At 39.9% G+C, this 111,388-nt stretch overlaps 9 protein-coding genes, 1 long non-coding RNA gene and 1 pseudogene across 15 annotated transcripts; 7 read left to right on the top strand and 4 right to left on the bottom strand.

Annotated features, from left to right (window-relative positions):
- Positions 1–2,865: 2,865 nt before the first annotated feature.
- LOC121782217 (protein NRT1/ PTR FAMILY 5.10-like) lies at positions 2,866–14,145 on the bottom strand. Its single transcript, XM_042179958.1, has 8 exons — positions 13,807–14,145; positions 13,505–13,722; positions 12,442–12,989; positions 11,047–11,829; positions 4,974–5,050; positions 4,680–4,897; positions 3,806–4,296; positions 2,866–3,729 (listed from the first exon to the last, which is right to left on the bottom strand). The coding sequence occupies exons 1-8, from the start codon at positions 13,922–13,924 to the stop codon at positions 2,931–2,933; spliced, it is 3,252 nt and encodes a 1,083-aa protein (XP_042035892.1). The 5' UTR covers positions 13,925–14,145; the 3' UTR covers positions 2,866–2,930.
- A 2,597-nt stretch (positions 14,146–16,742) lies between these two features.
- Positions 16,743–21,333, top strand: LOC121782816 (transmembrane 9 superfamily member 1-like). Its single transcript, XM_042180776.1, has 12 exons — positions 16,743–17,084; positions 17,714–17,906; positions 17,997–18,101; positions 18,214–18,231; positions 18,313–18,407; positions 18,508–18,660; positions 18,893–19,027; positions 19,196–19,362; positions 19,769–19,863; positions 19,946–20,319; positions 20,671–20,944; positions 21,023–21,333. The coding sequence occupies exons 1-12, from the start codon at positions 17,010–17,012 to the stop codon at positions 21,088–21,090; spliced, it is 1,752 nt and encodes a 583-aa protein (XP_042036710.1). The 5' UTR covers positions 16,743–17,009; the 3' UTR covers positions 21,091–21,333.
- A 102-nt stretch (positions 21,334–21,435) lies between these two features.
- LOC121781409 lies at positions 21,436–23,327 on the bottom strand (annotated as a pseudogene).
- A 326-nt stretch (positions 23,328–23,653) lies between these two features.
- Positions 23,654–24,782, top strand: LOC121782817. Its single transcript, XR_006046464.1, has 3 exons — positions 23,654–23,703; positions 23,850–23,925; positions 24,480–24,782. It is a non-coding gene; the product is annotated as an uncharacterized LOC121782817 (long non-coding RNA).
- A 10,117-nt stretch (positions 24,783–34,899) lies between these two features.
- LOC121782151 lies at positions 34,900–38,260 on the top strand. Of its 5 annotated transcripts, XM_042179877.1 has the most exons (3): positions 34,954–35,016; positions 35,112–35,172; positions 35,977–38,260. In XM_042179877.1, the coding sequence occupies exon 3, from the start codon at positions 36,121–36,123 to the stop codon at positions 38,038–38,040; it is 1,920 nt and encodes a 639-aa protein (XP_042035811.1). In that variant the 5' UTR covers positions 34,954–35,016; positions 35,112–35,172; positions 35,977–36,120; the 3' UTR covers positions 38,041–38,260. The 5 variants fall into 5 exon arrangements, with proteins under 5 accessions (XP_042035812.1, XP_042035813.1, XP_042035810.1 ...); XM_042179878.1 differs by lacking the exon at positions 35,112–35,172 and having other exon boundaries at positions 34,900–34,998; XM_042179879.1 differs by lacking the exon at positions 35,112–35,172 and having other exon boundaries at positions 34,902–35,016.
- Positions 38,261–39,973: 1,713 nt separating this feature from the next.
- LOC121782149 (FT-interacting protein 7-like) lies at positions 39,974–43,311 on the top strand. Its single transcript, XM_042179871.1, has one exon. It carries the CDS (start codon positions 40,176–40,178, stop codon positions 43,107–43,109), a length of 2,934 nt encoding a protein of 977 aa, XP_042035805.1. The 5' UTR covers positions 39,974–40,175; the 3' UTR covers positions 43,110–43,311.
- A 2,329-nt stretch (positions 43,312–45,640) lies between these two features.
- LOC121782150 (phosphatidylinositol-3-phosphatase SAC1-like) lies at positions 45,641–51,648 on the bottom strand. Of its 2 annotated transcripts, none has more exons than XM_042179873.1 (16): positions 51,346–51,648; positions 50,832–51,036; positions 50,573–50,738; positions 49,596–49,818; positions 49,374–49,450; positions 48,831–49,027; positions 48,642–48,739; positions 48,378–48,511; positions 48,163–48,297; positions 47,692–48,067; positions 47,460–47,581; positions 47,259–47,366; positions 46,838–47,035; positions 46,556–46,747; positions 46,322–46,433; positions 45,641–46,085 (listed from the first exon to the last, which is right to left on the bottom strand). In XM_042179873.1, the coding sequence occupies exons 1-16, from the start codon at positions 51,499–51,501 to the stop codon at positions 45,831–45,833; spliced, it is 2,754 nt and encodes a 917-aa protein (XP_042035807.1). In that variant the 5' UTR covers positions 51,502–51,648; the 3' UTR covers positions 45,641–45,830. The 2 variants fall into 2 exon arrangements, with proteins under 2 accessions (XP_042035807.1, XP_042035808.1); XM_042179874.1 differs by having other exon boundaries at positions 48,840–49,027.
- Positions 51,649–52,334: 686 nt separating this feature from the next.
- Positions 52,335–55,008, top strand: LOC121782152 (protein PHOTOSYSTEM I ASSEMBLY 2, chloroplastic-like). The gene is made up of 4 exons (XM_042179880.1): positions 52,335–52,539; positions 52,662–52,721; positions 54,678–54,724; positions 54,797–55,008. The coding sequence occupies exons 1-4, from the start codon at positions 52,384–52,386 to the stop codon at positions 54,882–54,884; spliced, it is 351 nt and encodes a 116-aa protein (XP_042035814.1). The 5' UTR covers positions 52,335–52,383; the 3' UTR covers positions 54,885–55,008.
- Positions 55,009–58,389: 3,381 nt separating this feature from the next.
- On the bottom strand, positions 58,390–62,005 carry LOC121781880. Its single transcript, XM_042179578.1, has 5 exons — positions 61,771–62,005; positions 60,914–61,450; positions 59,621–60,841; positions 59,467–59,537; positions 58,390–59,382 (listed from the first exon to the last, which is right to left on the bottom strand). The coding sequence occupies exons 1-5, from the start codon at positions 61,849–61,851 to the stop codon at positions 59,091–59,093; spliced, it is 2,202 nt and encodes a 733-aa protein (XP_042035512.1). The 5' UTR covers positions 61,852–62,005; the 3' UTR covers positions 58,390–59,090.
- Positions 62,006–69,442: 7,437 nt separating this feature from the next.
- LOC121780770 (O-fucosyltransferase 9-like) lies at positions 69,443–75,927 on the top strand. Its single transcript, XM_042178397.1, has 10 exons — positions 69,443–70,101; positions 71,375–71,447; positions 71,768–71,844; positions 71,986–72,074; positions 72,672–72,869; positions 73,611–73,815; positions 73,979–74,146; positions 74,307–74,474; positions 74,961–75,151; positions 75,492–75,927. Exons 1-10 carry the CDS (start codon positions 69,682–69,684, stop codon positions 75,646–75,648), a joined length of 1,746 nt encoding a protein of 581 aa, XP_042034331.1. The 5' UTR covers positions 69,443–69,681; the 3' UTR covers positions 75,649–75,927.
- A 10,759-nt stretch (positions 75,928–86,686) lies between these two features.
- Positions 86,687–88,541, top strand: LOC121780738 (myb-related protein 330-like). The gene is made up of 3 exons (XM_042178367.1): positions 86,687–87,037; positions 87,129–87,258; positions 87,923–88,541. The coding sequence occupies exons 1-3, from the start codon at positions 86,905–86,907 to the stop codon at positions 88,407–88,409; spliced, it is 750 nt and encodes a 249-aa protein (XP_042034301.1). The 5' UTR covers positions 86,687–86,904; the 3' UTR covers positions 88,410–88,541.
- Positions 88,542–111,388: the final 22,847 nt, after the last annotated feature.

Here is a 111,388-nt window from a genome sequence, read left to right as displayed (position 1 = left end):
CTGCAGTGACATTACTTTTGTTTTTGAGTAGAAAGATCCAAGTGAACCTAGAGAAGTGATCAACAAATGACACATAATAAAAATATCCATTTCTAGACATAATAGGGGATGGACCCCAAAGGTCACTGTGAACAAGTTCAAGAGGAAAAAGAGACTCTGAAGTGGAATGAGAATAAGGCAATCTGTGAGCCTTTGAGATAGAATATGGAAAGCAAAGTGAAGAATTTTTCATTTCATCATAGGGGATATTACAACTATTAAGAGCAAGCTTCACTACATCAAGAGTAGGATGTCCTAATCTACTATGCCACAAGGACAAAAGTTGACTAGGAACATGGGAAGAGCTACTGCTAGTCATAGAGTTGGCCATGCTCAGTGAATGGACTGCTGGGAATCCTTGATTGGAAGAAGAGTTGGAGCTAGTGCTTCTCTTGATTGGAGAATGGTCAACTAGGAAATGATAAAGACCTCTCTCAAGGGTTCCTTTGAGCACAACTTCTCTGGTGCTCAGATCCTTAACAAAATAGAAGTTTGGGTGAAATTCAAAGAAGACAGAGTTGTCTTGAGCAAATTTGGACACACTAAGCAAGTTTTTAGTGATGTTAGGAACACGTAGCAGGTTTTTAAGATGGGGTTTTCTAAAAAAATTGCCTGAATGAGATTTAAAAACAGACTCTCCAATATTTGCAATATTAACAGCATCTCCATTACCAAGCAAGAGGTTATTACCGCCAGTGTACTATGAGCTTATTTTGAGGTTGTTAAGATCATTTGACACATGGTGAGTAGCCCCTGAATCTGGATACCATCTTGATGAGGAATTCGAGCCATAATTGAACTCAGATGGAGCAGCCACTGAGAAAGTGCTCGATGGAGATCTTGGAACAGATTGGACTAGATGAGCTGAGGGATAGAAGAATCCTTGTTACTGCTGCTCTCCCTCTGAACTGAGGCTGAGGTGGTGTGTAGTTCTGCTCAAATCTGTGCCAGCATTTGGCTATAGAGTGTCCAGGTTTTTCACAAAGTTGACATACTATTTTGCTGGCTCCTCTTCCAAAAAATCTACCACCACGGCCACCTCTCTGGTTCCTTCCTCCAAAACCTCTTCCATATCCAGATTCAAACCTGCTGTTGTTGGAGTTGTGCAGATCCCTTTTCTGCCCTGACTGATGGTGAATAAGATTGAGAGTAGGTTGTGATCCCTCTGAGCTTGCTGAGTGAGCTCTGGTTGTCTCCATCCTAGACTCAAAACTGAGCAAGAAGGCACTCACATCACCAATATTCCATGGATCTGATCTTGAAGTGACTGCACAGACAGCTGGATCATAATCTTGGCCAAGACCTTTGCAACACCTGTTCTCCTTCTGATATTCTGCATCCAACAGAACTAAGCAAATCAAAATAGATTCTCATTTTACCTAAATACTCAGTCATAGTCAGGCCATCTTTCTTCAAATTCTGCATTTGTTGCCTATATTGCATCACTTTAGCAGTTGAGCAGCTTGCAAAATTAGTTTCAAGTACTCTCCAGATATCTCTTGCAGATCTAAGCACAACCACCAAGGTCAAAGCATTTTCAGATAGTGAGGACAAGAGCCATCCAGCCACTCTCCTATCTTGCCTTTGCCATGCCACAAAGGCCGGATTCACCAACATTGCTTCACAATTTGCATCTGGGATCTGCCTTTAGGGAGGGTCAGATTCTCCAGTGAGAAAGCCTTCAAGGCCATAGCCATATACGGCTACATCTACTTGTTGTTGCCACATGAGAAAGTTTCCATCGTTTAACTTAACTGAGATTGGAGGCAACTGAGAGAAAAGAGGTGTCAGTGTTGCCAAGGGAATTGTTTCATCAGTCTCTGCCATTTTGAAAAGAAATAAAAAAAAAAGTATTCAAGAAGTAGGAGAGACAGAATCAAGAGGATCCTGCTCTGATACGATGAAAACATGCACAAACATTGGAGAAGAAAAAGTAGCACTGCATTGTTTTCTCAAAAGTTTGTAACTGGAATTGCTGTTTCATTCGATTAAGTTAGTTGCTACAACGAGCTCTTACATATTAGTAGCATGAGAACAATCTAGAAGGCTACACTAATCTATCTAGTACAAGACAAAAACAAGATTACAACTCTTAATCATAACAAACTCAACTAAGCTACTTTCTTCTTTAATCCTCTAATGACCACGTCTCTCCAAGTACACAAATGGTCCCCAATCTGAGCTGTGCTCTCTGGTACAATCACGAGTTCAGCTCGTGTCTTGCTTGCTTGCGAGGAGACAGCTTGTGTGGAGCCTCCAGCTGCTTTCTCTCGTGCACAGGACACTCCATCGCTTGCATGCTTCTCATCAGCCAACTTCACATGGCAAGCCGTTGCTTGATCATCTTTGCAGGCACTTCTAACAGCTCTCTCTCTCCTTTGTTACGTCGGAATGTGAGGACGAGGTGTTCATTTCTTCAGCAAAAATATAGCAATGGAATTGGAAGCTTTTTTTAAAAAAAATGCAGAGTTGGTTATATGCAACGATCAAATCTCAATTGATTAATAAGTAAATTTTGCACGAGTGTTAATTTTTTAGTGATTACTTGACATATTAACAGAAAAATGTTCTGCATGCCAAATATTTAAATTGTAGTATTATAAGTATTGTCAACTACTGTAAATAATATTAATAGTTGATACACAAATATCTTCAATGGTGTTCCTTTTCTCCGGCCTCCGCTATATAAAGGCTCATTTTGTCTGTAATTTATTTCTTATTTAATTTTATTTATTTATTTTAAATAAGTGGATTAAACAGTTTACTAAATTATTTTACTCATAGCATGAAAGTAACATGATTTTATCATGGTGATTTACACACACATGTTAGAAAACATACTCCATATGATTTGAAAGAATATTTTAGAGGAACACAAAACCTCAGCAATTTCACACGGTGCTTCTTCTCTTGCTACAAACATAAGATTTAGCAAAGTAGACAAACAAGACAACAGACAATGCATTAAGCCCTGCCAGCAGCCAATAGAAGTAGTCGAGATGAGCCCGATTCAAGTTATCCGACAACCAACTATCTTGGCCGCGTCCACCCGTGGCCTTGTCCACCACAGACACCAAGAAACTGCTCAAGAAGCCACCAATCCCGGCCACACCAAAGGACAGAGCAAGCCCCATACTTTTCAGCCCACCGGGAACTTGATCGTAGAAGAATTCCTGAAGGCCAACGAACGTCAACACATCAGCAACCCCCATAATTAAGTACTGAGGCACCAGCCACCATATGCTCATCGGGACAGTCTCCTTAGGCAAGTCAAACATCCCATGTTCAAGAGCAGTCTCCAAGCGTTTTCTTTCGGTGAAGCCTGCAACGACCATACAAACTATGCCAAGAACTAGGCCGGTGCCTATTCTTTGGAGGAGTGATATGCCGGTTGGTTTTTGGGTTATGGATCTGGCTAGGGGGATTAGGACACGTTCGTAGAATGGAACGAAGAGGATGATGGATCCGGGCGTAAAGGCCTGGAGGGCGGCTGCTGGGATCTGGAAGTTGCTGGTTATGTGGCGGTCCATTGTGGCTCCTTGCTTGGTGAAGAGTGTTGTGGATTGTTGATACACAACGGCGAAAGGCAAACATGCTAAACATATTGGGAGAAGCTTTAGAATCGCCTTTGCATCTTCGATATCACAAGCTTCGTCTCCATTAGACTCTAGCGACCCGTGATCAAGAAACCTAGCACAAACACCACATAATCGTAACAAAAACAACAACGACAATACAACTTCATCCAAGAGTATGCACAATTTACCTAAAGTGAGCCTCCTCCTCCTCAATAGCCAAATCTTCGGGGGCAGCAGCATGCCGGTTTTTCAGAGCTCTCACGAGGATACGAGTGATTTGCACAAATGGATTCCTCCCATCACTCTTCGCACGGAATCTGTAGGTCCCAATCCCAAACAGGAACACAAACAGCGCAAAACACATCACGATGCAGGGGATTCCAAAGCCGAGTTCCCAACTCAGATTCTCTTGAATGTAGGTCAAGACTAACAAACCTAACACAGTGCTAATACACAAGCAAAAATTCCACCAGTTGAAGAATGAGCTCTTTGATTGGACCTCTTTCACATTCTCATCATCAAACTGGTCAGCTCCAAATGCCTGCAAGCAAGGCTTGTGGCCGCCTACTGCAAATGCAACTAAATACAGCGCGAAGAAGAAGAAAATCACACCAATCAGAGGAGGAGATGAGGAATCGAATTGAGTGAGAGCTGCTGATACTGACAGTGAACCTAATCCCTGCAATGATCCACAATTTCAACAGTTTTTTCAATCACTAAATGATAAATCAATGATAATCAAATGTTCAACAAGCATATAAATCATAAAAACACAACTCAATTTCAAAAATCAGCAAAATTGATTCGATCCAAAAATTCAACATTTTTTCAGTCACTAAATGATAAATCAAATGCTCAACTACCGATTGCAGCTAGAAAATCATAAAGACACAATCCAATTCCAGAAATCAGCTAAATTGATTTGATTTGAGAGCTGCTGATACAGACAGACAGTGAACCAAAATTTTAGCATTCGCTTCATCAAAATCTGAATCGATGATAATCAATGTTCAACAATCGATTGCAGATCATAAATCACAAAACACAAATCGATTTGATTACCAAGATGTAGAGGAGAGAGGCAGCGATAATCGTCCAATATCTCCCGAGAAACGAATCGGCGACGAAGGCGCCGAGCAACGGCGTGAGCGACGCCGTCCCCGCCCACGCGTTGACGTTCGCCGCCGCGGCCGCCGTGGACTGGCCTAGCGGACCGGTCAGATAGCTCACCAGATTCGAACTGATTCCATAGTAAGCAAATCTCTCCGCCATTTCAACGCCTTCAAACAATTATCAACATAAAAATGAAATTAATAGAACAAAATCGAAACATTAGGAACGCAATCATGTGTCTACCTATGATGAAGGAAGCGGATTTCCAGCATCCGGATTTGGAGTGGAGAACGCGGCGGCCTTTGAAGTCAACGCATCCCCTGACGGCAGTGTCGTTTACTAGTGGAGATTCAGGTTGCATCGCGTAGCTCTCCGCGGCAGTAGCTGAACTTTCCGCCATTGCCATTGCCATTGCAAAATACTCGTAAAGTCGTATGGAATTACGTCGGAGATCTCTTCAGTTCGGAGCTCAGTGATCGCAACATTAATGGAAGAGCGAGAGGGACCCACTTTTTTTTTTTAAATCAAAAAGCTTTTCATTGGTTAGAGCATCCACAGTAGTCTTGCCCACGGTTCGAAAACCGGCAGTTCCGGTTCGGAACCGCCGGTTCCGGTTTTGGCGGAGGCGGAACCGGAACCGGACCGTGAGGCTATTTCACGGTTCCGGTTCCGGTTCCGGTTCGAAAACCGGCGGTTCCGGTTCTGGTTCGGAACCGCCGGTTTTTTCGGCGGTTCCGGTTTTCGAACCGGCGGTTTTTTTTTTTTTTTTTTTTTTTTTTTTTAGGAGGATCGACGATGGTTCCCCATCTACCCTCCGATGTGACTCGGACCCCCGACCTAACAGTTGGAGGTGAAGCGTCTTACCCCGTAGGTGCGCTTCGTTGTCATTCTGGGCCCACAGGCCCAAGGAGAAATTAATCTCCAAATCCGCACTTCCTAGGATTCGAACCTGCGACCTCCTAGGAAGTGAAAGCTCCCTGATATCAACTCCCAAGCCACTAGAGCAGCTTGGTTGGATTTTCGAACCGGCGGTTTCGCGGTTCAATTATTATTTTTTTTAAAAAAATTTGAAATTTGGCTTTATACAACAAATCGGAACAAGACAATGCATAATTCAAGCACAAATAAGACGAATAAGGAGAAAATGAAATAAATTTTATTGATTTTGAGTTGTAACGGACAACGATACATTACAATTTACAATACATAAGTATACAATACAACAACATACAACAATGTAATATAATTTACAAGTGTCGTCGCCTCGTCGGACTCGGAAGGTAAATAAAAAAAAACATGAAATGGGGGGGAAAAGGAAAAATTGAAAAGGGCTTGGGATCAACTTAAACTTTCAAAGTTAAACTTTTCAAATTTAAGTTGAGTTGCCTACGTATCCAAAATTTTATTGAGGAATCAAAGCCCACGTAGTTCTCTTACTTTGGGATCAACCCTTTTTTCTTGCAAAATGTTGCCCATTTTCTAGGCAAACACATATCAGCACGCCATATACACATTGCTGCATTTCTAATAGGGGCAATTTGATCTTCCAAAGCAATCAATGCATCTCGAACACACATAGTCAGAATATTATTCAAGCATCTAGCATGGAAAAAATTAGCACTAATAGATAGTTTGTTGTGATTTTTTCCATGCTAGATGCTTGAATAATGTTCTGACTATGTGTGTTCGAGATGCATTGATTGCTTTGGAAGATCAAATTGCCCCTATTAGAAATGCAGCAATGTGTATATGGCGTGCTGATATGTGTCCGCACCCCGTACACTCCGGCGGAGATGGATCAATTATTCAAAGCCTATTTGATTATCTCCGAAGATCCCGAGATAGGCACGAACCAAAGCGGGTATAGATTTTGGTGGCGCGTCTCTCGTCGGTACAATGAAAACCGCCCGCCTGGAACCATCGATCGCAATGAAAGTATGGTGCGCAATGCCATATTCAGAGCCAATGAAGAGAACCAAAAGTTCCAGGGGTATTACCTCCAGGAAGACCGGTCGGCGGGGAGCGGTAGGAGCGAGCTCGACATCATCAGTGCCGCCTTGGCGACCTACCAATCCATAAATTACAAACCGTTCAAGTACCTCAGCGCTTGGCAGGAGGTGCGAGTGCATCCGAAGTATAGGGGAGGCGTATCATCCTCCTCCAGCTCCTCCAGCAAACGGTCGAGGTCGGTATCCCTATCCGACGCCGGCGAGGATGAGGTGGCTAGCCAGCTCGCCGGAGCTAATTTGGGTAGCCCCGACGCCGGCCCGAGCAGTTCCCAACGTCGGCAGCAAGGAAGGAAGAAGACGACGACCAACCGCCGTCGCGCCGCGACTCCATCCGCTCCCGCTCCTTTTGTGCCACCTCAACCCCCCACCAACTCGTTGTGGACCATTTTGGCCCAACTCAATTTGGCCGATAGGTCAAATATGACCCCCGAGCAACTTGATTCACATTTGGCAATGATACGGGTCTCCGAAGAACATTGAGGATAGGGCCAGAGAAATAGTCTTCCACGGGGTATTTTTTAGGCTTTAATTATGTATTTTTTATTTTTTAGGATTTTAATTATATAATTTTAAATTTTTAATATTTTAATTATGAAAATTTTAATTTTTAGTATTTTAATTATGTGATTTTTAATTTTTTTGTAATTTGTAATAGTTTTCCGGATATTTTAATGCATTTTAATATTGTAAAAATATTTTTATTTAAATTGAAAAATAGAATAATGGGACTCTTGAGCATTTCTCTGTGGAAGAGCATGGATGTGGGTGTTGTGCTCTTGCCTAAAAACAGAGAGTAAAAAAGTAATAAAAGTGGATCTGGACCCACATCCGTGCTCTTTGGTGAGAGCACGGATGGGGATGCTCTTAGGTAGTTATGGAACGATCACATCTCAAATTCACTTTTCACGAAGTATTGTCTCTACAAATTAAATACAAAAAAAATAATAACTTTTCACGAGACAGTAATTTTTTATTTATTTTATGAGTAATTGTATCTAGAGAAAATTATTTATGAAATTCTCAGGTTTAATAATAATGTCTGAATGACAAAATATTTTTGATACACAACTATCATCAATAGTACATTTTTAGGTTAATTGGATGGAATCTACCAAATATCAATAGTGATTTTAGATGTAGTAGGAAATTTCCCACAAATTCAAACTGCGATTTTAGTATTTTTTTTTAAAATTAGACATAAATTTTTCCAAACTTTGCCAAATCAACATTGATGTGATAAGAGAAATAGACGATAGAGAATTGATGATAGTGGGTGACATAGTACACGGTCCAAAGTTAAAATAATTTCAATATATTCCACTTTTATAATAGTTGAGCTCATGCAATTTGCATACCATAGCTTATAAAATCAAGTGGATGCTTAAGTTTATTAGAAATTTAGAAGCACAGGTATATTGCAAGTTGTAACTGGTTTTTTAATTTTGTATTGGATTAGATTTAGTATTTTCCTGGTGAAATTTAAAAAATGTTTTAAGTTTTAAACAAGAAGTCTGGTGGTTCAATAAATGGAAGACGATTTGAAGCTAATCAGGACCAGCATTAAAAATAAGTAAGCCTTATTAATCTGTAGGCCATCCACAATAGGCGCCCAGCGACCGCCCAGCCGAGCGCCGGCGCTGGGCAATCTATTGCAGCCGCCCAGCGGGCGATTGGAGAGAGAAACCGCGCAGCGCTGGGCGGTCGCGTGGCGCTGGGCGGTCCGTTCGGTGCTATTGCAGCGCCCGGATCGCCCAGCGCACCGCCTAGCGCGAAAAAATAAAATTTTTTTTTTCGAAACACTATATATACGCGCTTTGTTCGTCATTTTCATTCGCACCACTTGTTTTAACGAGTATTCTCTCTATCTTAATTTCTGTTCAAGATCAACAACGGTAAATGGATCTCAACAACGAGCCTAGTTCCGGAAGTAGCGGGTCACAAACTCCGGCGATCCCTGTGGGAAGTGGATGGGGACAGGTGCCCAGGTACTACAACATGTACCCGTGGCAGCAGATGATGCCCGGGGCCCCAACGGGGGGGAGTCCGCCGGGGGGGTTTCCGCCGATACCGGGCTGGGCACCAAGTATTCCGACCCCAACGGGATGGGCACCGGGGATGCAGATGATGACCGGGGGGCCACCGGCGACACAGTGGACTCCGGGGGTCGTACCGGCTACACAGTGGACTCCTGGGGGGTCCCCAGCGACGGCGGGGGATGTCTATCGCCCCAGTTTTGATTTTTCGACTGGGTCTTCGCACACATCGACCCAAACGCCCTTGGGGTTTGATAGTTTCTCCTTAGATGACTTGGGGTTTGATACTCTCGGAGCTCCGGTGACTGTAGGTCAAGGGGGGGGACAGGGCCGGGGCGTGGCGCCCCAAAGAAGAAGGGCAAGAAGAAGGTCGGCGAGTCGTCGCAGCCGGGTGAGGAGGAGGTACGGAGGAGGTGGACGGACGACGAGAACGTCGCCCTCAGCAAGGCGTGGGTGAGTGTTTGCGACGATCCTCTCGTTTCGAACGAGCAGAGGATCGTCAACATGTGGGGCAAGATAGCAGCAGCCTACAAGAGATTTTGCCCGGAGGGGAGGACCCGCAACGGGGAGGATTGCCGGAAGGGCTGGAACCGAATCAGGGCGGCGGTCACTCCGCATGATGAGCACTGGCCAAACGGAGGATGACTGCAGGAGAATAGCGGCGAAAGCCTTCCCAGTGAAGGGGCTATACAAGGACTTCACCTACTGGAACTGCTATATTGTACTGAGCGAGTCCGAGAAGTTTCGAGTAGGTGTCGACGCTGGCTGGCCGAAGAAGCAACGACTGAACTACACCGGCGATTACAGCGGCAGCAGCGGTGGTTCCCACGACCTCCCCGAGACGACGCAGGAGTTCCCCACGCCGCGGTCGGTCGGTGGCCGACCTCGACCGATTGGGCGCAAGCGCGCTCAGCAGGCGGCGAGGGGGAACGCCGGAGCTTCCCAGGAGGTCCAGTCGGCATCCCCCCCTTGGCCACTCCACCCGGGAACTCAAATTCTTCGCTCGCGCCCAAACGTGCGCTCAGTTAATCAAGACGATGGCCGAATGGCGGGTGGCGACGGATCCCGTGGAGAAGAGCGTGCTTCAAACCTTGCTCATGAGCCTGCAGGATGAGTTGGAGGCGATACGGAGGGAGGACGGCGGCAGCGGCGGCGGTGGTGGCGGCGGCGATGGTGGCGACGGCGATGGTGGCGACGGAGGCGACAGCGACGGAGGCGGCGACGACGGAGACGAGGAGTGAATTGTCACTCCTTTTTATTATTGTATTTTTTAAAAATTTATGTACTTTTTTTTATTATTGTATTTTTTTTAATTAATGTACTTTTTAAATTATTGTACTTTTTAAAATTTTAATAGTATTATTAAACTTTTCCCGTATATGTCTCGTAAATTAAATTTCGCATATTGTGTGATTGTTAATTATTTCATTTTGTATATATTTGTTAATAGTGATGTGGATATTAGTGGCTAGGCTATGGCTGGGCTATTGCTGGGCTATTTGCTTGTTTTGATGATGTGGCAGGAGGATTTTTAGTGCTGCTCATGTGGCAGTGGCTAGGCTATGGCTGGGCTATTGCTGGGCTATTCCTATTGTGGATGGCCTTAGATCAGCTCTAAACAATATTTTAATAGTATTATTTAGAACTATGACTTTGGCATGTTGAGCCATTCTTCTTCTTCTTGGCATGAGTTTGGGTTGTAATTATAAAGAGGTTTGGGAGAGGGAGTTAGTTATGATTGATTATGAGTGAAAGGTTTAGTTCAACCGATGGCTTCTCAAATATTTGTTTGTGTCAAGGTATTATTGGGTTTGAACTTAGTAAAGTCTAAGTCTAGATGTATTAAATTGAGCCCGGGTTAATTGGATGTTATTGAATTTAAGTTCAAATCATTTATTTTAGAACTATCACTTAAAATATTTTTGGCTGTTGGAGAGATGAAAATATTATAATAGATTAAAAGTAATATGTTGTGAGAATGTCTGTAAACTGATTAAATTTTTGGACGATAAAAATAAATTATTTTTTGTTAATGAAAATGACAGTTTTTTCGATTTTAAATGCATGGTAAATATGTTCAAATCTTCATTCAAAGATACATCGATTTTAGTCGGCCGTACAATCTAAACACGACGATACATCATCACATATAAAAGAGGGCCCAAAACACAACATAAAAGCACAATGTTGCCATGTAACAACATACCCGGTTGAAGCTTTCCTTTTACGCGCAATCACGATCAAGCAACGCGTTTGCTGTTATAGATATAGGACTTCGTGAAGTAGAGATACGCGGTGAATGCAGCTGCGCTGAGCCCGGCCAGCAGCCAGTAGAAGTAGTCGAGATGAGCTCGGTTCAAGTTGTCCGCGAACCAGCTTTCCTTGCCCTCGCCACCAGTGGCGTTCTCAATGACAGAGATGAGAAAACTGCTGATGAAACTCCCTATGCCGAATATGCTGAGATAGAGAGCAAGACCGATGCTTCTCAGCTCGCTAGGAACTTGATCGTAGAAAAATTCTTGGAGACCAACCATTGTGAAAACGTCGGAGATCCCAAAAAGCAGATACTGAGGTGCCAGCCACCACACGCTCATAGGGACCGTGGCCGTTGGTATGTCCACCAGCCCATACTCGACAGCTATTTGGAGACGCTTCGTCTCCACAAGAGCTGCGATCACCATGGAGAGCAAGGACAGGAACAATCCAGTGCCAATGCGCTGAAGCATTGATATGCCTGATGGTTTCCCGGATAGGGCTCGGGCTATTGGGAGTAGGATGCGGTCATAGATGGGGATGAAGACGACAATGGAAAAGCTTATGAGAGATTGAAGCGATGCAGCCGGTATTTGGAAGCTTGAGATGATGTGACGGTCCATTGTGACGCCTTGTTTGGTGAATAAAGTGGATGACTGCGAAAACACTAGGCCGTAAATTAAACATGTGCCCCATATCGGAACGAGCCTGAGAACCGACTTCGCCTCTTCTATGTCAGTTATGCTACTAGTTTTCTCATTCTGCTTAGAGCCATCAGGTGAAACTAAAGCTTTGTTCAGATACCTGCCATCAACACAGATTCTCGAACATTATTCCCACATTGGTATAACAAGAAGCAAGAGTTATGCACATAATTCCTCCTAGATTGAACAACGATGAAAGGCAGAAAGCAAGACAGCATTTATGCGTAAACCCAAAAACAAATATAGCCTTCAAATTCATATTTTTAGACTTGTTTTGCATATATTTCAACGAAGAACAGTGGAATCTACTTTAAAAAAACGAGATCAACAAAGATGGATCGTGTATGCACTTCGCCTCTCCGATGTCAGTTATGCAACAAGTTTTCTCATTCTGCTTAGAACCATAAGGTGAAACTAAGGCTTTATTCAGATACCTGCCATCGACACGAAAGCTCAAACATTATTCTCACATTAGTATAACAAGAAGCTTAAGATATGCACATAATTCATCCTAGATTCAACAAGGATGAAAGGCAGAGCCGCAGGAGCAACACAACATTTAACGTAACACCCTTCGAATTCATATTTTCAGACTTGTTTTGCACATATATCAGCGAAGAAAGGTGGAATCTACTTAAATAAACGAGATCAACCAAGATGTGTCATGTTCGTGTATGCACTTTCTTGAAATACAAAGCAATAGTTGACTTACTTATATTGCTGAAAGCCTTCAAGGGGGAGAATTCCCTCGGCTTCCAATTCCACGTCTATGGCAGAATGAGTAGTCCTCCAATTTCTACAGGCTCTAACGAAGACTTGACCAATTCTGAGAAACGGGCTTCTCTTGTCACTTTGTACTGGGAACCGATATGTATAACTTCCGAGAAGAAACACAATCAGGCCTAGGCCCATGACAATGCAGGGGATGCCAAAGCCAAGTGCCCAACTCAAATTGTCTTGGATGTAGGTCAAAATGAATAGAGTTACCAAAACACCACCACAAAACGAAAAGTACCACCAGTTGAAGAACGAGCTTTTTGCCTTTTTCTCTACCGGATCTTGTTCATCAAACTGGTCGGCTCCAAAAGCTTGGACGCAAGGCTTGTGCCCTCCCTGGGCGAATGCAACTAGATACAACGAGAAGAAAAAGAGAACGACTTGAAACTGAGACGGGGAGCAAGCTTTCATACCGGCTGCAACTTCACAGTCGGATGAGCTCATTGAATAAATGACAGCTGAGAGTGACAAGCTTCCAAGTGCCTATAATCGATCATGGAACGCAATCAGTGTCTTAAGACGCACAGATGCAAAAGCTAAATGCAAGTATACAAATTTGGACAAAATCATCAAGTAGAGTGGATTGAACAGAGGAAATTCTGTCTATCATGAACTTGAATCTATTTCCTTATACACTCCAGCATGAATTCCTCATTTCCTTCACTAATCACTGCATCTCCAAATCTGGAAAATTTGCTGAAAATTGACTGAACATAAGAAGCAGCTCGAAATATAGAAATTTCACGATTACGAGCAATTTAGCAGCACCAAATCCATTTTTTCTAAAAAAAAAAACAAAACAAAACTAAGACTAACCACAACACACATATTAGGCCTTGATCATCACTTTTGGTGTGAACTAAACAGAGGAATTTCTGTCGATCATGAATTTAAATTCACTTTTGGTGTGAACTTAAATTCTCAGATTTCACGATTTACTAGCAAATCAGCTACACAAAATCCATTCTTCTTAAGGAAAAAACCTAACTAGTACTAACCGCAATATACAGCAGAGAAGCCGCGATAATCGTCCGATACCGACCGAAAAACGAGTCGGCCAAAAAGGCGCCTAATAGCGGCAGAAGCGACGCCGCTCCAGACCACGCGTTCACATTCTCCGCCGCGGTGGCGGTGGACTGCCCCAGCGGTCCGGTCAAATAGCTTATCAAATTGGAGCTGATTCCGTAGTAAGCGAACCTCTCCGCCACCTCCACGGCTAATCCGGCATACAATCGAGGAAATTATAACGAGAATTGAGGTGAAAACAGCTCGAAATTTGAGTAACATTTAGCAGAAATACCTATGATGAAGGAAGCGGATCTCCAGCCGCCGGATTTGGATCGGAAAACGGGGCGGCCATTGAAGTCGACGGATCCTTCGACGGCGTCGTCCAGCAGAGGAGCTTCCGCATCGGGCATTGCAGCAGCTGCTGGTCAATCTACGCCAGTGAGAGGTGGAGCAGGGTAAAAATAGCTCGTGGTTTTCGTGTCAGTTTGTTTTTGCAGATAATCATTGGTTGGCTACTTATAGCACTACCACATGTTGTAAACGATACGTGATTATTAAAATTGCGGTTTTTTTAATCGTTTTCTTCAAATTCTTGTAAACCGAAACGTAAACATATATGCCGTGCACCGACGATGAATGTCGAATGAAGAAAGAATCTGAACTTTGGAACGCCTAATGTTGTGCAAGTGAATAGATGGCAAATAAAGAATGAAAGTAAACTTTTGAAATGCATGGACGGTGAATGATGTAAATCAAATACTCCTATTCATTACTTGTCATTAGTTTTATTTCGATAAGTCCGTCAATACTTAGTTATATGTATTTTAGACTACTTTTGGCAATAGAGTTTAATACTTTTAGACTACATGTTATTATAAAAATAGGATTCACATTCTATCAATTTTTTTCATCCACTTTCTTTTATACTTCATTTCTTAAAACTTAAATCAAATCAACTTGTAATATTTGACGGAATATCTTTTTCAATTGGAATAGTGACGGATCCCTGATCAGAAAAATATAGAGAGCGAAATTGGCAATATGTTTCGTTTCCGGTGTAAAAAAACACAAGCTTTAAGAGCATCCACAGTGGGACGGATGTCCCGACGGACTTCCCAAAAACACCTCATGCCACGTCATAAGGACATCCCACTGCACAATGACGGACATCCCCAAGGACATCCCACAATAATAAAAATTCATAAATTCACCAAATTAAACAATTTACGGAATTAAAATTTCGACACGAATACGGAGAAAATGCAACCATTTTATTTAAAACAAAAAACATACATAATTATTAAAAAATATACATAGTTAAAAAAACCTCAAGCTTCGACAAATGCGACCCCCGTCTCACTCCTCGTCGTCCCCGCCGTCAGTCCCGTCGTCACAACCGGGCAGGGATGGCATCCTCAAATCGCGCCGCATACTGTCTATGACATCCTTCAGCATCAACTTGTATAAGGGGTCAATCGCTGCAAGCCACTTCTCCATGGTGATTAAAAGTGAATCATGCTGTTGTATGCGGGCGAGTGAGGGGAGCTCGGGATCGATCTGGGAAGGAGCTGCCGATTGGACCTCGTGTCCGGACCCGCTGGGGCTTCCTCCTAGCCATCCGCATAGCGGACTTTTGCCCAACCTGGCGACGGCGGCAGGATTGAGGGGTCGGGAACTTTGCCTCGGCGTCAGAGAGTTCGTGGGAATCGGCACTGCTGCTGTACTCCCCGGAGGCGTTGATCTTCGTCCGCTTCGGCCAGCCAGCTTCAACACCCGAACTAAACTTGGCGGAAGTCTGCACCACAAGATAAACCTATGAATATTTGAATTCCTCGAAACCCAATTCACTGTCGGGGTACTGCTGGTGAGACAGAAGCTTCGCATCATCGGTTGACATGCCGCTGGTTGCCTTGCGGAGGTTGTTTTGGTAGATGCCGGGAAATAGGGTTTTTTTAAAAAAAATGAAAAATCGGGACGTCCGTCGTGTCACCGCAATGGCGGACGTCACGACGGACATCCCCGGAATGTCGCGGAACTCTGATGTCCGCAATGCACGTCTGCGTCCGCCTCCCTGCTGCCTAATAGCGGACGTCCGACACGATGGTCGGACGTCCGTTGGGACGACCGTCATCGTGGATGCTCTAAAGGAACACCAATACATGTCATATTTTACGCTCCATATTACGCTTATCTGAGCATCATGCTTATCATAGAAAATATTATCATGATTGTTGTCCGTAGATTTCATCCTTGGTCTAGTTACAATCCACACACAAGCTATACTCATGTAAGTTTGCAACTCATATCAATTGATTGCATTGTCAAATGGGTAGATTACTTCTTGTTGTTGAAATTTTTTAATCTATAAAGTATACATAGTCACATAATGAAATATGTTTATTTTATGTATTAGGTTGTGCGATCAAATATAATGAAAAATATCGTTTCATGGGTCAAAAAGGCTGAGACAAGGTTGTAATTGTCACTGAAAATGGATAATATAGAGTTATTGCATTGTAAAGTTTATTGCCAACTCTAAAAACAGAAGTTCGATATAATTTTTGATTCTCATAAATCGTCGATACGATCGGTCGATCACTTAATTCCACTTAAATCCGCTATTATCGGACAATGTGTATATATACATTAAGCTGCATTGGACTCGGCCAGTGGCCAGTCTTCCATAGGGAAATAAAGGACAAGTTGACAAATTTATGATCTAAAATCATTTAATTTAATGCAAAAGTTGGGTAATTTTTTGTTGGTTAAGTTTTTATGTCAACTAGCTACCTAATTAGGGATTTTCCCATATAGCTTTGGATGATAAAATGTGATGGGTTATTAATAAAATCATAAAATTGGACTTGTTTTTACTAGTTAGCAAATAAACTAAACCGATTAACATTAAAATAATTAACCCAAACCAAATTTAATATCCAATCCAACCATATCCAGGCATCGATCACTAAAGAAAAATTTTATGTATGAATATTTGATAAGTTTATTCTTTTCTAACAAAGTAAATTTTTTACTAACAATACTTAAATTACTTTTTAAAATAAATCTTCAATACTTTTACCAATTTTATTAAAACTTCTGTAATTGACAGTATATTTTTATATATTTTGATAGTACAAATTTTCAACTAATTAAGACTAGTAACATAAATACGAAAAATACATGAAATAGTAAATTTTGCGAATTTTAATTCCATTCAAGTTGTGATAATACCCCACAGAGTGTGAAACATAAACCCAATATTTGCCCAATTTTCTTTCTCAATCCCTAAAATCTCTGAAATTGCTCTCAAATATCAAGCTGGTAGATTGGATCGACGGAGGACCTGAGGTTTTTGACACAAATCGAACTTCTGCTAATGTTTTTCTCTTGAGATCTGAAATTCCGGGAAATCGAATCAAGTGGGGTTGAGAAGAATTTCTGCATTTCTATCCAAATTTTATTTTTTAAGGTTTTCTTGATATAGATCCGGAGGCGATGAGCTCCGCCGTCAAATTGTTCTTCGTCTTCGTATTGTCGTTCGCGTTCTTCGTCGCCTCATCTCTGGCCAAGGTGATTGAATTGCTAATGAAGCCATTTCAACTTTATTTATGCTTTAATATACTGTTGATTTGATTTCATTAGATTACTCTCTGTGCGGATTTTTTTTGCTGTTATGTTGTCCATTTGAATGATAACAGTGTAGCTCACCTTGAAATGTGATATCTGTAGGCTTTAATCAGTGTAGATGATGCTTTGCATTTTAGTCCTTTATGTCTGAATGTAAAAAGTCTTTAGTTTTTTTACATTTTTAGTGGGGATTTTAAGATCTTGTTTGTATGCCTTGAATTTGTTTCCTAATTGGGATAGGATTATGTTTCCGAATTAGGATAGGTCTCATGTGTGCCTATTTATATGGGAGTAGAGCACATAATTCTATGATCGTGATCTTAGATCTGAAATCTGTAACTACAGTCATAATACAATTTCTTCTCCGTTCTTGCCCGTGGATGTAGCCAATTGGTGAACCACGTAAATTCTGTGTCTCTTTACGTTCTTTCGTTTGTCGATTACACAATTGCTCTATTCTGCCATAACAGATCTATTATAGGAATTGATTATCTATTATGATAATTTAGTGCAAATAGCATCTCTTGCATTTTGAGTTCTGATTTTGGGAGACATTTCTATGTTATCTGCAGTATCAGGATGGTGAAGCTGTTACCTTATGGGTAAACAAGGTTGGCCCTTATAACAATCCTCAAGAAACCTACAACTATTACAGCCTCCCGTTTTGCCGCCCAAAGGGCAAACCAGGTCATAAGTGGGGTGGCCTTGGGGAGGTGCTTGGAGGGAATGAGCTTATTGATAGCCAAATTGAAATAAAATTTAAGAGTAATATTTCAGTTATGGCATTTCCCTTTAGTTTTTTTATTTTTCCAGCATGTGCACTTTAGCTGTTACACGCTGTTTATCTTTCCACAGGAGATGTGGAGAAAACTACAATTTGTGAAATTGAGCTGGAAGCCACGAAGGTTAAACAGTTTAAGGATGCAATTGATAATTCATACTGGTTTGAGTTTTTCATGGGTATGCCTGTCATGATTATTGCCTCTAATACTGCAGAATTATTGCGCTTTCTTAAGTTCTGGTCCCTTTCTAACTTGAGTTTTCTGCATGTATGGGTGGCTCATTTGATCAGATGATTTGCCGTTATGGGGTATGCTATTTGTATTTATATTAATTTTACATGCAAGGGATTATGTATGATTTTGAATGATTGGCCAATCCTTTCATAAAGGTTTTGTTGGTGAGGCGCTCCCTGACAGAACCCATGATAATAGACATGTGCTCTTAACACACAAGAATCTTGTGATTAACTACAATGAGAACCAGGTAGACTCTTTTTTCTGTTTTTTCTACACATGTAGTATTATTCTATTTCTGCAAAACTAACTAGCTTCTTCATTTTTGTGACTGATACTTCTGTTTGCAGATCATTCATGTAAATCTTACCCAAGAAAATGCTCAGCCACTTGAAGAGGGTCGAGTATTGGAAATGACATACTCTGTTAAATGGGTTCCAACTAATATTTCATTTGCACGTCGTTTTGATGTCTATCTGGACTACCCTTTCTTTGAGCACCAGGTGATTTGCTTAAAGACCGCAAGTTTTTCTGAGATGTTTCCTTTTGTACCTTTTACTTATCCATGATGTCATTGGGAAGTTTCACATTTTACTCCATATAAAAATTGTCTCAAAAGATTATAAAAATAAGTGTTAAGTTACTGTGAGGTTACTTTGAATTAGTAGTTTAGTGACTTTTTGCATCAAACTATTCTTGTCAGTCATCACCTAATATAAGAGTTGTGATTTGCAGATTCACTGGTTCTCTGTCTTCAATTCTTTTATGATGGTAATTTTTCTTACTGGGTTGGTCTCAATGATATTAATGCGCACTCTCCGGAACGACTATGCTAAATACGCCCGGGAAGATGATGATCTGGAGTCACTGGTAATATTATCTATTTACATGTCTTTCATTAGTGAAATTTCTGCCTTAACAGTATTTGGTAATATTGTACAGCTCGTGCAAGACATGTGTTTAAAATGTATTTATTAGCAATCTGTTAAAGGTTATTTTAATTAATCCAATTCATGTCCTGTACCTTTTGATCCATAGGAACGGGATGTAAATGAAGAATCGGGTTGGAAACTTGTCCATGGTGATGTGTTTCGGCCTACCCAAAGTCTGGCCCTACTTTCAGCTGTTGTTGGCACTGGTGCCCAGCTTTCAACACTTGTGCTTCTTGTCATCATATTAGCAATTGTCGGAATGTTGTACATAGGGTAAGTGAGTACCACATATAACTTACTTAATATTAGTGCACTATAATGAAGCCAGCTGATTAACTTAACCTGTTGAGCCAAATTATGCAAGGAAGGACCCAGGATCTTAGAAAAGCATGGTTTGGAAAATTTGGCATCCATGCTTCGGGGCATAAAGAGGAACCAGAAAACACAATTTGAATAATGTGGTTTTATGTTTCACTAATTATGCACATATACCGTTTCTTAATGCATTTGAAGTTCATCTCCTTTGTTTACATAATTTCTTTTGCATGGCTTCATAATTAGGTCCTAATTTTGTTAGTTTGCCCGTTTGTTGTTCCTTAATGCCCTTAGGAGCTCCTGGCGCCCCAAAACACGCCGTCTCACTATAAGTACTTCCTTTTTTTATTGTTGTGTGTTTCAGGAGAGGAGCAATTGTCACAACATTTATTGTATGCTACGCATTTACGTCATTTATTGCTGGTTATGTGAGTGGTGGCATGTATTCCCGCCATGGTGGTATGTCATCACTTTAACCTCTTCCTAGCAAAAATAAACATATTCATCGTTTGCCAATAACTTTATGTGTTGGCTATGTTAGGTAAAAGTTGGATAAAGTCCATGATCCTCACAGCATCACTTTTCCCATTCTTGTGTTTTGGCATTGGTCTGATATTGAACACGGTTGCCATATTCTATGGTTCTCTAGCGGCCATTCCCTTTGGTACTATGGTCGTTGTTTTTGTCATATGGGCATTTATTTCTTTTCCTCTGGCGCTTCTTGGAACTGTTGTTGGAAGAAACTGGAGTGGTGCTCCTAACAATCCTTGCCGAGTTAAGACAATCCCTCGTCCAATTCCAGAGAAGAAGTGGTATCTCACACCTTCTATCATCTCTCTAATGGGAGGTCTACTGCCCTTCGGAAGCATTTTCATTGAAATGTATTTCGTCTTCACATCCTTCTGGAATTACAAGGTATATCCATATTGTATGTTGTCAGCTGGTATCTCTTCCTTGAGAATCGTGAATAACTTTCTGTCTAGATCCATTATTTTTCTTTCTGGTTGCTGTCCTAAGGTCATGTCACTCGGCTTTTCAATGCTTAGTTTCTCTGTCGACCTATAAGGCTATAGCCTATAATTGGCAGGAACGAGTTGTTGAGATTTATTCTTGATCATATTAAATTTCTGCTATATAATGCCTCTCTTCCAAGGTTTCAGCTATAATTCATTTACTAGTCTGATATAATGGGATCATCTTGTTTGGTTATGTACGTCGCTGTCTATCTGCTGCTGAAACCATCCTAATCCGGTTTGCCACTGGCAGGTCTACTATGTGTATGGCTTCATGCTGCTCGTATTTGTGATTCTGATCATTGTCACCGTCTGTGTAACAATTGTGGGGACATATTTCCTACTGAATGCCGAGAACTATCACTGGCAGTGGACTTCGTTCTTCTCCGCCGCATCCACTGCGCTCTACGTCTTTGTCTATTCCGTGTACTACTACTATGTCAAGACGAAGATGTCCGGTTTCTTCCAAACCAGCTTCTACTTCGGGTACACCTTGATGTTCTGCCTCGGTCTAGGAATATTATGCGGTAAGTTCCCCTCCCCTGCACTGCGCTTCCACACACACAACAGCCACCCTCGTTTTCTAATCAGCTTGCTTATCTCAGGTGCTGTCGGGTATCTGGGCTCAAACCTGTTTGTGAGGAGAATCTACAGAAACATCAAGTGTGACTGAGCTCCGGCTATATACAGCTACCCATACATTAGTTTACGCGAAACCAGAGATGATGAAAATTCAACAGTTGTGGAGGAAGTTGGGGGATTTTTTTGCAGCAGGGGATGAATTGCTAGGTGAGAGTTTTGTCCTACTACTACTACTACTACTACAAATGTTTGTAGATTGTATAATTTTTGGTGGCATATGCCATTCATACTACTCTCTCATTTCTATTAATGTAGACACTTGTTCAATGTCAAAGACTTATACTGAGGGCTAACCATTTCATTAAGAAGCATCTTGATTAAAATGGATTACGGTAGACACTGTTGGTATACCAATTAAAAACCACTCTCAATAATGTTTATGTATCATTTCATATTATTTGATGTTATTTGAAATTGGGTTTTGTCACATCGTAAATTGGATCACATCAACCAAAATATGGCCCAATTTGTGGTACATATGTATGCTTAATATGTTTGTATACGAACATGACTACACATATTTAACACTCTAGCTATTTATTACTTCAAAAGTAAACATCAGCAATTAAAACATAACTGTGCAAGTCGCAAGGCACGGTCACGAGCTACATGTCGGCGCGTTCAGACGCTGCCCTAGGTAGACAAGGTGCCAGGTCAGCGACACGAGAGTTAGAGCATTGAGGAAAGATGAGTATGAGTTCAGCCTCTCCAGATTTCGGCTCAAATGGATTATTTCAGACCTAGCCGCAGCTTCTGCACTAGTCGGGCCTCTGCCTGGTGTCTCAACAGCAGAGTCGCCGGCCTTCCTGATTGGTTCGACCAGACCACGTGTGCCTCCTTTCCGGCGCCTTCTTCCTTATCCTTGTTCATTTTCTCAAGCATCACCTGAAATGGCCGATTTCAAACAATGCAACCAATGCAATGTGACATACACCTAAATAATTCCTAACAGTCCAACTCAAGACAATAACATAGCAATCAAGAAATAATCAAACTAACTACATGTAACCAAAACAAATCAAATATAACCACCACAATGCATAATGTGACAAACCTTAGTTGCTTGAGGCTCCAGCCACATCAAATTCACCAAGATCATCCCCAACGCCGCCAAATGCTTGAGGTTCATCCCTTGCAACACCGCTCCCTCCCCCGCCTCGCCAAATGCCCCAACAAAGCCATCCCCACACAACACCCCATCCCCTTGAAACACACAGGACACATCTTGCTCTGCACCACCGCAAACTGCCTTCTCGGCACCGCCCCCGCCAGCACGTAGCTCGATGCAAACGTCATCCACACGCACATCCCATACGCCACCGCAAACCCCATCATATGCACCCTCTCCCTCGCCGCCACCTCACCCCGTGGCCTTACAATCTCCCTCAATCCCTTCCCACCCTTCTCCTTACCTTCTATAAACTTCTCTTTGCAGCCTCATTACCTTCTAGAACCTTCTCTTTCGCCTACTCCTCTGCCCCCTTCGCGGCCTCATTACCTTCTACAAATTTCTCTTTCACCTTCTCCTTTCCTTCTAGAAACTTCTCTTTCACTCCCTCCGCCGCCCCTTCGGCCTTCTCCTTACCTTCTAGAAGCTTCTCTTCCGCCTTCTCCTTACCTTCTAGAAACTTCTCTTTAGCGGCCTGCTTACCTTCTAGAAACTTCTCCTTCACCTCCTCCGCTGCCTCGGCCGTCTTCGCGAAGGCCAAGGCGAGCTTGTGCTTGTACTTGCCACAGGCGTCGCAAACGAGCTCTCTAGGCCAGAATTTGCTCTGAACATTCTCACCATCTTGGATTTTTCCAACTAAATCACCCATTTCATCAACAACAGAAGAGGAAGCCTCCTTCACTTTCTTCACCAAATTATCGGAAATGTTTTCATCAGGTTTGTCCTGCGGAGAGATCAAAACCTTGGTGTTGCCGTCGTCTTTCTCGTACTCGACCACCACGACTCTGCGGCCTTCCTTCACAATCACATCTTCTTCTCTCGGGTTAGGGCTTTGTGCGGTTGCTAGCGAGGTTAGGACAAGACATAATGCAAAAAATTTCATTCTCCTTGTCTGATTTCCGGATACGAAATTGTTCTAGTTTTGATAGATTGATATATTGAATTGATCGGTTTGAATTGGTATTTAAGTTTAGAGGAAAAGTTGGGAGTTGCTACACGTGGCGTTGTGCATGTTGTTGCAGAAACCTACGCGGCAGTTTTTGTGTTATCCATTTCTGTCGGCGGCGGTTGGTTGTACGGCGGTTTGTGGCGGTTATCGACTAAAATAAAGGTCTCGCTTGATTAGTAAAATATGTTTTCGCTGATTTTATGATGAATTCAAGGGCATACTTTATAAATAAATAATGGGATAAAAACGAATGAAATGGTAAATGTATATTACTAATAAAATGTGATATTAGTTCAGTCTATTATATTATATATTAGGCTGAAAATAAAGTTGAATGAACATGTCGAAATAAAATTAATGTAGGTGTGTGGCCCAATTGGCCAATTCCTATCTGATTTCAATCCCAAATAACCAACAAAAAAAACAACTCATGTGCATTGTCCACTAACATTTCCAATTTTGGGACAAGGGTTTCTCCCAAAATCAAATCTTTTCATCTGGGTCATCTCAACAATTAATATTTCATGGTAAAGTTTTGATCGATCTTGGTAGTAATTTTATGTTCTTTGGATTTAAATGGTGTGCGAAGGGATAGATGATTTTGTTTGATTAATAAAAGAAATCTATATTTCTCTAACTTTCGTATTACTATTGTTTTGGTGAAATGGATCAGATGGCTGATGTTAATGCACAAATAGAAGAATTGTGTATGGAGAAAAAGCGCATTAGGAACCCTCTTGTTCCTATTGGTAAATCTTTCTCGCTTCTCTTAATTACTATACTCTTTTTTTATTTTTGTAGTTTTGTTTTTTTGAGTTAAGTGGAAAAACATGAAGTAGAGAATGTTATGTTTCCATTATAGGAAACATGTCCCTTTAAGTGGAACATCTCAGAAAGAAATCCGAGGCTCTTGACATGAGTATATGTTTATGTAAGGATTTCTTGCTTGCTTATGATGAACAATGGTTAAGTGTTTTTAGGGGAAAAGTGGTGAGTCATGTTACTAGAAATGAAAAGTGCCAAATCTTTGTGTATGTTCCAAAATGAAAAAAACATGACTATTGGTTATTTGGATGGGGGAGTGTTAGAATTGGAAGCATCGTCCCCTTAAAAGGCCTTATAAGAGGAGTGGGTACTCCGGACTTATATTTAGAAGCAATATCTTTACCAAGTCAATGTGAGATAGAAAGGGTGTCTTCGACATAATATAAGACACGATGTTAAGAGTTGTCCTAAGAATTTCTTTGCTAGAAAAGGTAGTAAGATTGTTGTTTCTCACTTTCTTGTTAAATCACTTGACCAGTGCTTCACTTGAATATGTTGCATTGGAGTAATATAAGAGACATTGTTGGAGTTGTCCCAAGCATTTAATTTCCTCAATATCCAATTGATCGATGCTAGTTCTATCAATATATTCATGCTGAAATAATAGAAGATGCGTCCGTGCTTTGAAAGGCTTCCGTTTTGCTAGGTGCGTTGATGACAGCAGGAGTGCTCACAGCCGGTCTGATTAGTTTCAGACGGGGGAATTCTGTTCTGGGACAGAAGCTAATGAGGGCTCGTGTGGTCGTTCAAGGTGCCACCGTTGCCTTAATGGTTGGCACGGCTTGTTACTATGGGGAGAAGTTTTGAACATACAACGCTGCCACCGTCCTTTTGTTCGTCTTAGATAGAAGAATTTGCAAATGAACTTGTTTGTGTTTGCAGTGAACATTATGCTGAGAAAAGTCTTGCAGTTTCTCTATGTGTCTGTTTCCTTTCAATACATTTGTTGTAGATTCCTTTGTTATTTTGTCAATTTGTAGCCGCTACATGCAGTGGCATCTAAATGCTAATCAAATATAAGGCCATCGGTTAACACATTCAAAATGAGACCGGAGCATGAGAATTGGGTGGAGAGGGAGAGACCGGGGCGTGGGATATTGTCTGGCCCCTAGCCACTGTGTTATGATTTAAGGTTTGAATTGAAAATTTTAGTAACATAATTTGAATTTAAAATGAGATTCGGTTGTGATCATCGATAAAGATAAGAATGCGAGCAAATTGAATAAAAAAACCGAAGACGAAATCCCTAGACATGTGTGAGGTATATTGGCAACAAAAAGGCATATGATGGGGGCTCCCTCATTCCAACAAACGAAAATTTGGAATAATTGATGTAAGGGCATCCGCATTAGTGCGGATGTCCCCGCGGACATCCCAAAAATACCTCCTGCCATGTCATACGGACTTCCCACTGCACAGTGGCGGACATCCCGACGGACTTCCCACATTAAAAAAAATCACAAATTCACCAATTTAACAATTTACGGAAGAAAAATTCGAAACAAATACGGAATAAAAATTTCATTAATTAAAAAAAAACAAAAGTACATTTCACCAAAATAAAAAAAAATACATTTCAACAATTAAAAACTCCATCAACGACGACCCCTCCGCTGCCATACTTCTTCAATTATATCGTTCTGGAGTCAAACATAGGCTTATTTTTGGCGCATGTCGGCTAATGCACGGACTCGCTCGACATCGTCATGGGGTATCCCCATGCGTACATTGCCAGTGGCCACGCCGTGGCTTGGACCCGCAGCCGTAGCATCATCGTTGGCCCAATCGGTCAACGCTGGGCCTTCATCTTCGACAATCATGTTGTGCATGATAATACATGCGTACATGGTGTCGGCGATGCTGTCAACATGCCACAGCCGTGATGGACCCTTTACTACCGCCCATCGAGACTGGAGCACACCAAATGTCCGTTCCACATCCTTGCACGCTGCCTCCTGACGTTGCGCAAAGTATATCTTCTTTTCATCCGTTGGTCATCTGATCATCTTCACAAAGAGGGCCACATCGGGTATATCCCATCCGCCAAATAATAGCCCATACTGTGCTAGTTGCCGTTGGCAACGAAACTGGCGGCCGGACCGATGCCCATGCACTGGTCGTTGAAGAGGGGCGACGACTGGAGGACGTTGATGTCGTTGTTAGACCCGGCTACTCCAAAATAGGCATGCCAAATCCACAGCCGGTAGTCAGCTACTGCTTCAAGGATCATCGTGTGATTCTTGGCCTTGAAACCAGTAGTGTACATCCCTTTCCAGGCAACGGGGCAGTTCTTCCATTCCCAATGCATACAATCTATGCTGCCTAACATCCCCGGAAACCCGTGCTGATTCCCGTGCCTGACAATCTTCGGGGGTAGGCTTCCGAAGATACCTATCCCCGAATATCTCCCTAACGCCCTGACAAAAATACTTCAGGCAGTCGCGGGGAGTCGTCTTGCCGATGTGGAGGTACTTGTCGAACATGTCGGCCTGAAGCGCGCGAAAGCTGATAGACATGTGTTCGTGTTCTATTGTTCTAGGTCGAGCCACTAAATCCAATGAATCCACTAGATCACTTGGTTTAGGAACTCAAGAGAATATAGAAGACTCAGTCGTTGGACACACACTTCTCGCGTTCAAAGATCCCTCAACCCGTTATACTATAGACTAGTATAGAGAAGTAGGGGTCGATCCCACGAAGATGGATACGTAGGAGAGCATCTAAGGAACTTGGGATTAGAAAACGGCTGTTGCCACACAAATTTGGGTTGAGGTTTAACTACCACTAGACTTAGTCACGAAATTAACCTCTAGACCTAGGAAACTGTAAACATCATGCTGACATCGAACGACCTTGTGGCAACAAAATAACTAACTAGCTTACTAGACCGAGCAAACGACTTCCTAATATCTCTAAACAGAAAGCAGGTAAACAGTGGGGGACCATATTCTAGAAACAGAACGTACGAAATTAAATCTGCAACTAACTAACAAAGCATTTAACTAACAACGACATGTATCTTAGGAGCTGAATCAAACTCGAACATGAAGAAAACAGAGCACATATCTAGATTCAAACAGAATATAGAAATTCGGACGTTGGAAACTTGCAAACAACCTGAAATAAAACAGATCTACAAATACTAGACGGAATGAAATGAAAGCACGAAAGCTAGGCATAAATCTCGATCACTCTGTTTCAGATCCAACGTCGGATGCTCAATCCACTCCGGATCCAAGCAGTCCGAACCCAACAACAACCAAAATCAGCTCCATAGTTCCCGATTCAACAAGATCTACTCCGATCAACACCAGATTCCAACGATTTCACCCAAACTCAGCAATCACAACAAACTCAGAATAATAAACATCCATAATCGAAATCGACATAAGCAGAGAAATTACGGAAAACAGAAATTTAATAACCAAAAGCAATTCAACCGCAAACAGGGCCGACCTTCGAACGGCGAAGCTCGGCGAAATTCATGACAGGAAGCTAAAAATGAAAGCGTTTAAATTGTATCTTCGCCCTCCTTGAGGACGGTGTTACCCAACTACTGTCTAGCAAACTATAACCCAGAACTACCATACGATTCCCTGATGAATACCCAAGTGTGTAGAAGTGAGTGAGCTATGAGCTACGATCTGTTAATGAGGTCTCCACCCAGCCCCTCCAGATTGCATGCTTTCTCCCTTATATAGGTGCAGACATAATCTTCTAGAAGCCTTCGTAGAAATCTCTGAGGCCGCTTGTTCCTCCCTCTCTGCAGCCTCCCGCACACGTGCGTGTATCATTCGCATCATGTGTTCATAATGCCCACCACCACTACTACCACCACCACTACCACTACCAGACATTACGGAAATATAAAAGAAATTTAGAGAGAGAGAAACTTGTTAAAACAAGTGGTGCGAATGAAATGAAATGCAACAAGACGTATTTGTAGAATTTTTTCAAAAAAAAATAATGTAAAAATCGGGAATTCCGCGCCGACGTCCGTGGGAGTCAACGCAATGGCGGACGTCGCGATGGACGTCAGCGGAAAGGCGCTGACATGCGGTGTCCATATCGAACGTCCGTATCCGCTGAACAGTTGCACAATGGAGGAAGTCCGTGCGGAAGTCCGCCATTGCGGATGCTCTAAGCAAAAGGATTTTGCACCTAAGTTGAAGGATTTGATTTTGGTTACTAATTTATAAATGAGAGCACCCACAACCGTGCTCTTGCCAGCGAGCACGGTTGTGGGCCCAACCCCACTTTTTCTGCCTGCTCTCTGGCAAGAGCACAACACCCACAGCTGTGCTCTTCCGCAAGGACGAGCACAATTCAATTTAAAATTCAACTAAACAAAAACATTTCCATAATATTAAAATTCATTAAAAAAACCTAAATAATATTACAAATGACCAATAAAATAAAAACGACATAATTAAAATCCTAAAAATTAAAAATTACATAATTAAAATACTAAAAATAAAAAAAACCACTACTCGTTGCCGAATTTCGCCCACATGTGTTTGATTAGGTCTTCTTGTAGCTCAATGTGGGTTCGGGTATCGCGCATTATGTGCCTTGTCTCGATCCTCTAGCCCATCGTCGTATGCACACCTCGGCGCGGGGGAGACCTCGCGGTTGAGCTTCCGTCTTCCGGCTTTCGACCTCACGTACACTTCTGCAACGGCGTGATACTTTGTCGACCGGCGGACAATGTGTTGACAATTCGCATAAACAAGCGCTTTGACATGCGAAAACGGCGCCTGAAGTAATCTGCCGGAAACCGCGGCTGGTCGGCAAAGTAGTCGGCAACGAGCCTTTCGTGGGCTCCCTCCCGGTCACGATGGATGTAGCGGTGAGTTGATCTAGTTCGTTGAGGAGGAGAAGCGGGGGTATTCGCCGCGACATATGCTTAGTAAGCGGCACGATGTTGTTCGTAGTATTCTTGTTCTTCGCGCTCCGCTTCCGCCATAAGATGGGTAAAATCCATTTGAGGTTTTGAGTGAGAGATGAAGGTGTAGATAGTATATATGAGGATTATGAATGAGAGATGATTTGATGTGATAAATGGATGATGAATGTGTGTATTTATAGATGATTTTGGGGAATAAAAAATTTAAAAAAATCAAAAAAATTCAGAAAAACGGGCAAAAAACGACCATATTTTTGGGATTTGGAAAATATTTTTTTTATTTTTATCGATTTTTAAAATTTAATACCGAATTAAAAAAAAATAAAAATATTCAAAGGCAATGGCAATCGCGTGCCGCCACGTCACCTGCTCGCTGGCACGGACCTGCTCGATGCATCGAGCAGCACCGTGCCAGCGGCGCGAGCGCAGCAGCGGACGACCTCCTCCGTGCCGCTAGCATGGACGGACGGACGGCGTCCATCCACCGTTGCAGTGGCACGGCGCAGCAGCGGACGACCTCCTCCGTGCCGCTGGCATGGACGGACGGCGTCACCGTTGCAGATGCTCTGATAGAGAAAGGTATAGCTTTGGTCAACCTCTCTCATGCCTAACAATCCACTACACCACTAATGGCCCTCCATAGTCACATCACACCTACATTAACTATGTGTGCATGCATCTAATGAAAAATAAAGTAATGAAAGTATAAATGCAAATAATGAATAGATGCACCAAAGTGGGATTTGGATGAAATACAATTCCCAAAACAATTGAATTCCAACAAGGACTCTATGAGTAATGGTATTGTCTATTGATTGTAGGCAAAAATATGTAGGTAGATTGTGTGGCATAAGTCAAAACAATGACCAATTATGTCATAGTTTTAATATTCTTTCTCAATTGTCCAATACAAAAAATTTCGTGATGCTACGCTTTTTAATATATCAACATAATTGTCCAATACAAAAAATTTCATGATGCTACGCTTTTTAATATATCAACATAATGTGTACATATATGCAAATTAAACACATAATTGATTAAATGTATTCATGATTTCGTTTAAATAGATGAATGTTTCGTTCACATACTTTTCGTTTGCCAAAAGCATACATAATTTCCCTAAAATTAGAAAATATGAAAAAATTGAGAAAAATGTCAAAATTATGATATAATTGGTTATGTTTAAAAGTTACAGGATAAACTTAATTTGACCAAACTTTACGACTTTTTTGGCTGTTTATCCTAAATTGTTTTAATCTTTCAATTCTCCATGCAATAACAAGAAATGACAAACACTAAAACCTCACTTTGTTGGAAGATCACAATAGCTTAAGAGCATGAATAACGCAAGGGGTCGGGCCGCATCTCGCGAGTCCCGGCCCGTCCCAAGCGTTGGAAGAGGTGGAGTCACGGCCCAGGCCGGTCCCGGGGCCGCATTTGCGGCTAGGTGACGGTCCCGCGTCCCGGCCTGGGCCGACGTTGGAGCTTCCGGGGCGAGGGGGTTCGGGCCGCAATTTCTGAATTTTTACATTTTGGAAGAGGAAGAAGAGGGAGGGGGAGAGGGAGGGGGAGAGGAAGAAGAAGGAGGAAGAGAGGGAGAGGGGCGACGTGGGCAGATTTGCATTTTTTATTTTTTTTTTGCATTTTTTTAATATCCTAATTTTTTTATATTTTTTAGGTTATAATTTATTGTATTTGTATTAAAAATGAAATTCTCGCGTTATAAATGAAATTTTTTGTGTTATAAATTTCCGGCAATTTTTATTTTACGTGTAAAATAGGTTGAAGTTGTGAATAGTGTCATTTATTAGTTGCGGCCCGGGTTGTGGCCTGCAGAGTTAGAGCAGTTGGGGCCTGGGCCGCAACTATAAAGGAATGATGACGTGGAGGGGACTTGGGGCCGGAAATGGGGACGGAGTTATTCATGCCCTAAAATACTTATTACTAGAAGATTACAACAACTAAAAGCACTTATTCAAAGGCATTTGAACTCTCTCAATTCCAATGTGAGATCTTGTTCTTTGATTGTTTTGGTAAGACCTGAGAGGTGTTTGAAAACAATCATTTTAATCATAAAGTTTGATCAACTTGTGATCAGTTCATACCATATGAAAATAGAAAATTAAATGATAAAATTTCTTTTTTTTTAATTATCTCATTAATATACTATAAATGACATATTTGGTAATTCTCAAACCTTTAATTAAACTATATGAAATAAAGGAAAATACAAAAAATATTTACAACTTTTAGGCCATCCGCAATGGGCGGACGATGGCACGCCCGATGGCGCGCATCGTCCGCGCCATTCATCGTCCGCCCCCACTGTGGGTGTGTGGCATAGGCCGCGGACGATAGTCGCGGCCTATGCTTCGGGCGCGACTTAAACCGCGGACGATAGCCATCGTCCGCGCCATCGTCCGCTCCATTGCGGACGTCGCGGACGATGGTCGCGGACGATGGCCATCGTCCGCGACATCGTCCTCCCCATTGTGAAGGCCGCGGACGATGGCACGCGGTTTCGTTTTTTATATAAATCTTGTTTCTCATTCAGTTGTGCATACGAACATATCGACTATCTCTCAACATATTCTCTCTCAACATCCAACGAAAATGAATCCCGGCGAAGACACCAATAGTTCTAGTTCGTCTGATTCCGGTCGTTCGATTGACGAAGCATTAGATGCAGTCGTTGAAGAGGCCATGGCGGCATGCTATTCGCAAATGCAGCGCGAGAAGGCGGCGGCTGCAGCGGCGGCTGAGCAAGTCCATCGTCCTATTCGACATAGGACGTATGTCCGACGCAACCACGAGGAAGCTCACAGGCGTTTGGTTGTAGACTATTTTGCCGATCAACCACGTTGGGGCCCGACTGTGTTCCGCCACCGGTTTCGAATGTCGAGGTACCTTTTTCTCAGCATTGTTTGTACATTGTCTTCACGTGAAGAATACTTCACGTTTCGGGAGGACGGCATCGGGAAACCCGGCCTTACACCATTGCAAAAGTGCACGACTGCTATTCGTCAGTTGGCATACGGCACCACGGCGGACCTTTTTGACGAGTACCTCCACTGTGGGGAGACTACAGGCCGCGAGTGTCTGAAGTACTTTTGTCGGGGGATAGTAGAGGCCAATGGCGACACATATTTGCGCAAGCCGACAGCCACTAATTGCCAGGGTCTGATGCAGATGCACGAGAGGGCGCACGGGTTTCCTGGGATGCTCGGGAGCATCGACTGTATGCACTGGCAGTGGAAGAACTGTCCGACGGCGTGGAGAGGCCAATTCACAAGTGGATACAAGGGCAGCCACCCGACGATGATTCTCAAAGCCGTCGCTGACTATCGGCTTTGGATCTGGCATGCTTACTTCGGCGTAGCCGGGTCGAACAACGACATCAACGTCCTCAACTCGTCCACCCTCTTCACCGACCAATGTAACGGCAACGGCCCGGCCATAGAGTTCACTGCCAACAGACGCCAATACCATATGGGGTACTACTTGGCCGACGGCATCTACCCACGGTGGCCAGTTTTCCTAAAGACGGTCAGCTGCCCAATTGGTGAGAAGAGGGTTTTATTTGCGCAAAAGCAAGAGGCGGCGCGGAAGGATGTAGAGCGGGCATTTGGGGTGCTCCAATCACGGTGGGCAATTGTGAAAGGGCCGGCTCGTTTCTGGTACAAGGAAGTCATCGCCGATGTCATATATGATTGCATAATCATGCACAACATGATAGTCGAGAGTGAAAGCGGAAGCATCACCGATTGGAATGACGACGACCGTGCATCTAGCTCTGCCGGCACATCGACCGAGACACCCGATAGAGGGTTACCACTGCAGGTGGAGAAGGAGGAGGATAAAAATGCTGACGTGGCGCTCCATAGGGTGAGCCTTAAGGCGCCCCACTACTGATGTTAAGGCACCCCACTGCTGATGGTCTTAGATTTAGTATAAGAAAATTAGTGGAATGATCCCTCTTTCCAAGCATTAGGCCATCCACAACGCTGTTCCTATACCGTTCCTAAACCGTTCCTTAAACTACTATTTGCGGGCCCCACTGTACTTTTTTACTCCATTCCTTAACTAAGGAACGTAACCTGCAACCCTCCGTTCCTTAACCGTTCCTTAACCGTTCCTTAAATTACTATTCATTCAATTTCATTTTTTATTTTTATTTCCAACTCAATTCAATTAAAACAAACACATTTTAATAAAATTAAAATAACATTACAACTTAAAATTCAAAAAAATAGAAAAAGACATAATTAAAATCCTAAAAAAATAAAAATTGACATAATTTAAAGTACAATTTTATAGAGACAACCAAGAATAAGTTTGTCTCACATCGAAAGTGGAACATAAAACATTCAAGTATGTCTCTATAAAATAGAGACAACCAAGAATGAGTTTGTCCCACATCGAAAGTGGAACATAAAACATTCAAGGTTGTCTCTATAAAATAGAGATAACCAAGAATGAGTTTGTCCCACATCGAAAGTGGAACATGAAACATTCAAGGATGTCTCTATAAAAGAGAGACAACCAAGAAAGAGTTTTTCCCACATCGAAAGTGGAACATAAAACATTCAAGGATGTCTCTATAAAATAGAGATAATCAAGAATGAGTTTGTCCCACATCGAAAGTGGAACATAAAATATTCAAGGATGTCTCTATAAAATAGAGACAACCAAGATGAGTTTGTCCCACATCGAAATTGAAACAAAAAACATTCAAGGATGTCTCTATAAAATAGAGATAACCAAGAATGAGTTTGTCCCACATCGAAAGTGGAACATGAAACATTCAAGGATGTCTCTATAAAAGAGAGACAACCAAGAATGAGCTTTTCCCACATCGAAAGTGGAACATAAAACATTCAAGGACGTCTCTATAAAATAGAGACAACCAAGATGAGTTTGTCCCACATCGAAAGTGAAACAAAAAACATTCAAGGATGTCTCTATAAAATAGAGATAACCAAGAATGAGTTTGTCCCACATCGAAAGTGGAACTTGAAACATTCAAGGATGTCTCTATAAAAGAGAGACAACCAAGAATGAGTTTTTCCCACATCGAAAGTGGAACATAAAACATTCAAGGATGTCTCTATAAAATAGAGATAATCAAGAATGAGTTTGTCCCACATCGAAAGTGGAACATAAAATATTCAAGGATGTCTCTATAAAATAGAGACAACCAAGATGAGTTTGTCCCACATCGAAAGTGGAACAAAAAACATTCAAGGATGTCTCTATAAAAGAGAGACAACCAAGAATGAGTTTCATAAATTCGCAAGCCCATCAAATATATATGGGCTAATACGAATTTCTAGTATTCATTTATTTGTAAAAATTGTTTTTAAATATAAAAAACTATTTTTATAAATAAAAATATTTTTTTTATTAAATTCGATTTTTTTAAAATAAAATCGAATTATTGCGTCACCGTGACGACGCCCACTCGCGGGGCAGCGAGTGGGTGTCACGCGTCGAATGGGAGGCCGCCACGTCGCCTCGGCGCGTGGCGGAACGTGTCGTGCCGCGTCTCGCGGGAACGGCACCCGGCTCGGCACCGGCACGGAATGGCGACGACACGGGCGGCTACAACGCGTGCCGCCGCGGTTCCGTTCCTCCGGAACGAAATAAGGCACCGCAACGGCACGCGTTGCGGATGCTCTTAGATCTTGACCGTGGATGAATGATGATGTATACTCTAGGTCATAGACAAGATCACCTCTCACTTCATTCATTCTTGTTTTCTTTATGACGCTATGATAATTCCAAGGTTTTCGGTCAGTTTTGTTTATACGACGACCTCGTTTTGTGGGGCCCACACACACCCTGAAACATGAACTCCCCAGTGGGCCCCCCATCCTCTGTCACAACCTCAAAGAGAAAGATGGAAAAAGCAAGTAGGCCCCTTGAGTCAGACGCACACACAGTCGTCGGCTGCTGCCCATCCCTTTCCTCATCATGCCATTCCAGAGCAGGCAACGCCCCTCTCTATCTCTCTCTCTCTCTCTCTCGTTAAAGATCTCATTTTTATTTGCTGCCCCCCTTCATCTCTGTCTCTTTCTCCTTGGCTATGGTAAAAGCTTCTTGGTTGGTAGGAAAAATGGTTTTCTTGCTTTGTTATTAGTGTTTTCTCCTCTTGACTTTTATCCGGGCCTTGTTATTTTAACATCACTTCACCTCTTTCAGAGAAAAGCTGAGACCTTGCAAAATCTCTCTCTCTCTCTCTCTCTCTCTCTCTCCAGCTTAGGTTTGTGGGAGATCTTGATATTGCTTTGTGTTGCAGAGAATGTGTAGTTCTGCTTAAGATTCTTGGCTTTTGGAACATGGGTTTTGTTCCTATGTTTTTGCTGCAAAAGCTTGCCATGTTAGATCCCAATTCTGTTTGGAGCTCTTTTTGACTTGGCTTTGAATGTTTTAAGGTTTTGGTGAAGTTATTCTTTGTTCTCTCTCAGATCTATGTAGTTCACTTTTTCAACAGTCTCTTTTTTAGATGTTTGTCAGTCTTTTTTTTTTTTCCAACTCTTGGGAAATGAGGGGGTTTTGTTGATGCTTTCTTTCCTTGGTCTCTTGTTTAATGTAGTTTGTGTTTGTGTTTGCTCTGTTTTTTACGATGCAATTCTTGAATTTTATGATTTAGTTTGAGGCTTATGACCACCTGCAAAATGTGGTTAATTTTGTGTATGTTGTTTGAAGGGTAACTAAATGTTTGTGTAGGTTTGGAATTGAAATTTCAGAGTGAAATTAGGATTTTTGTATAAAACTCTCAATTAGGGCTAAATAGTAGTAGTACTAGTTATGTTGTGCTCCCATCTTATGAGAAATCATCTTCTAACTGCGTGGATGTAGCTACACGAGCTACGGACCATCAAGTCGTATAGTACTAGTACTTGTTTTCGTGTAGATTGGGGAACTGAAATTGCCTTCAAGATTAATCTTGAATGAATTGGATTTTTACGAGAAAGAAGACGATTGATGGCTTTCTATTCATGCACTCTCGTTTCATGCTTTTCGAGATGCCTTTTGATGATATATAAATTGATGCATTGTGCAGGAATGGAGCTTCTTGCTAGAAATTCATAGAGAGTTGCGTGCATCTTCCATTGAAACACGACTATGTGTAAGTGGATATTCGAAAATGGGAGGGTGAAGACTATGGTATAATCTCAAACTTCTTAGTAGTGTGCTGCACAGAGGCATGGCTGACCTAAATGGGGAGACGACTGGTACAAATGCATCTCCGGAATGCAAGAAAATCGAAGATTGTGGTGCTCGTGATTATGAGGGCTCATACAATGTGGTGGCCTTGAAGAGGCTGTTTTCACCGTCAAGATTGTCGGGTGAACAAGGCTTTGAATCAGCGGATAGTGAGGGCCGACAGGGCTCGACACTGGCCTCTGAGTATAGCTCAAAATGCCACGAGGCTGATATGCAATCGTCGTCTGTTGGTGTTGGTTCTACGCAGGTGAAGAGTGAGATTAGCACGGAGACACTTTTAACCCCCGGGAGTGGGAGTCTTGAAATGGATATGACGAAGAAGAAGCAGAGGGATCATGTGGTTGGTGGTGAAGACGGGTTGAGTACGAATACGGTTGAGTCTTCATGTTCGAACTCTTTACCTGTCGTGGTTCCGGTATCCTTTTCCTACCAAAGCTATCAGGACACATCAAAGGAGGCTTACTTGTTTAGGAACTGTGGGAGCTCAATCGATAGTTCGAACTCTAAAGCCTTTGATCGCAGCCTGGAAGAGCCAGTGACTGCCAGTTCTGAGTCGGGCATATCTGCTCAAATCGCGAGCAAAGCTAGAAGAAACGCGAATGCTAGGAGTAGTACGAAAATTTTGTCGTTGGGTGGGAATCAATCTTCATCGATGATTAATAAACGAGAGAGCGAGACTCGTCATAGCTGGGATCTTGAGGCAGAAGTTCCGAAAGAGAGCGATGATGTGAAATGCGGCTCTAGAGAAACAACAACGAAGCATGGAATGTCAGGGGAAGGCGGGAGCGTAGTGGCAACGAAAGGGAAGACGGCCTCTGAGGTGATGGACAAGTACCATGATGAGATTCGGGTGAACGAATCTGCAGATTCGTCAATGGCTGAACAGGCTATGAAACCCGTTAAAGACGAGGATGACAAAGCTATTGCTGGATTTGATCTCAACGAAGACTTGAACGCGAGTGAGCTAAACGACTGTGTTCAGCCGGCTTTGCCTTTTGTGTCGTCTCACAGTGTGATACACGTCGTAGCAAAACCTGGAATACCAAGTGGTAGACGGCCTATGATGCCATTAAAATTCGAAGGGGGCCTAGGCTGGAAGGGTACTGCCCAAACAAGTGCTTTTCGTTCCACAAATCAGAGGCCAAAAGACCTCCAGGGTTTCACCGGAATCGACCTCAATGTAGCCGTTGAAGATGATATTGCTGCTTATGGGACTCCGACGGATCGTGCTTCGACTTTGCAAGACTCTCATCCAGAAGCTGACAGGAAGCAAGCCAAGAGCCCCTGGATCGATCTCAACTGCCTCTACAATGCAGCCGAAGAGTTTCCTCAGCCTTCAATCCAACCTATATTGGAAAGCTCTCCCTTGGTAAACTTGAACTTGGACACGGGGAGGTCCAACAACGGCCATTGGCTCGGCCAAGCTAGCCACTTCCCCAATCCAGGATCTCGTGATTTTAGTTTCAACAGGAACGTTTATTTGGCTGATTTGAATACCATACAGCATATGGCCAGCAACGGCCATACACTAATGGCTTCACCGCAGTTTCTCCAGCGAATGGAGCTCGTTCCACAACATACCCTACCATCCATCGTCAACCAGTCCAGATATTTCCACGAACATGGCTCATTGTACAACACCCCTCATCCGGGCCAATTTGTTCACGAGCAGATCAGTAGTAGCAAGATCGCAGCCAAACTCGAACCTAAGACAGAAGACCTCTTGTCAGCAAGCGGGAGCAAGAGCGAGTGGCCTAGGTATTTCCCGTTTCTTTCTAAAGAATCCCCGATGGGTGAACATATGATGAATCAAGAAGCCTGGTACGCGGCCTCCTTGAAACGGAAGGAGCCCGAGGGAGGGCTCGACTGCTTCCAGCTCGGCTACAAACAGCTAATCTGATTCGTTCTTACACGACTAATCGAGTATGCATATGGAGATTCAGCCATCAAGACCTTACTCAGCTATGTTTAGTAAGTTCATCATATTCCACAAATATAATTCCCTTCCACATTGCTGAACTTGTGTATGTAAAATTATGCTTTTTGTTTGAGCATAGTTGTAGAATACATTGATGATACCTTCAAGATTCATTTTTTATTCTACTGAATTCATTTCTTTAGTATATGCTTTCAAATATATGCAACTTCTCTATCTCAACCTAAAAGGGCCTTCAACAATTGCTTGCATGATTTGTTGGGCTAGTTTAGGATGGCTCTCTAGGGCTAGTTTAGTAGAGCTCTTTCGTAGTGGGCTCGTTGTGTTAAGAGATCATTTCCTGCCTCTCTTCATGTTGCTCTGTTGTTCTCTGCAGTCTTTAGATTTTATAAGTTATTATGATTTGCTTAGTGTTTTATATCGTAAGGAGTGTATATTGTGTGCCTTTTTCAGAGACGTGACCTCCTTCAAAGTGACACATTTTCATTTTTTTGGATGTTCCACGCAAAGTGAAATGTCTTGTTTTGAATTAGACGAAGGGAGTATTGTTTTCTGTCAGTTCTTCGATGATTTTCTGTTTGAATGCCAGCACATCCGTCTTTACTCCGTGTCACATTGATTTTTAACTAGAAAACCCGAAGCCATGTTACTATAGCCGGCTCAGATTCGACCCGTATGAGGCTTGATAACTTAGCCTTTATATTGTTACAAAATGCCATTGGACCACAAGGTTGGTTTGCAGTTATCCATTAAAGAATCTCTTTTTCTTTTTTAAAGATCATTTTAGATGAGTAAAGTTGAATATGCAGGAGGAATCTTGACACCCGAATGCATATTCTTGAATAGCTTTAGCTTTTCTTTGTGCCTTTTTATCACAATGGTGAATAATCTTGATGAGAGATGGTATTGGAAAGAGACGGGATGATATTCCATCTATCTTTGTTTTTGTTGTATACGTGTTGTTATCGGGTCTAAACATACTATACCTATTGACTTAGATGCAATCGGGTGGGTACAATTCTATAACGAGGACATTCACAGTGATGTCCTCAAATTCGAGTCCGATTTTAATTATAATTTTATTTTTAAGCTGTCACGTAAACTAGTTTCGTTTTAGCCAATGCAACTACAAATTTTTAGTCCCCATTTTATCCATATATTTTCATTTTATCGCTTTGTTATTATTCTATAATTCGTATATTTATATGAAGTTTGATCTTTGTAAAAAATAAGTGACTGAATATGTGTATAAATGTATTACTATGTCTTTAATAGTGAATTGCCCTTTTTAGAATGTCAGAAATTAGTGAGGGCAAAAATATTATGTCTTGTTTGTAACAAAATCAGTACTTGAAATCTGACTCAACCTGCAATCAAATGATGTCAGAAATCTTGAAATTTTTTATGACCCATTTCTGTAATACAATTTTTTGTTGTTTAATTAGTTGTGAAAGGATAAAATTCCAACACTTGAAAACATGAGCCCAAAAGCAGGCTGAGCAATTCCTATCTCAATTTTAAGATACAGACAAATTAACAAAGCATACATTCTCTTCCTTTTAGAGATTCCCTTTTGCAGTCCTCTCTCTATGTATATTACACACACACAAATTATTAGGGAAGAGTAAGACTATAATTTTACATTTAATATTATGTATAATTTTCAAATTTGGAAGTTAAATAACATTTTTAACTTTGATATATTCCACGGACAAGTCTATACTGAAAATTATTTACTGTCTAATAGAAATTATTTAACTATAATCTCTCCTTTCCAATCCAACTAATTTTAAGATCCAAAGGACAAAGAATCCATGAGGAAAAAGTTGATAGCAAAGAGGAAAAAAGTTGATTTCTCATGAAAGATAAATCCCATTGAAATCTTTGCAGAATATAATCACACACACAACACACAGTGATCAAGCATAGAGATATATACCTATGTTAGGACCAATCGTATATTGCAACAAAGACAATCACCTCTTTCCTTACCAACATATTACAAATGTACCTCCATCCGTTGCCCTGTTTTCCATGACTCTCCCCCTTCCCTCTCTTCTTCTCTACTCCATCTTCATCCAATCCTCTCTCTCTCTCTCATGGCTACTAAACTAGTGGTTGAAGTTCTCGATGCCACGGACCTCATGCCGAAAGACGGCCATGGCAGCGCCAGCCCCTTCGTCGAAGTCGAGTTCGAGGGGCAGCGCAAGAGAACTTCAACCAAGCACAAGAGCCTCAACCCTACTTGGAATGAGAAGCTAGTTTTCAACGTTAAAAATCCCATTGCTCTGCCAACTCAGTCCATCGAGGTCTTCGTCTACAATGACAACAACCACGACCACCACCGGAACTTCCTTGGTAAGATACGGATCTCCGGCTCCTCCGTGCCCTCCTCCGAGGATCAGGCCGCCCCCCAGAGTTACCCTCTTGACAAGAGAGGCATCTTCTCCCACGTCAGGGGCCACCTGGCCCTCAGAGTGCACGCGCTGCAAGGCCAGCCTGGCTCGACAGACGAATCATCTGTCAAGCCTGACCAGGAAGAGGCTCCTCCTCCTCCTCCACCGCCGGAGCACAAGTCTAATGACGAGAGCAAGAAGGAGAGGGGAATGAGAACCTTCTACTCCCTCGGGACCGGCTACGGGAGTGGGGTTCAGGCCCCCACTCCCAAGCCAGAGCCTACATCTGCATCTGCTGTGACAGTGATGCAAATGCTGGCCCCGGCCCGTAAGCCAGAGTACGAGGTGGTTGAGACCACCCCGCCTCTAGCTGCGAGGCTGGGTTACTGGGGGAGGGACAAGACTGCGAGCACCTACGACATGGTCGAGCCAATGGAGTACTTGTACGTTAGCGTTGTCAGGGCGATGGACCTCCCGGTGAAGGACGTAACAGGGAGCCTCGACCCATACGTCGAGGTGAAAATCGGGAACTACAAGGGTGTCACGAAACATTTCGAGAAAAATCAAAACCCTGTCTGGAACAAGGTGTTTGCATTTTCTAAAGAGATGCTACAGACAAGCTTGATCGAGGTGACGGTAAAGGACAAGGATGTGTCGAAAGACGATTTTGTCGGGAAGGTGACGTTCGAGGTGCCCGACGTGCCTACACGCGTGCCCCCCGATAGCCCCCTTGCCGCGCAGTCGTATAAACTGCTCGACAAGGAGGGGCAATTGTTAAAGAGAGGAGACATAATGCTGGCTATATGGATGGGGACTCAAGCAGATGAGGCCTTCCCAAGGGCATGGCACTCAGATGCCTACACCATAAACGAGGACGACATGATAACGACACGATCAAAAGTGTACTACACCCCAAGGATGTATTACCTCAGGGTTCATGTGATTGCTGCCCAGGATTTAGTCCCTTCAGATGAGTCGAAGCCGCCTGATCCGATCGTGAGGGTGGAGATTGCTGGACAGGGGAGGACGACGAGGGCAGCCACCACGAAGGGGGTGAACCCGGAGTGGAACCAGGAGCTTATGTATGTGGCGTGTGAGCCTTTGAACGAGTATATACGCGTGAGCGTGGAGGATAACGCGGCCGGTGGGGAGACGATAGGGAGGTGTTTAATCCCGGTAAGGGACGTGCCGAAGAGAGTTGAGACTACTAAGCTGACTGATGCCAAGTGGTATGTTCTGCAGAAGGTGTCTGTGGCTGGGAACGAGGAGGATCAGAAGAAGGATAAGTTCGCGAGCAGGGTGTTGCTCCGGCTTAGTATTGATACCGGCTATCATGTTCTCGATGAGTCGATACACTTGGCTAGTGATCTTCAGCCGGGGGCCGGGCAGCTCCGGAAGGCGAGTGTTGGGATTCTTGAACTCGGGATACTGGGGGCGCGGAACCTTCAGAAAATGAAGGGGAAGGAAGGGAAGCTCACGGATGCATATTGTGTGGCTAAATACGGAAACAAATGGGTTCGGACGAGGACTCTGGTGGATAACTTGCACCCTTTGTGGAACGAGCAGTACACGTGGGACGTGTACGACTCGTGCACGGTGATCACGATAGGTGTGTTCGATAATAATCATGTAAACGGTAGGGATGGGAAGGATCAACGGATGGGGAAGGTCCGGATTAGGTTATCCACCTTGGAAACCGATCGGGTCTATACACACGCCTACCCGCTCCTCGTAATTACCCCCTCAGGGCTAAAGAAGAATGGGGAGCTCCACCTGGCAATCCGTTTCACGTGCACCGCGTGGGTCCACATGTTGGCCCAGTACGGGAGGCCACTCCTCCCGAAGATGCACTACATCCAACCAATCCACATCAAGCACGTGGAGCTACTCCGCCACTTTGCCTCCACCATAGTGGGGTCCACCCTGGGCAGGGCAGAGCCCCCACTGGGTGGAGAGGTGGTGGAGTACATGACAGATGCGGACAACCACATCTACAGCATGAGGAAGAGCAAGGCCAACTTCCACCGCCTCATGCTGGTGATCAACGTCGTCCAAGACGTCGCCACGTGGTTCCGCGACATCTGCCTGTGGAAAAAGCCCCTGACGACACTGCTCGTCCACCTGTTGCTCGTGACACTCATCTGCTACCCCGAGCTGATCTTCCCGACGCTCTTCCTCTACCTCTTCTCCATCGGGATGTGGAACTACCGCCTCAAGCCGAGGCACCCTCCCCACATGGACGCGGCGCTCTCCCAGGCGGAGGGCGCCACGTCAGACGAGCTGGACGAGGAGTTCGAGCCGTTCCCCACGCCTCAATCAAGGGTGCTCGACATTGTGAAGATGAGATACGACAGGATAAGGACCGTGGCTGGCCGGGTTCAGACCGTGTCCGCGGACATGGCGATACAGGGGGAGAGGATCCTTTGCTTGCTTAGCTGGAGGGATCCGAGGGCGACGGCGATATTCACTGCGTTCTCTTTTATGTGGGCTGTGCTTCTCTACATTACGCCTTTTCAAATCATAGCGCTACTAATTGGCCTCTTTGTGCTCCGCCATCCGCGGTTCAGGTACAAGGTGCCGCCAATTCCGGTTAACTTCTTCAAGAGATTGCCGTCGAGATCAGACTCGCTTCTCTGAGGAATCTGTCCATCACATTTAGAACAAAATCAGTATTGAATGAATAAATCAAATAAATCTGCAGCAATAGCAACAGAATCACAAGCACATCATGTTTATGAGTATTTTAGTTCCAATGTATTAAGCATACCACTTTTTCCCCATCTGTCTGTTTGTAATAAGAGTGTTTTTTAAGCTAATGAAATTGGTTTCTTTCTTGTTAGGCAATCTGTCAAACAAATGGAGTGCACTGTTGAAACTGCTATATTTCTTTTTTGGACATTTCTCCAAACAAATGGGGCGCACTGTTTAAACTCCATTAAACGCGTCGTCGCACCTGCAAATATTGATTGGTTTCGATGATTCAAAGCAAAAGAAAGAGCAACAACAAGATAATTTTAAGCCTACGATGTTTTTAAAGAGTGTTTCAGGTAATGATTGAAATGATGTATATACTCTTTAAAACATTTCCTTAATTTTTTTAAAAAGTATATTAGTAATACTTTTATTTGGTATTAAGATTTTTAAAAATATTTTATTTATCTAGCAAAATTTGAGGATTTCGAATTTATTAAAATTTATTTAACTTTATCACTACTTCATTTATTTATTTAATTTCAGTTTTTCTTGAATTAATATAAAAAAGTTATGATAAAAATAATTATAATTATAAATAAAGTTTGATGTGTGTTATGATAAAAATGATTTTAATGTGTGTACATAGGGCATAAATGGATAATTATAATTATTTGAGTCTTCTTTTTTAATTACAAATCGATTTTAATTATAATTGTATATAGGGCATAAATAGATAATTTGTGAAGTCTTATAAATGAATAATAGTAACTAGCACGAAATGACGATCAAATGGCCTAATTTCAGGTTCATTTTACATGAGAAAACTAACAAATCTTAATTCCACTATCATCAAACACCTCTACACTGAATTTCAATTTGGCAATATATTTAAAGCTTAAAAGGTTAGTGATTTCCAAATAATTTTCTTGATAAAATCTCTCCCATCCGTCATCTAAATAAAAGCCATCTTCTTTCTTCAATAACTTCATTTGCCATTCGCCTCTGCCATCGATTCTTAGAGTCGCAATTCCTCGTTTACGTCTTCCCATTTGATGCACAAATGATATTGGAATTCTCTGCCAAAAAAGTTAATAAAAATTGAGTCACTATAAAAACGAAAAATTGTACTAAAAAAATAATTTTGGTCAAATTTTAGTTAGTAAAAAAACTTTAAAAATAGTCGTATACTCGTATGTGTTCTAACATTTTTTGTAGAGATCTAATTTGGATGAAATTGTATCTGATGTAACATTCATAAATTCTGCGAGTACGAAACTATTTGTGAATTTTATCATTTTCTCAACACAATTAACAAATAACTAAATTACATCATTAATTTGAAACATATTTACATCAAATCAATAACACGTTACAAATAGTCATATAGGAAATCACACAATATTTCAGCGAAGATTGAGAAATTTTAATATTCAAAATTTATGGCTGATTTTAAAATTGTGGGATAAACAAAATTTGACCAAAATTCGTGATTTTAAAAAAAAAATTGCTCTATAAAAGGTACTACATAATATAAAATGAAAATTCTTTAGGGTGGAGGAATTAGCTTTTCATGGAAAAGGAGATTATATGTTTTATTTACTTATAGATATTTTAGGGGATAAAATTTTTCAGATATAAATCTGAAAGAAGACTCAAATAGTGACATTTAGCCTTAGAAATATGAAAAAAAAAGATGTCACAAACAAAGAAAAAGAAATTAGAAAATTACCACGCCACAGGTGAGTGTGCCAGGCATAATAATCTTGTAAAAGCTTTGTTGATGGAATTCTTGATTTGGAACTAAGTTGTTACCATCACCCATTTTTCGAGAGCTATGAATTAAAATAATGGATTTGATGTATGATGAGTTTCTGAGCATTTGTTGAATTAAACACTCGAAGTCGAAAAAGAATTTTAATTTATTTTGGCGTAAATAGATTCTTACAGATAGGAGATGAGTATTTTCATTTAATACATATGTTTAATCTGTATTCGGAATTAAATGAATAATCATTTATTGGAAAATTGCATTCAATGATAAATCATAATTTAATACTCCTTTCAACGAAATAATGTCCCTGCCATTTTCTCATACGTATCCTTTTCTTCTCCTTAGGAATATATGATTCATCATTAATTGCAACTTTCTGATAAATGATCATTCATTTAATTCCGCAAGACAGATATATTAAAAACACACAAATAATTTTTTCAGAAATAATGTCCCAAGAATGGTATGTTAAGTGTTACACTATTTCGAGTAAAATCAATGATCCACATGATTTTAGTTTGTATTTCTAATTTTGAAATAAATAGAATGAAGGTTTGGTTGCATTTTATAATACACTAGCTTTTAACCCCTTCTCATTTTCCACACGAATGTTACGTAGCACAATTTCAGTTGGTAAGACGTTTATCTTATAACCAATAGGGTGAGGTTCAAGTTATCTAGCATGTGTGTTAACGAGATGCCATTTCGATCTCAAGACGTCTAAAATAAATTACAAAAAAAAATAAAAATAAAATATTTATATACACACAGATTATTTCACAATCTTCCCCGTAGAGCGATTAGCACTCGTATGAGTATGTGAATAAATTGTTTGTATATAAGCTGCTTAAATGATTTTAATCTAAAAACCATTCTTTCTTGCAGGCTGCCTTTCAAAGCTTCTGCAGCCGGTCTTCTCCGATGATCCACCGCGTCAAGTGGCTAGGATCCGCAATCAGTGCGCTGCACGACTTGGGGAAAACCCCGAGATCAGCGCTGACTCGGTCGCACCCGTTGAGAGCAGCTTCCATGTCTTCCTCAATAGCAGTATCGCCCTCATCCATGCAGTCGACCGTGTTCACACTAAGAAGATCGCTGTAGTATTTCTCTTTCTCGAGATCGTTCTCGAAGGGCTCCATTGCAGGGCCCTGCAAGTTCAGCAACTCAGACGTGACGGAGATGCGGTTGGGAATAAAATTTATGAAAATAGCAAAGCAATTTCATATGTTACATAATAGATTTAAATCTAAACTAATCAAGGGTGACTGCAATACACAGGAAAGGAAATTTTCCAGGTGTCGTGAACGTAGAACCTTACGTTCAGCTTGACTAGCAAAAGATATCAGTCTAATATCAAGTTTTCGTGCAATAGGGTGATCCCTACCTGAATAAGTTCAGCATAGTGCTGATAAGTCTCGCTGCTTTCGTCTTGATCGCCCAGTAATGAGCCACCGTACCAACCACTAGCCTCGTCAACTGTTGTCATCGCCATGTATCTATAAAACGAGATGATCTTATAAGCATGAACCTGGGCTATATATGCATATGATACTATCAATGAGATCCAAGAATTCGAAAATAAAATATATCATGCATCAAAGAAGGGACAGGAGATTACTGCTGGAAGACATCTTCTTCATTGCTTTCAACTTTCGGAGATAGTAAATTAAGGTCGTATAAGTTAACAATTTTCATCTCTTCATGAGCCCCATTGCTTGAAGATTCGTTGGAAGTCACCTTTGGCGCAGAGCTACTTTCTTCGTATTTCCTCTGACCAAAAAGCCAGTTTGGACTTTTTAGCTGTATTTCACTGCAATAGTTAAGTAAACGAAATAAGGGGTTATAAAAGAGCAGAAAAAGTGCCAAGTCCATAACAACTTCATTCTGGATAGCTGCTTACGCTGCATCAGGTGCGACACCAACGTTTCCTGATTTTTGATCTAGCTCGCTGCAAAGCCGCACATCCTTAATATAGCTACATGTTCTTTCTATCAATTTATCGAATGACGTCAACTTCATACGTGAGAAATCCTCTCGGCAAGCAGGAACCGGGGCCAAAGGAGTTTGTGGTACTGATGGCTTGGCATCATCGATTGTACTGTTATTCGGTATTAACAGAAAATAATATTATGTCACAGATCAATCAGCAAAAGGGAGATTTTAATCTAACAATAGTTCACCATATCCACAATTGAATAACATGCGTATGAACATTTTATAGCACCCATAACCATAACATAATTCATGTCAAACTTTCAACTTGATGCCAAAAAGGGAAATGATAAACGAACCAGTGTGCTAACATAACTGCTTAGATTTACCTTTCAGGCATAAGATCATCACCGATCCCAGATACGTGAAGGTAATAATCAGAATCCAACTCCCACAGGGCGGGTTTTCCTTCTTGGGGCTGGAAGTAACCCAAGAATCTGTTTTAATCATAAGTAAATAGACTTAGAAACATAAATTTATTCACAGAAAATAACTAAGTCACAAGTTTAAGAGAAAATCGATTAACTCACAAATTTATTGCATCCTGCTTTTCACCATCAGTGTAAGCGTTACTGTAGTATCGTTTTATAGACTTCAAGAATTCCCTAGACTGCGTTGTAGCTTTCCATTTCCCCTGCCTCTCTGGGAATACCTAAGTTTTTGTGAAAAAAGAATACTTCAGTCTAATCTTTCTCCAAATGATAATTAAAAACAGTAAATACTTCGCCATGATATGATTTGGCTTTTGGGGGAATGGTATACTGTATTATGTGCTGCTGAGCCACCATATTGCTGTGCTAAGGCATCACCCATGCTCTGGTACATATCCATGAGAGCAGCAGCAATGCTGCTATCAGCATCGATCTTTGGATTGTCAGTCAAACCTAATGCATGAAGTTGGCGACCCAGAGCTGCTAAACCATAAGCATATTGGGCAACATTTGTCCGATCCAAGCAGTCAATGCAGTTTGTACGCAGAACTCCACTTTGAAACTGTGGTGCTGCTTTACCATCAATTTTGTTCCTATTAAGTTGATTACTTTCAGACTCCTTATCTTGCTTAGTTAAGGCATCGGAGGCACCACTAACCCTTGAAATATCACTAGAATTAGCTCTTAAATCTCTAAGAGATGACTCCCTGTATAAAATTAATGCATTGTTAGTTCAGGTAGGGCCCTTTGGTTGGTAAAGCTGGTTTACCATTAAAGCCATGCAGATGCAATGAAACTCTACCTAGCAGTGCTAGTTCGAGAGAGTTGAATGGTCCTCTTTTTTGTGACCGAAGGTTTTCCACTGTAATAGAATCCAGTTAAGTCGAGTGCTTCACTTGCAACTGCACCCAAAACTGCCAAGACGTTGGCAGACTTGCTGAAACACATAGAGAACAGTTAGTGGATACAAGAAATGACGGACATTGCACATACAGACACCCCAAAAAGCACACATACGTCTTTGCGAACTTGTGGAAGTCCCAATGGATAAATTTAAGTTGATTGTCTTCTATCAGAATCTGATTTAGATAGCCCACTGCATTAGCAAACTCACGCCTTAGCATCATTTCTCGGGGTCTTTTCTCAACTGTCTGTAATTAAATCAGTAAAACCAAGGGAAAGAGAAAAGCAGTCTCAGCTTTCAAAGAACAGAAAAAGGCACCCAAGAAACAATATAATCATTCAGATGCTTGAGACAAGCCAGCAAAATGTTGTAGAAACCTTAATCAGATTAAGAACAATTATTGGATTTCCGTATCTCCTTGCCAAGTCTTCAAAATGCAGTTTAGTTGCTTCATATGTAGGATCATATCTTTGCACTGCAAGTTGAAAACCAATGATATTAAAGATAGCTTATAAGGAAATAGCCATAAAGTTTGAATATAAAATTGACAGCATTAAAAATTGTACTCTTCTCACGTATGATATCAGGCTTGGGACTAAATCTTGAAGCCTCTTGTGACCAGAAAAGAGGAATAGAGCCTCTCATCTGTACAACAGAACTCATTTTCCCTTTGCACGACCCAGCTTCTTCATCAAGTACAACTTGTTCTGTTTCAACATCATTGGCTACCCGCCCATGATCATTAACTCCTCGCTTTAAATAACTATACAAGAAGCAAATAATGTTTAGCTTAATGGTCATGAAGGCAACTCTTAGCTTTTGAGAAATAAACATAAAATCTTGAGAAACAAAATCTGTCCACGTCTCCACAAGCCAAAGCTAATTAGTTCATCCATATAAAAGATAAAAATAGAAATCTCTATCTTGAAATTTACTGTTGTTTTTGTTGCTGTAGTTGTAAAGATAGTACAACAAAAAAAACACAGACATCATAAATCTCTTTATGTTGTTTGTTTACAAGAACACCTACAAAGTTACCATAGTAAATGATAGATGCATCTTGAGACTAACAACATATCAAAACCCTTGAAGCATGAAATTAACTTTACCGCGTCCCAGCAAAATGGCGAGAGCGTCTGGAAACCAGAGTAACACTAAAGTCTCTTCCAAAAATTGATAGCCTGACCTGAAATCAATTGGACAAAAGTTCCATAATGAAAATAGCTATCCTGTATGAAATCTGGATCTCGATAGATAATCAATTAAGGCAAGAAAATAAGTTCCAGTCAAACAAAACTTTACTTTTTCGGTTTTCAAGTCAAACTACCTACCTGCTTAAAATTCCCATGTACAAGAGCTATTGTCCAAATGGTGTTGTTGCACCTTGATCGTATTGCTTGAGTTAGAAAAGCATTCCAAACAAACATGTTTTCATATGGCATTCCTTCCTCACCAACTGATAACACATTTTTTTGTAAACTTTGCATTATAGGATATGTATAGCTATAGAAGAAATCATTTGTCAAGTCCACACTTTGTAAAAGTTTCTTGTACCTGAAATAAAGTAAATCGCTTAGCTATATGAACAAGATATAGAAGAAAAGTTGTTTTTCAATTCAGCTGACTATATTACCATTTTTCAAAATATTGGAACCTTATTCATTGCTAATGTATAGATTTCATATAAGAAATCGAAAAACACAACACGTAGTATAACTCTTGTAAAAAGGTCCACATCATGAAAGATACTCAAAGGAAACAGTTAGCTATTGGATTCAAAAAAAGATAAAATCATATTTCCCGCTGAATATACACACACAAAGTTCTAGGTAATCTCTCAAAAAGTCGGAAATAACAAAATAAGGTTTTGCAAGTGAAAGGTTCACTCTATCTTACTCTATATCTGCCCAGTATAACTGTATTAACCTGAAAATTTTTCTGCACAACAGAGCCTGTACTAAGGGCTAGGCCACATCCTAAATTCGTCTCAGTTTCAGTGGGAGAATGCTATATATGCATTTTTATTTATTTATGTCGAACCATGTTCCCTGCTTTATAATATACAGCATATCATGTATCAACAGCATCTCTTGGCACCAAATAAATGCAAATTTCATGAGACCAACAAATTAATGAGTGCTCAGATATCTCAACCAAATAAATACACATGGCCAAATTGTTACGTTGGACCTCTTAAGCTCTCTACGATATGATCAGGAAGCGACACTTCTATAAACATATTTGGAGTATTGCATCAAAATAAAGAGGATAAATAGAGATACGGTAAACAAGCAGATATAGAAGTTACCGCTGTTCAGTTCTAGAATGTGCAACATCTGTTTGAACTGAAACATGCGGAACAGTGATTATTTGACTCTCATCTATACTATATATCGCATGACCGCATATGGATCCAATTTGTCGTCGCTTTGTTACCAGTATCAGGTAGTATGACTCGAGGAACTTAATGCAACCTATAAAACAGCAGAAAAATACAAATAAATAATGTCAACATGCACATGTGATAGCAGTTGCGCTCATAATAAGCCTCCAATTTCCTGACTTACCGACAATGCCATACACCTTGGCGACTAAAGTTAACCCTCCAGTGGCACGATTTCCCTCTCCAATGCGCTGGAGCAAGCTCTTGACTTCTTGTGGAGGATAAACCACAGGATCTTCACTGATATTCAAATCAGAAGGCTCCATTCTATCGATTTTTAACACCCGAAAGAACCTCTCATTTCTATCACTTCCAATCAAATAAAACCTCTGCAAAAAGAGAACTACAAATTATGCTTACAATATTGAACAAACGGCATCGTCTTCAGCTCTTAATTTATACACACAGGAAAAGGAATCTCTAAAACAACAAAGATAGAAACAATTATACTGTTCTAAACTGAATTCAACCCAAATTCAAACACGATCATTAAACTGCATATGATTTAACAACAATAATAAAATTGGTAAGCAGTATAGTAACTGAAATCAAATCAGCTCATCAAAACCTAATTAAATTCAAAAGAATAAAAGTAATTTGACGCATTAACAAAAAAAAAGAGGAAAAATCCAACTCACGGCTCTTGTCTCATAGAGGCGAAATTTCTCCAATGAGTATGAATTCGGGTGGGGAGGGCCTTCCGGGTGGTTTGATGGGTGAATTTTGGAAGAATTTGACCCGAATGATGGCGGAAGAGTCGCTGAATTGGATTTAGGTTTCTCCGGCTTCGACATCGTGGAATTGAACAATAGCTGATCGAATTGATCTGGATTTTCAGATGATACCTACACTGTTGAACCTGAAAGTCACCTGCTCTTATACAGTTTCTTCTGTTTCCGCCATTTTTTTGTTAACGGAAGATGCAATATTACTCTACTTTCGTTTTGTTATTAGTCTTATTTAAATTATTTTATATACTTAATTTTCTTCACCTTTTTATTTCATTCCTCCGTCGCTGTCTAACCTCTTTAAAATTTATTTCACGAGCGATAGAGCAATGGATCCTTTTAACAACTAGTTTTAGCATAATAATTCAAAGTCCTTGGTAGACCAATTTTATCATTGCATCAATTCAGTACAAAAGTAGCATTAATTCCCCATTCAAATTGAACCCTAAATTTATCATTTGTCAAGTTACGCCTCCGGCGCGCCACGTAGGATAAGTTTGTGTCAGAAATCTATCGGGTCGGATGAGAAATATACACAGTCCAGCAAAGTTCATGACTTTTCATGCAACATTTAAAGTTCACGGGAAAAACTAAACTATTTTGAAAATTCATGACTTTACATTCAATTTTCTCTGAATTAGATCACATAAAACAATTTTATCTCATTCATACTTTATCTCATCTTTCTTACCTTGCCAATTTCTCATTAAAAGCCATAGCATGTATAAATAGGACTATTTTTTATGGACTAATGAAGCATTTTTTAATAAAAAATATTTGGGGTGATCTTCACAGACATAAAATACATCCAACTATTAATCCACGTGGCTAATTCCCTGCGATATCTCATGGATGCCACATTCTCATTATCCATAAAAAAACCCCTCTTTTCTTACCCCATAAAACAACACAAAAAAACACACACACGCCAAATCTAAGAATCAAAACATGAAGAACACTATGAACTCCACCACCTCTCCACCACTCTCACTCCAACACCACCATCACCTCATCCCCACCACTTCACAACAGCCTAGGAAGCAACAAGTACAAAGAAACCTCACACCATATGCATCAAAATCAAGTGGCTTCTTACTCAAATCAGTACATCATCTCATCTCCTAAATCTTGATTTCCATTAATGATGATGTTTGCTTTGACCCTTTTTAGCCTCTCTCAGAGCCATATACATTCGATTGCTAACAAGAAATAGTGTGTTGATGCAGGTGGCAAATAGGTGCCAAACATGTAAAGGACAAGGTGCAGTAGAATGTAAAGGCTGCAAGGTATCTTTTCTTTGTCCAACTACTACTCCCTCGTTCGTCCATCCAAAGTAATCCCTCAGTCACATTGAATATGAAACATTCGATTTTTGGCAAGAGATTTTACGTAAAGTTGTTTTGTGAGTTAAATAGAAAGAGAATAAAGTAAGTCACACTGAATATGAAACATTTGATTTTGAGTGAACTACATAAACGGTACATGATCTTTTACTTTTGCACATAAATAGTACCTGATATTTATTTTATATCGTTATTAGTACCCCATGACAAAAATAACATTGGGTACCAAACATATGAGTTTTTTATTATGGGGGATATTTTTGGATATTTCAATTGATTAGTACCAAATATGTGATTTCTTTTTTCTTCCTTTCTTATTTCTTTTTTTCTTCTTTAGTTTCTTCTTCTTTCTTTTTTCTTCATTTTCTTCTTTCCTTTTAGTATTTTATCTTCCTTTCCTTTTTCTTTTTTCTCCTTAGTTTATGTTTCCTCTTTTTTCTTTTTTCTTCTTTTTCTTTCTTTTTAGTGTTTTATACATACATCTAATTGCATTTATAATATAAATCAAGAACAAAACACCTAACTAAATTAATTATTTAAACTAATTAAATCAATTGACTATTTTAATTAAATTATTTTATACTCATTTTACGGTTGAAACACCTAACTAAAAATATTCAATTGTTTATATCATTATGAATACAATTCACAATTTTAAATTTTTATTAAGACTTTATAAAATAGTTATTAATTTAATATAAAATAATAATAACAATAATAATAGTTATTATTATATAATATTATATGATTCATAATTTAAATAATTATACTATAATTGTTTATTAATTAATACTAGTTTTTAGTATTATAATAATAATATTATTATAATAATAATTATAACTATAATTTTAATTAAGTATATTTGTATAATATTAAAAAATATCAAAATTAATTATTCATTTATAAAATCAAATTAATAATATTGATTAATAATAATAGTATAAAGAGTAAGGAGAATGAGAGAAGATATTATAATATCACTTTTGGTAATAGTTTTATATATGTCCAAAATATCCTTTATGACATAAATGGAAAAATGTATTTGTTTAGAGAGCATTTTGGGGTGAAAATTGTACCCGGTACCAAAAATGTGATTTATATGTACCAAAAACGATATAAAATAAATATCAGGTACCATTTATGTGCGAAAGTGAAAGATCATGTACCATTTATGTAGTTCACTCTTTGATTTTTGGCAAGAGATTTTACGTAAAGTTGTTTAGTGAGTTAAATAGAAAGGGAATAAAGTAATATAGAATAAAGTAGAGATGATGTTATTTTCATTTTAGGAAATATTTCATTTTTATTAGGACACTTGATAAAAAAACCAAAACATTTCATTTGTAATGAGACGGGGAATATATCACTTTGAGTTCAACATTGATTTGAATATATACTTCTACTATTTGGTAGGAATATATCACTATGAATTCAACACTGATTTTACTATTTGGTATACACTTTTTGAGTGGACAAAAGTCCCACTATGTTGAATTAGTAGGTGGTTTTTTTAGTAAATAATATTCTCTTCGTTCCAACTAAGTTGTAGCAAAACATTTGGACACGAAAATCAAGAAATTATGTTAAATGGATTAAATGAAAATAAACTAAAATAGGAGATATGAATTAATTAGGAGAAGCAAGAGATAGTAAAGTAGTGATAAAATAAAATACGAGTTGTCAAATATTTTGTTTATTGTAAAAAAAAAAAGAAAATAACTCAACTTATTTAGGACATCCTAAAAAGGAAATACGACTCAATTTAGTTGAGACGGACATAAGTAAGTGACTATGAGCTTGAATAATTGAGAAAATGTGAAACATTTTTTATCGACGGGATATATATGTGTAATTTGTGTCAAGTGGATGGCTTGAGGCACGGTTTTCTGTTCGTTACAGGGGACGGGGAAGAACAAGAAGAACGGAAACATATTCGAGAGGTGGAAGTAAGTATATATGTCTCTCATTGTCATTTGTGTGTTGTCTTAGTTTCTCTTAACACTTGTTTTTTTGGCAAGGTGCTTTGACTGCCAGGGGTTCGGGCTCAGGAGCTGCCCGGCATGCGGGAAAGGCGGATTGACACCGGAGCAACGGGGAGAAAGATGATAAGAGCATACATTTGTGAGCTCAGAAAGAAGACAGTAATGTTGTTTTATACAGTTATTTTGATTTTAATACCTATAATATTATTAACTTTTATTGAGCTATGATGAAATTGATTGGGAAACAATCATGAATTTATTTGAAGAAAAATAGTTATTTTTAGCTCAACCCCATATTGTTTGGTAAAAAAAAACTTCACTTTATTTTGAATAAAAAAACACCTAAGAAAAGTAAAGGTATAAAAATTCTTAAAAATTTGTTTACAATTTTCTTTATTTTTTATATGTAGAACTAATTATTAGTGTTGAATCGTCAAATCAAAGCAAATTTCATTATTAGATAACACAAAGTTTATATGAGATCATTTTAGTTCATTCTTTCTAGAATGAACTAAGAGCATGCACAACGGTGGACGCCGGCCCCGCATCCGTCCGTGCCAACGGCAAGGACGAGGCTCACCGCCGCTGCGCTCGCGCCGTGCCAGCGAGCAGACGACGTGGCGGCACGCGATTGGGCAACGGTTGCCTTTGAATATATTTTTTTTATTTAAAATTCGTTATTTAATTTTAAATAATGATAAAAAATAAAAATATATATATTTTCCAAATCCCAAAAATATGGCCGTTTTTTTGCCCATTTTTCTGAATTTTTTTGAATTTTTTATATTTTTTTCCCAAAATCATCTATAAATATACACATTCATCATCCATATCACATCAAATCATCTCTCATTCATCTCTCATTCATAATTCTCATACAAACTATCAACGCATTCATCCCTCACTCAAAACCTCAAATGGATTTCACCCATCTTATGGCGGAAGCGGAGCGCGAAGAACAAGAATACTACGAACAACATCGTGCCGCTTACGAAGCATATGTCGCGGCGAATACCCCCCGCTCCTCCTCCTCAACGAACTAGATCAACTTGCCGCTACATCCATCGTGACCGGGAGGGAGCCCACGAAAGGCCCCGGCTTGGCTGTGGTACGTGAATAATATAGCCGACATCATGTTCACGTGTATTATCTTACACAACATGATTATAGCCGACGAAGGGCCGAGGGCGGCTAGCATCTACGACGAGGATGAAGCCGGAAGCTCAACAGCGAGGTCTCCCCCACGTCGAGGTGAGCATACGACGATTGGCCAAAGGATCGAGACAAGGCACACCATGCGCGATACCTGAATCCACATTCAGCTACAAGAAGACCTAATCAAACACATGTGGGCGAAATTCGGCAACGAGTAGTGGTTTTTTTAATTTTTAGTATTTTAATTATGTAATTTTTAATTTTTAGGATTTTAATTATGTCGTTTTTATTTTATTTGTCATTTGTAATATTATTTAGGTTTTTTTAATGAATTTTAGTATTATGGAAATGTTTTTGTTTAATTGAATTTTAAATTAATTGTGCACGTCCTTGCGGAATAGCACAGCTGTGGGTGTTGTGCTCTTGCCAGAGAACAGGCAGAAAAAGTGGGCCCGGGCCCACAACCGTGCCGCTGGCAAGAGCACGGTTGTGGATGCTCTAAAACTCATAAAATAAACTAAACAAGCTATAAATAAACTTTGTGTTATCTAACAATTTTCTAAAATGAATAAAAAGTGAGGGTTCAATACTAAAAATTAGTTCGACATCGATCATAATCTAGGATGAGTAGTAGTTTTTGTTAGATAAAAAATTAAATAAACATATATGACAAATAAAATATCAAAATGAAGTGTTTTTTATTATTAATAAGACTTTCTTAAAACTAAGGATAACAATTGATTCCCATTGAGAATACAATAATAATCAAACAAGAGTGTTCTTGATTCTCGATGTCAATGGTCTTGATTGAAAGATGAGATGAAATATGATTTGTCGCTAATTCTTTTCAACGTCCCATCGGCACAATATAGTTTGCATCCGAGTGTCGCTAAGCAGCAATTGTGCAGACGGTCGCAAGCTTCTCAACACCAGAGGAGGGGCAAGTAGCTAAACAAGAAATGGATCGTGTTGATTTACAAATTACGTGATTTACACAATGCCTAGTTAATTACTAGGAATTTGGGTTGCTTCTATTCTATGTTTAAAATCATTACATCATTCTATTTTCCCCATGATGACTCATCAGCTATTTTCTTTTTGAAGGGGTTGGCAGCGGAAGCATAAATAAATTAATTACATAATAATTCTGATCTATTTAGCAGATTATTTAGACAAATTTTATTCGCGCAATTATTGTGTCATGCTCATAACTTGAATTAAATCATGCTTTAAGTATAATTGAAACCTAAAACATGCTTTCTACGAATTAGTCATTTTACCTTGAAGATTCTCCAAAGAATCGAAGATAGCTAACGTCTTCTTCATGTGAAGATCTTGAGTACTAAACTACGGATCTTCTGACTGGTTCCCGGACTGTACACTGATATCAGTGTGGGCTGATCTCACCAGAATACTAGGACTTAAATAAAACATACAGAAATTCTATCTCACGGGGGAGAGCAGAGGAGAAAAAATCGCCCTCTTCTATCTGGGAGAGGGGGACGAAAATTTCAGATAAAATTAAGTCTGTTTTCTGTCTCCTTTATTCTCCTATTTATATTAAGTCACATATTGGGCCCAGTCAGAGATCTATGGAAGGTTTTGGATATGGCCTCCCCCAATTAGCTATTTACTAATTAAATTGAACCCCTAATTTAATACGAGTTTATATTGGAATGTTACAAGCAACCACTACAGTAGTAATATTGCACTGCCCATCCAAATCCGAAATTATAAGTAATCCGGGTTTCCATTGTTTGTCGTTTATTTCACGCGCTTAAGATAGAAACGTCCATTAATTAATTAGTATCTGCTATGAACTTAATTAATTAACATCTTATTAATTCCAAGAGTGAACTTAGCAAGAAACGCTTATTTATTATTCATAGAGTAATACACACTCCAACTAGCTAGGTTCCGAATAATAAAGCCTTGTTTCGAGCTCCTCTTGAGGACATTATCAAACGAGACTCACCTCGCGCACGATTAAATATAATAGCAATCCTAGCACCGCTAGATACTAATCACCACTACCCAATATACCAGGATTATTGGGTTGCGAAAAACCCGCACCATTTGGTAAGTCAAAGTAGTGCATAATCAATACCATATGCTCAATGCTAACGTACACTGATTAAGAAATAAATAATTTATCAAGACCTCGTCTTTCAGTAGATAGCATAAAGACTTGTCTCGGTGTTAGATCCAATTCAGTGCTCTACCACACCAATGTTATCTTATTTCAGTAAGGCTTAGAAATATGCGAACTGACATTGCAACCTTTCACGATCTGTAGTCTAGGTCTATTTGGGTTGTGAAATTCTTATTTTTCTTTATTCAGAACTGACCGTGTTACCTTAAAATGGACGACGCCTACAACCGATTTACTAAAACAAAGACTTAGACTTTGTTAAGTTAGTTATACATTTAAACATGCAATAAACATCCATCAAATGTAAAACATAACAACATTATGACAAAAATAATATATTTCATCCATTGAAAAATAAAATAAAGAGTTTTACAGTATTATTTCTAGCATACAAGCTCTAACAAGTTATGCTACATTGCCAAAAATTTATTAAGCTTATTCGGGTAAAAATCTTGTTATAAAGCATGTTGTTTTGGCAAGATGCCTATAATCATAAGTCTGATTCTCGCAGGCCAGAAAAGTAGGAGAAGCGGAACAGTACGCAAAGAAGTTTTCAGCTTTTAAATAGTTAAGGTGAGAAGCAGACAGATGTATGCTAATCCTCTTATAAACTTGTCCTAACACACTTATATTTGTGCTAGGATTGTACTGCGCATCACCCACCAAACGTTCTAGGTCATTCACATACAGAAGAATTGGTGGCCGATGCTGTCAATGCTGCCATCTCGACCGCCTTCCGATTGACCAAATTTCTCAAACCAGTTCTAAACCCTAAACCCGATCACAATCAAATACCAAACTTGTGCTTGGTTTCTCTGAACTAACTTTTTGTCCATAATTGCCTGAGGGACAAATTCTGAACGACAAATGAGTGCCTCTCTCCACGCATTTCTCCGTTAATCCCTCTCTCTTCCGCCATTTTTCGACATGTCAAAACATGTATGGCTGTAAACAAAAGAGAAATCACGAGCATCGACATTAAAATGCAGGCACAAAGACTTCAATACGTAGCTCATCGACGGCCTAACTATTTCTCTTCCCTTCTCGGATTTTCCAAGACTTTTTCTTTCTCTTCCACTTCAAAACAGCCATCTTCTCCGATCTCCATTTGCGAAATCTCTGGCGATTCTTCAACCAAGACGTGTAGTCTTTCCCTTGTTTGCATTCAATGAAATCTACCAAATCATCTGAACCCTCACTTCCCGGTAACATACACTTCAAGAAGATCTCTCCACTGCACATCTCCTCTGTTTCTTCCTCAGCTAAAGTTTCTGACGATAAGCTCTCCTTTCCGTTATGTTTGTTTCCGACCAAACTGCAAAATATTCGGAACATCAACAAGCAAGAAAATAAAGCCCGTACAATTGGTTTACCGAGCTCTTAGAACACATAGAGTTACCTTGAATGCAGTGACCGCATCTTATGAAATTTTGACGCGATCACAAGGCTGGAGCTCTGATCGAACACCGTCTGCATCACAATTTAAACATTTTCGGGTGAAAAATGATGTCATGAATAGCTGGCGACTAGAACGAGAAAAGCAAAACAGTTACCTCCGAGAACCTAACGACTGGAAACTCCGACGAAAAATATTCTCCACTCGAATCAACGAGCAGGTGCACCGAGTCCAAGTTTCCCTCCTCCAAGACAAACAGATTCAACAGCGCAAGATTTGTCAACAAACAGGCTTTCACTAAGCAGTCGATTCCCGTAACAAAGCTAAGCGACAACAGACCTGAGAAATGCAAAAACATCATTTTGGAATCGACGTGTCTTGTGGCATGGCTCGACATCAGGCTGTGCAATTCTTGTTGCAGCGGTAAGCTCGTGTCGAAGTCCTTGAAACAAGCAATCACGTTCAAAATTAAATCATATTCCTTGCACGAGGAGAAGTCTTTAAGGCTTTTCGGGTGGGACGAATCATTGCTGTGCCTAACACACCGAATAGCTTGGATCAACGATACACTCATTAGTTTCAATAATGGCGCGAGCAAATATAGGTGCTGAAGAGTTGCACCCTCAATTGGTCGTGTTGATTTATCGTTATAGCTTTCGGAGGCTTTCAGCACCAAGCAGCTCAAGACGGCTAAGATCTCTTCTTGGCACGATACGCTATAAGCGTTTTGGCAGTCCTTCAAGAATCTCAAGGATGTGCCAACCAGGTCGGATTTCATTCTAGAGAAACTACTCTCCAAGACCTTCTGTGAAGGTCTGTCTAATCCAGAGATGAGGGCATTGATCTTTTCTTTCGTCTCTGTTGATATGTATGATTCGAAAGGAGGGTGGATAGGGCCGTCTGATGAAATCAACATCGAGCCCCAGCCATCTGTTTGCAGACGAGACATGTGCCTCGTGTAAATAATCACCGACTTCTCAAAAGCCGATAGGAAGCAGTTGGTGAGCTTACGATCTGGTTTTTTCAAATTGTTGACATGAAACACTTCGGAAACTAACGAGATCAAATGAGCCTGCATGTATTTTGGTGCATAATCTGTGATGGGGTTGAGAAATAACGACACAGCTGCGTTAATACTTAATGCTGGAAGTGGAAACGGATGTTCTTGCGTCCAAAATAGTCGACTCAGAAAATCCTTAAAAGCTTGCTTATCAGAAAACGACTGGATGAAATGATGACAGATTGCTTCCATCAGAATCCCGGCATCACCCTGAGTCGAGTGAGGACTAAATAGCACGCCGTTGGTAGAAGCAGCGGAACTGATCATCTTCAAGTATCCTGTTACTTGCCGATGTGCCAGCAGCTCATCCACAAATACCTGTCAATGAAATTTATCAATTACTCATAAATGGACAAAAAACACAAACATTTCGAAAGCTTCAAATTCTACCTCAAGCATCGTACACTTCAAAAAGAGGAGAGGATTACACGGCTCCAAGAACTCGATAGAAGCACTGAAGCCTTCAACAGACGACGCAGAGCAACCATTATCACTATAAACTGATTCCTCGAACACAAAAGCATGTTTTCCCGTGTCCCTCACCGACCCAGGCAGCATCAACTTCCTGATGATCTTCAAAAGGATCGCCCCCTTTTCAAGTACAAGACTTTGCCGCAAAGCAAGCAAAGGCAAGAGCAAGATACAACATCTGAAGAGCAAACTCAACACTTCCACCGCATTGAATAAGTCCGAACTAGAGCTATTCTCAGTTAACTCTGAGAATAATCGCTCAAACCTCGCCTCTAGTTTATCGAAGAGCACGTCTGAGAGCTCACAAATATCCCCGGATTTCAGTTTGATTCCCTCATTGCATATCCTTAGGTCGAATTCATGAGAACCTTCTACATACTTGATTTTCCACTGTGGATTTGAAGACAACTTAACAAGAATGCTATACAAATTCTTCAATGCCGATTGGTTAATTCCCTGAAATATTAACTTCTCAGTCACAGTAGAGAAACCATACATCAAAAATTCTTTCCCTAATCTTCCACTCCAAATACAAATTATAACTAACACGAATATCTCATTTTCTCCCTTAACAAGCGCTTCATTTCAATTATAAACAGCACATACACACGAATTTCTCCCTCTACATGTAGAATTAAGCATTCAATTGAAGAAACAAACAATGTACACAAAAATGTAACTTCAATCAAAATGCTAGGGCTTCGCTGGAAGGAATTTCTGAATACATTGTAAAACACACACACACACACACCGAGAGAGAGAGAGAGAGAGGGAACCTCGGGGGAGTCAAAATTGGGCAAAAGGGTTTCGAGAGCCCTTGTCCTTTTCCTGCCGCGTGTTTTCTTCGATGATTCCATCGCAAAATTAGGGGGAAATCTACACGAAAGGTGAAAGCTTTACGCTTTTTTAGCTAGGAATTGAAACGGGTCGGGCCCTAGCCATGTACCTGTCCGCTAATTCTTGATGAGAAGTTGAATCTGTTTCATGGAATAGATAGAAGAATATATTCAGTTTTGGCGCTGCAAATTTAGCTACAGCTGAAGCAGAGTTTGAATTGATTCTGGTTAAGAAGACCCGACCCGGATTCATTTGGGTGTTTCCAGACCCGGCCCATTTTCCGTTCATTCGGGTTTGGGCCTATACTAATTGAATGAGTTTTAATCGGTGGTTTATCCATGTGTTTATTTTTTTTGTACAAAATCATAGCTACTTATAGATGCACTAATTTATTTACTAATTGTAGTAACTTTATTAGTATCGTATCAATAAAAAATGTTTATACATTTCAATTTAGTGATTTTCATTTATGGTCGAGGAACATTGCAACGTGAATCATGAATGATAAAGTTAGTTACTCCCTCATTGGGTTATTCTCAAAGTAGAAAGGTTGTTATTTTAGTGATTTTTATAGCAATGCAAATGTTGAATAATAAAGTTAGCTACTCACTCGTCCGTTCCCATGACCCGTTAACAAGTAAATTAAGAAAGTTATGTTTTGTGTTTAAAGCTGTATGATTTTATTAGCTTTAAGCCGTTTTTATGTTAAAAGAAGAGATTTTAATTTGAAACGCATCATATGTAATTGAACGGTCCAACAGTAGTTCTAGAGCCTTCTAGAGGTGCCTACGGTTCTGGAATCGGCAGTTACGGTTCGGAACCGCCGGTTCTAGTTTTAGAAATTATCGAACCGGAACTGAACCGCGAGGGTGTTTCTCGGTTACGGTTCGGGTTTGAAAACCGCCGGTTTGGGTTTCGGTTCCGAAGCGGTTTTTTACGATTTTTCACGGTTTTGAACTACCGGTTTTTTGCATTTCCGGCTTGATTTCACGGTTTTTCGGCAATTTTTGGGGATCCGGTTTGGAATCGCCCGTAATCGACGGTTCCGACACGGTTTCAGTTCAAATTTTTTTAAACCTGAACCGAACAACGACTCAAAAATTGACGGATACGGTTCGGATAAATTCTCACGGTTTCGGTTTTAACCGACGGTTCGGTAAACCTTGGGCAGGTCTAAGTAGTTCTACTAGTAATTCCACAGTAACATAAATAAAGTACTCCAACCATCCTATAAAAATTAAGACATTTGGGACAACAAATTAATGTATAATTAGTAAAGTAAAGCGATGTTCGATTTCTTAAATAAAATAATACTAAGATATAATCTAGGATTGAGTTATGAGATTATTTTAGTTGGATGTGGGTTGACTATGACTATTTATCACATGATTTTATATCTTTGATTGAGTTGTGAGATCCAATCTCATAAACCAAACAACTCATAAGAGAGATGAAGAGAATGATAGTTAAAATAATAATAGTGGAACCTGCATTATAATATACTCCCCCCATTGTGTGGTAGTGAAAATATTTCTTTTCGACACACGAATTAATAAATAATGTTAATCTTGTAAACCAAATAGCTCATAAGAGAGATGAGGAAAATGAACGTTAAATAATGTTAACGAATAGTAGAACCTACATTATAATATACTCCTTTCGTTTCGCGGTAGTGGAAACGCTTCTTTTCGGTACGCGAATTAAGAAATATTGTGTTAAGTGAGTTAAGTAAATGAATAATAAAGTAGGAAATAAAAATGGTAGAAAGATGAAGAGAGAATAAAATAAGAGATAATAATGTATTGATTTTTGCTATAGAAGAAAATGACTCTATTGTTATAGAATGTACAAAAATAATAAAATGACTTCATTAATGTGGAAGACAGGAAGTGGATTAGTACTTTATCCATCTCATTCAAAGTGGAAAACACGGGTAAATTTGAATGAGACGTATAAAATAGCATAACGGTGCATCAACGAAATGTTAGGTAAAATTGCATAGGTAAGTTTGGAGAGTACTATGTGAAGAGAATTTAGAGAACCAAATTACCAAAAAGATTTGGAAAAAGCATTTCCAAACTATCCAAAAAGGTTTAGAAAAAGCATTACCAAATTAGTCAAACAAATTGACAAGTGAGAATCAGTTTATATTGACTAATAACTACACATAAAAAAAAACATAATTATTGCTCTTCTCTTAAAAAGTAATGACAAAAGAAAAATGGGAAAAGGATCATTATTGTGTTAATTAACATTTAAATGGCGACTCCAATTAATTAAGATCACCTAAATTCCTATTCTAATATTATACTCCAAATGCTGTCTTAAACCATTATTAAGGAAGTCAATCTTTCATATTTCGATTCCCCTTTTGAATAAATGTGCGAAATTAACAATCTTTACTGTTAGCATTTAATCTTACTCCATTCTTGAATTGTAAAAAGAAAATAAAAATTCAAGCACCTTTCATATTCCAATCTCCCTTTTGAACAAAAGAGTGCAATTAACAATCTGGATTACTATCATTTGATTCAATTTAAATTTAGCTTTTCAATTGTATAAATACATTCTTGAATCTACTTTAACTTCCCACTAACCCCACCTCCATTAGAGCATCAGCAATGGTGTCCGTCCGACGTGTCGGACGTCCGCCATTAGGTGAGAGAGGCACGGATACAGACGTCCGCTGCGGACACCAGAGTTCTGCGGCATTCCAGGGAGGTCCGCGTGGACGTCCGCCATTGTGTTGACACGACGGACGTCCGCACGGACGTACCGATTTTTTATTTTTTTAAAAAAACTCTATATATGTTAGGGAGATTTTTAAGGAGTTTCGAACACTGTAAATCAGTCCTTCCACATTCAGAAATTATATTTTCGGATGAATTTTCTACACAGCTTGACCCCAACCAGGGGCTCTGCACCTCTGCCCCTTGGACCCCGCAACTCGGGAGCGCTGCCCCCGAACCCCTGTCTAATCATAATGAATTCAACAAGTGTGCACTCCGCACTTCCAAACTTATATGATGTCTCATTATGACAATATTGATCAATCAAGTTAATCCAATTACACTAAAATAACCAACACGACATGCGCAAAAAACAAGCTCAAATTCGACTCCAAAACGATATAATTGTAGAAGTATGGCAGCGGAGGGGTCGTCGTTGATGAAATTTGTATTTATTGAAGTGTACTTTTTTTTAGTTTTTTTTGTTGAAATGTACCTTTCTTTTTTTTATTTAATGAAATTTTATTCCGTAATCGTGGCGAAATTTTAATTCCGTAAATTGTTTAATTCTAGAAATTGTTTAATTTGTGAATTTGTGAATTTTTATTATTGTGGGAAGTCCGTTGGGATGTCATTGGGGATGTCCGTCATTGTGCAGTGGGATGTCTGTATGACGTGGCATGAGGTGTTTTTGGGATGTCCGTCGGGACATCCGCACCACTGCTAATGCTCTTAGAGTATCTATGGGACCGCCGCGGCTATAGCCCCGGCGGGGCGATCTCGGGGCGCCTTATAGTGGAGGCGACGTCCGCCCCGGGGCGGACGGTCATGCGGCGACTTCGGGGCGAGGACGATCCGGTCGGCCTTTCGCCGCGCCTATAGTGCGCCGGCAATAGGCGCCCCGGCGCCCCTCAAATTTATTTATTTATTTATTTATTTTTAAAATTAACTCTATAAATATCACTCATCCACCACCCATTTTTTCACCATTTTCACACACTCTCCCTTCATTCACTACCTACACTTTCACTCTCTAAAAATGCACGGTGGAGACGACGAATCACCCGGCTCACAGGAATCGGGCTATGGCGACAATCCTTCACAGCCGTCGGGCGGCTATCCTTCACAACCGTCGGGATATGGCGGCTATCCTTATCAGCCGTCGGGATATGGCGGGTCTCCGTCCCAACCGTGGATTTGGAGTCAATCTCCCCCGCCATGGGCATCGAGTCCAAACCTTCTTCCATCTCAGTCGTGGAGGTCTTCTCCCACGTCCCAACCTTTTTAGCGGAATCTGAGTCGCTCGGCGTTTGGAGATTACAGACCCAACCTCGACGCGCTTAACCAGTCGCGTCCGGACTCCCATTTCCTATCCAGCCAATCTCCTTACACCGAAGCAGATCAAGACGCACTGGATACCATGATGGGTCTGCTCAGTTCCGGCGTCCCGGATATGCCTGCAGCACGGGTGGAAACGCTCGGTCCGACCCGAAGCAGTGCCGGTGGCGGTGGCGGTAGGGGCGGTGGCCGCGGTGGCAGTGGCGGTGGCTCGGGCAGCGGCGTCGGCAGTGGCTGTGGCGAGGGCAGCGGCGTCGGCAGTGGCGGTGGCTCGCGCTCCAAACGGGGCACGCTCTACACCAAAGTGGAGTCCATTTCCGTGGCGAGGGCGTGGGATGCCATCACATCGGACCCCATAGTGGGCATCGATCAGACCGAGGGGAGCTTTTGGAAGCGCGTCCTGATGGCATACAACGAGTTCAAATCTCGCGGCGCCCGAGAGCGCGACCCAGAACAGATCCGCAAAAAGTGGTCTAGATTCTGCCGGCTACCAAACGGTTCGCGAGCATATACCAGAACAACCTGCTCCACGCTGAGAGTGGCCGAAGCGAAGCAGACGTGAAGGCACTGTCGATGGGCCAATACATTACGGAGGGCTGGCCAAAATTCAGAATGTGGGAGGAGTATCTAATTCTCGAGCATTGTCCGAAATTCAAGGCCATCTGCCCGCAAGAGGTCACTGGAGCTCCTGGGCCGAAGCGTACAAGACACAACATTGCCGGGGACTACAGCAGAGGAAGCGGCTCGCAATCGTTCGAGCAGAACGACGAGCAAGTTGAAGAGCCCGCCCCAACACACACTAGACGAGGACGGCCCCCGGGACAACAGGCCTCTATCCGCAGCGCCAGAGGGGCTAGATGTTCCTCCCGCCACTCGTCCGCCGCGTCTGGATCGCGCATCTCGCAGTCCGCCCCAATCCGCAGCCCATGCTTCCTAGTCCCCACGAGGTCTTGAGGGAGAACCTAGTTGTGCAGTTGATGCAACAACTGCAGGACGTCTGCAACAAATACCTAGCCACCGATGACTGGTACATCAAGAATATATACCAGAAGCTCATAACCCGGATTCAGCGTCGTCTAGGGTTGGCTGATGAGGCTCCTGGGGCAAGGCGGCCGGCAGCAGCGAGGGAGGCGGAGAAGAAGAGGAAGGAGCCGACTCCGACACCGAGTAGACGGTGGCGGAGTTTTTATTTGTATTTTATTTTAAATATTCGTTGTATAATTTTACCATTTTCAATACAACGAATATTAAGTCCTAATTAGCTCGTTTTCTAATTATTTACATTGCGATGATTTTAATTATACTTGATTGAAACTACAAACATTTTTAAATGAAAATTGATTATAAAATTTGGGGGCTACTGGAAGTGTCCACCATAGTGGCGGAAAAAAAAAATTGGGGCTGTGGACAAAAAAATTGGGGCTGTGGATAAAAAATGGGGCGGGGCTATTGGAGTGTCCACCTTATAGTGGACACTCTTAGGGTGTCCACTATGGGACCGCCGCGCCTATAGCCCCGGCGGGGGTGATCCCGGGGCGACTTATAGTGCAGGCGACGTCCGCCCTGGGGCGGATGGTCATGCGGTGAAACCGGGGCGAGGACGCGCCTATAGGCGCGCCGGCCTATAGTGCGCCGACGCCCCTTGAATGTTTTATTTTTTTATTTTTTAAATTAACTCTATAAATACCACTCCTCCACCACCCAATTTTTCACCATTTTCACACACTCTCCCTTCATTCACTATCTACACTTTCACTCTCTAAAAATGCACGGTGGAGACGACGAATCACCCGGCTCGCAGGAATCGGGCTATGGCGGCAATCCTTCATAGCCGTCGGGCGGCTATCCTTCACAGCCATCGGGATATGGCGGGTATCCGTCCCAGCCGTGGATTTGGAGTCAATCTCCCCCGCCGTGGGCATCGAGTCCAAACCTTCCTCCATCTCAGTCGTGGAGGTCTTCTCCAACGCCCCAACCTTTTCAGCGGAATCTAAGTCGCTCGGCGTTTGGAGATTACAGACCCAATCTCGACGCGCTTAACCAGCCTCGTCCGGGGTCCGCTTTTCTATCCAGCCAATCTCCTTACACCGAAGCAGATCAAGACGCTCTGGATACCATGATGGATCTCCTCAGTTCCGGCATCCCGGATACGCCTGCAGCACGGGTGGAAACGCTCGTTCCGACCCGAAGCAGTGCTGGGGGCGGTGGCAGTAGGGGCGGAAGCCGTGGTGGCGGTGGCGGCTCGGGCAGCGGCGTCGGCAGTGGCGGTGGCGAGGGCAGCGAAGTCGGCAGTGGCAGTGGCGAGGGCTCCAAACGGGGCAAGCTCTACACCAAAGCCGAGTCCATTGCCGTGGCGAGAGCGTGGGATGCCATCACATCGGACCCCATAGTGGGCACCGATCAGACCGAGGGGAGCTTTTGGAGGCGCGTCTTGATGGAATACAACGAGTTCAAACCTACCGGCGCCGAGAGCGCGACCCAGAACAGATCCGCAAAAAGTGGTCTAGGATTCTGCCGGCTACCAAACGGTTCGCGAGCATATACCAGAACAACCTTCTCCACGCTGAGAGTGGCCGAAGCGAAGCAGACGTGAAGGCCCTGTCGATGGGCTAATACAACACGGAGGGCTGGCCGAAGTTTACAATGTGGGAGGAGTATCTAGTCCTCGCGGATTGTCCGAAATTCAAGGATATCTGCGCGCAAGAGGTCACTGGAGCTCTTGGGCCGAAGCGTACAAGGCACAACCTTGCCGGGGACTACAGTAGCTGAAGCGGCTCGCACTCGTTCGAGCAGAACGATGAGCAAGTCGAAGAGCCCGCGGCTACACACACTAGGCGAAGACGGCCTCCGGGACAACATGCCTCTATCCGCAGCGCCAGAGGGGCTAGAAGTGCCTCCCGCCTGTCACTGGCCTCGTCTGGATCCCGCATTCCGCAACCCTCCCCATTCCTACAACCCATGGTTCCTGGTCTCCACGAGGTCTTGAGGGAGAACCTAGATGTGCAGTTGATGCAACAACTGCAGGACGTCTGCAGCAAATACCTAGCCACCGATGACCCGTACATCAGGAATATATACCAGAAGCTCATCACTCGGATTGAACGTCGTCTAGGGTTGACTGATAATGCTCTTAGGGCAACCGCGACCGGCAGCAGCGAGGGAGGAGGAGAAGAAGAAGACGAGGAAGCCGACTCCGACACCGAGTAGACGGTGGTGGAGTTTTTATTTGTATTTTATTTTAAATATTCGTTGTATAATTTTACTATTTTCAATACAACGAATATTCGGTCTCAATTACCTCGTTTTCTAATTATTTACATTGTGATGATTTTACTTATACTTGATTGAAACTAAAAACATTTTAAAATGAAAATTGATTATAAAATTTGGGGGTTAATGGAAGTGTCCACCATAATGGCGGAAACAATTTTTGGGGCAGTGGACAATAAAATTGGGGCCGTGGACAAAAAAGATATGTGGACACTTTTAATGCCCCTTTCAAATTGGGCTGTATATGTTTCCACGCACAATTCAAAGTTTTTTACAACTTTATTTTTTTCACACACAACACACACGGCTACATAGCCAGCACAGCAAGTAATAGTACAAGATTTCGAGTTAATCAGCAAAACCCATTAATTAATTCCGTTTGTTTTCCGCCATTGATGCAAAAGATCTGAGCTTTAAGCTCGATGCCCCCGCGCCGAAGCAGGGATTGATAAAAAAAATCCAATCTTTATCCCTTTTTCCTCGAGCAAATTGAGGTGAAAAGATTCAAGAATTATGCATGGGCTCAGCCGCCTGAGCAACGGCGCGAGCTCCCTATCTCCGCCGTCGTCCCCGCGCCACCGCGGCGGCCGCGTCAAGAGCCCCAGCTCGGCCCCGGCCGCTGTCGGTGGCTACGGCGGCGGGGCGGGGAGCTTCCGCGGCGGGGGGAGAGGAGAGCTGAAGAATGTGGTGGAGAGATTTGGGTGTTTTCTGATTTCAGCAATGTATAGAAGGAGAGGAGTGCTTATGTTTGCTCCCTTGCTTTACATCTCTGGGATTCTTATGTATATGGGCACAATGAGGTTTAATGCTGTGGATAGGAGCGGTGGGGAAGTTTCCGATGCAGTCGGGCCGGGCTCGGTATACCGGAGCCCGCAGGTTTTCGAGAAGCTGTGGCCTTTCATGGAGGCTGAGAGCAACCGGAGCTCTAATATGGTGATTGATGGTTTTTTGCAATTCTTCAAAATTTGAGCTTCTGATCTTGTTTGTGTGGTTACTGTTGCATCATGAGTTGTTGGTTAAGTACTTTTATGATGTTTTTGAGAGAATTTTGTTTGGGATCTTTACTTGGTTTGATTGTTTTGCTGATATATTAAGTGAATTGGATTAAGGATAGAGTTTTTGGGGTATGGATTTTGTTAGTTTGTTTGCTTAGGAATATGCATTCTATACACTTGTACTTAGGAGTACTTTATAAGTTTACATTCAAAATGTTGTATAGTTCAAATTTGTTATAATAGATTGTGAATTCACTGTTGTATTGTGATTAGTGGTTAAGTAATTTGATGTTTTCGAGAGTATTTTGTTTGGGACTTTTACTTGGTTTTATTGGTTTTCTTGATATATACGCAATAGATTTTGGGCTATGAATTTGTAGGTTTGTTTGCTTAGGAATTTGTATTCGTATACACTTTTGCTTGGTAGTCTGTTTAGTTAAATCACCACACTCAAAATCATATATTTCGTAATAGTTTGAATTTCGTTATAATAGATAGTGACTTCGCTGCTGCATTGCGATTTGCGAGTACTCCTTAAGTAATTTGACGTCTTTGAGAGTATTTTGTTTGGGACTTTTACCTGGTTTTATTTGTTTACTTGATTCATGAATTGGATTGGCTAAAGCGATAAGAGTGTTGGGCTATGAATTTGGTAGTTTGTTTGCTTAGGGATATGCATTTGTATACACTTTTACATAGTATCCAGTTTAGTTAAATCACTAAATTCAAATTGATATACATATTTGAATATGTTACAATAGATTGTGATTTCGTTGTTGTATTATGAGTACTGGTTAAGTTCTTTGAAGTATTTGGATATATTTAGTTTGGGATTTACTAGTTTTATATGATGGTCGGAGCATAAATATGTTTTTTTAATCTTTGAAGTGCATTCTATTAATCTTTCATAATTTGCTAAGAAATAGAAATCTGGGCTAAGAATGAGGTGAATTGATATGAAATGAGTAAGTTAGATCACCACATTCAAATGATATATTACATAGTTTGAATTTGTTAACGTTAGAACAATATGATTTGAGGTAAGTTTATGTTAATGCACAGTTCTACTACATGATTCGGAGAATTTTCTGCGTCTCCGAAGTTTAGGGCATAGTTTGGGTGTCAAAACCCTATCTATGACAAACTTATTATCGTTGTTGTTTCCGGTCTTGTCCTGGCCCCTAGTAATTCCCTGCTTGACATTTATGCAGTTACTCAATGTTTGGAATCCGAAGCTGCGTCAGGGTTGGAAGCCTTGTATTAAGCAGACCGTTTCTCAACCAGGTTTGCAATGAGAATATCCTTTGATGAATTGATATCATTTTTTTCTTGAACTTTCTTATGGAAGCGTAAATTTGATGGTTGCATCTTGTTATAGATAATTTTGGTGTACAACAGTGGTTAAGAGTTGCTCGTAGCCCGGTGAATCTGATTATTCTGAGTAGTGTATCCTCTAGTATAAAAATTGTTTTAAGTGGTGGTGCAATCAAAGACACTATATAGATCTACTTGATATTTGTGTTTTTTTAATACTTTGTACAACTCCTTTGGGGATGGAGGTTTACAAGCTTCGAGTTATTTGACATTACGTTTCATGTGTAAAGGCCTTTTAGAGTTGCCGCCGTCAAATGGTTACCTAATTATCGAAGCAAATGGGGGTCTAAACCAACAAAGATTATCGGTATGTTCGTTTGAATGTTAATGGTTCGTATAGAATAATTCATTATGGTGATTTCACCTACTACTAATATCGTTCAATCATTTGTTCTTGGTTGATCATTACGATACGTGAGGTTGAATGATTTCTCATTTCTCTGAACAGATATGTGATGCGGTGGCAGTGGCAGGTTTACTGAACGCTACACTTGTCATTCCAATCTTTCATTTAAATAGCGTTTGGCGAGATTCAAGGTAAGGATGAAAGTCGTAGATTTGATAATTTGTAATGTTTATTCATGCAATATATTGTCTCTCCTCTTTTATTTTTTATTTTTCCTATTTATATTATGCCTATCTGGTTATAATATATCAAATCAAACGAAATAGGACTAACACTTTAATTTAGACACGTGTGTATGTTACTGTGCACTGTGCAGCAAGTATTAATATGTACTTCTGTTATTGTGTTAGCATTTCTCGGAAACTGTCGTATCCTCCACTCGTGGTAGAATTTGTTGTTGTGCTCAAATGTACAAGCAAAATGCAGCTATCCCGATTGTGTTGTGATATAACTATATGTATTGTTCTTGAATTATAGCTCGAACTTTGACACTGTACTGACTCTGTTGTCAAGCTTAGATGATTTGACTCGAGCTATTTGGTGAACAAAGGATATTAGTATAAACTATATTTGTAAATTCGGGCTCAAAAGTTAACATGAGGTTAAACTTTGGGCTATAATTTTACAATAAGTCCCGTTTTCAGCTAATCACTGGATTCATTACCAGCTAAAATTTCAAAATGTATGTTATTCATTGTGAGTTTAATTAAATTTTGATTTTTTTGCAGCAAATTTGGTGATATATTTGACGAGGACTTCTTCATATACGCTCTTAGAAATCACGTTAATATTATTAGAGAGCTTCCAGAAGATGTACTCCGTCAATTCGATAACAACATTAGCAACATTGTAAATTTGAGAGTAAAGGCATGGTCGAGCCCGAAGTACTATCTTGAAAGGGTTTTACCGAAGCTGGTTGAGTTAAAGTACGGATTTCTACCTTTTTGTTTTTCTCTCATTATTATATTTCCCACACAGACTTCCTCTATGTCATTGTGATTACATAATCACCTATCTATGTTCATCCCTATGAGGGAAAATGTGCAAAAAATGTTACATCATTTAAATTGTAGCATGCCTTTGGATAATGTAACAAACATGAATCTCATTTTTCCGTGATCAAATATGGATTTTGGGTTGAAAATACTGGAAATATATGCTTTGTGAAGTCCGGGCTATGAATCCATGTAATCCTTAGTGTGACATGTTACTTAAGTTCGAACATTTAGTACCAAACTTTTACAATTTGAACATTAGGCCATTTTGGGAACAAGTGTTATACGTTTATACATTTTTTGTATATAGCCTGTCCTATGATAATTATCTTATAAATCTTTACAAACTCGGGGAACCTATGAGAGAGGGCTCGTTATTTGTTTTTCTTAGTCATCAACAGATAGTCTTGAAGTTCCACTGTGATGTATGATATGCGCGGATATGTATAATGTTTTCTTCGTGCATGACTCCTAAAATTTGAAATCCCTACCCAAGAGAAATATCATTAGTAGGACACTTACGAAAGTTGTTTTTTCCATTGATTAGTTTTTTCGATTATTCACACACATTACTGTATATTCTTGACCTGAATTTGGTGTGCCAATCGAGTTATATATTTATCGAGAATAGAAAATATATTTGATGAATTGGTTCCGATGATTGTGGGGCAGGGCTGTCCGCATTGCGCCTTTCTCTAACAGATTGGCTCATGCAGTTCCTCCGTACATCCAAGGACTTCGGTGCCTATGCAATTTTGAGGCACTCCGATTTTCAGGACCCATACGGATGCTAGCCGCAAAGATGGTCGATCAGATGGTTAAAACCAGTTCTAAAAGTGGAGGGAGATATGTGTCGGTGCATCTTCGGTTCGAAGAGGTATTCTCTTTGTCCTTGACATAGCTATCGTCATTGTTGCCTTATCTTTTCAATATCGAAATCTTTGGTTCGAAGAGGTATTCCATATCGTTTCCATATTGTTCGAGAGAGAAGTTGGAGAGGGAAATTTATTCACTACAACCTTTGCATGTTATTATGAAAGGATATGGTAGCTTTCTCGTGTTGCAAATACGATGGAGGCGAAGAAGAAAAGCGCGACATGGATATTGTTCGAGAGAGAAGTTGGAGAGGGAAATTTCGAAGGAGAGGTAGAGTGATAAGACCGGGTGCCTATCGTGTCGATGGAAAGTGCCCTTTAACGCCATTAGAGGTATCGTAGATACGTAAAAGCACTACTTTTTCGATGTGTGTGCACGCACGTGCATATTAACAACAAAACGATGGATGGTCTAGATTGATTTTCAAACAGAATTATGCTCTTTTACTCATAATAATAATGCTTTTTGTATATAATAATAATGATTTTGCAGGTCGGGATGATGCTAAGAGGCATGGGATTCGATAACACGACATCTCTATATGTCGCTGCTGGAAAAATTTACAAAGTGGAAAAGCATATGGCTCCTCTAAAGCAGATGTTTCCTGGTTTGGAGACGAAGGATACACTGGCCTCCCCCGAAGAACTTGCTCCTTTCGTGGTACTAGAAAAATCACACGTGCAACTATGAATTTAAATACCGTACTAATTTATACACGTATATAGGATTGGTTATTTTTATTGAAAAAAATCTATTTTTCGTAAAATCTACAAACCTTGCACTGAACGTATAAAGCAAATGCACCTTCACATTCTTGTAAATTGCGCTCGTAAGGGATTCAAATCCAGGACCACGAGAGTGCAGTTACGTGATACGTTAAGTGAAACTAGGTTGTCACTTTTAGGTTAAGATTGGTTTTTAGTTTATCCTAATCCTGTAGATACTATGCATAAATTCATTTAAATTTTGAAGAACTTAGGTACATAAAAATTCTAATCTTATAGTATCATATAAATAAAATCTCTATATATATTAAGTTACTTGACATTTTTATTATAGTAATAGATAAATATAAGCTTTGAACGCACATATAGAGATCTCGATTTCAGGATTTTGAAGGCTGTATTGCGTTATCTTGCTATTCAGGGTCATTCGTCGAGGTTGGCAGCTCTGGACTACACGGTTTGCCTCCATAGTGAGGTATTCGTCACAACTCAGGGTGGTAATTTTCCGCATTTCTTGGTCGGGCACAGACGCTACTTCTACGAAGGACATGCAAAGACGATTAAACCGGATAAGAGAAAGTTAGCTCAGCTGTTTGATAGCCCCAATATCAGGTATTCTTTGTGACTTTGCTCGGCTCTCTTGCTCTTTTGCCTGGCTTTCGTCTTGGTGTTAGTTTGATTATGATGAGACGCTAAGCGTAACATGATTGCCACATGTCAAGAAATTTTACGATCTATGAAATTTCGCGTACGAAAAGGTTATTGATTCTTCTGAAGATGCAATAGGAGATATTACACGATGATGAACATAGGATCCGACTCTATTTTTGTTCATAATTCACGTACACGACTGCAACCTAGGAAACCGTCAATTTGACCTTTGTCGAAATCTAGTTAAACATCGTATTCTCTCAATTCCTTGATCATTCCTCTTCATGTTCCGCCTATGCAGATGGCAAGATTTCCGGCACCAGTTGCACGACATGCTTCGCCACAATGATGTGAAGGGGTGCGAGGTGAGGAAGCCGAGCAGCTCCCTCTACATGCACCCGATGCCGGATTGCATGTGTCGGAGATCCGAAAACAGCAACGCAACGAGGTCTGCTTAGTCGAGCGCGCGCACATAAATTCCACATAAACTGCAACACTTGATATTGTATAGTTAACATTTGATAATAGAGCATCATTCATCACTAATATATGTATGTATATCTATTCTTTTCTTTAAAATTGCTCATGTGATTTGAAATACTATGTTGTTTGTGCTATTACTGTTATAATTAGTTTTGTAATAGAGCATTTTGTAATACAAGTAATTCTTTGTAGAGAAATGTTGTCTAACTGTAAATGGCTCCAATCTTGAATGGATTTCTCTAACATTTATCCAACATTTGCAATTACCAAAGCCCAAGGAAGAGTATGAGTTCGGCATTACCAAAGAGTTCGGCCTCAGCCTACAGCTCGGTAAAAGCCAACCAATCAAGCTCTGCTCTCAAGTCGGCACCAAGCTCTCAGATCGGCAACCAAAGCAGCTCGGTCTCAGTAAGAGTTCGGCCTCAGCCTACAGCTCGGCAAAAGCCAACCAATCAAGCTCTGCTCTTAGGTCGGCATCAAGCTCTACTCTCAGATCGGCAACCAAAGCAGTTCGGTCTCAGTATTCGACCGAACAAGGAGTTAGTGGACCCATGCAGGATTTCCACAACTTCCAACACACCCACTACCACGTGGTGTCAACTCAGGCCACGATCGTAGGCCATGACCTACACGACATCCACGACTTAGTGGTGATGCAAGCCACGATCTTAGTTCATTGTATAAATAGAACTTAGATCTGGTAGAAAAAGGTTAAGCTCTCTAGAGATAAAACACCATATAGCAAATAGCAAGTTTGTATTTGTAAGCTGTAGAAAACAGATCAAGCAATACAATCTTGCCCTCCCTTCTTCCCGTGGACGTAGATTTACTTCAGTAAATCGAACCACGTAAATCCATGGTGTGTTGATCTACATTTATTTTGTGCATTTACAAACATCAGAAATTCGCGGACCCATCACTGGCGCCGTCTGTGGGAAACAGAGAACAAAATGTGTGATAAAGCGAATTTTTGATCCATTTTTTCCACCCAAAAAATGCATACCAGATCGCAGAGTACCCGTATTCCCGCCCGTGAGAACCAGGAGGAAGCCAATCCATCCCACAGGTCTGGAAAACAGCCTAGGGATAAATCCACCACCAGTTCTCATGGCGAAGGAACAAGCCGCTCCGAAAATCGTCCCACCGAGTCTTCCCAGCAGCCTGATTTGAATGAGGCTGTCAAGCTGTTCTTGGCTGAGAAGCAGGATGAGTTCTTAGCCTTCCTGCAAAAGAGCCAACAGACGAAGACGAAAACGGTAGATTCTCCTTCCTCGTCCAGACATGAAAGTCACTACCGCAGTAGTACCGTGTCTTCCAGGAAGAAGAATCCTCAACCCCGACACATTCCTGTTCCTCCTCGGTACCGGAATCACAGGAGATCTCCATCTCCTCCATACCGAAGAGGTGTCGGGTTCGCCATGTACGGAGCATTGAAGACTCCGTTCTCGGACGATATCACCCGAACTCCCCTTCCACAGAACTACCGAACTCCGTCGATAACCTATGACGGACTCGTGGATCCTCATGACTTCCTGGGACGCTATCAGTATAATATGGCGAACCAAGGTCTCAATGAGGTCCATATGTGCAAGCTGTTCCCCGAGCTGCTCATCGGGAACGCCAGAAGGTGGTTCGACAGCCTTCCTCAAGGCAGCATTAGATCCTACCGAGATCTGATGGATGCTTTCCACAGGAGGTTCTTTCAGAAAGCGGAAGCCCGGAATACTTCGGCTCAGCTGCTTTCTATACGTCAAGGTCGCGACGAAAAGATCAGCGACTTCCTGACGAGATTCCATAAGGAATGCCTACAAGTAGATAATCTCAATGATCTACTTGTCATTTCGGCATTCCAAAATGGAATCCTGCCCGGAGCTCTCTACAGAAAGCTCGTGGAATGCAGTCCGCAAACAGCTCAAGAGATGTGGGACATTGCGGACCAGTTCTCCCGAGCCGATGAGGCAGACCGTCGAAAACGGTCTTTAGACAGCTCATCTAGAGGAGACGAAAAGAAGCCCGATCATAGCGATCAGAGGCTTCCTCGCCGAACACCTTCCCCATCAAAGGAGGGATAGCGGTCATCCGAGGTGATCGAAAAAGAGCAAGTGTGTTCGCAGATTGCGCTTAAAAGTGCCGAGCAATCAGTTCGGCACCATCAAGCATAGCAATCACAGCAGCCGGAGTCAGAGGCAGGCGGAATGACCGAAGTCACACCGGAGCCGAACTCAATGGTGTACGGCACTGAAGCTGTGATTCCGGTTTAGATCGGCATACCCAGTCCCCGAACTCAATTTCTCCTCAGAAATGAATGGTGACGGAATGAGAGCCGAACTAGATCTTGCCGAAGAAAGAAGAGAATTGGCCTGCATAAAAGCAGCCAAGTACAAGGAGCAAGTAGCCCGGTATTACAACCAAAGGGTGAAGAAGCTGCAATTTCAAGTGGGAGATCTCGTCTTGAGAAACAACGAAGTAAGCCGAGCAGAAAAGCTGGGCGAACTCGAACCCACATGGGAAGATCCATATCGGGTGTCAGAAGTCCTCGGCAAAGGGTCTTACAAATTGACTCAAGTGTCAGGAGCACAAGTACCCCGAACATGGTACGTTTCCAACCTCAAAAAGTTCCATTTGTAAGAGACAGTCCGGTCAGTCGGTCTTGAGTCCTGTTCGGTCAATGTGCTTTATTTGGTTTGCTTGGTTTTTGTTCGTCTCTATGTGCTTTTTATTTGTCTATATGCGTTTTGTCTGTCTATGTGCGTGTCGTCTCTTACAAATGTTACTGAGGTATCTTGTTCTTCGAAGGCTGATCCCCTTCTTAGAACATATACAAGCCAACGATTGTGCGTCAAAGCTTCTAAAGAGGATACAAGACCACAATTCAGCTTAAACAAGCAGTTCGTCCGAAACGAGCTGCAACAAGCCAACGATTGTGCGTCAAAGCTTCTAAAGAGGATACAAGACCACAATTCAGCTTAAACAAGCAGTTCGTCCGAAACGAGCTGCAACAAGCCAACGATTGTGCGTCAAAGCTTCTAAAGAGGATACAAGACCACAATTCAGCTTAAACAAGCAGTTCGTCCGAAACGAGCTGCAACAAGCCAAAGATTGTGTGTCAAAGCTTCTAAAGAGGATACAAGACCACAATTCTGCTTAAAAATCAAGCACTTCGTCTGAAACGAACTGCAACAAAAGTCCGATTCTCGCGATAAAACTTGCCTGAATTAGGACAAGGGAAAAGTCCAATCCATGCGATAAAACTCGCCGAATTAGGACGACCAAGTTCGGTCAAAGCAGTTTACCTCATAAGACCGAGGACGACCATGTCTAGTCAAAGAGGTTTACTGCATAAGACCACTTCGGTTAACTGGGAAAGTCCGATCCACGCGATAAAACTCGCCGAATTAGGACAAGGGAAAGTTCGATCCCGGCGACAAAAATCGCCAAATTAGAACACAGACCAAAGACGAGTCCGGTCAAAAGATGTTTATTTCATCCGACCAAAGACGAGTCCGGTCAAAGATGTTTATTTCATCAGACCAAAGACGAGTCCGGTCAAAGATGTTTATTTCATCAGACCAAAGACGAGTCCGGTCAAAGATGTTTATTTCATCAGACCAAAGACGAGTCCGGTCAAAGATGTTTATTTCATCAGACCAAAGACGAGTCCGGTCAAAGATGTTTATTTCATCAGACCAAAGACGAGTCCGGTCAAAGATGTTTATTTCATCAGACCAAAGACAAGTCCGGTCAAAGAAGTTTACTTCATAAGACCGAGGACAAGTACGATGAAATTTTTCGCTAAGCTGTAAATACAGAGTGTTAGAAGCGAAAACAAAATTTCATTTTTCAAATCTTGTTCGGCACACAACTCCGCTACCCTACGAGATGGCGTTACGCTATTACAAAGGACTATTCTACTGTCCAGGGTTGCTAAAGTTGAGCCATCTATTCACAAAATCCTCGTGAAGCTGAGTTCGGGCGTTCCAGGCAGCCGCAGAATAAGCAGGTCGACGAGATGCTCTAATCGACCTGCCACCTCTTCTCTGAGCCCGGGAAGCCCTAGCACCTCGGTGGCGAAGAGTCTCTTCACGAAGCATTCGCCGATCTTGCTCACTCATAACCACAGCTCCTCTGCGAACTTCAGTCCGTCCTCGACTTGACGTCTCCGGTTGTCCCTGAGTTCGTTGCTGACTTGGAGTAGGGTTTTGAGCAAGTGAATCAGAGGTTTGAGCTGGAGTACTAGCATCTGTTGGCGGGAAATGCCGGAGGAATCTCTCAATTGAGGGACGCCGGGCAAGAACTATGTCGTACCGAGAGGCCCAGCGCCGCAATGATGTCACGACTTGTTGGCAAGCCGAGCTCTCCAGCGCATTGTTCCTCCGGAGTACATTATATTCCTCCCACAGTTCGTCAACTCGACTCTGAACATCTGATATGGTCATTCCCCCGCGCACACGGATGTAATCCTCGTACGCAGTCCTCTCAGCAATGGTCGTGTTCAGCTCGGCCTCCAGATCATTCTTATCGGACTCTAAGTCCTTATTATCGGCCTCCAGCTTCACTAAACGAGCCAGAAGCTCGTCATTCTTCGTCTGATCGGCTATAGCTCTTTTCTCAGCTTCGTCTAAAGCCGAAGAGCACAGCCGTTTCCAGTGAAGTATCTCCATCTCCTTGAGTACAAAGCAGCTACGTCAGTTCGGCATTTCAGCTTACCGAGCAGGTAGTAAACCACAACAGGAGTAAGAGAGTACGAAAGGCTAAACGAAGACACAAGAGCAGAAAGAAGAATTTTTTCATTCATAAGAAAAAAATTTTTTCTATACAAGGAGGGCTTCAAGGCCATTTTACATAAAGGAAGAAACTAAACTAAGAGAAGGGAGACGAAATCATACTTCGCTAGCCTCGTCTCCGCCTTCTCGGTGAGGTTCAGCTTCCTTCTCCTTATCTGCTTCAGCTTCAGCCTCTGCCTCCTTGCTCTCCCCAGCCTGTTCGGCGCCACCGTAGCCGATCTGCTGCGCCTCCTGATCGGCCTGCTTATCGCCGGCCTCCAGCTCCAGCGGCTCGGCCTCACCCTCTCCGTTGTAAGTCGAAGCGGGTGAAACGGGTCCCACGGAGGCAAAGATAGCCTCCAGGTTCTCGTCCCGATCAGCTCGACAACTCCGGACTCGGTCTGCAGAAAGCAGGACCGAGGATGAAGCGAGCTCCTCAAGGAGCGGCAGATTCTGAAGCCGAGCTGCTATCTCTCGGCTGTACAGAGGCAGCACGACGTCGGCCCCCTGCTCGCCCTTATCGGCAATTAGCCTTACCAGACTACCGACAAAAGCCGAGAACTGGCTGCTCAAAAAGAGTTTCTCCGTGTAAACACGGAGAGCCTCCCCCTGGGCAACCACGGCGGCAGCACCACTCCGTTTCGTCTGCTCTCGCTGGATGACGAGCTGGTTTTTGGCAAACTGAGCTTCATCCTGGGCCGAAATCCTAGCAGCTCTGGCTTTCTCAAAGTTTGCCTCAGCCTGCTCGGCCCGGTGACAAGCAGCCGCCAATTTCCTCTGCATCTCAGCATAGTCATTGGACGCTTTGGAGAGTTCGACGGCGACGAGCTTGGAGAGCATGTCGTTCCTCTGAAAATGGATAAAGAAAAAAGTCAACAGAGGGCACCAAAAAATACAGGACAGAAGCAAAGCCAAAGAATCAAGAAGACAATTCACCTCGGCAAAGTCCGTGGGCCATAAAAATGGCTCACAGATATGCTCCGAAGGAGGCGCCAAGACCATGTCTTTCTCTGGCGCTCTAGGGGGTTTCTGGGTCTTCCCCTTCCTACTTGCCGAAGTCAACTCCGGCTTCTTTGGACCCGAAGAGGTCTTTTGCCTCTTCGGACTCTTCTCGGCATCAGGCGCCGAGCTGGTAGCCTTCTCTTTCTCCGGCTCCTTAAGCTCGGAGGATTTGCGGCTAACCTTATTCAGCATGAACACTGCCAAAAAGCAAGAAAACAAGGTTAGTTTTCTTCGTTAAAGCAGTAGAGCATAAAGATAAAGAGAATTCCTCACCCTCGGCCTCTTCGTCCGAAGACGAGATATTGAACACGAGGTCGCCCTTGACGAGCTCAGTTTCCGAATACTGTTTCCTAATCATAGGAATCTTATTGAGCTCGCCCTCGAGCTCGGCCAACGGTTCTAACCGAGGATGGGGAATCACGGACTTCGGCCTTCTCCAAGGAAAGCCCGGAGCCGAAGTCCTATTATAAAAAAAGAAACGGTTTTGCCATTTCGGCCACTTGGTTTTGCAGAAGGCCCTAAAAGGCTGTAAAGGGATCAAGTAAAACCAAGATCCTTTCCTTTTAAACTGGAAAAAATTAAGGATTGCCCTCAGAGACAGATCCTTATCTAGCCTACGCAGTTCGGCAGCAAAAGCCGATAAGTGCCTCCAAGAGTTCGGAGTCACCTGACCTAAAGGGAGTTGAAAAAAATCAAGAAGCTCTACAAAAGGTGGGGGAAGAGGGAAACGAAGCCCGCATTCTAAGCAGGCTTCGTAAACGGTGGCATAACCCTCCGGCGGGTCGTTAGCCCTATGATCATCGTCGGGAACCACCGCTTTCCCCCCAGGAAAAGAGTATTTTTCATGAAGGGATATCACAGTATCCTTACTCAAGATACTGTGAAAATACTCTACGGTCTTCTCCCCGGATTCTTTCCGGCTAGAAGACCCCTTACCCCCTTTTCCACCGCTACCAGACTCAGACGAAGAAGAAGCAGACATGGTCCTTACTCTTTGCAAAATCTGAGGAAATTTTTGAAAGCGGAAGGAAATTTTTCACGCAAAAGATAGAGAGTGCAGAAGAAGCCAATAGCAAAGGTGTTCAAAAGATGAAGAAAGGCGGTATTTATCAGATTTGGAAAAAATTTCAAATCATCGCACCGTTTCATATCCCACCTTTTCAGGATTCGACGGCCGGATTTTACTGTCGCATTTAATGCCGCATTTAATGCAGTCACGCGCAAGGCACGTCCCCTGACTTCAGCCTCCCCCGTACCCTTATCCAGAGTGCCGAAGTGACTCGCTTCGCCGAAGTGATTCACTTCGCTTTTCGGGGGGGGTAGTGATGGAGTACGAACTAAACAAGCCCAACAGCAGTGACGGCCCATCAACCCAAAGCCCAAGGAAGAGTATGAGTTCGGCATTACCAAAGAGTTCGGCCTCAGCCTACAGCTCGGTAAAAGCCAACCAATCAAGCTCTGCTCTCAAGTCGGCACCAAGCTCTCAGATCGGCAACCAAAGCAGCTCGGTCTCAGTAAGAGTTCGGCCTCAGCCTACAGCTCGGCAAAAGCCAACCAATCAAGCTCTGCTCTTAGGTCGGCATCAAGCTCTACTCTCAGATCGGCAACCAAAGCAGTTCGGTCTCAGTATTCGACCGAACAAGGAGTTAGTGGACCCATGCAGGATTTCCACAACTTCCAACACACCCACTACCACGTGGTGTCAACTCAGGCCACGATCGTAGGCCATGACCTACACGACATCCACGACTTAGTGGTGATGCAAGCCACGATCTTAGTTCATTGTATAAATAGAACTTAGATCTGGTAGAAAAAGGTTAAGCTCTCTAGAGATAAAACACCATATAGCAAATAGCAAGTTTGTATTTGTAAGCTGTAGAAAACAGATCAAGCAATACAATCTTGCCCTCCCTTCTTCCCGTGGACGTAGATTTACTTCAGTAAATCGAACCACGTAAATCCATGGTGTGTTGATCTACATTTATTTTGTGCATTTACAAACATCAGAAATTCGCGGACCCATCAGTTGTCTAACTGTAAATGGCTCCAATCTTGAATGGATTTCTCTAACATTTATCCAACATTTGCAATTATATTTTTTTTTTGCCAAATTTTAGTTTTTTCGTATAAGCTTTATAGACGAATGTTGATCCACTTTTCTTACTCATCTATATATTTACCAAACATTATTAAATCTCTATCCAATAAGTGTGAGCATACTTAAAAGGAACATAACATAGTGTAAATCCAATTTATAACAAATGATTCTATTGGAGTTTGGTATGGTATTGATCCAACTTGTATATATTCAAAAGGGCATTAATTTTTTCTCCACAACAATAAGTTTCTTATTTTCTTGAAAAAATTGATTAATCAAAACCAAAATGTTCTCGATGACGAAAAGCAACCAGTTAATAAATCGGGGTTTTGAGTCTACGTCATGTGAATTGTACTCTGAAGAATTTGCAGATGCTCTCAAAAGAAAATCAAGCCAAACTGAGCACCAAGATTACTAAAAACCCAATCCCTCCCATCTTCCACTGACAAAAATTCGATGGTCCAGACATATTGACATACCGTAATTACACAAATCTCTTTCTATCTTCCTTTTATCTATCTAGTTGCGATCGACTAGAAATACCACATGTCAGTGTGTTCGGACCATTAATATTTTCAATAATGCTATGCAGCCATATTATATCTAGCCATGAAATGGTATCATAGTAATTATATTTTCTAAAATATTAAATATATTAAGCTCAGTTGTGAGTGCTTTAGTCTTTTTACTTAATTGTCCTTTTATAGGAATATTTTATGGAGTACTAACGTTCTTTATGCATATACTTATCCAATCACTATTGAATAACTACAAGTCTTTAATGCATTTATTCATCCTTACTTCTTCGCCGGAGATTAAAAAATAATGGCTTCTCCACTGGTCTATTCTCACATATCCTTCAAGTATCTGCATATTCCCACCTCTTATTCCTTTTCTCATTTCTTCTAGATTTTAGTTTATCTAGCCTATCTAAATTAAATAAAGTGAATATTTCATCACTATATAGACTCAAGTAAAATAAAATTTAAAAAAAATTATTCTATTTTTTAAAATCAGTCAAAAGAGAAATATAAGTTTAAAATAATATTAATAATAGTATTATTTCATTAACATATACGCTCTTTTTTATTCTTATAATGTGATATATTAGTATATATAGTGCATTATATTTCTATTTCAAATTTTAATATAATTAACTTATGAATCTATAATGTACATTATATAATACATTAACACATATTAATCGATTGATTTCCACTTATATCCGATCTCCCCGATTAAATTTAATTTGATTGAACAATTTTGAATACAGTGGGTAATATATTTAATAAAACAACTTAACAGTATTAACTAATGACACTCATTATATACTTATATAACAACCATAATCGTAGAATATTTAATACAGTATCATTAATGAAAGATAAAAAAATTAAGCCTTAATTGATATAACCATCAATGAATAAAAAAAATATAAAAAATAAGGTTTTAATTTTTATGAATTTTGTAGAATAAAAAATATAAATAAAATTTTTAATATATTAAAATTAAATTAAATATATAAAATAAAACAAATAATACTAAATGTGCATCAAAAGATGAAGATGTCCATATAAGATTTGACATAAAATATGTAGCATATCATTTCTCCTGCATTATACATCAATAGTTAGTATAAATAGATTTATTTGAATAACTGACTGTTTCAATTAATTTTGGACTAAATTGAACAATTAAAGGTAAACAATCGATTTTGGATTAAATTGAACAATTAAAGGCGCCGATCGATTAGTTGTTATTATTATTGGTATAGTTATCGTTGCTATTATCTTATACTACTATAATCTTCTAGTTTAATATGATTTCTAACTATATTATATATGGTATGTATTACTTAGATAAGTATTAAAATAATTATATAATAATAATAAAAAATAATAATTAATCCAGTAATTCAAAACAACTCAAGTTAAAATAATATTAACATTCTTCCAACTTTATGCTGCCACGGGATACGTACAATGCAAAATAATAACGTTGTTATGCAAAAACATTACTAGGCATTGTAGGTGAATTTTCCGTAGATTGCATTGTATACTATCTATTTTGCATTATAAAGTTTATTTTTTACATTATAGACATAGACGGTATATAATGCAAAATAAACTATCTATAATATAAATTGTTAGAGATTTTTTTCACATATTGCATTATAGACTTTATAATTTGCATTATACACTTTGTTTGCATTATATTGTTGTTATTTTGTATTATATGTGTCATGTTGTAGAACAAAGTTGGGACAATGTTATAACTATAACGGTGGAAGGACACTAGTACACCTATATATGGAGTAATAATCATTTAATAAAAATTAGTCGGTCACTAATTAGTCTAATGATTTAATTTTATACTATTAATTTAAATGGATTCTTGTTTCATTTGAATAATTAAGGATTTTAATTGACTACCGATTAAATTTCACAAATGAGTATCCCAATTGATCTTCAATTCCAATGATTTTTGATTGAAGTATACAAATAAGAATTTTAATTGAGTTTTAGTTCAACTTATCACTTGGATATTTCAATTGATATAATATATGGTTGATAATTAAATTGATTTTTCAATTGACTTGAACAATTAAGAATTCTTATTGATTTTTAGATTTAATTGATTGAATTTGAGATTTTGATAATTCATTGATTCCATTAAATAATTGGAAATTTCAATTGAACGATTAAATAATATTCATATTAAATCATAATTATCCAAAAAAACAATATTATTATTATTATTATTATTATTATAATTTTTCCTTTTCGTTTCACATAATTTTTTGTTTTTTAAGATTTCATATTCACAACCTACAACAAAAATTCCAATTCCATTATTATTGATTATGGGGAGGTAGTCATCGGAGATTTAAAAAGGGATCCAGTTATATTTAGATGACGTGGAGGTCAGAATATATTCCTCTTTACAAATATGTGGAGTGCAGAGTAATTAATTAAATAAGGGTAGAATAGTGTGTTAGATAATTGTTGATTTTAATTGGAGCATACTGATTTTTATTCAAAAAAACCGTTATAATTGAAGCAGATGAAGAAAGCCCATGTTGTGGGACACATACAATCTTTAATGCTAATTAACTTCATAATCACTTCACACACACACTGAGACATATTTTTACTAATTTTTGCATAATAGAGCCCCCAACCTTGCCAACTATTCTGTTAAAGTGTACCTACCCCATCCATTAACTACTTGTCTTTCTCACCAACTTGGTCAATTCCATCTCTCTCTCTCACACACACACACTTCTATAATACTACATCATATTCATCTTCATCCTCATAGTCCCATGTTTATAGATAAGAAATTGATTAGATTTCAATTTTGAAGAAATGGGGAGATCACCTTGTTGTGAAAAAGCACACACTAACAAAGGTGCTTGGACTAAAGAGGAAGACCAGCGCTTGATCAGCTACATCCGAGCTCACGGCGATGGCTGCTGGCGTTCCCTTCCTAAAGCTGCGGGTACAGCCCCTTTAATGCATGTCTCCAGATCAAGCCTTTTTTTATTTTCCTTTCCCTTTTTTTTAATAAATTTTTATGTTTTTTTTTTTAGGATTGTTGAGATGTGGCAAAAGCTGCAGATTGAGATGGATAAACTATCTGAGGCCTGATCTCAAGAGAGGCAATTTCACCCAAGAAGAAGATGAACTCATTATTAAATTGCACAGCTTGCTTGGAAATAAGTATGCCTCTCTCTCTCTCCCTCTCTCTCAAGACTAAATGTAGCTTTTTTTCATTAGAGAATTTCACATTTTTCTCTTTTTTCATGCTATTCTTGATGAACTGGAGTAGTATAAATTACTAAACTATTAATCATTTTAATTATTCACTTTGTCCACTATCAAAAGTCTCACTAGTGAATGATATGAATTTTATTTTTAATTGGTAAAAATGGTTGTTTTGTACTGATTTGTTTATTTTATTGAAGGATGTTCTATGCTTTGCTTAGGCGTGATTGGTTTTGTTTGCAGTGTTGTTTCTTGCCCTTAATATTTGAGTATAATTACTGAAAAATAATCACATCTAATTAGGAGGGAAATTTATAAAAAGTGACTATTTTTGTGGACAGTCTAAAATAATAAACATGACTATTTATTGAGACGGATCGGAACCTCCAAATTCTAAACTTATAATTTGATTTGATTTTGCTAATCAGGTTGGATTCCGACCAAATTCTTCCCACATTTAAATTGATTTTTACGTAATTTCCCATTTTCGATAAATAACGTTGTCTAAGCATTAAATTGGGCCGACATTGAACTTATTAACAAAATCAAATGAAATTTCCAATTATTTAATAAAATAAATTTGAAACTGCCATTTAAAATTCAAATAATTGTGTCACAGATGGTCATTGATAGCCGGGAGATTGTCGGGAAGAACAGACAACGAAATCAAGAACTACTGGAACACGCACATCAAACGCAAGCTTCTCAGCCGCGGCACGGACCCACAAACCCACCGCCCCATCAATCCGGCCGCGAGCATCGACTTTCGAAGCTCGACTCCGCCGCCCGCAGTCAAAGAAAACAACTCCTCATCAGCTGACAACACCAAGTGCAGCAGCACCACCACGGAAGAGTCCCTGCCGCCGCCGCCTGCGGCTGAGGAAAGCGGCGGCGGTGGGCTTGATTTGGAGTTGTCTATAGGGATCCCATCTCAGCCAAATGAGTATAGGAAAAGTGCTTCTTTTAATTTGAAGTCATGCCATGATTTCTTGAGGCCGCCACCGCCGGCGGAGGAGAGAGATATGTGTGTATGTTGGCAGTTGGGGTTTGGGAAAGGGCAGTTGTGTAACAATTGCCAATCTTGTAATGGATTATACAGTTGCTGACAAATAGTAGTAGTAATTGATTTCTATAGGTTTAGATACACTTATTTTTGTGTTATGTTACTTATGTATGTATGTGTTTCAAAGATAAAAAAAGTTACTTTGGGGATAAATCAAAATGAAATTAATTAGTCATGTTTCATGAGTATGATCTCTTGGAATGAGTAATAGCAAATTATTTTGTGTTTATCCTTGAAATAAAATTAGTTTTCGCTCATATATGTCGGTACTCGTCTTTTGTTTTTGCCCTTGTTGTGGTAGATTTTTATCTTGCGCTTGCGCCAATGGTTATACCTCATACTCAGTCTTTTAATTTTTACCCTTATTGTGGCAGACTTCAATAATTTTTCTCTTTTTTTTATATTCCAACCACTTTTTCACTTTTTCTCTCATGTTTTTATCAATTACACATTATCAAGACATTTCTTTCTTTTTATCAATTACACATTATCAAGACATTTCTTTTTGTACATAAAATATCCCTTTGAATCTAGTAGGACCTTTTATCTATAACTATAAATTATAGGGTATGATTCTTTCATTCTCCATCCTAAAGTAAATAAAAAATAAATAAAATAAGATTGTGTGTGTGAGTTGGTCTAGTGATAAAGTGGTAATAATATCTAAGATCAAAGGTTGCATGTTTGATTTTACCGTAGCGTACGCTAATTAAGAATTGATGTGCCGTTCTAGCTTTTTAATTAAAACAGTAAAACGACATATTATGAGTATTCATGTAGATATAAAATATGTTTTAAAACTAATTTTGAATTACTACGCCCTTACACAAAAAGTTTAGCAAAAGAAAATTATATATGTTGATAAAAATGGGGAAGTTCATTATGATGTAAACATATTAGGTAAGAACACGAAAAAGAAAATAGGAAGTCAACTAATGATCTCAAAGTTTTAAGTAAGTTGTTAGCAATAATACAGGTTAATCAATGTTAATGATCTTGATGCACTCAACACGTTAGAGGGAATAATTATTTTTCTAGTGTATACGGTTCATCTAATCACGTAGCCTATGTTTTTAATTGTTGCAAAGTCTGTAGATTTAAATTTTTATTCATGATTAATTACGACCGGCATTAATTCTTTGATGCAGTTGAAATTAGTAGGAGGGGACTATAATCAACCTATTTAAATTAGCAATTAAAAGTCAATGGAAATAATTTTTCTATCAACAATAAATCAAGTTTTCAGATTCTGTGACATAATATTGCTTCGAAGCATTGAATTTCTATATTCGTTTTATTATCGAATTAAATTTTCTTCTATGTTTAGGGTCTCGTTTGAGAGAATAATCCTTGAATAGTGAACGTTACCGGTTGGTCTCTAATTATCATTATTTTCAAATTTGTTTAATTAAGTACTCCATAAAGTAGTAAAATGAGATTTTGATTCCAAAATACTTGATAGTAAAGAATCTCTTGTGGAGCATGCATGTGTTGAATGATTAGAATCATTGATTCAGTATTTTATAAAGCACTTTAAAAAATGCACATATTATTGTAAGAATCTGATCAAATGCAAACTCTAAATATTGTTAAACTTCAAACTATGACCTGAACTATTAAAAATGTCAATAAATGATAAAATAACATCAACAGAAAATATCAACACAGTATCAACGGTTGACATCTTGTTGACATTGTATTGACATCAAAATCTTGACATTTTATATTGTGTTGACATTATGTTGATGTTGTACATGTTGACACTGTGTTAAAACATTCATAGTTTTTATGATATATGAGTTTGCATTTTATTACTGCCCTATTATTGAATTCATAACATATACTCTTTATTCGTCTCTTACCAATCAGCTAGTATTTAATAAAGTTATTAATGTAAGAGATCAAGAAAGTGCATGTGACACGTTTGGATGGTAGGCAAAACAATCTTTCAGAATCTCAAAAAACAGTAAAATGATAAGTGAGGAGTAGGCCAGTCAAATTGGGAACCCGTGGATACCCGATCTGAAATTTTTGGGTACCCGATCCCGAAATTTCCAAAATCCAATACCCGATGCCCGACCCGAATTTGATTTCGGGTACCCGGATACCCGACTCGGATATCCGGTCCTGAAAAATCGGGTATCCAGTTCCGATTGTAATTTTGATTTTATTTTTTATTTTTTATTTTTGGAAGTTAACTACAAACTTTTAGAATTTATGTAATATTATTTAATTCAAATTTAATACAAAGTTGAAGTAATATTCAAGAGAAAATAAACAAACTTTTAGAAATATAAAATTATGCAGTAGTTTGAATTTAAGAGAAAATAACTACAAACTTTTAGGAATACAAAATTCTTGTAGTAGTTTAAATTATAAAGAAAATATACTACAAACTTTTAGAAATACAAAATTCTGTAGTAGTTTGAATTTAAGAGAAAATAATTACAAAATTTTAGGAATACAAAATTTTTGTAGTAGTTTAAATTTAAAAGAAAATAACTACAAACTTTGAAAAACACAAAATTCATAAGTTATACTACATATTAACATATTTCGTCCATCCACAATAAGTCAATAAACATCAAAATTCATAACTTCAAACATCCATCCCTTATAAACATCGCAATTCAATAATTCATAAGAATCAAGATCTAACAATATCATCATCAAATATTCAAAATATCACAAGTCAATGAAATTAAAATGTAATTAAAAAAATTAAATTACATATCTTATACGCTAACTATTAAGTATTAATTAAAATGTAGTTAAGAAATTAAATTATATTTAATTATAATAAAAACATAATTTATTAATTTTAGAAAACAAACTGGATAATTCGGGTATACCCGATCAGATATCGGGTAACCCGATACCCATTAATCTAAAATTCTTACTACACGATCCCGATCCAATATACTAAAAATCGGATTTAGAGTATCCAATTATCCGACCTTTTCGGGTTTGAATATCGGGTATCCAATACCCGATATCCATTTTGACAGGCCTAGTGAGGAGTCTCATCAAGTTTATAGAGAAACATTTATAAACTTTAGTCTATTCTCATTCAAATTTTCTAGTGAATATCTATGGTTTGACATTACCTCTAAACGTAGTCTCATAAGGACGAACTATGTTACAAATTCCCATGTTTTTATTGTTTTTTTTTCTTGGTGATTTGTGTGTGTTATTTTCGAACACCATTACTTTTGTTGGTGGAGATTGGGGAATCATGTGCACCCATAACTTAAGCATCAGCTGCTGTCCCGGCGGACATCCGACCGGCGTGTCGGAAGTCCGCGCAGGACGTCCGCCATTAGGCAGCAGGGAGGCGGTCGCGGACGTGCGTTGCGGACACCGGAGTTCCGCGGCATTCTGGGGACGTCCGTCGTGACATCCGCCATTGCAGTGCTAAGGCGGACGTCCCGATTTTTAAAATTTTCTTAGAAAAACTCTATATATACGGCTCGTTGAAATTCATTTCATTCGCACCATTTGTTTTAACTAGTTTCTCTCCATCTACTTTCATTTATTTTGAAGATAAATGGAGCACCACGATAGTGATTCCCCCGCCACGAGCGAGTCACAAACGCCGACTTTTCCCGTTAGAGTTTGGGGAAATGCCGGCAGAAGTGCACCGATGTCCGGGATGATGCCCGGAATGGCGCCGATGATGCCCCAACCCCAAATGACGAGGATGATGCCCGGGTACTACAATATGTACCCCCCTTGGTGTGGGATGATGCCCCAAATGCCCGGGATGAGTGCTGCGATGACGGGGATGATGCCCTAAATGCCCAGGATGATGATGCCCAGGATGATGCAGGGCATGTCTGCCGCTGCGGGGGGGAGTAGGCAGGGGGTCCCCCAATCACCTGGGGACAATATCTATCGCCCCTACATGGATTTAATTGTCTAGTGATCCCCCATAGAGTACTCCTCTGGAGACTCAGTTCACCGGCATTGAGACTTTCTCGTTTGAGGAGTTGGGGCTATCTCCGGTTAGGGAGTCTCCCACTGAGATGCCACCGGCGGCAGGGAGGACGCGAAGGCAAGGGAGAGGGAAGGGCAAGGGCACTACCTTGCGTGCGGGGAACGAGGGTGGGGCGGGGGCAAAGAGGGAGGGGGGAAGCCGGCGGGAGAAAGAGCACCATCTGGAGCATAGGGGAGTGCTTCGCGCTGGTGAAGGCCTGGATCAGTGTAGTCGAGGATCCCTACGTCGAGCTTAACCAGCATATCGACAGAATGTGGTGGCGCATTAGCCAAAGCTACCTCCAATTCAAACCTCCAGGAGGGAAGCCTCACGATGGAGAGCAATGCCGGAAATAGTGGGAGCGGCTGAGGAGGCAGCTCAGTCGATTTGCCGGCATCTACCAAAACAACCTCTGCACGGCAACCAGCGGCATGTCCGCCGATGATGTGAAACTTCTGTCTCACCAACAATACCCCGACAGTGAATTGGGTTTCAGGGAATTCAAATATTGGGATGTCTATCTTGTGGTGCAGACTTCCGCAAAGTTTAGTTCGGGTGTTGAAGATGGCTGGCCGAAGCTGACGAAGATCAACGCCTCCGGGGAGTACATCAGCAGTGTCGGTTCCCACGAACTCCCTGAGGCCGAGGCAGAGTTCCCGACCTCTGAATCGTCTTCCCGCCGCCATCGCCCAGTTGGGAAAAAGACCGCGATGCGGATGGCTGGGGGAAGCGCCAGCGGGTCCGCTGAGGTCTAATCGACAGCTTCTTCCCAGATCGATCCCGAGCTCTCCTCACTCGCCCGCATACAACAGCATGAGACCCTAATACACACCATGGAGAAGTGGTATGCACCGACTGACCCCTTATACAAGTTGATGCTGAAGGATGTCATCGACAGTATGCGGCGCGATTTGGGGATGCCACCCATGCCCGACGGGACTGGCGGCGGGGACGACGAGGAGTGAGACGGGGGCTGCATTTGTCGAAGCTTTAGGTTGTTTTTTTTAACTATGTATTTTTTTTAATAATTATGTATATTTTTTGTTTTAAATAGAGTGGTTGCATTTTCTCTGTATTCGTGTCTAAATTTTAATTCCGTAAATTGTTTAATTTGGTGAATTTGTGAATTTTTATTATTGTGGATGTCCGTCGGGATGCCCTTGGGGATGTCCGTCATTGTGCAGTGGGATGTCCTTATAACGTGCCAGTGCAGTGGGATGTCCTTATGACGTGGCAGAAGGTGTTTTTGGAAAGTCCGCCGAGATGTCCGCCGGGACATCCGTCCCACTGTGGATGCTCTTATGGAATCCTACAAAGAATTTTAGGCCAGCCAAACATTGCCTGTTTTTCAAGCACAATCCCAGCCAAACATTATCGATCCTCTTTTTACTTTTAAAAAATTCGTATTTATTTTTATTTTCCATACCAGTTATTCCTTTTTTTTCTTTTTGCAAGAATAATAAAATGTTTTGTTTATGAAAATTAAATAGCATGCATGTAAGATTTATTTTCATTATGATTACGATAATATAAAGAAGTACTATGATATAACAATTTAGTTTTGAAAATCTAGTGATTCAATATATAAAAAATGTTTAAATAATTTCCTTTACGCAATATGAAATGCCACGTCATTAATTCCGGCATCCATATATATATATATATATGATTTGTTGTGGCCGGAATTGTCTTGCCCAAAAAATGAAAATTTATGTCTTATTTTGCCAAAAAAAATTGTTTCAAACCAAATTGATGTAAATTTTATATTTTTATAACTATATTTAATTTACTATATATAAGTTGCTTTTTGTATTTTTTCGGTCTCCAGGGTGTTAATAATTGAGTCGTAGGTTCATTCCTCCAACTAAGTTATCCGAATTGTAAGTCAAATAAATACATATATAAATGTAATTTTTTCAATCCAGATATGTTTTAAATACCTATATTAAAAACAAATCAAAATCGATCAAGAATCATATATATATGTCAAGCATGATTAATTGGGTTGATTGTTTTTTGCTTCAATGGGATTGATTTGATTTGATTTGTGGATAAGGATTTTGTTCATATAAAAATTCGATGATATGGAACAAATATTAATTTTAATAAATTCGGTAGTTGTAAATAGTGAGGAATAGGAAACGTAACATATCCATAAATCAGAAAATAAAATAATAAGTAGGGTTAATATTCACATGCTCTTACCAAACCAATCTACTTTGCTGCAATGTCAAGTTCACAACCATGTGCCAATTATTGCATTCTGTCAAAACCTTTTTAATTAGGCTTTCGTACATTTCATTATTCTTTGGTATAAATAATTCATTAATGTATTTTCCCTTTTTCTTCTCATAAAAATATCCAGTGTTTCGTTGGGTTAGAAGTTACAAAAGTAATTATTTTTTAAATAACTAAAATAATATTACATAATACTGTAAATTTAAATTAAAAATATATAATTCTACAAATTATCAACGTGTCCAAACGTATCCTCATTTCTTCAATTATATATGGTTGAGTTGGATAATTTTTTTTAGCAATTTATCCCATTACTTATACTTATAAGGATATGATTTAGTAGGTGTTGTATCGAAAGCATAGATAAGATTTACATATATATGACAACCTATACTAGAAAATGAAAAGGATAAATATGATAAACGTCAGTGTAGTAGCAGTGTAACACTAAGCATAATTAATCACTAAAATCAATAATATGAGAAATAAATAATGTGTGCTTGTACTGTGAATTGCATGAAAATTTATGTCTCGAGATAGATACAATATGTCCAAAATGTACAATATTCTCGAGATAATTAAGAACATAAGCTCACACAACTTTTAACCTAACTCAAAATTAATTAAGTATTAACGAGCTAGCTTAATACGTGGATTTATATATAATAACTACCTTTTTCAATAAACCACAAAAAGAAACATATTCCCACGAAGGCTCAATTGGTGTTTGGGTTTATTTTCCAAACTATATATTAGTCATTTTTTGAATTAAAAACCCTAATTTCCTTATAATTTGTCACCATTTGACTCGGCACAGGTTTTTAAAGAAATGTAATAGGAAAAGAGATTAAAAAAGTTAGTGTCATGTGGATCCTAATTTTATATATTAGTTTTATTATAAAATATGAGTGTAAATGAGTTAGTGAAATATTGGGTCCACTGCCGAAATTGTTAAAAGTGAAAGATGATAAATTTTTGGGAGCAAACGAAAATTGAATTAAGTGACAAATTTAACCTACTAACATAATCAACAATTCAGCCAAGTGTTTTTTTTTAGATAATCGAAAAGTCTGAAACCATTATAATATTAAAAGACCCAAAAATAAAAAGAGCAAACAAACTAGCTCAAAAACACAAAACTAACAAAGAAATAAACATGCAACACCAAAGCAAAGCAAGCGCAAAACCCAAAAAACAAGGAACAATGACACTTGAAATTCAAACAAGGAACAATGACACTTGAAGAACAACACAACAAGTAAGATTTAGTTCCGTTGTGTGTTACGTGCTCAACTTGCAATATGATTATGAATCTAGATCTGTTATTCTTGTCTGCAATTTCCGCTGCGCTCATTAGATGAATACAAGAATTCCTAACAGTGGTATCAGAGCTCAGGGCTCGATTCGTAATTATTTTGTTTGCTGATTATATGTGGATTGATTTGTTACTGTAGTTGGGATGAATCTTTTTGGAAAATATTTGAAATTGTTTTGGGTTCAAAAGTTTCAAACTTGAATCTGTAAACTCTGTAGAAATTCCTTCACGTTTTGAGGAATTAGATTCCGAAAAATAAATTGTTACAAATTTTCAGTAACCACAAGTTAGACTTTGAAAATTAACATGTAATTGAGATCAAAATATTTTGTTTGAAACTGTTTCAAAGAATGATATTTTGAAATCCCCAAAACCGCCTACCGGTTGTCCCCGTCGCGGTGCGCTGCCGGAGAAGGTGTAGAATGGAAGGGGGCACGAGGCTAGGCCATCGTCCTGTCCAAATGTCAGATTTTTCATTCCCGACAGAAATCCGATTGCAGTTCTCCTTTTCTTTGCCTCTCCTTCGCCGGAGATGGCGGCTGGTTGTCAAAAGAACCACCGTCAATCGGCATTATACGTCGAAATTGGCCAAAGGAGAATTTGAAGGATCTGTTAATGGTTAACAGCGGATGAATTGTGGGAATGAGGAAGATGAAGGGCTGCCATTATGTTTTATTTTGGGCCGTCATTTTAAATATTAATTGGGTTGCCCATTTAATTGATTTTAAAATAAAAGAGGCCTATTATATGTAGGCAGATTAATTTCAATTAGCAATCCACTAAGGTTGCTACGTGTAAAAGTATCTCAATTGCATTAATAATTTATTAATTAGATTAATAAATTATAATTTAGACTAATTCATTTATTGATTGAATAAATGAATTTATTATATTAATTTAGAATTAATATACTTAATTTTAAATCCATATTAGTTTGGAACTGACGGTAATTGTACATATTATATTAATTTGGAATTAATATAGATCGGAGAGTTAATATATTAATTAGATTAATAGATTGTGATTCATCGTTATTATTTTAGAAATAATAATATTATGTATCTTTTATTGATTTTGAATTAATCATGTACAATTATTATAATATAGAGTATTATTTAAATTCATGAATTCGATTACTGAATACTGATAATAATAAATATATTGTTAATATTAATTTGGAATTAATTTAAATTTACAATTATATTGATTCAGAATTGATATAATCGTTAAGTCCACATTTAATTAGAGAATAAAATTTGATTTTATTCATTGAGCATTATTTGAAATCTTATGTGATATGCATGCTATTTGATTTTATGCTTATTTATTTTAACTATAGTAGTTAGAGACCGTTTTATTGTCTGGGTAGGCGGCGCCCAGTATGTGTAGTCCGTGTTATACTATGTCTGGGTAGGCGGCGCCCAGTATTTGTAGTCCGTGTTATACTATGTCTGGGTAGGCGGCGCCCAGTAATTGTTTGAAATTTAATATTGGATATTATATTCACAAAATTAGTATCACAAAATTATTCCCCACAAAATATAAGTCTTGTTTTTGAAATAAACGCGTCGTCCATCACAGTTGTTTGATGCTCCTAGCCTTTTCGACCACGAGTTTTATGCCCTCGCGTTTACTCTAAATCTACAAGGTTTAGGCTCATTCATAGATGCATGGTTGGCATCGTGTGATGGGGTTGACTTGCTTAAATTATTTTGAGTAGCCCTCGCAACCAGAATAATTTATGGACGTATATTAATTGGATTAATAAACCAAGAATTGTAAAATTGTTGTTACAATTGGCTTGGAGGCCTACCTGGTGATATTATTGTAGTCATCAGCCCTCGCAGAGGCTGCAATAATATAGACTTGGATCTTGGACCACTAAAATTTACATTAGATATAAATTCGTATTTTATGTTTGGGGGACATAATATATGTTAAAATTAGTGGGAGCTAATCAATACAATAAACCCTTGTTTGATTAGTGATGCGATTGTGATCTTTGTATGCTTTTCTAATTTGCTTTTCGTTTTATTTTCTGTTCAGATAATATGTCAAACTTATCTTATGAATGTATGATGGAAACAAACAAATTGACTAGGTCAAATTTCACGGAGTGGCAGAGAGACTGCCCAAAACTCAAGGCACAAGGTGCAATGAGAGGGAGCTCAACTATGTTTGTCATTGAGATAAATATGTCTATGAATAACTCACAATCCTGGGTATTGGATACCGCTTGTGGTTCACACATTTGTAATAATGTGCAAGGTTTAATTGACAGCAGGAAAGTGAGGCCTGGGGAAGTAGACCTACGTGTAGGAAATGGAGCAAAAGTTGCTGCCGAACGCGTGGGAACTTATAGATTAGATCTTCCCTCAGGACATAGACTAGATTTATATAATTGTTATTTCGTTCCAGTTATTTCAAAGAATATTATTTCCATTCCGATGTTGGACATCGAAGGTTTTTCCTTCCATTTTGCAAACAGCAGGTGCTCGTTTTCTAATAATGGATTGTTTTATGGAAATGCCTCTTTAGAGAATGGATTATATATGCTTGAATGCAAACGGGATATTCTCAATGTGCAAAATAAAAGACTTAAGCTATGTAATACGGATAATGCTACTTATCTTTGGCATTGTAGACTTGGTCATATCAATGAGAAAAGGATAGCGAGATTGAGAAAGTTAGACTATCTAAATTCATTTGATTTTGAATCATATGGTGCTTGTGAATTCTGTCTCAAAGGAAAGATGACTAATAAGCCACTTTCTGGGAAAGGGGTGCGTGCTAATGATGTGCTAGAGTTGATCCACACAGATGTGTGCGGACCGTTTCCAACTCAAGCAAAAGGTGGTTATTCGTACTTCATTACTTTCACTGATGATTTGACAAGGTATGGATATGTGTATCTTATGAAACACAAATCTGAGGCCTTTGAGAAATTTATAGAGTTTAAGTGTGAAGTTGAGAAACAACTTGGGAAAAGTATAAAAACTCTTCGATCAGATCGAGGAGGGGAATACTTGAGCCGAGAATTTCTTGATTACTTGAAATCGCATGGAATTCAGTCGGACTGGACACCTCCTGGTACACCACAAATGAATGGAGTATCTGAAAGGAGAAACCGAACATTATTAGATATGGTTCGATCCATGATGAGTTTAGCTAGTCTTCCTTTATTTCTCTGGGGTCATGCTTTATTGACTGCTATTTACATTCTGAATAGAGTTCCATCTAAATCAGTTGAGAAAACACCATATGAGTTATGGTATGGAAAAAAGCCTTGTCTTAACTATATGCGGACCTGGGGTTGTCCAGCTTTTGTTAAGAAACAAATGACTGATAAGTTGGAATCTAAAAGTGAGAAGTGTTACTTTGTGGGATATCCTAAACAAACTAGGGGATATGATTTCTACTGTCCTGAAAATCACAAGGTGATAACATCAAGGAATGTGACGTTCCTTGAAGACAGTTATGTCTGCAAGGAACAAGGTCAAAATACAGTAGATCTTGAAGAAATTCAAGAACCACAAGTTAACAATGAGGATGATGTATTGTCAAATGGTTTGAACAATAACTCAGTGAGAGTTTTTGATGATCTATTGGGAGGGGAAAATACTATTAGAGGAGACCTTAGAGGGACTCTCGAAGAACCTCCTCAAGACAATGAGATGCATCAAATACAAGATGGTACAATAGTTGCATCACCTCTACCTCAAGAAGATCATAGTGATATTCCTGGGCCTACTCACAATCAGAATGAACAACCCGAGCCAGAAGAAAACCAACTCAATAGGCCTAGAAGGATTCATCGTGCACCTGAGAGACTGAATCTAATGGTTGAGAACCAAGATGATGAAGTTGATTTAGATGATGATGAGCCTAAGACCTATACCGAGGCGGTGTCGGACACCGATCGAGAGAAGTGGCTTGAAGCCTTGATATCTGAAATGGACTCGATGTACTTCAACTTAGTCTGGGAACTAGTTGACTTGCCAGGTGGGGTTTACCCCATAGGTTGCAAATGGATCTTCAAAAAGAAGAGAGATGCAGATAGCAAAGTACAAACCTACAAGGCTAGGTTAGTGGCAAAGGGTTATAGTCAGCGCGAAGGCATTGACTATGATGAAACCTTTTCGCCAGTTGCTAAGATCAAGTCCATTAGGATATTACTTGCAATTGCTGCATACTACAATTTCGACATTTGGCAAATGGATGTCAAAACCGCATTTCTCAATGGAGAATTAGAAGGCGATGTCTATATGACACAACCAGAAGGTTTTGTATCGAAAGAAAGGCCGAATGCAGTGTGCAAGCTAAAGAAGTCCATCTATGGACTTAAGCAAGCTTCGAGGAGTTGGAATATTTGTTTTGACAGAACAATCAAATCGTTTGGTTTTGTCAGAAGCAAAGAGGACCCATGTGTTTATAGTAAACGCGAGAATGGTAACGTTGTCTTCCTTATCATATATGTTGATGACATCTTGATTATGGGAAGCGATCGTTCCATGATGCAATCCGTGAAAGAATGGTTGTCTAGTTCCTTTATGATGAAGGATCTGGGTGATGCTTCCTACATCCTTGGAATCAAGATCTATCGAGATAGACCGAATAGGATGTTGGGATTATCACAATCCACTTACATAGACAAGTTGCTAAGGCGCTTCTCAATGGAGAATTCTAAGAAAGGTTTTCTTCCTATGGGACATGGCATTGTATTGTCAAAGAAGGATTGTCCTTCTAATGACAAAGAAAGAGACAACATGAAAAGGATCCCGTATGCTTCGGCTATAGGATCTATTATGTATGCCATGATTTCTACTAGGCCAGATGTGGCCTATGCGCTTAGCATGACAGGCAGATTTCAGCAAAATCCCGGTGAGGAACATTGGAAAACCGTTAAGACTATTCTTAAGTACCTTAGAAGGACTAAAGAATATTTCTTAGTCTATGGTGGACAACCAGAGTTATCAGTTACTGGGTACACTGATGCTAGTTTCCAAACAGACCATGACGACTATAAGTCTCAGTCTGGATATGTTTTTGTCCTCAATGGTGGAGCAGTGAGTTGGAATAGTTCCAAACAAGGTACAACTGCCGATTCCACCACCGAAGCCGAGTATATTGCTACATCTGAAGCTGCCAAAGAAGCTGTTGCTTTGTTAGAGTTCGTTAAAGAACTGGGTGTCATTCCGAGTGCCAATAGTGCAATACCTTTGTATTGTGACAACACTGGTGCTGTTGCGCAAGCAAAAGAACCCAGAGCTACGAACAGGAACAAGCATGTTCCCAGAAGATATCATCTGATCAGAGAAATAATTGAAAGAGGCGACATAAAATTAGAAAGAGTACCCACTGATGATAACTTGGCTGATCCTTTCACCAAACCGTTATGTATAGCAAAACACAACAAGCACTTTGAGAGCTTAGGTGTTATGCATGTTGGTAGATGGCCTTGAATCAGTGGGAGTTACAGTTTTATATGTCTTAGAAACATTTTGTGTTGAGACAATATTACTTGATCACATTATATGAAAATTTTATTTCCTATGGGTTTTGTGCACTTATTGGAATAATTGTTTTAAATGTTTGATTTTATTCTAAATATTTGTTCCCTTGAATTATGACTGTTGTTAATGGTGTGAGACATTAATGATATAGTATAATTCTAAAATAGCCCTAACCAATGATCATCAAGAATGGGATATTGGTGATATGTTATAGGTTAGCATGGGGTTTGCATCACATTCTTCGAGAATGTAGTTGTTCTCACAACTATGAGATATTAGATACTCGTGATGGACACATGGTATACTTTGGAGAGTATTGGTATACCCTACTATTAAACTGTTTTGTGATGTGTCTACAGTTTATTAGTACATGAAGTATGTAATAGTCCTTGGATCTGAGGTCATTACACATTTTGTTTGTTGAGTGATGTGCTTTGACCTTGTACAACGCTTTGCCTCCCCTCGGAGGATTAAGACACGGACTTGTGTTGGGTACATCATAAGATAAATGGAAATGATAGTTGAGCCAAGAATGAGATTCATTCCTCGATTAGAATTTCGAGAGAACACTCAAATTCTCTATATTACTTGACCATTAAGTCATTGGCCAATGCAAAGATATATTCAATTAAAGTAATTGAATATGATCGAATGGGTCATTTAATAAAGATGAGATAAAGTGATTGAGCTATTTGGATGACACATGACAAATCTTAGGCTCAATCGGGTGGTTCGTGAATGAAAGGATATTACTATAAACTTTGTGTAAAGGTTTGTTTACCGAATTCACGTAAACGTCCGTCATATATCGAGCTACGCTGCCAACGCAGTCTAGGAGTTTTGTGCAGACTTCGATTAGATCGTCGTCGATAATGGGGGCCTAAAGGGTCACACTATAAGTGTATTTTGATCCGCTCAAGGGTACAAAGTTGGAACTGCGTATTATATCTAATGCTAGTCCAAGTGGGAGATTGAAAGGATATGGGCTAGATTAGATTAATATGGATTAAATAATTATAGTTGGGCTACAATTATAATTAGTCCATAAGCCCAACAATCATGAAACCCTATTGACTCTTTGTCTATATATATGGTTATTTATTCTCCATTGTGGGTGATGAGAAATAGCGTAACATTACAGAGAAAATACGTAAAGCTCTGTAGAGAGAATTCCTAGCTTTCTTCTACGGAGCAATTGTACCGGGATAAATCCTGCATCGGATTGGATTGCACGTGGACCTCGATAGTAGTGGATTCAACTTGCAGGATTCAATCGAAGAAGAACAACACAACAAGTAAGATTTAGTTCCGTTGTGTGTTACGTGCTCAACTTGCAATATGATTATGAATCTAGATCTGTTATTCTTGTCTACAATTTCCGCTGCGCTCATTAGATGAATACAAGAATTCCTAACAATATACTAATACAATCCACAACTGATAAAAAATTTAAACGATCTAAATCAAGGCATTGTCATATCTGGATAGAGCAACAACATCACACATTTCCATCACAAATTAAAAGCAACCAAAGAACAAAAATGTCACAAAACGCACATACAAACAAAGGGCTAGGAATGTACTACTCCTTCCGTCCGGCATTAGGGTTGGATGCGGATTTTAAGAAATGTTTTTGGAGTGTGTGATAATGGAACGTGGGACGGGACCCATTTGTATTATTATTTGCTTTATTATTTGGATGTGTTTTTACTTGTACTTTTTAGTGTTTTATTTTATAATATTTTTATTTCACTTTTTATAGAAATTTCTAACCGGGACTCCTAATGCCGGACGGAGGGAGTAGTATTTTAAGGCCATTTATAATTTTACAATTCTTAAATGTTTTCTAGAAAGGAATTCATATTATGTCTCATTATTTAAAATCTTGTGTTCTTTCTTTATTTGAATATGTAAATATAGGACCCGAAATTGATGGGTTGGGTTGGGTTGGTGGTTCGTTCCGATAGATACAACACAACTATAATTAATATTCTATTTAATTTTCTTTATTTATGTATGGGTCCTAGTGTCCTAGTACTTACTTATTGTACGTATATGTCTAATTTTCAATTTTTTATATATTAAAAAATGCACAGATCTTCAATTATCAGTTGGAACTCTATGAAACTCTTAACTTTTTGCTCGATAAAGTAAAGGTTCAGTTCAAACCGATATAAAATGGGTGAGCAAGTTAAAAAACAGTCTGATTTACGATAAAAATCTAACTTTACTACGTCAATAATCAATAATCATGCTTTTCTATAGTTATGATGATTTAAATCATGAAACTAATATTAATAATGATTCTTTTCTATAATTCTGATAGTTTGAACCATTGATCTACTAGTTGGATGAGAAGCAGAAGCATCTGACAAATTAAAATGTGATTCACCGTTCACATAAAATAGACCACTTCATAATTTAGCCTAGATAGACTTACCAATCAATGATCAAAATTATGGTGATAAAAATGAAAAGAAGTGGATATGGACATTTCTTCTAGATAAGCCATGTAATAAACCATGTTACTCCTACCTAATAATTTGGCATTTTATGGCATCACATATCAAAGTGCATATTAATAACCCCATAAAAAACTTCTACCTCTTTCTCATTTGTCTTCTCAATTTGGAGCTTTTCCAAGGCATGGGATCGTGTTCATACTTTTAATAAATTGGAATATGACATTTATAAATATTATATTTGTGATTTTTTATGTTTCTACTCACAGACTCACACACGAAGACAAATAAATGTACATGATTCAAAATTTTGATTTTAATAGTAATTAATTTAATAAAAAACTTAGGTGGAAATGTTTAGGAGGACGTCTTTGTCTATCATTTGATGCATTGCAGAATATTTATAGTTTTCCAATGGTGTTTTTCACTTAATGTTTAATATTCAGATATAGTACTAACTTCACGAAAATATGTACAAATATATATGTTAACTTTTTAAAATTTCATAAAATCACATTCTTTTATATGCATATATGATCGTGATAATCGTATCTCAAATTATAACTAAGAACCATTAAATAATATCTAGTCAATTAATTGTTCTAATAGTATCAAAGTATTCCATGTGATAATATTCTAATGGTATCAATATTGCGTATATTTCTTATCCTGATATGCACATATACGTAATAGTGCTAACAAAATTTATTAAATTGGTAACTAATAAAATGAAAATAATTTTATTACTAAATTGAATTGGTCGTAAAATTATAAGTACAATTTTCCTCACTCTTTAAACCCATCGAATACAATTTGCTTGGCCCAATCTATTCTGAGTAAAAAAGCCTATAAAGTTGAACAAAATGTTTAATCAAAATTAGACTGGGCTCAGCCTCATAAGCCCAAATTCAAACAAAATCGAACCCAATGCTCAGCCTTATCATTTTTATGCTTCTGGGTTACAACTAACACACACCCTCGTAGTATCGGAGTGGATCATCTATGCCCTTTCCTAAAACATTTCCTAAAGCACACTCACAAAGATGTGTAATGGACCCCACCATCACTTATTAAAATTGCTCATGTTTATAAGATTATTTTATTTTGTTGTGAGTGTGTTTGAAGATAGGGCATAGGTGATCCGATACGCCCTCGTATACGAATTCAATGTGAATCAGACATTCGACTTATTAGCTGGTGATGAAATGTCTTACCAACCAAATTAATGAGTTTGAGTCAAATATCAGCATTCATTTTACCAAGGAGATGTATCTACAACATATCTTAATAATCTAAGGATAAAAAATGATTCCATATTCTTATTTATGAATAACTCAAATAGAACATATATATGGAGCACATGTGCATCAATTGTGAACAATGTCGTGTCTAACTTTATTTGATCATACACTTTATAACTAATTTGTTTTGTTTAAAAAAAGGTACGTGGATTTCACTACCGTAGTACGAACGGACTACAACTCCAAGAAGTTTCTACAGTGAAAAGAATTATACACAGAATTCAAATTTTTTCAATAACTAGTAAAGGCCATTGGAATTCCAAAACGTTGAGCTTGATGGCAAATTAAATTCGATTTTTGGCCTTCATGGTCTACAAGAGCTGCCCACATAGAGCTGTGGTGAACAAATCAATGGGGAGAGTTTCAATGGTGTATTTCTAGATCCCTGCAGAAGAGAAAGTGATTAAACCTCCCAAAAATCTTGTGAGCTCAGAGAGGCTCAGACAATATCCAGATTTCAAGTGGTCTGATTTCCACAATTTCACACAAAACCATTATAGGGTTGATCTTGCAACACTCCAAAATTTTAGTAAATGGTTCATTTCCCACCAACCAACCTAAACACTAGCTACCTACCTAAGGGTTTTTAGGGTTTCTAGACTCTTGTCACCCCACCACCTTATTCATGCAATAATTAAACATTGTATTTGGTGTGTGTCTATAGCTAGCTAGCTAGCTCCATTGTTTGTTCTATGATATGATTCTCGAATAGTCTTAGGGTGTCCACTATGGGACCGCCGCGCCTATAGCCCCGACGGGGGCGATCCCGGGGCGACTTATAGTGGATCAGACGTCCGCCCCGGGGCGGACATGCGAAAGGGGGCGGATGGGCATGCGGCGAAACCGGGGCGAGGACGCACCGGTCTGCCTTTCGCCGCGCCTATAGGCGCGCCGGCGCCCCTCGAATTTTTAATTTTTTTTAAAAATTAACTCTTTAAATACCACTCCTCCACCACCCATTTTTTCACCATTTTCACACACTCTCCCTTAATTCACTATCTACACTTTCACTCTCTAAAAATGCACGGAGGAGACAATGAATCACCCGACTCGCAGGAATCTGGCTATGGCATCAATCCTTCACAGTCGTCGGGCGGCTATCCTTCACAGTCGTCGGGATATGGCGGCTATCCTTCTTAGCCGTCTGGATATGGCGGCTACCCTTCTCAGCCTAGGGATATGGAGGGTCTCCGTCCCAGCCGTGGATTTGGAGTCAATCTCCCCCGCCGTGGGCATCGTGTCCAAACCTTCCTCCATCTCAGTCGTGGAGGTCTTCTCCAACACCCCAACCTTTTCAGCGGAATCTAAGTCGCTCGGCGTTTGAAGATTACAGACCCAACCTCGACGCGCTTAACCAGCCGCGTCTGGAGTCCCCTTTCCTATCCAGCCAATCTCCTTACACCGAAGCAGATCAAGACGCTCTGAATACCATGATGGGTCTGCTCAGTTCCAGCATCCCGGATACGCCTGCAGCACGGGTGGAAATGCCCGTTCCGACTCGAAGCAGTGCCGGGGTGGTGGCGGTATGGGCGGCGGCGGTGGCTCGGGCAACAGCGTCGACAGTGGCGGTGGCGAGGACAGCGGCGTCGGCAGTGGCAGTGGCGGTGGCGAGGGCTCCAAACGGGGCAAGCTCTACACCAAAGCGGAGTCCATTGCCGTGGCGAGAGCGTGGGATGCCATCACATCGGACCCATAGTGGGCACCGATCAGACCGAGGGGAGCTTTTGGAGGCGCGTCCTGATGGCATACAACGAGTTCAAACCTGTCGGCGCTCGAGAGCGCAACCCAGAACAGATCCGCAAAAAGTGGTCTATGATTCTGCCGGCTACCAAGCGGTTCGCGAGCATATACCAGAACAACCTTCTCCACGCTGAGAGTGGCCGAAGCGAAGCAGGCGTGAAGGCCCTATCGATGGGCCAATACAACACGGAGGGCTGACCAAAGTTTACAATGTGGGAGGAGTATCTAGTCCTCGCGGATTGTCCGAAATTCAAGGACATCTGCGCGCAAGAGGTCACTGGAGCTCCTGGGCCGAAGCTTACAAGACACAACTTTGCCGGGGACTACAGTAGCGGAAGCGGCTCACACTCATTCGAGCAGAACGAAGATCCCGCCGCTACACACACTAGGCGAAGACAGCCCCCGGGACAACAGGCCTCTATCCGCAGCGCCAGAGGGGCTAGAAGTGTCTCCCGCCTATCGCCGGCCTCGTCTGGATCCCGCATCCCGCAGCCCTCCCCATTCCCACAGCCCATGGTTCCTGGTCCCCACGAGGTCTTGATGGAGAACCTAGATGTGCAGTTGATGCAACAACCGCAGGACGTCTGCAGCAAATACCTAGCCACCGATGACCCGTACATCAGGAATATATACCAGAAGCTCATCACTCGGATTGAGCGTCGTCTAGGGTTGGCTGATGATGCTCCTAGGGCAACCACGACCGGCAGCAGCGAGGGAGGAGGAGATGAAGAAGAAGACGAGGAAGCCGACTCCGACACCGAGTAGACGGTGAAGGAGTTTTTATTTGTATTTTATTTTAAATATTCGTTGTATAATTTTACCATTTTCAATACAACGAATATTCGGTCCCAATTACCTCGCTTTCTAATTATTTACATTGCGATGATTTTAATTATATTTGATTGAAACTAAAAACATTTTAAAATAAAAATTGATTATAAAATTTAGGGGCTATTGGAAGTGTCCACCATAGTGGCGGAAACAAATTTTTGAGGCTGTGGACAATAAAATTGGTGTTGTGGACAAAAAAGGGGGCGGGGCTATTAGAGTGTCCGCCTTATAGTAGACACTCTTATGTTATGTTGCAAGTTGTTTGAGCTTTGCTCATGTTTTGGACTCCTAGTGGCCTTTTGTGGGTTTGAGCTTTCATTCTATCAATAAAGTTTGTATATTTTTTTGATGTGTACTCTTGTTTACGGTTTATTTCTCTATGTGTTAATTATAACAAGACATAGATAACAAGTTGCAAGGAATATACTATGTGCTATCCCAACTATTTAGTATGCGACCTTTTGGGGAATACCTTAGAAACAAAATTGTGACAGTTTGTCAAAAAGCGGGCAATAGCATACTAATGTTAAGTTCAGGTATGCATTCACAAATATTCACGGCTTCAAATGATAATTCCTCACAAATGGTCAAGATTCAGATCCTAACACTACTGCAGTTCAAGAATTATACATCTTTCCGCAATTACACGTCTTATTTTCCAGCGGCTCGAATTTTAATAAATATGAATGTGAGTGGAAAAACTTAATGCAACATGAGTCTCACTTTTATATATATTAGTTTTATAAGGAGACAAGTAATAGCGGACATATCAAAATGACAAAAATGAGACGTCTAATCACAAACATATGGAGTAAATTTTATAAGAGATGTGGACTTCAATTCAAATAGAATAGACTAAGTAATAGCGGACATACCAAAATAACAAAAACGAGATGTGTAATCACGAACATGGGGAATAATAATTCCAAGAGATATGGATTTTATTTGAAATAGATAGGAAAAATAAAACGTGTAATCGCATGCGGATGCAAAATTTGCAAGAGGCGAGTTAAATTAAAATCTAAAATACTAAAACAAATTATATACTCCAATTGATGATTAATAAGCATTCATAGTTAATAATAACAAATTTAAATTGAAATAAAAGACATTAAAATTGAAGAAACAAATATAGTTTAAAAAGATGAAAGAAAAATGGTACACAAGTAAGACAACAAGTGATAGAGATTTTAAGTTCTATAATCCGTGCACATGTAAGTTAATTGGTGGAATTTTTTAGGAATCATTGCGTATATTTTGTCTCAGAAAAAGTATATATTCCCCATTCCCCAACATATATATACTGTCCACTTTAACCAAATCCAGAAAATCAAAATCTTGGACTATTCAGGCCAATAATTTGAACAAGAAAATCGAAAAATGGATTGTCAAAATTATATTAGCTCGTCGTTCATGTGATTGATCATGGAAAAATTGAAATTTGTAATAGATATAAAATATATGCTGTGGGACATGACTGGCTAAATCCAAAAAGTTTCCACGAGGGGTGTCTTTTAATGATTAATTATAGAAGACAAAAAACCTGGGATATAGTAGTATATAAGTATATACGGCCGCGTTAAATAAATGTGTCAAAATTATCAACACAAAAATATAATTTTAGCAATTAACATATAAATATAAATATCAACGCAAAAGATATAAATTTATCAACACAAAAAGGTTGATATAGTTATATCTTTGTAACTTAAGGAGTGTGGTCGAGTGGCATGAGACTCGTCCATTTTTAACCAAATGGTCAAGGGATCGATCTCTGCCTTTTTTTATGGAGCAATTGGCTACAAATCAGCGCGTGAAATAGTTACTCGACCTGACGATGGATACATGCATTTTGTGTCGGTATTTTTTATTATATTTTATACTTGAGTGAACTATATATTTAGTCCTTGAAAAATACATTTTAAATTTCTGAAGTCTAAAAATATTAACATGACTCTCATAAAAAGCCTCTCACATTTCTTTTTCCTTATTGGATTAGTTTTCCTTTGAGTTTATATCTGAATCCTTTATGGCTTCACTTTTTTCTATTCTATTGCAAACTAGTGTTAACCCCGCGCTAAGCGCGACCCAAAATATTCATTCTACTATTTTGAAATTGTAAATAAACTAAATAGTGCGAATAATGTAATATCTTTTGCTCTTCATCTTCTTTGTCATATTTCGTCAACTTTGAATGTTTTCTTACTTTAAAAACTATGGAAGTGACGAAATTTGCGATGAATGTGCAAAGCATTAACTTCAAAATATTATGGATACAACTTCTATTATTTCTTTATTGTAAAAAAAGTAAGACAAAAAAATAAAAATAAAACAAAATTAATAAAAAATTAAATAAACTAACACTAAGAAAAAGCTTATATATATATGAACTAACATAAAGAGTGGATAAAATAAGGTGGGTAAAATAGATGAGTCATTTACGGAGTTACATATTCACCACTTTTTCGTTACTCCGTCTCTGTTGATGGAGTTATGCTGAATTCCATGGTTTTTAGTTTTATTCCTCCCGTAAGCTCGCAATATTAGGAGTAACATAATAATAATAATAATAATAATAATAATAGTAATAATAATAATAATAATAATAATAATACAAAAAGAGTAGATAAAATAGATGAATAAGAATATGCTACTATAAGACTACTAGTAAAAGAGTAAGAACCCTACCGATTTTTTATGCAATGGGAGAAAGCAAGAAGGAAGTGACTAATAAGAATGAAAATGACATAGTACATATTTAATTTATAGACAAAAAATATGAAAAAATATTTGAAACCCACCCATTAGCAGCCATAAATTAGTTAACAGTTACTTTACGTTTTTATAAAGTAAATATTCATATTAAAATAAAATACTTTTGAGAACATTATTGTGGTTCTCGGTTACGGGTAGGGTAGGGGAACCGATAACCGAGCCCGACGGGATCCATTATCTATAACCGAGCTTGTACCCGATACTACGGTTGCGATAATCAACCTTAATCAATTCGGTATCGATTAACCAAGATAATGGATGACACATTTAAGCACCCTATTCTGACATGCATAAAGAAAGCTGGTTGGCTTTAGATTACCGAGGATTATTTAAAATTATTGTTCTAAGTAATACTACCTCCGTCCTCGAAAAAGAGAAACTTTTGAAACAGTACGAGTTTTAATGCACAAATCGTAAAATAGGGAAGAAGAATTGCAAAAGTAAGAGAGAGGAAGAGAAAATGTAGTGGAAGGTAGTGTTACTAAATATGGGGTCCACGTCCTAAAATAGAAAGATTTAAAAGTTTATATTTTTAAGCGACGACCCAAAATAAAAATAGAAACCAGGGACGGAGGGAGGTAGTAGTAGTAGTTAATTTAAGAGTGTATGTTATTCTAATCAGTCCATCCATCGATTGTGTTGTTTAAAATGCTATGAAATTTAATTTAGGAAGCCCAATGGATCCACTAAAAATCAAATTTGAGGACTCAGATGCATTTATTCTTGTATATATATTTTGATTCATATGTTTAATGCGCTGTTGACTCCCAACAAGCAATCCCGACCAAATTAAAATAAACCAAGAGAATATTTAAAAAGCACTAAATGTGTACATTTTTAGAGGAATTTGGATCGAAATTGATTGTAGGAA

Source organism: Salvia splendens, chromosome 20 (genome assembly GCF_004379255.2).
Source record: "Salvia splendens isolate huo1 chromosome 20, SspV2, whole genome shotgun sequence".
Lineage (NCBI taxonomy): Eukaryota > Viridiplantae > Streptophyta > Magnoliopsida > Lamiales > Lamiaceae > Salvia > Salvia splendens.
This window is presented reverse-complemented; position numbering and strand designations above follow the sequence as displayed.

Bases quoted from the DNA above. Each gene is read 5' to 3' on its own strand.
- LOC121782217 (XM_042179958.1), bottom strand. From the start codon at position 13,924: ATGCCCGATGCGGAAGCTCCTCTGCTGGACGACGCCGTCGAAGGATCC. The intron at 12,990-13,504 runs GTTAGTACTAGT...GATCGATTATAG, and splicing joins CTTCTCTGCTGTATATTGCG to GCACTTGGAAGCTTGTCACT. The intron at 3,730-3,805 runs GTAAATTGTGCA...TGTTTGTGCTAG, and splicing joins GAGGAGGAGGCTCACTTTAG to GTTTCTTGATCACGGGTCGC.
- LOC121782816 (XM_042180776.1), top strand. From the start codon at position 17,010: ATGAGCTCCGCCGTCAAATTGTTCTTCGTCTTCGTATTGTCGTTCGCG. The intron at 17,085-17,713 runs GTGATTGAATTG...TGTTATCTGCAG, and splicing joins TCGCCTCATCTCTGGCCAAG to TATCAGGATGGTGAAGCTGT. The intron at 18,408-18,507 runs GTAGACTCTTTT...TTCTGTTTGCAG, and splicing joins TTAACTACAATGAGAACCAG to ATCATTCATGTAAATCTTAC.
- LOC121782151 (XM_042179878.1), top strand. From the start codon at position 36,121: ATGGCTGACCTAAATGGGGAGACGACTGGTACAAATGCATCTCCGGAA.
- LOC121782149 (XM_042179871.1), top strand. From the start codon at position 40,176: ATGGCTACTAAACTAGTGGTTGAAGTTCTCGATGCCACGGACCTCATG.
- LOC121782150 (XM_042179873.1), bottom strand. From the start codon at position 51,501: ATGTCGAAGCCGGAGAAACCTAAATCCAATTCAGCGACTCTTCCGCCA. The intron at 46,748-46,837 runs GTAAGCAGCTAT...TAACTATTGCAG, and splicing joins GGTGTCGCACCTGATGCAGC to TGAAATACAGCTAAAAAGTC. The intron at 46,086-46,321 runs GTAGGGATCACC...CTGAACTTGCAG, and splicing joins ACTATGCTGAACTTATTCAG to GGCCCTGCAATGGAGCCCTT.
- LOC121782152 (XM_042179880.1), top strand. From the start codon at position 52,384: ATGAAGAACACTATGAACTCCACCACCTCTCCACCACTCTCACTCCAA. The intron at 52,540-52,661 runs GTACATCATCTC...GTGTTGATGCAG, and splicing joins GTGGCTTCTTACTCAAATCA to GTGGCAAATAGGTGCCAAAC. The intron at 54,725-54,796 runs GTAAGTATATAT...TTTTTTGGCAAG, and splicing joins AACATATTCGAGAGGTGGAA to GTGCTTTGACTGCCAGGGGT.
- LOC121781880 (XM_042179578.1), bottom strand. From the start codon at position 61,851: ATGGAATCATCGAAGAAAACACGCGGCAGGAAAAGGACAAGGGCTCTC. The intron at 61,451-61,770 runs GTTCCCTCTCTC...TTAATATTTCAG, and splicing joins CCAATTTTGACTCCCCCGAG to GGAATTAACCAATCGGCATT. The intron at 59,383-59,466 runs GTAACTCTATGT...AATATTTTGCAG, and splicing joins ATGCGGTCACTGCATTCAAG to TTTGGTCGGAAACAAACATA.
- LOC121780770 (XM_042178397.1), top strand. From the start codon at position 69,682: ATGCATGGGCTCAGCCGCCTGAGCAACGGCGCGAGCTCCCTATCTCCG. The intron at 71,448-71,767 runs GTTTGCAATGAG...TCATGTGTAAAG, and splicing joins GCAGACCGTTTCTCAACCAG to GCCTTTTAGAGTTGCCGCCG. The intron at 71,845-71,985 runs GTATGTTCGTTT...TTCTCTGAACAG, and splicing joins TAAACCAACAAAGATTATCG to ATATGTGATGCGGTGGCAGT.
- LOC121780738 (XM_042178367.1), top strand. From the start codon at position 86,905: ATGGGGAGATCACCTTGTTGTGAAAAAGCACACACTAACAAAGGTGCT. The intron at 87,038-87,128 runs GTACAGCCCCTT...TTTTTTTTTTAG, and splicing joins TTCCCTTCCTAAAGCTGCGG to GATTGTTGAGATGTGGCAAA. The intron at 87,259-87,922 runs GTATGCCTCTCT...ATTGTGTCACAG, and splicing joins CACAGCTTGCTTGGAAATAA to ATGGTCATTGATAGCCGGGA.